The sequence below is a fragment of the Phoenix dactylifera genome, chromosome 18 (assembly GCF_051530095.1).
Source record: "Phoenix dactylifera cultivar Ajwa chromosome 18, Ajwa_hap1_PhDact_Kaust_v1.1, whole genome shotgun sequence".
Taxonomy (NCBI): Eukaryota; Viridiplantae; Streptophyta; class Magnoliopsida; order Arecales; family Arecaceae; genus Phoenix; species Phoenix dactylifera.
In genome coordinates, this window is record NC_143207.1 from 12445113 (window position 1) to 12589291 (window position 144179).

At 38.8% G+C, this 144179-nt stretch overlaps 8 protein-coding genes, 1 non-coding gene and 2 pseudogenes across 19 annotated transcripts; 7 read left to right on the top strand and 4 right to left on the bottom strand.

The window, feature by feature from the left end:
* Window positions 1-11243: 11243 nt before the first annotated feature.
* LOC103718451 (uncharacterized) lies at window positions 11244-43056 on the bottom strand. Of its 5 annotated transcripts, none has more exons than XM_008807282.6 (11): window positions 42850-43056; window positions 40522-40824; window positions 22537-22614; window positions 21874-22445; window positions 16922-17533; window positions 16612-16766; window positions 15508-15695; window positions 15283-15416; window positions 14815-15170; window positions 14617-14720; window positions 11244-11840 (listed from the first exon to the last, which is right to left on the bottom strand). In XM_008807282.6, the coding sequence occupies exons 2-11, from the start codon at window positions 40805-40807 to the stop codon at window positions 11770-11772; spliced, it is 2556 nt and encodes an 851-aa protein (XP_008805504.4). In that variant the 5' UTR covers window positions 40808-40824; window positions 42850-43056; the 3' UTR covers window positions 11244-11769. The 5 variants fall into 5 exon arrangements, with proteins under 5 accessions (XP_008805504.4, XP_088570144.2, XP_088570146.2 ...); XM_088714018.2 differs by having other exon boundaries at window positions 22537-22635; window positions 42850-43054; XM_088714020.2 differs by lacking the exon at window positions 42850-43056 and adding an exon at window positions 24557-24647 and having other exon boundaries at window positions 21874-22437; window positions 40522-40662.
* A 2226-nt stretch (window positions 43057-45282) lies between these two features.
* On the top strand, window positions 45283-63720 carry LOC103718450 (uncharacterized). 2 transcript variants are annotated; one of them, XM_026809021.4, is made up of 4 exons: window positions 45283-45614; window positions 46057-46968; window positions 62833-62880; window positions 62962-63720. In XM_026809021.4, the coding sequence occupies exons 1-4, from the start codon at window positions 45420-45422 to the stop codon at window positions 63328-63330; spliced, it is 1524 nt and encodes a 507-aa protein (XP_026664822.4). In that variant the 5' UTR covers window positions 45283-45419; the 3' UTR covers window positions 63331-63720. The 2 variants fall into 2 exon arrangements, with proteins under 2 accessions (XP_026664822.4, XP_088570149.2); XM_088714023.2 differs by lacking the exons at window positions 62833-62880; window positions 62962-63720 and adding an exon at window positions 48195-50429.
* LOC148699508 (uncharacterized) lies at window positions 51984-52722 on the top strand (annotated as a pseudogene).
* Window positions 52780-59405, top strand: LOC120108061 (uncharacterized). Of its 2 annotated transcripts, none has more exons than XM_088714024.2 (4): window positions 52780-56448; window positions 56533-56666; window positions 56755-56830; window positions 56923-59405. In XM_088714024.2, exons 1-4 carry the CDS (start codon window positions 55641-55643, stop codon window positions 56970-56972), a joined length of 1068 nt encoding a protein of 355 aa, XP_088570150.2. In that variant the 5' UTR covers window positions 52780-55640; the 3' UTR covers window positions 56973-59405. The 2 variants fall into 2 exon arrangements, with proteins under 2 accessions (XP_088570150.2, XP_088570151.2); XM_088714025.2 differs by having other exon boundaries at window positions 52780-56427.
* An 8059-nt stretch (window positions 63721-71779) lies between the features above and the next one.
* On the bottom strand, window positions 71780-80182 carry LOC103718449 (Quinone reductase family protein). Of its 2 annotated transcripts, XM_008807279.6 has the most exons (3): window positions 80047-80182; window positions 79026-79894; window positions 71780-72276 (listed from the first exon to the last, which is right to left on the bottom strand). In XM_008807279.6, exons 2-3 carry the CDS (start codon window positions 79556-79558, stop codon window positions 72048-72050), a joined length of 762 nt encoding a protein of 253 aa, XP_008805501.4. In that variant the 5' UTR covers window positions 79559-79894; window positions 80047-80182; the 3' UTR covers window positions 71780-72047. The 2 variants fall into 2 exon arrangements, with proteins under 2 accessions (XP_008805501.4, XP_089784563.1); XM_089928437.1 differs by having other exon boundaries at window positions 79026-80179.
* Window positions 80183-92717: 12535 nt separating this feature from the next.
* LOC103718447 (protein EMSY-LIKE 3-like) lies at window positions 92718-101375 on the top strand. Of its 3 annotated transcripts, none has more exons than XM_026809018.4 (9): window positions 92718-92849; window positions 92971-93114; window positions 96690-96892; window positions 97107-97216; window positions 97338-97518; window positions 99698-99934; window positions 100322-100390; window positions 100510-100567; window positions 100653-101375. In XM_026809018.4, the coding sequence occupies exons 2-6, from the start codon at window positions 93087-93089 to the stop codon at window positions 99818-99820; spliced, it is 645 nt and encodes a 214-aa protein (XP_026664819.1). In that variant the 5' UTR covers window positions 92718-92849; window positions 92971-93086; the 3' UTR covers window positions 99821-99934; window positions 100322-100390; window positions 100510-100567; window positions 100653-101375. The 3 variants fall into 3 exon arrangements, with proteins under 3 accessions (XP_026664819.1, XP_008805499.1, XP_026664820.1); XM_008807277.5 differs by having other exon boundaries at window positions 100513-100567; XM_026809019.4 differs by lacking the exon at window positions 92718-92849 and having other exon boundaries at window positions 92868-93114; window positions 99793-99934; window positions 100513-100567.
* Window positions 101376-103124: 1749 nt separating this feature from the next.
* On the top strand, window positions 103125-108650 carry LOC149750935 (uncharacterized). Of its 2 annotated transcripts, XM_089928439.1 has the most exons (5): window positions 103125-103273; window positions 103916-103967; window positions 104653-107077; window positions 107751-107802; window positions 108493-108650. In XM_089928439.1, exon 3 carries the CDS (start codon window positions 105162-105164, stop codon window positions 106395-106397), a length of 1236 nt encoding a protein of 411 aa, XP_089784565.1. In that variant the 5' UTR covers window positions 103125-103273; window positions 103916-103967; window positions 104653-105161; the 3' UTR covers window positions 106398-107077; window positions 107751-107802; window positions 108493-108650. The 2 variants fall into 2 exon arrangements, with proteins under 2 accessions (XP_089784565.1, XP_089784564.1); XM_089928438.1 differs by lacking the exons at window positions 103125-103273; window positions 103916-103967 and having other exon boundaries at window positions 104011-107077.
* Window positions 108651-112142: 3492 nt separating this feature from the next.
* On the top strand, window positions 112143-114352 carry LOC103722804 (cation/calcium exchanger 1-like). Its single transcript, XM_088714119.2, has 2 exons — window positions 112143-112357; window positions 112460-114352. Exons 1-2 carry the CDS (start codon window positions 112319-112321, stop codon window positions 114113-114115), a joined length of 1695 nt encoding a protein of 564 aa, XP_088570245.2. The 5' UTR covers window positions 112143-112318; the 3' UTR covers window positions 114116-114352.
* Window positions 114353-117264: 2912 nt separating this feature from the next.
* On the bottom strand, window positions 117265-117335 carry TRNAG-GCC (transfer RNA glycine (anticodon GCC)). The gene has a single exon. It is a non-coding gene; the product is annotated as a tRNA-Gly (tRNA).
* Window positions 117336-130609: 13274 nt separating this feature from the next.
* On the bottom strand, window positions 130610-132441 carry LOC103722814 (cation/calcium exchanger 1 pseudogene; annotated as a pseudogene).
* A 7184-nt stretch (window positions 132442-139625) lies between these two features.
* UNE7 (Core-2/I-branching beta-1,6-N-acetylglucosaminyltransferase family protein) lies at window positions 139626-143430 on the top strand. Its single transcript, XM_008813496.6, has 4 exons — window positions 139626-141024; window positions 141106-141181; window positions 141285-141400; window positions 142688-143430. Exons 1-4 carry the CDS (start codon window positions 140538-140540, stop codon window positions 143194-143196), a joined length of 1188 nt encoding a protein of 395 aa, XP_008811718.4. The 5' UTR covers window positions 139626-140537; the 3' UTR covers window positions 143197-143430.
* The last annotated feature ends 749 nt before the right edge of the window (window positions 143431-144179 follow it).

Sequence of the window (144179 nt, forward strand, 5' to 3'; positions counted from 1 at the left end):
AAAAATTATTTGTCATGAACTCTTGATGCCGAGATCCATTTGGACGCAATGAATCATGGAGAAACTATAAAAGAAGAAAATAATGCATCCCTGCAGGATCGTGCCAAAGCATGATAAGTGCTTAATAATCTATAATTTAGTTATCTTTTCATAGCACTTATCAATGTTTTTAAACTGATAAATATATATTTTACCATAAAATTAAATAAACATTGAAATGAATTTAAAATATGGTAAGAGGTAAATAATTCTTTTCTCAAAACAGACTCTAAACTTGTCTCTCTCCTGGTTATAATCTTTTATGAAAACATATAAGGAGGAGATTGTGTTGACCCGGTTTAGTAACCTGATGGGATTGTAATCAAGCTAAGGGTATAATTAAATGGGTTTTGGTCCTGATTCGATCGAAAGTTATAATTAATTATGTATGGGGCAAAGGTTTGATTAACCCTTTTTATTAGGTCACGGTCCGGTTTTTAGTCTTGTCTGGTCGAGTTCGATCTGAAGCAGCTTAGCAAGATTAAATGACAATGGGCTCAAGGACAAGTCAACCATCATGACCCACCTCAAACCCAAAGTCAATTCCCAACCAATTCGTTATCTGCCTTCATATAAAATTTATAATAATAATAACTAAAAATTCACGATTCACTGTTTATATAAACAGTGTCCCGTTAAAACACTGTTCATATGAACAGTGTTATAAAAAAAATAAATTAAAATGCCGAGAACACTGTTCATGTGAACAGTGTTAGAGAAAAAATAAATAATACATAATAAATAAATAAATAACAATAAAAAAATAATAAAAAAGGCTTGGCCACTGTTCATCTTCTTCCCCCCCTCCCCCGCAGTGCATCCGGGCCGTTCCCATTCTTCCCGTCGATTCCGCCTCGTCCTCCGCCTGTGACGCAGCCCGCAGCCGAGATCCAACTCCGCCATCAAGCCGCGTCGAAATCCCGGCGTCTCCCCGTTGATCCCGCGGCCACCCACCGTCCGCAGCGTCCTCCCGACGATCCCGCGACCAAATCCGCCGGCGACCAGTCCTCCGCGATTCCAGCCGGCCGCAATCAGCCGCGTGCCCACCGTACCCGTGCGGTCGACTCTTCCCAGCAGCGGAAATCCGGCCTCTCCGCCATCACCGACCAGATCCCGCGGCCCCTCTTCCTCCTCTCCCGCGATCTGCATCCCGGCACCACGCCCCGGAATCAGCCGCCGTGATTCCTTCTTTCCTATCTCCGCGTACGCCGGACGGCTATAAAAGGAGGAGGGTGGCCATCGGTGAAAGGGGGGGAGAGAGCTCGGTTTGAAGAACAGGGGAACCCCTGTTTCGGTGAAGGAAAGGAAGAAGAAAACCGAGCGGGAGAGATAAAAAAATTATAAAAAAAAGGAGAAAGGAGGGGGGAAAGAGAAGAGTTTGTGATATTTTGGGAAGAATGAGAGGTGCTCAATTTCATTTGAAGATGGGAGGTCGTCCGGAAGCCATGCTCGGAGGGCAATTGTAGTTCTTACTTTTTTATTATTTTGGAGCTTGTTTAAATTCTTATTTCCAATGAAATATTTCTTCATGATATTTAAATTTTGAGCATGCTAGTTACTAATCATGTTTGCTAAAGTAGTCTAAGATGATCCATGCCTAGGAAGATGAAGTGTGCTGCATCCTAGATTAGCATACTTAGGTAGACACTTCATGCTACACCGAAGATGGATCTTCCTAACACTATGTATGCTTTTATTTTAAAAGGCTTGTAGCCAAAATTGCATGCCTCTCCAAAAGATAAAAATTAAGAACACAATCCTTGATGCAATGCTATGTGGTGGATTCCAAATCCTAGATCTATTTACTTTGATAAAATTTCAATTTGTACTCATAGATTAATTTAGTTAAATCAAAGCAATGATCTTCCTTCGCCACCATTTCCATGAAAGCTTGAAAGCCGAATATCTTACAGTGAAAGATCCATATGTCCTTTGGACAAATTTGAAAGAAAGATATGATCATCAGAAATATACGATCCCACCTACGACTGCAGGATTTTAAAACTGTAAGCGAGTATAATTCCGCAGTATTCAGAATTGCGTCTCAGTTAAAATTATGCGGAGAAAAAAATTACTGAACAGGATATATTAGAAAAACATATTCTACTTTTCATGCCTCGAATGTGCTCCTGCAGCAGCAGTATCGAAAGCGGGGTTTTAAAAGATATTCTGAGCTGATATCATGCCTACTTGTTGCTGAGCAAAATAATGAACTTCTGATGAAAAATCATCAATCATGACCAACTGGTTCAGATCCATTTTCTGAAGTGAATGCTGCATCATCTGTTCATCATAGACATGACCATGGTCATAGTCAGGGACATGGCCGTGGACGTAGTCGTGGCCGTGGTAATGGTCGTGGTCGTAATAACCATTGGTATCGCAGAGGCCACCATGGCATAAATTTTAAGAAATCAGCAAACAAGGAGGAGAAACCACAGAACTCCTCTAAAAATAAAGAAAGTGATTGCTATCGATGTGGCATGAAAGGACATTAGTCACGTACCGGCCGTACGACCAAACACTTTGTTGACCTTTACTCCATCATGTGGACCATTTCGATATTTTATGGTATTAATAGATGCCTCAATATGTTGGTCACACGTTAGTCTATTATCCACCCATAATGTGGCATTTGCGAGACTCCTTGCACAAATAATCCGGTTAAGAGCTCAATTCCCGAATTATACAATCAAGAAAATTTGTCTTGATAATGCAGGAGAGTTTACATCCCAAGTTTTTAATGATTATTGCATGTCAATTGGGATTATTGTTGAGCATCCTGTGGCCCACATGCATACACAAAATGGTCTGGCAGAATCTCTGATTAAACGCCTGCAGCTAATTGCTAGACCATTACTTATGCGAACAAAGTTGCCTAGTTCTGTTTGGGAACATGCTATATTATATGCTGCAGCACTAATTCGAACTAGGCCAACTGCTCATCATAAATACTCCCTATTACAGCTTGTTTCTCGCAAAGAACCAGATATATCCCATCTAAGAATCTTTGGTTGTGCAGTATACGTTCCAATTGCCCGACCACATCGCACAAAGATGGGTCCACAAAGGAGACTAGGAATTTATATTGGATTCGAATCTCCATCAATTATTAAATATCTTGAACTATTGACTATCTTTTTACAGCACATTTTGCTGATTGTCAATTTGATGAAACAATATTCCCCAGATTAGGAGGAGAAAAACAAAAGCTGGAAAAATAGGAACTCTTATGGAATGCATGATCAATATCTCATTTTGATCCTCGTACAAAGCAGTCTGAACTGGAAGTTCAGAAAATTATTCATTTGCAAAAGGTTGCAAATCAATTACCAGATGCATTCACTGATGCTAAGAAAGTGACCAAGTCACATATACCAACTGTAAATGCTCCTGCTCGAATTGAAGTTCCAAAGGAACAAACTACGAACACATTAGCAAATGAGTCTCTTGCACGCCAGAAGCGTGGTAGACCTCTTGGTTCCAAAGATAAAAATCCAACAAAGAGATGGGAGCAAAATAAACAAGTTAGCACTACTTTAGTTCTTGATCCTCCTGAAGAGGCTATGGCACAAAAGCCAGTACTAGACATAACTAAAGAAACAACTCCAGAAGAGTGTCAGGCGCCTGAAAATGATGAAAGAATTGCAAATATTGAGAATGAAGAAATCTCAATAAGTTATATCACTACAGGAAAAAGATGGAACCGAAATAAAATTGTGGTTGATGAAATATTTGCATATGCAGTAGCTACTGATTTAATAAAAGAAAACGAGGATCTTGAACCGAAGTCCATTCAAGAATATCGACATAGAAATGATTGGCCAAAATGGAAAGACGCAATCCAAGCCGAATTAAATTTGCTTGCAAAGCGAAATGTATTTGGACCTGTAGTCCAAACGCCTGAAAATGTACAACATGTTGGCTACAAGTGGGTGTTTGTACAGAAAAAGAATGAGAATAATGAGGTTGTCAGATACAAAGCACGACTTGTAGCACAAGATTTCTCACAGATACCTGGAATTGATTATGTGGAGACATATTCTCCTATAATGGATGCAACTACATTTAGGTTTTTAATTAGTTTAGCATTTTCTGAAGGACTTCATATGCATCTTATCGATGTGGTCACAGCTTATTTATATGGATCACTTGATAATAATATTTATATGAAAGTCCCTGAAGGACTTAAAATGTCTGAAGCATGTAGTTCAAAATCTCGAAAAATGTATTCAATCAAGTTAAAAAAATCTTTGTATGGATTAAAGCAATCTAGACGAATGTGGTATAATCGTCTTAGTACATACCTCCTGAAGGAAGGATATGTTAACAAAGCTATTAGCCCATGTGTTTTTATAAAGAAATCAAAATCTGGGTTTGTTATTATTGCAGTGTATGTTGATGATCTCAATATCATCGGGACTCCTGAAGAGCTTGCAGAAGCAGTTATATACTTAAATAGAGAATTTGAGATGAAAGATCTTGGAAAGACAAAATTTTGTCTCGGCCTGCAGATCGAGCATTTATCAGATGGAATATTTGTTCATCAATCTAATTACACAGAAAAGGTGTTAAAATATTTTTATATGGATAAAGCTCATTCCTTGAGTGCCCTAATAGTTGTTCGATCCTGTGATAGAAAAAAGGACCCTTTTCATCCTCGAGAAGATAACGAAGAGATTCTTGGCCCTGAAGTGCCGTATCTCTGTGCAATTGGTGCACTAATGTATCTTGCTAACTATACGCGACCGGACATAGCTTTTTCTGTTATTTTATTAGCAAGATATAGTTCGGCACCAACACGGAGACATTGGAATGGTGTTAAACACATATTTCGTTATCTTCGAGGAACAATTGATTTGGGATTATTATATTCAAAGCAACCAAAACCGGAACTGGTTGGATATGCAGATGCTGGATATTTGTCTGACCCACATAAAGGGCGATCACAAACAGGATATTTATTCACATATGGTGGTACTGCTATATCTTGGCGATCTATAAAGCAAACTATCACTACCACTCCTTCCAATCATGCCGAGATACTTGCGCTTCATGAAGCAAGTCGAGAATGTGTGTGGTTGAGATCTTTGCTTCAACATATCTATGAAGAATGTAATTTTCCAACGATCAGCGAGAAGTCAACAATAATATACGAGGATAATACTGCATGTATTGCTCAAATAGAAAAAGGATATATTAAAGGTGATAGAACCAAGCACATCTCACCAAAATTCTTTTTCACACATGAACTCCAGAAGAAAGGTGAAATAGATGTTTGGCAGATTCGCTCAAGTGAAAATCTAGCAGACTTATTCACCAAAGCATTGCCTGCAACAACATTTAAGAAACTAGTACAGAAGATTGGTATGTGTCAACTTAGAGCCATTTATTGACATGCTCACATGAGGAGGAGGCTTATACGCGTTGTACTCTTTTTTCCTTTGCCTAGATTTTGTCCCATTGGGTTTTCCTAGCAAGGTTTTTAATGAAACAGTCTGAGAAGCATATAATGAGAATATTGTACTCTTTTTCCTTCACTAGGATTTTTGTCCCACAGGGTTTTTTCCTAGTAAGGTTTTAATGATGCATATTCTTAGGAGATGAATATCCAAGGAGGAGTGTTATAAAATCTTGACTTTTCATCTTCATCTCTAGATGGATATTCATCAGAATTCATCCATGACTATTCAACTTCTCATAACCCTCCAATTTCATCATTAATGATGAATTAATGTATTTATGGCCTTTAATCTTATAGCCTTTGATCTTTTTCCTTTGGCCTATAAATGGATGATATGTAGTCTTGTATCAGAAGAAGAAAAGCAAGAAAGAATAAAAGAGCCATTTATATCTCATGCTCTCTTGTGTTTTCTTTCTCTTTATTTTCTATTGCTTTATTACCTTTTACTTATAGTTTTATACCATACTAATAATAATTGTTGTGGTATTATGATGGTACAATATTTTTGTAATAAAATACAATATAACATCATATAAAATCAAAATAATATTGTTTAGATAATAATATTAATAAAAATATTATGTATCAGTATTGTGTTATATTGATATTATAACATATACAGGAATATATATTATTATTACAGTATAATATAGTATCATGTTTCTTATATAAAGTAATAAATTATCATCAATAATAAATTATGTTATTCTTATATAATATAATTTTTCTAGTATAGTATAATGATAATAGTATATAATTTTATAGTGATATAAAAATATATCAATTGTTATATCATTATATTAATTAGTTGTAATGTACGTTAAAATCATATAAATAGCCATAACTATAGTATGAAATGATTATTTATTATAGTGCAATCTTATATCAAATTGCTTATTATACTATCTTAATTCTTTAATATATTTAGTACAACAATCTTATATCAAATTGCTTATTATACTATCTTAATTCTTTAAAATAATTTGGTATTATTGCTAATTACTAAACAGCCCAAGAATAAAGAAAATTGCTAAGGTGGACAATTAAGACTACCAAAAAAAATATTTTTACTGTTGGATAGAATATCAAAACTAAAATAATAACTTTTTGGCTAAAAATAAGTTTTGAATGATCTTGCCTTATAAAAGAGCTAGCTATACATACCTTAAAAGAATAGAATATTATCGTTTAAAAAATCCCATTCATTTCCAAATTGATCCTAAAGAGTTGACATTTCAAGAGTTAATTATGGTACCTAGTAAGAACACTGTTAATTATTTCCTAAAAAGTCAATGCCTAATTTTTCCAATTATAATGTGATACTTGATATACCTATCAACATATTAGTTAACTAAAGAATGTGAATTATGAAAGCATCAATACATGATTATAAATGAGAGTGCAATCGGTGATTAACTCATTTATTTCAAGCTAGAAGTCCTAGTTCATACTTTGCTTGTTCTTTTGGTGAGAGGGAAAAAAAATCTTAAATCCTAAACCCATACTCAGCTTGTATATTGATTAAGCCAATATTGAACCAAAATTTTGGTTCTAACTTGAGCTGCTCATAATTTATTTTTTTGGTAGCCCTACCTAAAATTATAGCAAAGTTGAATCATATAATTGGCAAATAAATAAATACATAAATCTTGTCTTTTCATTTAACTCGCTTTGTCTCCCCGCTGGTAAAGGACGGTCTTGTTATTCCAACTACAACTATCAAAATTGATCAGACATACTACTGTGGAACTTGAATGATTTTTAATAATGGATATGATGTTAATGCGGCATATAATGCTTATACTTTAAATAAGGACTTTAGTATTAGAAAGGGTAGGAAGTTTATAATGAATTGACACACTTTTTTATGTTCGTGTGAAGGATATGCACCATATGTTCCCCCTCATGAATGATGGAAAGGTTGAAAGAGTAGAAATTAAGTGAAGATGCAATGCTTGCGTTAAATTTAAAATTAAGGCCAATATTCGGAATGTAATTGAGCATATTTCTAAGCACAATCATGAATTTGTTAAAGATCATTAGAAAAATTCAGTAAGGATCAAGCGAAGGATAACATATTTCTAAAGCATACTTATTAGAAAAGGTCGGGGAGATTCAAAATGTTGGCTTTACTCCGTGTGATGCTCAAAAATTTTTACAATCCGAGAGTTAATTAGTGTAGGAGATGTATAGACCCTTATGAATCATTTTAGTTCCATGCAAGTATAAGATTTGATGTTCTTTTATACAGTGCACGAGATGATACAAACCAACTCATTAATTTCTTTGGAGATGGTACCTCAAAAATAGATTATGAATGTTTTGGAGATGTCATGATGCTATCGCATGAGCAAATACAATGTGATTTGTGCTCCATTTTTTGGAATCCATAATCACTGAAAAAATATGTTCTATGGTTATGCATTCTTGTTTGATGAAACTATATCATCATGATTGTTTGCATCTTTTTTGGAGGTAATATGGAACAAGGTTTCTCCCAATATAAAATGTCATTTGTGTGAGTGGCATTGCAAAAATGGTGCTAAAATATTGGCCATCTTTGTGGAAAACTTGGATTTAAATGTTTGCAGTAGAGCTTTTAAAAGTAAAGCTGTTGAAAGTATAGCTTTCTGAAGTAGAGCTTTTATAAAAAGTTGTTTGTTATTTCGTAACCATATTTAACTGCTTTTGGTCCCAAAGATTTTTGGTTGCTGTATCCAATTATTCACTCGACCCTACTCATGAAAAAATTCCTCAAGAGAATGAATGAATTATTCCTAAAAAAGAAAATCAAAAATCATTAATATAATAATAAAAAAATGCTTCTCATCGAAAATTAACTACTACTGAAATATTGAAACTGAAAGTCTACGCGCAACGAAATTAACTCGGAAGGACGAACTCAGAAAACTTCCGACGAGGAACTAATAGAGTGGCTGGGAAAAAGCTTCCAAAAAAGTATTGTGGCACTTTAACATATATTTGGTAACAAACTGAAAAAGTACTTTTGTATGACAAAATTATCATAAAGGACATTACATAGTATTATACAACAAAGCATAATAAAATATAGCATATATTAATACATAAATATATGATATAGTATAATATTACTATAATGTAATATAATATTATTATAATATAATGATATAGCATTATATACTATAGCATAATAATTTAATATAATATTAAATTATTTAACATAACATATCAATGTATTATAATATAATGTAATATAACATTATATTTATAGTATAATACAATAATAAAGATACAAAATATTATAATTATTAGCATACATTAATTTCTCATAATATAACATAATATTAAATTATTTAACATAACATATTAATGTATTATGATATAATGTAATATAATATTATATTTATAGTATAATACAATAATAAAAGTATAAAATATTATAATTATTAGCATAAATTAATTTTCCATAATATAATATAATATTAAATTATTTAACATAACATATTAATGTATTATGATATAATGTAATATTATATTATATTTATAGTATAATACAATAATAAAGGTATAAAGTATTATAATTATTAGCATAAATTAATTTTTCATAATATAATATAATATTAAATTATTTAACATAACATATTAATGTATTATGATATAATGTAATATAATATTATATTTATAGTATAACAAAATAATAAAGGTATAAAAATATTATAATTATAAAAAAAGGTGTAAATTAATTTTTAGGTCTAATCTATGACTAGGGAGTCAAGAATACCTTTTCTTGCACGGAAGGGAGTCTGATCCACGGCTAGAGTTCCTCGTTAGGGCTCCAGCAAATTTTTAAGTTTATAAAGGGACAAAGTATGTAATTGTTATATTTTATTATGAGTATTTTGGTCAAAAAAATAGCCTTCCGATAAAGCTCAAAATAGCTTTTTCGAAAAGTTCCAAAATGGAGCTTTTTCCAAAAAGCTGTTATTAGCTTTCTAGAAAAGCTAAAATAGCTTTCCGAACTTTTTACCAAGCATCATTTTTCATCCAAAAGTACTTTTGGAGGCCAAAAATTGCTTTTTGGTCCTCCAAAAGCTCCCCAAATGGGACCTAAGTATTTCCAAACTCTTGCATGGTTGTGAGCCTATGCAAGAGTTTGATCAAACTTGGAAAAAAAATAGTGAAAGAACCGAATATATGGGAGAATAAATGGCTTAATAAATTATATGAACTTGGGGCAAGTGATGTCCAACAATTAGTACTAATACTTTTTCTGCTAACATTACATCAACATATAGAAGTGAAAAGTATAAATAGTGTTTTCCGTAATATAGCGTTATCCACCATATGACAACCAAGCAATGAAATGTCATGTAAGTAATGAATAGCATTTTTTTTTTTGTGTGTGTACTTATTTTTTACTGATTTGATTTTATGGATAGGTTCATATTTGCAAGTTTCACATGCTATGCGTCCAACATTTAATCAATTTGGTCGACAATGGTGATTAGCTTTCAAAATCATGTTTGTTTTGAATAGTTGATTTCATTATTCGAGTCTATATCTATATTAATAATATTTCATGTATTCATGCAGTTTCTACCATTTTCTAGCATGACAACAAGAAATATGAATAGATTATTCCCTTTAACTAATCAGGTATGGCATATAGATGCTTTAATTATTAAAAAAAATATATATATAGACAAGTTGATCAAATTACTTCCAAATAACTCTAAATGCATATCTATGGAATCCTAACATATCATTTACAAATTACTGAGTCAGGTATTAAATAATTTTTTCATCTTTCTTGAAACCAAGTTGTGTTTAAATTTATTATTGAGTAATCCTTCTAATTTTTTCAGGGATCCTCTAATACTGTTACAGGGTTCGGCAATGTCCGGTATGAACCTAACAACTAACTCAGGTACCTATATTTTTACAATAAATTTTTTGAACTAATTTACAATCACATTTTCATCGATTTTATCTATGCTTTAAGGCTACTAATGTTTTGTGACTTGGCCTCAGGCTGCTAAATGGGGGACTTGCCCTCCCTGTAGAGCCAAAGATAAAAATCTAGTGCATATGTTCTATATATGCCCATTGCAACAAAAATTTTGGAAGCAATAATGAAGACGACATTTGTTGTCAACTGTGGCTTAATCTCTAGGATTCTTTAAATTGAAATACATAGAAATTTCCAATATTTGAATGTAGAAAACAAAATATTCAAGACTCCGCAATTAGATTGACTCTGAATCTACCCTACTGCATGACGTCAAGGAGCATTTTTTCCCAGATTTCTTTGCACGATTAAGCAGCAGTGGATGGTAAGATGAACAAAAGCATAGCCACCATTACAGCGGCCATATTGACAAAGATGGCTTGCAATGTCGAAAGGCATCTCTATAATTATTAAAACTTTCTTTACTGATTTACAGGCTTTTACACATATTCATCATGATTGGCTTTCTGTTACTAGAGTAAGGATGGTGCATCCCACATAACAGTAGTACATACTCAAATTCCCTCATTTAAAGATCACTGTGGTTTCTTTATTGGCTCTGCAAACTTGTAGCAATTAAAAAGTAATTGGGTTTAAAATTTGTGTTGAATAAGAGTGTTTTCATTATGACTTTGGGACCCAAAATGGCAGGACTCATATTGCATCAACTTACCAAAATTTTCAGAGCCTTGAGCTCACACCTGGTATCCCTGCTAAGAACAAGCCAGCATCCCATGCGACTATGTGAGATGATTCACACGTTTGTACATAACTATAGAAAGGAATTCAACATATGTTATGGTAAAACAAATGCTACAAGCAAAACTAGGGAGAACTCTGGACATGAAAAAAAAAGTAAATGGCACCCACATGATCTTCAAATTTATTCCGAGATTGAAGAACAATCACAAATTAATTGACCGGAACAAAATACAATTATGGCATTCCCAAATATGGGAGATCTGACTGGGCATTATAAAGTGGTTGATAGAGTACAACATGAATGCAGGTCTTTGTTCACATGGCACATCAGAAACCTTGTCATCAGCTCAGAAATTAGAACCGAAGGCATCAGCTATGAATGTGAAAATAATACGTGCACCCTTCGGCCCACATTGGTCCTCAAATAGGCAGAAATGAAATCATTTAGCGCTAATAATCTTGTTGGTATGAACCTCCATCCATCCAATATCATACAAAACCTAGCAGGCAACATTTTGATCCACCAAGATGACTGAGATAACTGAATAACAGGATACAGCAGGTTTAACGTGCACTACAAAATCCCTGTTGCAATGCTGGAAGTCGCATATATCTTCAATGAGTACTCTGGGATATATGTCAGACCTGCTATGTCAAAAACCAGCTCATGAAAATTTATCACTGGGATTAAATAGAAAATATATATTTAATTTCTCAATCTACCACAATCACCGGGAACTAAACAGAAACTATAAGACTATCTCATCAGAAAACAGTTTTTGTAGTTCAAAATGGCATCCAGTGGATAAATGAACATCATTCATTCATCTACTTATATACATTTTAGTCAATATAGGTCTTTTAAAATTCAAAATTCCAATATATATTAAAATTCAAACCAGGTTCTTTCTTAAAGTAAGTGCAGCAACAATGAAGTTCAGTTAATTGCTTTTAAATGTATAAAAAACCTCATGCTGGACTGGTATACCAAGACAATCTTGACCCAGTCAAACTGTAGTACTTAACTGAAAAGGATATATAATATCTACACAGAAAATACATAGACATCATGAATAATTATTTATATCATATATCAAATGAACTTATCAGACAAAACTAGATTCAACTTTCCATTATATCCAAGTATGCTCAACTGTGTTTTGAAGTGCAGAAGTGATTCATTCTGGTGCACCTCAGATTATAATTAGATGCATGTCCACTTGGTGCTAAGTCAGTTTTATTTGAAAAACATGCTCTACCAAATATGTAACCAACCACTAAGAAAACCTCCAAATAGCACCTGAAATTTTTTAATATGAAACAAAAATTCCCCATTTTCAAATGTGTAGAGTTTCTTAAATGATAGCAGTGAAACAGACAAGGGAGTTTCTTTGAGTATACATAAACAAAAACATGAAGCATAATAAAAGTGAATAATTACACATTATAAAGTTTCCAACGGAATATGTCAGGAAAAGTTAGTCGTTCCGAAAATAGAGAACTATCAGTTTTGGCAAGCAAAGCAACTTGTTCGCAGAAACATCCACTGTACATAAAACATCGCATATCTATCATGATATTTGACACTTCAGGAAAAATGAGAGCACCCACAACTTGAGGATAATTTCCAAACTTTCTTATTTGTTTGGTCAGTATGATTTACATCCAGTTTCAAGCCAAATAACTCAAGTAAAAAAAAAAAGATTAGAAAAAAGAAAACCTTCAGGGATAAGAGAGATGAAATACTACGGTATAGAAAATATTGGGTGTTTGGGACACTGTTGATTTGGTATATTAACTGATACAGTGATATGTTGAATAACATGAAGCATTAAGGGCCTTTTTGGATGCCAGAACATCTTATTAGTCCACTAAGAGCTTCTGACAGGGACTTATGTTCTAAAGATATATGGATGGAGGTGACACCCAGAAATTGGAGAAGCCGAGCAACAACTAATCCCAATTTTTAAGAGAGAAGCTAAATCACCTCGAAAAAGGGATTAAATATGCCTAAAAATAAGGGATTATCTGTTGCTGACCGCTGCTTTCTGCCATGAGCTCTTGATGAGACATTCGTTTCATATGTAGTTTTAAAAGAAAAGAACATGCCTATAAGATCTTATTTCTCTGATAAGATCTTCCAGCATCCAAACAGACCTGGAATACTTGCAAAAGCATAGTGATGCCCAAGAATAAAGTAAATATACAAAAACGAGAAATGAACCTGCAAGCCACAATGTCAAGGGTGATTGTGATATGATAAGCATTTGACCAACAATTTAAAATTGAGATTGAGTTGGAAATTTAGTTAAGTTGTATGCCACGTGCAACTTATTAAAGAATATTAAGCAAAATATGTTACATTGGATGATTTTGAATGAAGTAGAAAGATTCAACTTACAGTGAACTTTGTACGCATGAGTTGCCACGAGAACAAACCATGGTGGCAGGTACAGAATAAGATGGAAACAGAATGGACAGATCAACAGACTTCACAGACACAAAAAAGGGAAGAAAGGTGAGGATGATGGGTATTTCCACAACTATATACATCATAACCAACTAACCAAAAGTCAATCTCTTCTCCCTTTTACTTTTTTTTTTCTCGTATGTTTCTTTTTTTTATCATTTCTTGCCATTAAGTTAAAAAAATAGAAGTCATTGCAACTCCTGTTAAGATGGAAATAGTACATAAAGACACAGAGACCAAGCGAAGGAAGAAAAGTGGAGGTGGGGTGGGGTGGGGTGGGGTGGGGTGGGGAGATGATTATTTCCCCTATTATATACATCATAGCCAACTGCTCAAAACGAAAAAAATATTTTCTTCACTTGGTTCGTGTTCACCTGTTTGTGATTCCCCTTCATGAAGTCAATATCTTCTTCCCTTTTTCCTTTTTTGTGTTTGTCCTTTTTATTATTTCTTGACATTAACTTAAGAAAATAGACAGCATTAATCTCCTAATAAGACAGAGATAGTATGGGCAGATCAACAAACACTCATAGAGATTAAAAAAAGAAAAGAAAAGGAAAAAAATGTGGGGTTGGAGGGTGGACAGAAGGGATTATCACATATAACCATATACATCATAACCAACCATTCAAAAAAAATATATTCTTTACATGCTTCTTGTGAACCTACATGAGGTTCCCCTCTATTAAGCCAATCTCTTCTTCCTCTTTTCTCTCTTCATCTTTCTTTTTTTTAATCATTTCTTGATATTAATTTATAAAAATAGGCAACATTGTATCACTTAATATGTCCTTAGGATTCTGGATCACTAACTTGAACATGTTGGGCATTCATTCAAATTCACAAAAGATATATAAATTTTTAATTCCAATGAAGATTATGTGAGAACACCAAAAATTCTGAAAAAGAGTTGGGGAAAAAATGAATTTTCAAAATTATGCAGAGCAATACCTTTCTCCTTGACAGCTATTTGAAGTGTATCAAGTGTAACTATCCCATCAGTTAATGGAAGTAACTCAAGCTTGACTGTAGCGTTCGAATGTGCAGGAACACATCTAGTTGATCATGGAGAATAAAGATCTCAGTTATTTATCCAAGAGCTATATATTTACTAGTTTTGGGTATAGAACAATTTGAATATTTTATTACCCTAGAGGCACTGTGCTCTGCAACCATAGATGTGTACAGCCTGAGTCATTACTTGAAATCACATGAGACATTGAATCAGTCCAGTGCTCAAGGGAGCTTGATCTTATTCCACCACTATCACTCACTTTTTGAGATTCTGTTGAGGCAGGCATTGAACTCAGCCTATGCGTCCTGATTCCAAGTTTATCCCCACCCATCCTTCCCATATACTCATGAAAACTAATAAAAGGGTCCATTGGGGCTTTTGGTGAAGAGTTCAAGGATAAAACTGTAGGTGAAGAAGTAGATGATTCTGGAGCAAGAACAGTTAGTGTAAGATCTTCAGATGTTAAATTAGTAGCTTTTAGAGTTAACACCTGAAAAAAATCACAAGAGATTACATTCATTAGAGAACACATTCATATGTCCTGTAATTATATGTTTCTCCATATTGCTAATGGACCAACACTCAGAAAATGCAGGAGAAACCTGAACAGGAAGGTGGGGTGCTTTTGCATTTGCTCTAATAGTTTGTTGATATGATTCTGGTGCTACAGTGATCATGAGATCTCTTGCAATGCGGGGTCGCCAATCTGTCAGCTGCTTGAAAAATAGTTTTGATTCTATTGCAAAAGAAATTACAGGTTAGAAGTCAAACTAATAGCATAAATGCTTATAGAAAGCAATTGATTTCCAACAGTATAAAGATATTACCAGTATAGTTGCAGCGACATGATACTAGAATTGCATACTGATCTGCACTTCTTGATATCATATGCACATTTGGCACCATGGTACCCATCTTTGAATGTGGTTGCATAGAGTTTGTCTCACCATTGCCCCTAAAATCTCTGTTCAGTGTAGTTGCTGGTTTGAGAATGAAAGAATGTTCCTCGCCCCTCCTGCACAGGTACATACTCATGAGAACAAGCATAGATGCAAAACTAGTAAATTTTCTGAGGTGTGGGTGACAATTTAAGGGATGCTTACACAAATTGTCTTCATTAATGTCTGATACAAGTGACTGTACTTAAAATGAAATTATAAATATATCTTCCAAGAAAATAATATTGTAAATTTCCAATTTGATAAAATATTGGATTTACCAAGTATGACTTTTATATGCATAGCTTATGTCTAAATTTTCCAAGCAGCATTCACGATATCCACATCTACATGCATCATATTAGCTCCAGAGGTATATGGCTAAATAGCATTACAAAAAGGCACGTGAATAAAAAATATAATACATAAGTCACTAATCTGGTATCCAAGATTTGAGTGGCAGTTCTTCTAGGTATATGTAATTGGTAGATTACAAGATTTAGTTAACCAACTTCTTAATAAAATCCAGCAAGTGAAAATCATTCAGTACGCAATGAGCTTTTAATGCACATGCCCTGCATTCAAATCTAGATATCCAAATTCTTGGTATATCCAGCAAGTTCTATAAATATTTCACTTATCTAAGCTATAGTTCTTTTTGTTTCCTATATTTAGATTATATTATGCATTTCATCATTATCAATTAATTGTGTGTATGTATTAGCACATAGGGTTCCCCAGAATCTTTTTATGCTTCATGCCAGCATCGGATACTGAAACACATCTTCAAGTCAATACAGAGTTATAAATGGGTGGGCTATTGCGTTCCTTGCCCTTCCAAAAAAAGGATCAATGCAGAGTTGCCACTCAAGGTAGCAATAAACTTAGATTCTGTATGAGTTTGTCAAATGTACATACATACGTACATATTTATGTATAAAAATAAAAGCAGGAATACCACACTGGATAACAGCAAGAGTATCGAACACCAACCTGAGGGCAAGATTGGGTAAGCTATGACCATTTCCTGTCTCAGTACATGCAACTGGTAGGGATACAGATGGACCTTCTTTTGAAGCCTCCTCAAAGACAACAGTTATTGCATCCAAAAAAATAATAGAATCTGGTATATGGGCTGGCATCACATTCTGCATAACAAAATATAAATGCTAGCCTGTTAAGATCGGTTGCAGCATTTGAAAAAGTAACAAACACTTCCTAGACAAAACAAAGAATATATTGCTTTCAAATGAGGATCATAAACAAATTAATTTGATATAGTAAAAAAAATAAGTACTTATACCTTTATTTGGACACAGATAAAATCCTCTGTAATGCACTCAGCAGCAAAAGAACGGATTTCCAATGGTTGAATGATTTCAAGTTTTCTCCGCCACCTCCTGCCTGGTAAGTATATGCCTTCCAGCCCACAGCGAACAGAAAACCGTTCTGGCTCTAAAGAAACACCTCGAAATGATAAAATCCCTGCATTTCCCATATCTCGACTTCTTATTTGTTTCTCTGGTGAAAAGCGGTCAAAATCTTCAAGATCAAATGCTGGTCTTGAGTTGGAAGGAGGAACAGCAGATGAAGGTGGTCCGGTAACTTGAGGAAGTGAAGGCATGGAGTAGCTTCTAAAATGACCAAACGAAAAAATTTGTGAACTAGACGATAAATTTGTTTTCTGAGATATACTTGAGCTTAAAGGAGGTGATAATGGACGCGAAGGAGGTAGAGTGCGATCCAAGGGGAGCAACCATCTAAGCAGGTCGTGACATGGATCCTCACTATTCGGAACAGGTGAGCTACTGAGGTTCTCAGAAACAGAGTTGCTAGCTTGGTCCTTCTCAAATTGAAGAATCTCAAGAACAGGGTCTTTTATAATGCCAATTCCAACATTCACCTGTAAAAGAACCTGCATCCTTCCAGCAGACAAAAACAAGCATGATAAATCAGTAGTATATGGTTATCCGAGAATTTTTTCACATAAAACATAAAAATAATATTTTATCGGAAGATAATGCTGAAGGAAGCCATTGGCATTCAACGAATATCAACAGTGAGTTATCATAAAAACAATGCAGACCATCTTAAAGGGCACTTTAGTATTTGTGTTAAGAGGCTTGGATTGGTATTCTAGTACTGTATTATAGAAGTAAGTTTGAGAAGAAAAATACATTTTAATGACACTTTTTTTTGGAAAAATTCTACGAGGATGCTTCATATAGTATAGAAATAAATTTTGAGCAATGGTTCATAATCATTGGACTCATGGAATTCATTGTGCCTATTATGTCTTATGGATAAGAAAAAAATCACTTTATTAGTGGAACCTCTCATCTGAGATTAACAGGATCATGAGTACCCGACGTATTATGGATGAGAAAGAAATCACCTTATTAGTGGAACCTCTTATCTGATATTAACAGGATCATGAGTACCCAGACGTATTATGGATGAGAAAGAAATCACCTTATTAGTGGAACCTCTTATCTGAGATTAACAGGATCATGAGTACCAGACGTACTCATAGCTCCTCTATATCTCTCACAGTCTCACATGACAGCACCTCTGCTCAAAAACTTCAAATTGCTGAGGATAGATTGCATGGCTTAATTTTTTAGATACTGGTATTCAGCACATGCAATGCACATGAAGAGGGAACATAAAGTCCATGTTCTTTCCTCCAATCAGTGTGTTGGACTACCTTTTTTTATCTTTTTTCCTCTGCAAGTTGTCAGGTTTCCTAGACAGGGTCCTAGTTACAGACAGACTAGAGTCTATCATCCCCCACTCCCCTCCCACATCCCGTTTCATTTTCTGATCTTCTCTTTTCCACCTTATGTATGTGGTCACCAAGGTGAGCTGAACGAACCGATGATGGGCAGTCATGTTTGGAGCTTCCATAATATATAGCACAGATATATATATAGATCTTCTCAGTTCAACCAATTGACCTGGCAGTTGGACAGGTGACTTGCTGAACCTGCACATTAGCTGGGGCAGTGCCTATTCTGTGTGCAAATTCTTTTGAATATGAACAATTAGTTCATCTATGGCAAGTGTAGGCAAACACATGCTTTAGATTAACAATTTAGAGTAGTTTTGCTACCATTGGAAACATGTCCGCGTGTGTGTGCATAGACACGCATGTACATATGTCACCATTCCTTCATACAAGTAGTTAGTGATCACAAATAAGCACCTTTGGTTTGCCTGTTTCCATTACTCCTTTATAAATCTTTTATTTCTCTATCATGAAAAGTATAATATAGTTTCAAGAACTCTTGAACTTTGCTTATGCTTAGCCAAACCTTATTAATTGTACCATATGTTATCATAGCAAGAAATTATATATCCAACAAAACTACCAATAATAAATGAAACTAAGGTACTGACTACTGAGATCATTAGAAAAGCTCTTCATATGCAGTTTATTATATTGTAATACAAAAGCGATCTCCTTGTTTGTGCATGTACAATATCAAAAGTTTACATAACCAATAAATAATTTCCATGGTTTATCTTTGCGGCATAAAGATAGATTAATTGGACAGCATCCATGTCATTTCTCTTTGTTCCATTACCCTCTTCATATACCAAAAATCACCTTCAATTATTGGCACCTTATCTTAACTAAATAACCCAATTAACTATATAACCCATGTAGTCCTAACACCTCTTCCTTCTCCATCCTTTTCTAAGTTTTCACGACTTCAGAACTTCAAATTTATCTAATGGATCCATAGTTCCTCTTCTATTGTGCTCTTACTAAGTATAGACCTATAGTGGTATCTGTATTTAACAATGTGTAGAAATCACACTACTGTCTTCTTTGCTATGATTCTCTTTGAAAAAAAATCACATGATCCTTACTATCTACACTTGCACATTCAAAATATTATATCACAATTATTTATCTACATACTAGCTAGCATTTTTAAATAAATAAAAAAAAGAAAAAAACTATGTGAATACTTAGAAACAAAGAAACGGAAAAGCAGGCTGATGCAGGCCGACAATAACCCTCCCTCGAGATTCATGCTAAAGGCAAACAATCTGTAAGAAAGAACCATGGTCACCTCTAGGAAGCCTTAAATGATGGCCAAGCATGACCATATGGTAGCACTTGGCTCGCAAGTACCTCAAGAGCTAAAACTTTTGCAATATTGGTAGATGACGTAAGTATTAGCAACTCCAGGGCATCACCACACAAAAATTTTCAATAGGACCATCTTCATTGTGTCCGGCATCTAGTTAGCTTTCCAAGGCAGCTTGAATCACATCAATCGGAGATTGAATGAGAAAGATATGGCTGAAAATCCTAAATTGTGACAATGGTGCCAAGTCTGTATATTCTAATGGCAGAAACCATGCAATGAGATCATAAACTGTGCATTTGAGTCCTATTTGGCTAAGGAGTCATCTAATGGCAACCTTATGTCATTAGAAGGGTTGACACTTAACAGTTATGATGCCATTAGTCATTAGATGTCTCAAGAAGTCGCCTTTCACCCTTATGGCATGAGACTAGTTCTAGATTCTAGATTCTTGTTGTTGTTCATCTTTAAGCCAGATTCTAGAGGCACCCATGAGTCCTAATTCATTATAAGGGGCCCTAGAACATTATAAATACCCCATGTGCACCTCCTTTTTGCATTAAATTGTTACTGTGTATTGTCACTATGCCTCTAAATTGTTCCCATTAGCCCATGCATTATAAATAACACACATACTTATATTATTCAATTTAATTACTTACACCATTGCATAAACAATATGCTGAGAAAGGTTCAAACCACTGGCTGTACTGCAATCTATCCTGCCTTGTATTGCACGCTGCACCACCCTGTGTTGGCCAACCATGAGCAGATGGAGGGGCATACATACCCTACCAATACTTTATCAGTACGACCCTGTACTGCTGTACCATGGTACCTCAAACCAGTGATCAAGTCAAAAAATAATTCTGATTAAATCCAGATCATAAATCCACATTTTGAAAAGCATTGAAGTTGAACTCAGAATTATGGAAGTGCTTCATCCAATCATATCTTACTACCATATTAACCTTTCTCTTGGAAAAATAAAGTCAGCTGTAGAGTAAAACTCTAGCCCAAAAAGGCTCAAAGAAGGATTAAACAGATCTTTATGAATAGCTATCAACTTTTAGGAATTGGCTTCAAAGTCTTGGCCAAGGAACTTATGGCAAGAGTAGGGCCAGTCATGAAACCCAGTGGGTCAAGAAACCTGCCTCATAAGTCACCATTCAACTTCACACTTTGCCTTTCAGGCAGCGACCATCAAAAAATTTCCTAAACTTGGAAAGGTTCTAGATGAAAGTGGAAGATAACAAGGTTTCATATGGGAATATGGGATTTTTAATTGTTAACCACTTAGCACAAATCATAGACCAAAAAGTCAAAGTGAAACAGAGTCCCATTTTTTCTTGATTATGTTAAAAAGAATAAAAGAATTTCTAGAGAAGTAAAAGAATTGCAGCACAGAGTAGAAAAATATTGGTGGAACAATTACCTTTATTAAAGATTAGAGATTTCGACCTTAGACCGTTAACATGCAAAGTGCCTTGTCGAATAACAGATTTAAGTATTTAACTACATTTAATGTAATAGGTGAAGGGAACACAAAGATGCAATGTTAATGTGGAAGTCAAATTTCTCAAAATTAAGAACTATAACACATATTTACATGCAGGGGGACCCACACGAGTTTTTGCAACTTGCATGCACTTGTTATTTAAGAGTGAAAATGGAATACAAATACATATCACACAAGTGTTTGCAACTTTGTATGCACTTGTTATTTAAGAGTAAAAATGGCATACAAAAACAACATACACCACAAAGAAAGTTTATGCCCTAGTTATTAATTACTAACAATATTTACTCAAAAAAAGTATTTTATTACAAAAGTTTTGATGATGTTTATCTTCAAGAAAAAACAAATAGGAATATAACGTAAGCTATATCTTCAGTCACAATCTAAAGAACAATCAGCATCATGAACACAAGTTAACACAAGTTTGGCATGCCACATAATTTTGGGTGGCAATGTCCTCATACTGCCATTATTCATGAGAAGTATTAAAATACAAACATTTAGAGAACCAATGGAAGAATTTGGAAGAAGAAAAATGTAACGAGCAAATGATATGTGGTTACTATAAATTAAAAGAATGTTATCTAGTCTCTTGATTATAAAATGCATAAAAATAGAAAACTCTCTCAAACATACCACTATGTCACCATTGCGCAGGGAGTAGCATTTGACAGTGTCTCGAGCCAGTCCACCAGATGTATTACCACCAAAATTTCCCTTGTCAACAACTGCATTAAGAAGGCTCGTTGACATGTTCAATGATCCTCCAATTGATTGGAATCTTTCCCCTGCCATCTCAGAATTCACTGAGGATTGTTCTGCCACATTTCTCTTAGACCAAAGTGGTTCATCCAGCTGGGCAATTCGAACAAAGAAATTTGAATTTCTAAATCTTTCCAACAAATTTTCAGTCTGTTGCTTATGATCTTCCATCCTAAGGAGAGATTTGGTTGCAGAGATAACTCGTCTAGGCGTCATCTCGTTTCCAGTTGATATAGTTTCTCCATTGTCTTTTATATTTTGATGAACAGTTTCTTCATGTGTGCCATTGGCATCCCTGGATTTAATTCCTACAATTTTGGTCTGCTGGTTTCCATTCTGACTAGATTTACCATTTTTAGACATCACTGCCGCAACTCTAAATGGAGTAATGATTTCTGTGTCCTGCTTTGCTGCTGATAAGCATACCAGTATATGAATCTGTTCACCTGGGATGGAAACAGATCAGATCCCAACCAAAAAAGTCTTTTGGATGTAATGGAATCAGCTGAGAAAGAATAGTTTGAAAAATGTACTTACCAGGAAAAATAAAAGAACGGTCTAACAAACGCAACTGTAGTATATCAGGTGCATCACTCCAATTGTCTGGAAGTTCCTCTGTAAGTATAAAGTCAATAACTATGGAATAAATGATAAGAAAAATCTTTTACTTTAATAGAAGTATGGATAGTATCCCATAGACATGGTAATCAGCATTATCTATTGTAACCTGAGCTGTACAAACCTGAAAAAAGTTCTAATTTTAACAGGCAAGATATAAAATTGTTTGAGTCAAAATGATCAACTTTAGTCGAGGGGGAAGTGGGTACATATGAAACAAAATTAATAAGGATCTAGTACCATTTTTGGCAAACGATGTCCATGAAAAGTTCAAAATCAATCCATAATCTCTATCAATGCTTGTTATAAGTTTCATTCATGGGCCTCATCAGATGTCTGAAAGACAATCATCTATTGTTTTTTTTTTTTTTTGTTAAAAGCCCTGACCAGCAATTTTCACTAGTTGCTTAAGTAAATGAATGCCACAGGATAAAACACGCGTCTCAGCACAGTTAGACAACAATACTGGATCCTACCAGAATGGTAGTTAAGACAAAGGAAGCAGAAAGCTAAAAAATGAGATAAGGTTTAACATATGGAGCAAAAGGATTTATTAATCTATGCAAATAAGATAAGAGAAGATAGTATAGTAGGATACATTAAGCAATCAAAAACAAACAGTATAAACTACTACGAAGATTCTTGGTTATTTTTGTTTTATGAGTATAGGATTCATCAGCTATCTCACAACAATCTCAATTTGCATGATACCTGGCAGTAGACTAACAAAGCAGGACTTCTTCAACAGTCAGGATATTAAAATGAAAGAAAAATTCAATGCACATATGTTTATTACCACCAGATATACTCCCGCAAGTCCTAGCTGATTTAGGGGGAACACATCACTCATGGAGGGTGTGGGCTGCCCCCATGTCCCCAAGGCAACGAAATCAGTATTGTTAAAATATAATAAATCCAGTGGACATAATAGGTAAAAAGGAGGGAAAAGAAAAAAGAGTTATGGTCCTCAAACTTGACAAAAGTCATACCTATAAATTAAAATGTCTGTACCAAATGGCATTTCTCAGTTAAAAGTTCATCAATTCCTTTAATAGTTTGTAATTTTAATTTTTGGCAGTTAACCTATAATAAGATAGCCTGTTTTCCAACTGCAAGGGCTCAAGTGTGTTCTGAAATTTTCTTCTTTTCATCCACATGATTTTCACTTTTAACAACGATATATCACAAACAATTTTTGGGGGTGAAGTTCCAACTAAATTCAAGATCTATTTACCAACCTAAACCAGCTCAGCTTTAAAACAAGCTAAAGCCTAAAGATATTATTGAGGCAAGGCATAGTGTTTGTACGCAACTACAAGTTCTCCCAAACCAACATTGAGAAAGAAAATAGCAAGACCGTACGACACTCTTATCTATTTACGGCGAAGCTTGCACACTTCATCCATTTCCTAATTTAAGGGTGTGTTTGATGCTGCTTAATAAAGCACTTTGTAACTTTTAAAAGAAAAAAAAAATGTTTGCTCAAATGGTATCACTGGTTGCCACTTGGGCAAGGGGGCGAGTGCTTGATTCGAGTTGCAGTCAGTCCTTTAGAGTGGGGTGGGTAGGTGGGGATTAGCTCCTCCTAATCTTTAAAAAAAATAATAAAATAAAGCAAAGAAAAAAAAAAGAAAACATTTCTTAAAAAAAGTATTTGGTAATGGTACCTTAAAAATGCTTCAACAAGATGAAAAAGTCCAAAAAGTGCTTCTATGAGAAGCTAGAAAACCTAGGTCTGGCTTCATTTTTGAAAAATAGAAGCAACACCAAACAAGCCCTAAGCAAATTTGCCCCAACTAAGACCTTTCACTAGAAAATAAAATCAGTGGACAATGGGAGCTTCAAAAAACTTCTGATCTACAAATCTGCATTTGGATATCAAATTTAATTATTCCTTTGATAAACAAGAACTTAATGAACCAACTTCAACTTGGCCTACCTCAAGAAATCCATCCTAGGAAGTTGGCATCCATGTCAATTCCCGAATTTCCCCATGTCTTGCGTTGGTCCTTGGTACAAGCACTATAAAACTTCCTCAGCACAGAAAAAAGAAATCAAAATACATTTTTAGATGCAAGAAAAATAAGCCTCAGCATAGCAACCTATGAAGCAATAGGGACATCCATTAAAATTCTGGCTCCATTCTCCTGCTACTTAAGCCAATTCCAACTTTGTAAAATCATAGTTTTCCATATGAGAAAAATCTTGGCGAATTAAAAGCTCCCACTCGCCCCCCCCCCCCCCCCCCCTCCTCCCCCAAAAATTAACCTCAATTTCGCAACCTTGGAGACTTCCCCTCCTCCAGATCACTCAGATTCCATTAACATTTTCCAAGCAATGCAAAGTTGAAGTACCTTCATAACTTTTCAGTAAAATTAGCAAAATGATGACTTTTGGGGTACGCAAGGCTGGTATTATAAACTCAGAATATGAACTATATTCACAAGTATTTGACACATATAACACACATGACTGACTCATGGAGAAGGAATATTTGATGGATGACTAATTGACTATAACCCCCTTGATGATATGTTATTTGACAGTTGCAGTACAAGTGGTTGATTTAAAGAGGAAAGAGCATTTTACGGACAACCTTGCTACCATCAACAAGCGAAACACTACTCGATAGATGCTACAGTATCAGACACATAACCAGTTAAAGGGAAATAGTAATTGATAATATTTGTAATCCCCTCAAACAATCAAGTAATAATTGATTAACAATTTTGATCCCATCAATCTATGAAATATCATGCAACAAGAGGGTGAATCCTTTATGACATATATCAAGGACAGCTACCACTCCATCATCTAATGAAGTGAGAGTCTATGCAATGCAAAGAAGTAGATTATGCGTCTCATTGATAGTTGTGATTCAAGAGTAAAAAGTATTTGATGGATGGTTGGGATCCAGTCATTAGGAGAAATGTCAAATAACCGCCCTAGAATTTTGCCTTGAGAAACTTTTTGAACGTCTACTAATAGACTCCCACAATTGATCTACATATCTTTAGCATCGCTTAAACCTCCTCCCCCTACCCCCAACACACACACACATTAGAGAAAGACTCCTGCTTTTTGTGCACATAGGACTACCCAACATATCTTTAGCATAGCTAATCCTGGGCCATCTACATATTTGACAATTCAACTTGACTACCATGGGCACATCAAGCAACCCTACAAGAAACACCCATTCCACGATAAGCATCTTTGATAGATCCATATTATCAAAATCTATGGCATCTAAACACCCTTGAGACTTAACCCTTTTTGCTAAGCACTAGTTTCTACCACACTTAAGCATCATGTTGTGAAGCAAGGTTCAACGAACCATGCCGAACCGGCTAGTTCAGAGCGTATTGATGAGAGCACAAAAGTGCAATCATCAGACCATTTTAATTAGTATTTTAGCTAATTATTAATAATAAAATTAACTAATTAATGTTTTATTTATGCAAGTAAGCCTAATCAGCTCGTTCCCCACACTTCAAACGATGCGGGCCCAATCCTGCCATGATCTGATCGAGCACAATTGCTCCCAAACATCCGAGCCCGCGTGCGATCCTCCAGTGATCCTCGCATTCCCTCCTTTCCGGATTAGCACGTGCACTCTTCCGGAATAAAGATTCCCACTCTCACTTCATCACAAAGAAAAAGAACTTTTTAACCTCCAATCCCATAAACAATAGCTGAAATTACTATTTATTCCCGAAATTACTATTCATTCCTGAAATCACTGTTCATATGAACAGTGTTCCGTGAAAACACTGTTCATATGAACAGTATTTGAGATGAAACTGTTCATATGAACAGTGTTACGTAAAAATACTGTTCATATGAACAGTGCTACGGAAATTTGTTTTGATGATTCACCATTCTTCTTCCTTCCAGCGGCTCTCTCGCCCGTTTCAGCCACGCTCCAGCAAGCCTTCCGCGTATCAGACGTGTCACCAGCCCGCGTCCCCACCTTCCGCATGCGTCTCCTTCCTTACGCGATCAAAATCCCAGCTCTTCCGTGATCTTCTTCTTCAGCGTGCCAGTCCATGCCGCGTCCCAACCGGATCAACCAGCAGCTCTTTCCCAAGGATCTCGCGATTAGATCCCCAGTGTATCACACGGTGAACCTTCCATCCGTGCCTTCCGCATGCGTCCCAATCCTCCACACCATCAGCAGCAGCAACGCCCGCGTATCAGATGCATCTCATAGCCGGCACGTCCCAGCAACCGCGTTCTTCACGCGGTGAAAATGCCCAAATTTTCTTCCATTTCAGCGCGTCCCCACCTTCCGCATCCAATCCCAGTCGCTCTTGATCCACCTCCCGGAGCCCCGTGATGCAAGCCGTGATCCCAGCAGCGCCCGAAGAAGGAAGTCCGCACCTCCCTTCTGCGATCCGAATCCCAGCCGTCCCCACCTTCCGCATCAGGCGTCCGACGATCTCGCGTCCGTGGCCAAAGAGGGAAATCGTCCGGAGCAATCCGCCCGCCATCTCCTCCTCCTTCCCAGCATCTCGGATGACCGGTGATTCCTCCCCAAATTCCAAGTGACCCCGTGGCTATAAAAGAGAAGGGGAAGGCCAAGGGGAGGGTGTGCTCGTTTGGGGTGGGAACCAAAGAAGGAGTCGGCTGTTTTTCAAGAACAGGGGTGCTCTGTTCTTGGGAAGAAGAAGAACATAAAAAGTTATTTTATGTTGGAAGCCCACCGTGGGAATGGGAGAGAAAGAGAAGTGATTTTTTTTCTTTATTTTCTTTTCTTTATTTTATTTGCAAAATAGGGGAGTATTAGGCCTCTAATCTCCACTTTTATTTGTAATCAGTCTTCTTTTTATGAAATCTAGAAAAATTTCTTTCATGCAATCCCTGTTCTAGGTTCGAGTTAATTTCTGTTTTTTTTTTTATGAAATCTTTTAATTTTTCTTATATGCAATTCATGTTTCAGGTTAAGTTTAATTCCTGCAGTTTGTTTTATGTTATGCAGTCTATGTTCCAGGCTTCAATCTCCCTAAGCACTGTTTTCATCCATTTTAATTTATGCAAAAAAAACTCTTCTTTGATTAATTAAATAAATGCTTTTCAAATTTAAGTAACTGTCTTTCTGTTAATTTCAATTAGAAAACATTCTCTGGTAGTCCAGGGAATCATTCAACATCCTCAAGATAATGTTTTCCTTTTATCATTCAAAAATCGATTTCAAATCCGAGTGAACGTTCTAATTTTTAAGCAACTCCAATCGCCTCCCTGTGGATCGACCTCTTACAACCACTATTCTTCGAGTAGAACAGGTAAGAGTAAATTAAATTTAACTTTTGTTCGTCGGTTCTAACAACGATCTGTCTAGCATATTTTTAGGTGGACAGAAAAGGACGAACAAAATTTTTGGCGCCGTTGCCGGGGAGACAAATCGAGAAGCAAGAACGATCACGAAGATCAAATTGGATTTTGGATGCCCGGAGTGAACGCACTCCGGTAGTAAGTTTTTATTTTTATTATTTTGATTATTTTTAGTTAATAATTTCGTAGTTATTAAATTCTGAAATTTGAAATTCGAAAAAAAAATTTCAAAAAAAAAAAAAATAAATAAATAAATAAATAAATAATAAAATATAAAAAATATTTCAAAATTCAAAAATTCAAAAATTTAAATTCAAAATTTGAATTCTGAAATTCGAAATTTGAAATTTAAATTTAAATTTAAAAAATATATTAAAAAAATTCAAAAAAAAATTAAAAAAAAAAAATCTATATTATTTTTGCTAGTAATTGATAAGGCGCAATCCCCCGAGGTGATCATACCTCTATTGGGACTCCTCACGGAGTAATCTCCAGAGCTTATTCAACGGACATTCGGAGATTGACTGACGCATAAGAATTGTGTTTAGTTTACATTCAAGTTATTGCTATATATAAAAAAAATAATAAAAAATAATAATAAATAAAAATAAAAAATTATAAAAAAAATAAAAAAAAAATTTATTGATTGCTCATTTAATCAATACAACCTAATGACATTGCATAAACTTTAAAAAAAAAATATTGATTATTTGCTGCATTTAGTATTAAGCATTTGCATAAAGTAATTAAGGGCAAAACCCATTAAAAAGATAAGGTCGGGAAGTCATTACCTGTCCTTAGCCCAAAAATCACCACCTTGCATATTTATCCTAAGCCAAATTAAATTAAAATCAAATTAGACGTTGGCCTTAGGGTTTTCGAGCTCAATTAGGCTCTTGGAAAGAAGCAGCTGAAAGCCACTCCAGTGAGAATTTAGTAATTGGTGATGTCTAGGAAAGTTTTACAATAGTGAGAACTGTTACGGGTATTGTGGTATCGGTATATCCCTTCTGGCACCACTGCACACCCCGGAACTTTTCTGGTCACTGGTTATTGGATCACTTAACTGGTAAGCTCAAGCTTAATCTGAAAGGGAGATTAGGAGCTGTCTAATCTAAAGAGAATTTCAGGAACTTTTTTAACCTGATAAGTCTCTATGCAACTAGATTTAAGAAGCTACTAAACCTCACTTAGCTCTAAAATTAATAGGGTCAAATTATTGTGTGGTGTTGATTGTGGTCATCTTGGTCTAGCCCTTCTTCTTATCTTTTAGGATTTCGTTTAAAAAAAAAAGTAAATAATTTTGAGTCTAATTAAGTTGTGGAAAATGTATGCATGGTAGAAGGTCATTAAGGGATAAGTTAACCCCATTTGATCCTGAGATTGACAGAACTTTTCATCATAACCTGCGAACTGTAAACCAACCGTCGATCTCTACAATGGGTGAACATATTAGAACCCTGAATGAATTATTCGCTCCTGCATCCGCTAGTCCGCCTACATGTATAGTATTGCCAATAAATAATGCAGCCCAATTTGAAATTCGGGCTGCAATAATAAACATGTTACCCAAGTTTCATGGGTTCGAGAGTGAACAACCCTATATTCATCTAAACAAGTTTTTGACAATCTGTCAAACATTTAGAAATCAAAACTTAGATGAAGAGGGTATTAAATTAAGATTGTTTCCCATGACTTTAGAAGATCGTGCTGCTGCATGGCTGTATTCCCTTGCTTCAAATTCCATCACATCATGGGAACAGTTGTCTAGGAAGTTCATGGCTAAGTTCTATCCCATGGTAAAAACTGAAAAAATTAAGGATGCCATCAGAACTTTTAGAGGAAAATCTGAGGAGGAATTTTTCCAACTTTGGGAAAGATTCCATGATCTGTTAGTCAAGTGCCCGCACCATGGGCTTGACAAGGCTGATCTAGTACATTTCTTTTACAAAGGACTAACTCCGGCACATAGAAACATGATTGAGTCCATGCACAAGGGTAGGTTCATGAACCAAACCCCGGATCAAGCCTATGAATTTCTTGTTGACTTAGCCGAGAACGCCCAAAATTGGAGTAGCTATGGTGAGGAAGTAAATAGAGATGAGTTCGGGTCTAGAAAACTAGGTAATTATGAAATGAAAACAGACCCAGAACTCAAAAATGTTATGTCCAACCTAGTGACTGGAATGAACAACTTAAGTAAAAAGTTTGATGCTTTCACTGTTTCCACTAGTTCGAGTTCATACAAAGAGTCAAATCCCGTCATGAAAGTGGATCACGAGTCATATAGTTTGTGTGTTTTGTGTAACAGTCCTGAGCATCTAGTGGAGTGCTGCCCTAATCTGCCCACCATAAAGGCCGAGCAAGCAAATGCTCTAAATTCATATAGTGCCTTTAAGAAGCCCACTCCCAACTCGTTCAGCCCAGTTTATCACCCTGATAATAGGTTCCACCCAAATTTCTCATACAAGCAAAATGAACCTATTCAGCATCAAGGTGGTCCACCAGGTTTTCAGAACAACTTTCCCAGGATAGGTCCACCACAAATGAACCAACCTTTGGTTCCATCTGTACCGCCTTATAATGCCCCTATCCCACAGCAACCTTCACAATTAGAAACCATGATGGCTAATATGATGAAACAACAACAAGATTTTATCAAGCAACAACAACAGACCAATACAGCCCAAGCCCAGACTAACCAATTCCATGCGCAAGCAATTGCAAAACTTGAGGTTAGTCTGAGCCAAATAGCTAACTCTCTAGGGGATAGGAAGAGAGAAGAACTACCTAGTCAACCAGTGCCTAACCCTAGTAAACAACAAAATCAAGGTCAGATAGGTCAGTATCAAATCAATTCTAATGGAAATCCGACCTATGAAGTCCAGGCAATTACCACTTTAAGGTCTGGCAAGCAAGTGGACAATAAAGTCCAACTTCCTGAACATGAAAAAGAAAATAAAACTGAATCCGATAAGAATCCTATTCAGAAGAAGGGTCAAGAACAGGATAAATCAGACAAAAAGGAAGAACCCATAGAAATATACAAACCTAAGGTTCCCTTTCCTAGTAGACTTCGGGACTCCAAGAAACAATCTAACTTTGATGAAATAATGGAAGTCTTTAAAACTGTTCAAATAAATATACCTTTCCTCGATGCCATACGACAAATTCCCTCCTATACAAAATTCTTGAAAGACCTCACCACGGTCAAAAGAAAAACAAGTATTCCTAAGCAAGCTGTTATGGCTGCACAAGCCTCATCTCTCATTCAACAACAGATTGCCCCGAAATTCAAAGACCCTGGTTGCCCAACTATTGAAATAAAAATAGGAGAGACGATCATCCAGAGAGCTCTATTAGATTTAGGAGCCAGTGTAAACCTACTTCCCTACTATGTGTACCAAAAATTAGGTTTGGGAGAATTAAAGCCTACAAATATTACCCTTTCCTTAGCAGATAGGACAGTGAAGTACCCCAAGGGGATTGTAGAGGATGTAATAGTGAAAGTAAATGAGTTTTACTATCCTGTGGACTTCGTTATCCTTGAGACTGAACCTGCAATACATCCAGACAGTCACACACCTATAATTTTAGGTAGACCTTTCTTAGCCACAGCAAATGCTGTGATCAACTGTCGAAATGGGATGCTGAAGTTATCTTTTGGCAACATGAAAGTCGAGCTTAATGTCTTCAACATAAGTAAACAACCACCAGACGACAAAGAAATCAATGAAGTTGACATGATTGAAAGTCTGGTTCAGGAGACTTTCTTACAAACTTATAATAAGGACCCTTTAGAAGCTTACCTTGCCCATTCCGAGGAAGGGGTCAAGCATGCGCCTCTTAGTTCTGTTCCCCTTATGAGCATAGATCGTCAGCAGCCGACTGTTCTTCATCGAACTTGTCCAAAACCATTCTTAGATAATGGTTAAAAAAAAAGGGAGATTTACATTTTGTCTGGCTGAAGACATAAAACTTAGCGCTCTTGGGAGGCAACCCAACATGTAAATATCTTTTATTAAAAAAAAAAAGTTCAAAAAAAAAAAAAACTATTTGGTGGATTTAGTCAGGTGCATCGAAAAGGGCTACCTATTGACAATGGTCAGCGGGCTTGTGATGAGGAACCCGAGCATAGGTCCGTAGGGGAGTCTTGATGCCCGACACCTCATGCCAACTGGTGTGAGAATTGTCGACTAATTGCTCGCTACATGGAGGAATCATCACAGGAGTAAAAGTGCACAATATATACACTATCATTTCTCTTTAACGAAAAAAAAACAAAAAAAAACAAAAAAAAACAAAAAAAAATGATGAAAAAAAAATGTGTATATTGACCTTAAGAAAGACAATAGTGTGAAAGCCGTCGTTGTAAAAATTCGAGTAAACTGGAATATTACAGATAAAGCCCATGAGGTATTAAAGTAAACATCCACAGCTCTCGAAGTCCTGCAGATAAGATGATTTTGAATCAGCAAATAGGTCTTGTCCGACCAATTCTTGGAAACTACTAATATTAGCGATATTTTGGAGATCCGAAACCTTAGCTGGTGCATGGTCTAGACTTCACTAAGCACTCAAGTATAAATAAGTATTACAACTCCCTAGCAGAAAACTTAATAACTTCAACTTAAATTGCATACTAACCTAGAATTTGGGCTACTTAGTAATTAAAGCCTTGTGTGCTTTTGAGATTCTTATCAGTTATTTACTTGAAATTAGACTTTCATTTCATAAACCAAATTTTATTTTGGGATTGAAGTTTGTGGGTAACTTCACTGCAAACCCTCACGAGACAACACTCGTCCACTAGGGTAACCTAGGGGTTTAACGGCTTGTTGCACGTGCTAAGTGCAATCATAATGCTCTACGAAAGTGAGTATTTATCTTAGTTCATGTATATTTATATATATATAATAAATAAAACTTTTTGCACTCTCATTTTATCATTGTCGCACTAAATTGCTAGAGACTAGCAATAAGCTGGTTGGGGGGTGTGATGAGAGCACAAAAGTGCAATCATCAGACCATTTTAATTAGTATTTTAGCTAATTATTAATAATAAAATTAACTAATTAATGTTTTATTTATGCAAGTAAGCCTAATCAGCTCGTTCCCCACACTTCAAACGATGCGGGCCCAATCCTGCCATGATCTGATCGAGCACAATTGCTCCCAAACATCCGAGCCCGCGTGCGATCCTCCAGTGATCCTCGCATTCCCTCCTTTCCGGATTAGCACGTGCACTCTTCCGGAATAAAGATTCCCACTCTCACTTCATCACAAAGAAAAAGAACTTTTTAACCTCCAATCCCATAAACAATAGCTGAAATTACTATTTATTCCCGAAATTACTATTCATTCCTGAAATCACTGTTCATATGAACAGTGTTCCGTGAAAACACTGTTCATATGAACAGTATTTGAGATGAAACTGTTCATATGAACAGTGTTACGTAAAAATACTGTTCATATGAACAGTGCTACGGAAATTTGTTTTGATGATTCACCATTCTTCTTCCTTCCAGCGGCTCTCTCGCCCGTTTCAGCCACGCTCCAGCAAGCCTTCCGCGTATCAGACGTGTCACCAGCCCGCGTCCCCACCTTCCGCATGCGTCTCCTTCCTTACGCGATCAAAATCCCAGCTCTTCCGTGATCTTCTTCTTCAGCGTGCCAGTCCATGCCGCGTCCCAACCGGATCAACCAGCAGCTCTTTCCCAAGGATCTCGCGATTAGATCCCCAGTGTATCACACGGTGAACCTTCCATCCGTGCCTTCCGCATGCGTCCCAATCCTCCACACCATCAGCAGCAGCAACGCCCGCGTATCAGATGCATCTCATAGCCGGCACGTCCCAGCAACCGCGTTCTTCACGCGGTGAAAATGCCCAAATTTTCTTCCATTTCAGCGCGTCCCCACCTTCCGCATCCAATCCCAGTCGCTCTTGATCCACCTCCCGGAGCCCCGTGATGCAAGCCGTGATCCCAGCAGCGCCCGAAGAAGGAAGTCCGCACCTCCCTTCTGCGATCCGAATCCCAGCCGTCCCCACCTTCCGCATCAGGCGTCCGGCGATCTCGCGTCCGTGGCCAAAGAGGGAAGTCGTCCGGAGCAATCCGCCCGCCATCTCCTCCTCCTTCCCAGCATCTCGGATGACCGGTGATTCCTCCCCAAATTCCAAGTGACCCCGCGGCTATAAAAGAGAAGGGGAAGGCCAAGGGGAGGGTGTGCTCGTTTGGGGTGGGAACCAAAGAAGGAGTCGGCTGTTTTTCAAGAACAGGGGTGCTCTGTTCTTGGGAAGAAGAAGAACATAAAAAGTTATTTTATGTTGGAAGCCCACCGTGGGAATGGGAGAGAAAGAGAAGTGATTTTTTTTCTTTATTTTCTTTTCTTTATTTTATTTGCAAAATAGGGGAGTATTAGGCCTCTAATCTCCACTTTTATTTGTAATCAGTCTTCTTTTTATGAAATCTAGAAAAATTTCTTTCATGCAATCCCTGTTCTAGGTTCGAGTTAATTTCTGTTTTTTTTTTATGAAATCTTTTAATTTTTCTTATATGCAATTCATGTTTCAGGTTAAGTTTAATTCCTGCAGTTTGTTTTATGTTATGCAGTCTATGTTCCAGGCTTCAATCTCCCTAAGCACTGTTTTCATCCATTTTAATTTATGCAAAAAAAACTCTTCTTTGATTAATTAAATAAATGCTTTTCAAATTTAAGTAACTGTCTTTCTGTTAATTTCAATTAGAAAACATTCTCTGGTAGTCCAGGGAATCATTCAACATCCTCAAGATAATGTTTTCCTTTTATCATTCAAAAATCGATTTCAAATCCGAGTGAACGTTCTAATTTTTAAGCAACTCCAATCGCCTCCCTGTGGATCGACCTCTTACAACCACTATTCTTCGAGTAGAACAGGTAAGAGTAAATTAAATTTAACTTTTGTTCGTCGGTTCTAACAACGATCTGTCTAGCATATTTTTAGGTGGACAGGAAAGGACGAACACGTATCGAACCAACTGGTCGGCTACCGACACGATTCGGATGGTTTGGTTTGGTTTTATTAAAGCCTCCATCCTCGCCCAATCGCCTCCTTCAATATCATTGAGCTGCTCCTCAACCTCCATCCCTGACAACTTAATGATGATGCCACTATCAACATGCCCTGGTAAGTCTCTCTTTCTTCCCCTCTCTATCTCCCTCCCTTTCTCTCTCTCCCCCTTGACAACGAAGGCCTCTCGGCCCTCTCCCTCCCTTCCTCCCCTCCCTCTCCCTCCCTACCTCTCTCTTTTTCTCTCTCTCCCCTTCTCCCTCTCCCCCCCTCTTTGGCTCTTCCTGTGAAGGTACACCCAGAACAGCATGGTATAGACCCATACCATGCCAAATTGATCGCCGACCAGTACCCCCTCCAGTATCAATTTCGCGAACATTGTTGTGAATTCTCAATGTCACACAAACTGTGTTGCAATCACTACCAAGAATGGTATCATGCCTATCAATTAGTAGTAGCAACTTATAACCCTAGAGTACCGAACAAGATCCAAAACCAATATTCCTCGAGATTGAGGAGAATAATGAGTTGAAGACCATTAGGCCAAGCACCCAACAACATTCTTAGCTTTTCTTTTGATTAAATAAACTCTAATTGATAGCTTCCCATCCTAGCTAGAACATTTTCTAGGTTGCCCTTCAGTAAAGAATACTCGAACAAAGCAATTTTTATCATGTCTTCTCTTGTGCTAAAAAAGAGTGCTAGGTACAATGGACCCATTAGAGGGGTGAAGGGGGAGCTTGGTAGACTCCTATCCAATAAAAAAGAGGCCGCTTGTTCCTGGTTTTTTACTGAAACATGCAATATCTACACTGCCTGCCGCTCAAGTACAAAACTAATATTGTGAACAGATAAACATATTCCAGATCCGAAGCAATTTCCACTATATACTTGTAACAATATCAGGTTCAGCTTAAGGCTTCAGCTTATTCAATCCAAAATCAGAACAGATAGCCTAATCTGATTTTAGTTTTAGTTTCCGATTAAGTTTGGGTTTCAGCAGTCTCACTCTGACTTCAGAATTTCAGTCAAGAAAATAAGAAAAATCAAGAACAACATTAAAAAAAAAAAGATGAAAGAAAGCCAAGAAAACATACATCATGTTTTTTAAGTCTTTTTGAATCATTTGGAATGATTGACTATATGGTTTTAGTGCATCCAAATTGAAAGTCTGAGGTTTCCAATATATGTATGTATGTATGTATGTATGTAATATAAATGAAATTGTCAAATAATCATGTTATACATCAAATCAAATGTAATATAAAGTTATATTGTTTAATAGCAATCTAATTATCTAATTAGTAGCTACATACACATTTACAAGAGTAAAACTTAACACACAAACTGCCTGTAGACATGAACTTGTTTTAATGATTACCAATTTACCATAATATCAAGTACCAATTACCAACATAAAAGTTCTAATCTAGAAAAGTCACAAACAAAACCAGGATTAGTTAGAGTTCATTTAAATGTTTACAAGCTTTGAGCTCAGATATTGCAAATTAAAGCTCAAATCTTATGAACTACCCCAGATGACAAATAGCAAAGCAATTGTTACTTTTTTCTTCTATTTATTAACTTTCTATTGAGTTTCTATAAGCTCGAGTCCCAGTTGCTTCCAATATCCTGTAAAAGTGCAAAGCTTCTATTTTAATTATCAAGAGATGCTTTTCAGAAGCCATATTTATCACTAATGAGTAAGCACATTGGCGCTGCTAGGTGATTAATTCTCCAAATATTGAATCAAAGCAAATAATTCCCATTCCATTATAAAATTGCAAATATCAATTGTATTTAGAAAACATTGTTTTCTCATAGTTTATTCTTGCATCGTCGACTAAATGACTTTATATACATACATATTGACGTAGATATACTTAACGATACATTCTTAATAATTGTTAAGTCTGAAAATTTACTTGAATGACTCATTTACGTAAAAGGAATATTATTGAGCTAGAACCCTTTTTCTTAAGTTAACAAAGAAAAAAAGATGGAGAGTTGATACTAATTACACAAAAATACTTAAATAACTGCATAGATAATCCAAAAATGCCCCAAAAAAGCCAATTAATCAACATATATAGTATCTATGATCAGTTTCAGTTAGCACTTGCAGAAAATGGCAGAAACCACCAAACTGACAGAAACTGAACCAACATCTGGGCAATCCGAGGCTAAGTTTTAGCTCAGGCTCAGAATAAACTAATCAATTTCAGCCGAAACATATGGATATTGGTTGAAACATAAACTACCATGGACCAGACAATACTATGTTGACATTTTTGCATCATCACTAACAACACATTTAATCAGATACTTTACTACTTTGATATAAGGCTTCTTCTAATTTATTAATCTTAACAGTAAAAGCAGTCGCTGAAGTGCTTTAGACTAGTGCAGACAACAAATGCTTAAGTGATACACATTAAAGCAACGAGCAGTTTGAAGAAGCTCCTTGTACAATTACAATTGCCAATTAATAAAAAGTTTGTGTTTCAATTGCCCTGAAAATGTATTTCATTGGAGTCTCTATATTTATTTATTTATATTAGTACATATGATTCCAATATGATAGTCACTGGTAATTTGGATTCCTTGAGAGGGAGCCTTAAACTTATTATGATCAAAACACCTCCATAGTAAAAGGTTATAACTCCATTGCAAAATTTTTATTCAGTGTTTTAGGACACTATGGAACTAGGATCACTCATAAGGTACCCAAAACCATGCAAAAAACTCTATATTAGGTTTCTTTCTTAGGATATGGGCTCTCCTGACCCAACTTCATCTGCCCCGCCCCCCCGCCCCCCATCCTTCGTGATTTCCCTATTTACTTGGAGTCCAATAGTTTAAGGAAACTAACAGCACACTATCATGCAAAAGTTAACATAATAGCTTCATCACTATCTTCCCTAAACAGCCCATTAACAATCTTTGAAATTTTTAAAGTAGGACTGTTTCTGTTCTAAGTCACCAATATACAGAAAAATAAATCTCCAAGACTCCAATCCATGTCAAATCTCATCTACTGGTTGGGTTGCTTAGAATTTTTATCCCAAGACCCAGAACTTGAAATAGTCCCCAAGAAAAGAATAAAAAAATGCATTCCAAACTAACAGGTGAGGGGCTAGGAAGTCAGAAGAAGTTCGGAAGGGTCTCATGATCTTGTATCATCATCCCTGGTTTTCTTTGGTGGTTGGAAACAGAAAATTGTTTTTTTCAGTATTTGTTATCAGTGGATGATCGCTGTTAATTTTTTGTTATTTTTGTTGTGGATGCTTGCTGCTTTAAAGTTGGAAAATACTTGAATCTTAAATCTCAACTCTCATTCAATAATTCCACTGCAAAATTCATTACTTTATTCACGAATTTTCTTGTGCAATAACTTTTTTGCATATTTTCTTTTTATCAAAATATAATATGTTATTACATATAAATTGATATTATTATTAAGAAAAATTTAATATTTACCATTCAAGTAATTGGAAGGAACCACTTGTATGAAATAACAGATGAGTGCTTCAAGGCCCAGCAAAAGAATTAGCAAGTGTTTACACAATTTCTACACCACTTAGAATGTGAGTAGGCAGAACTTCTAAGCTCATCATCCCTCAGTAAAGCTTCCATCAAAAGTCCCCTTCAGCTCTCAAAGGGAAAGGAAGAATACTGATCATTCATCATTTTTCATCATTATTATCATCCAATCCATGTACAACTATATGTCGACAAGGGTCCTAGGAAGGAATTAATAGACTTTTTATGACCAGCCATAAGCTATCAACAAATAGTCACCTTCCAAAATCCTAGCCAAGAAAAGTTTGGACAAGAGACAGAGCTGCAATAGAACCTAGTCGGGCAGTTGGTAAGTTTAAAGAGATACCTCATCATTAATAAGGCTAAGCTCATGAAACCAGAAAATAACCCTCCGAAAATCCCTGTTAGACTTGGATAGAGTATAGAGAAAGCGCAAAGAAGACAAGGTTTGATAATACAAAATATCGTTCGTTTCTAAGGCACAACTCATAAGCCAATCGTAGCCTTCTTCCCCCAACCTCCCTCTCGCAATGATTCCTTCTCATCCAGGAAACTCCTTTCAGGGGAAAAATACATCTAAGTTGAAATTTATTATACATGACAAAGATTATTAGACTTATAGTTTCCTATACTTCAAAGAAACTTAAATTTGAAGCTTTTAGACAAGAAATTTTGACCAATTATACTGTTCCTTTTGATAATGGTAACATACACCAACAACTAAGTAAAAAGTTATATTTTAGTAAGTTATATAGGAAATGTTTTGGTGTCATGTTAGAAAATTCCCGCAAATGCTAGTATATTTTAGTAAAATGAACCAGGATATGATGAACAAATAAATACATTAAGAACAAAGGACCAAAAAGATGATAATGCATGCTTTATTTTTCAAAAAAAAATAGAACTTAGCAGCACCATATTCGCTTTCAGTACTTATTTTGTCTTCAACACATAGTATCTTTTTGAAACTATATATGTACATAGATGTGTCCCTATGTATGATATATATATATATATATACACACAAACGTTTTTATATTGTTTCTCCTACTAATAACTAAGAAATGAGAAATTTCATGGCACCAATGTGCATCCCAAATCTTGTTAATTACCTTTGTCCCCTCTTCTTTTTAACAATTCGAGCAAAATGGAGGGCCGATATAATTGGGAAATGAAAGAGGAGACTTCCACAGATCTGAATTAAAAATTGGTAATATCATATTTGAAACTTTATTTAGTACAAGTACAAGTAAAAAAGAAAAGATCATACCCTGATGCTAGGTTTTCCTAGATGAATGACCATGCTTTTTGGCAGAGAATCATTTTAAAACACTATACATAGATACCCATATGAGAATAGTATAACTTGTGGTTATCCTAAAAACAAACAGTTACAAGTGTGTGCATTTGTATATGTCTAGAGTTTTTCTAGTGACATGCATACACACAGTTTAAAACACACTCAACGGACATAAGAAGAATATTCTAAACCAACCTGTTTATACATTGAAAATTATCTGATGGAAACACTCACCACTCACGATGTTTTCTACCAATTATAGTAGAAATCAAGGATATGAATCAAATACTGAAAGCAAACTGATAAATGAGAAGTATGTGGAAGATCAGATATATTTACTATTGAAATCTATATAGTTCAAGAACCTACCAAAGCCATGTTTATAGAATCTGGAAATTTTATACTTAGGAAATCTCAGTTCTCAGATCCATGGAGAAGTGTTATTCAGCACTGAGGTAGCAAATTCCTACTGCAGTGAAGAAGCATTTACAAAGATTCACAAGATTCACAAGTAACGTTATGTCGATGATCAATTTAACCATGGAACCTGCCTTCATAATCTTTAGCAATGGCAGACTCTTTGTAATCCAAGTTGTATTGTTAGTCATAGATTAGGTTTATCTATCTATCAATAATAAGCTTGTCAAAAAAATGAATTAAAATGTTTGAGAGGACATACTGTATGGAATTGTGATCCATCCTTCATCTTCTGTAACATCAGTGAGGTTTCCACAAGCAACTTGGTTTTCTGAACCTTGGGTTTCCCCACCTGCATCACCAACTCCATCACCGTCTTTGTCATCATCTTCTTCTGTGAGCGAGTTCGGAAATAGATCTTCAGCAATAAGACCCTCCAAAGTAGTAGCTTGCTTCTGTGTCGGTCGCACATCTTTCTGATGTTTGGCTTCAGGAGCACTATGTAGATCTGAAGCTACAGGATGGGCAGTTCGCAATAGAAAATTCATAATTCCACTCAAAATACCTGCAAAGTCATTAAGGAAATTTCAGATCCCATCCAGGAATAGAATATAAATCTTTTCCTTAAAATTCAGAAAATTGAATTAGGAATATCTTAAACTTTGTTGCATGGGACAGAACAGGCCTTACAAGATTTTATCAGGGCCTAGCACGAACCCATGAACAAAATTAAGATAAATCAAAACATAGAAACAGAAAGTAGATATGAATGAATATAGGGAACAAAATATTAGGGAGATAAAAATTGATATAAGATCCCCATCAAAATACATGCCGAAATGACGCCACAGCGTTGTGACTTATGAGACACAATACTAGTGAAAATAGAAATTGACATTTTGCCCCCAATAAACATGATAGCCAAAGGACACCAGAACACAAGCATTTTTTATCATGGAGATATTATTATAGAACCATGGTAAGATGGGTCGAGACATCTATGACAGACTAGAGTCAGATGGATGACTAGATGATTCTAGAGTGTTTTGTGGCAGATATATGTTTGGTTCACAAAAGGAAAATTTTGGAAGATGATAAAAGAGCCCTGAAGATTGTTTATTTCAAAACACTCAGCAACAAAGAAAGTGCAAGCACACAAGAGTATTTGTGGAATGCTAATTTGATGATGGTAAAATTTGGAACAACAAGGTGCTTCTATAATAGGAGCATAGAAGTTGATATAGGTGAGGAAAAGATAATGAAGAACTGGATGAAGGGGTATGGGTATGTGCAACTAAAAGTACAAGAGCTCGGACAACACCTAGGGCTGAGAAGAGGAAGAAAAGATTGAAAAAATGAAAGGAAGTTATAAACAAAATCTGGAGAAGCTTGTGATGAAAATGGATGTGGTCATGAAAACAAATGGTGTGCAAAAATGGGTTCTTAAAGCAAATCTCAGTTAGTCAAAACAAAAGGGTGGGGGGGGGGGGGGTCAATCCGTACAGTACACAGACACAGCATGAAGCAATATATGCTCCCTACAACACACTTACATGAATAATACATACACTTAACTATGCTAAAAAAAATATTAAATACAATAATGAAATAAAGCAAATAAAGACTACTGGTGCCAGTACCATTAGCACTGAATTTCATTAAAGAATGAGATGATACATACACTACTGCTGCTAGGTAGGAAATTGGGATCTGTAAGTCATCAAATACATGACCATAAATTGTTTGGTTAATAAAGGATAAAAGGAGCATTCTTACTTTTTAAAACTTCAATGCGCAATGAGTACTGTGCATTTCTGAGTCAATAGGTGATAGGACTTGGCAAAGTATGATAGAAACAATCTTAAACTAGAAGGACATACTAACATTACCATAGAAACGTCAGAGCACCGTTCACATTCAATATTCTAAATCCAAATCCATTGAATGTCGAGATAACAGTTTTTATAAGTAATGAGGAACAGTAGTAGCTACATAGCTCCATCTCAAGTGCTTTACATCTTGTCAAAGGCAACACCTCCATCACAACTAAACCCCAATTTAACTCTTCCAAACCATCAACAGAACACCACTAATCAGAGATCCAGGCATTATATCACGAAACTATGAACCTAAACCCAAACACAGCCCACAGGCCTCTCCACACTCGACCCAAAAGAATACAGATGGCAAATTAATCACAAACAACCATTTGTCAAATGGCACAGTAAGAACCGCATCAAAACTCGAAACTGCACGAACGAAATAGAAGAAGATAAGGAGTTCATTAAAAGGTGAAGAAAATGGTACGAAAACTCAAAATTTCCCTCAATATCACGACAAATCAAAAAAGAAAAAACAGCGCAATAAATTGAACAGAATCCAGATCGATCCACTCTTTATCCAGAAAGAAGCAACGGAGATCCACGACATTAGGGTTTCCATGGAAGATATAGGGTTTTATATACCAATGATTCAAGAAACAACTTTGAAATTCTGGTCTTCGCTGCAGCGATCGGAAAAGGAGCTGAAGAATTCTAGGGTTTGGGGCAGATAAGAAGAAGAGAAAGCGATCGGAGGAATGGGATCTCACCGGACAGAGAGAACGGGGACGGAGCTCCGCCGGCGGTTGGAGAGGTCTTCTGAGCAGAGTCACAAAGGAGGCGAGGAGAAGAAAGAAGAAATGGAGAGAAGTGAAGGTCGCCAAGAGAGGTGAAGCCAACCAACCACCTCCACCGCGCGCGCGCCCCTCGCACGTGCGCTCTCGTGGCCTCCTACGGTAGTACGACCCCGACTGTGGCACTTAGCGTGCCGCTTATCCTCTTATCCTCTCTTAATACTCCCGAAAGAGCCGAGCCTAAGCAATTATATATAATTTAAAAAAAAAAGGATGGCGAACCAAACATAATTATTTTAAAAATCTGCCATTTTTTTCATGATCAACTAAACATGCTAAAAATACTTTTTCAGTCATCATATTCATAGAAATCTATTTCTCAAAAATTATATTTTTTAAAAAAAAATACTTTCTACGAACCAAACGAATCTTAAATTTTCTCTTCTCCCTCTCTTCTTATTATGATTATTGGCTCTTCTCTGGCGCACCAACGAGGCTCCACAGTATGGAGAACTCCACCAAATTGTCATGACTCATTATTTCAACTCTTTATCAACATTCCCTCTTTCCTATCACCCTTCTTCCTTCCAATTAAACCTGAAGGCCTCAAATCTACACAAACTTGAGATCTTTACCTCATTGCTGGCTGTCTCTACCCCCAACATCACCATCCTCATTGTGTCGAGTTGATGCCGTGAGCGATAGATTTGAGCTCGGTATTAAAGACCTTGAGAAGGTTTCCGAAGGTCAAATAGCATGGATGTGGCATCGAGAGTTCATCAATGCATAACCTGAACGTATGCTATGTATTAACAAATTAACAATCTAATATATATTTGCTTCATTGTGAGGTTGTAATAAGGTAGGGTCACCAAAATAGTAAGTGTATATCAATGAACTATTGGGTATGTATCTGTGAGTTTTCATGTCGTGCATTCAGGTGTGGTGAGTAGAAGAAACTTAGGAGTGTGCTTGAATCTGGCATTTGGGCCTTCACTTGAGGATCGCACTATTTTTATGAAAGGTGGTTTGGGATTGGCTTCCGACTAGAGCAGTGCTAAGCGGACGAGGCTTGAGGATCCTAGCTGAGTGCGGGGTGTGTAGGGTCAACGAGACGGTAGACCATGTGATGTTTCGGTGTCCATGGGCGAGGGTGACCTGACAATTGGTAGAGATTCTGAGGAAGGTTTAGAGTTAGAGGGACCAGTTCTTACAGACCATCCATCGGTAGTCGGACAACCCACTGACATGCTAGAAGGCTGTTAAAGTGATTTTCACAGCATACCAGATCTAGCTGGAAAGGAATGCTCGAACTTTTGATGAGCATAGCTTGTCGCCAAGACTCGTAGCGGAGAGCGTTCGGGCACAGGCGGTGGAGATTAGTCAAGTCTCCTTCGTAAAAGGGCCTTTGACAGCTTGGGATATCTGAGGTTCCTATTCTGCCTTGGCAGTACCTCTTATGGTGTTCTTCACCTAGGAGCCCCCACCCTCGAGCTCCCTCAAGGTCAACTTTGATGGTTTATGCTGAATGGAGGCACGAGTGGAGGCGTAGGTTTCGTAATCAGGGACTCGTGCTCTAGGATAGTGGTAACAGGTGGATATCAGTTACTCGGCATCACGGTCCTCGGTGCGGAGCTAAGGACTGTCTGGGTGGGCCTTCGACACGCTCGTTGAGTGCTACTAGCTAGTTCAATTATTCTGGAGAGTAACTCGGCCAAGGTCATCAGCTGGATCCAAAGAGCTTCGAGGGCTACCGATTGCGACCATCCTTTGCTTCAAGACATCTGGATGATGATGAGGGATGGTGGGACCGTTCAGGTTAAGCATGTATTTAGAGAAGCTAATAGGAGCTAACCACACCGGTAGCACCTTATGGGCCGGGAATGGAGAGCTGCCTCTGAAGCTCTGTGACCTTCTATTTTCTGATTTTTTTTTGGATGTATTCATACACGTATTATATGAATTACCTGCCTTAGTAAAAAAAAAATAAATAAATAATCCTACCAAGCTCGGTCCAGTGCTGGTCCAACCCCCTTGTCCCAAGCCTATGCGCCACTGCCATCTGACAGTCGTTAGTTTCCCACCACCTTCCTTCCCAAAGCAGAGAAGGCCCATTTCCTTGCCTTCTACCTCCTCCCGTTATTCCGGCGACAGTGAGATTCCTCCATCAAAATGGCTCCTCGCATCAACTTCCATGCACTGGTAGCATCAAATGCACCCACTATCTTTTCTTAACCATCTGGCCTGTTAGCATTCAGGTCAGCCACGTCATCTAATTTTCCAGTGTTTTCCCAAAAAGAAGCTGTGGTTTTGGTTACTTAATTAGTTGATGAGGTACAATTTATATTCCCCTCATTTTTTTTTGGATAAGCTATTTATTTATTTATTTAACTTATTTTCGCTCCGAAGCCGTGCGAGGGAGAGCTTGAGCGGGGGAGGGAGGACGAGAGCGCATGGAGAGCAAACCCTAGTTCTCGAATCAGGCGACAGAGGGCGGCGAGGCGGCGGGGGATCGATCGGAGGGGGAGTGAGGTCCGTTGGATCGGATGGCGTCGGAGGACGGGCGGAGCGAGAGCAGCAACTACACGTCGGAGGACGAGGGCATCGAGGACTACCGGCGGGGCGGGTACCACGCCGTCCGCGTCGGCGATTCCTTCAAGCAAGGGGCCTACGTCGTCCAGTCCAAGCTCGGCTGGGGCCACTTCTCTACCGTCTGGCTCGCCTGGGACACTGTCCACTCCGTAAGATCCCTAAAACCCTCGGATTCTCTCCGTAGAAGCTGAATCCATCTCTTCTTTTCTCGCTGTTTATAGACAGAGTCCTATTAATCTGATCATTTTCTCCTAAAGAAAGGAAGATCGTTTTTTTTTTTTTTTGTTTAAAGTTTTTTCTCAAAAGTCGAAGAAGTAATGGTTGAAGACTTGATCTTGTTTCGATTATTTAGCTCTTTTGCTGTAAGAGCTGATGAGGATTGATAAAAAGTACGAAAACCCATTTGTTTCCGAGATCAAAAATGGAAAAAAATGGTCTAAAAGTTTGATCTTAACTCATGGCTGCAACTCTTTGTATTTGCAATATGATGACCTTGATAAAGGCCTGATCTTTCTATATGTAATCTGTCTCATATGTTGCTTGAACATGGAGGAACTAGAATCAAAATCTGATTTTGCTTTGGTGTTATAGCGGTATGTGGCACTGAAGGTGCAGAAAAGTGCGCAGCACTACACGGAGGCTGCAATGGACGAGATAAAGATCTTGAAACAGATTGCCGAGGGGGATCCGGACAACAAGCGATGTGTTGTGAAGCTGCTCGATCACTTCAAGCATTCAGGACCTAATGGACACCATGTGTGCATGGTGTTTGAGTTTCTCGGGGACAACCTCCTCACTCTCATTAAGTACACCGACTACCGGGGTGTTCCCCTTTCCATGGTGAAAGAGATCTGCCGCCATATTCTTGTGGGCCTTGACTACCTCCACCATGATCTACAGATCATCCACACTGACCTTAAGCCCGAGAACGTTCTCCTGGTATCCAGCATTGACCCTTCCAGGGACCCGCGTCAGTCCACTACTCCCCCCTTTATCCCTGCTGCGAAGTCCAATGACCTGCCACCCAAGTCCCCTGCCCCTGTTAATGGGGACCTTACTCGGAATCAGAAGAAAAAGATGAAGCGGAAAGCAAAGCGAGCAGCTGCCGCAACATCAGGAAGTGCCATGGCTACGGCTGCTGCAGATGCTGATGGGGTGCAGGATTCATCTGCACCAAATGATGATGGTGATGGTGATGGTGGTGTTGAAGTGCAAAAGGGAGCAGTGCATGGGCATAGGAGAGGGAGCAGGAACACGAGGAAGAAGTTGGTGATGGAGGCTGACTTACAGTGCAAGCTGGTGGACTTTGGGAATGCTTGTTGGACATACAAGCAGTTCACAAGTGATATACAGACAAGGCAGTATCGTTGCCCTGAGGTGCTTCTTGGGTCCAAGTATTCGACACCTGCTGATATGTGGTCATTTGCCTGCATTTGCTTTGAGCTTGCGACAGGGGATGTGCTCTTTGATCCACATAGTGGGGACAATTTTGACCGGGATGAGGTAAAAGACATGAAATTGGTACCTTTTGATTTAGAGTTTTTCTTTCCTTATTTATTTACATTTTGGTTATCAATGGTGTTAAATCATATTTGATACTTAAAAGTTTAGTGGTGCTTGAATTAATGCTACCCAGAGCTGCTCTCCTGTCAGTTCTAATTGCTTAAGTACCTTTGCCTGTATTCACAGCTGAGATAAATCTTTCTTAAACCTAATGGAATAACATGTGTGAAAATAATTTTATACATTCACATTACATCATTCTGTCTACTGTAATATACATTGCACAATACATGCAACCAAAACTGGAATCAACCTAGGTAACTCATCTTTCTGTTGCCTAGAGTCACTTATGTTGTAGGCTGTGCTGGTAGTAAGGTGATATTTTTAAATTGCGGCAATGAAGTTTCTACGAGGCTTATCTGCAATTTTTTGTAGGAGAAACTATATCACATACATGTGGTTGTCATATGGTGACAATTAAACACAGGTTCAGGTTCAAAGGCAAAACTTTGTCCACCTATAATTTAACTATGGCATTTTTTACGTGAATAATCACTCCATTATTCCTGCCAATCATGTAATATAACTTTATTTTCATACACTCCCTAGAATATCTAGTTTATTTTTTAGAACACACGTGAATTTAAGGGTATCCTTCAAAAGGTTCCTGCTATGAGCTGCATTTCTGATGTCATCAAGCAGAGGAAAGATCATCTTACAGAAACCCATCATTAGTTCAGAATATGTTATAATTCAGTCTTTAGAGCGTAAATTCGGTGAAATTAAATGAATATTGCTCTGATTTTATCAGAAGCAGGCCTCTCTTTTGCAAATATTGGGAACGTCTGACCTATGTACTCAACGTTTCACCTGGAGTGAGCTAATGAATTAGATGGTCTATCATATAGTACTTGTTTACTAGTAAACTGGATTTCAGATTGGATACTGTGAAGTCTGGTTTATCAAACAAACGATATACTTAGTTCTTTTTTAGTTCAAGATGGAAACTTAAAGTCCTTATCTAATACTAAGTTTTCTAATGCAGTTTCAAATTCACGATTCTGGCATCATGTGCTTATTTTAATGGTCCAATATTTCAATACTTCGGACCTCTTTTAGTTTTTCAATTTCTTCTTTTGCTTGTTTCTTGTCTAACAACTTTGCATGTGAGTAGGTATCTTGTTTTCATCTCAGCTGCATTATAATACAGAAAATTGATTTTGCAGGATTTGAGATCTGAACCTATGTTTTGCCTTGATATGCTTCACCACCTTGTAAAATTGGAAGTATGTGAATCTCATTGTAATTACTGCCAAAGGTTAATAGATGGAAGATTATTTTCTCCTCTCCCAATTGGTGGCAGCCTTCTGGTTCTCCCTTTTTCTATTAGTGGAATCCTCCTAGGCATATATGTCTTCTAATAATATCTTCTCAAATAAGATCCATTTCCATTATTTTCATGACATTGTCTGGGGTTAGATTCTCAAAAAACTACCATGTGAAAATGCACCTTTGCATCAATATCTTTTTAAATCTAATTCTCCAAATATTTCTCAAGGAAGGTTTTAATAATTTGACATTATATCTCCAAACAAAAAAAAAGTCTATCTGTATTTGATAATTCCTCTTCCTCTCATTAATTTAAATCAGTTTTTCATTGTAAAAGCTGTCTCCCTATTATGGTCAGCCTCTTAATTTCTATTCTTTTCTTGTTGAGGATGTTTTTCTTTCTAATTCCTTTCAGCCCCTTGTGTCTACCATACCTTGCTAAGTTTCTGTTTCCTTGTCTGGAGGAATTCTATTGGGGTTTCTACAGTTGCATATGAGTGATTATCTCTTATACAAACATCTTTTGTTGTGTCATGTACTACTATCTTTTTTTTTGACTTCAACAGAATTTGAAAGATTAAACTGGACGATCTAGCAACCAATAAGTCAAAATGTATAGATTTTGTTAGCACCAAATGATCCATAATGGAGCCATTGTATGTCCCCTACATCTTCCCTTCCACAACTTCTCTCTCCATTTGTTCCTTTACAGGAATTACAGAGAAAGTTGATTAAGAGAGAGGCAATGTAATTTAGTGGCAAGCAGGCTGTACTGGTTAAAAACTTCTTAGTAATTATGCTTCTCAATTCTTTATACCAACTACAAACAGCCTCTTGCCAATTGTTTCCATGTCATGGAACCACCTCAAAGCAACTCTGACCTAGCAGATAGTTATACATCACCTTTATGCATCATTAAATACTGAAAAGATAATTGTAGAAAAAGCAATGCAAATTATAGTATAGTTAAAGTTAGCATTAGCCCCTTTATAGAAGGTTTTCATTTTTAGCTCAGCTTCTTCATCTTTGAATAATTCAGAGTATTAACATGTCTTAGTACTGCCCTAGGAGTAGCTGTTGATATCCCCTGTTATGGAGAGTCATAATAACAAGATGTATGGACTAATTGATTTCTTGTACATTCTGGCGGTTAAAAAGTGAAATGTCTATTTGTTTGGAGGAAAATGACAATCTTGTTTAATGCTTATGCTTATTTCTAAAGGATGCAACCTTGATTATGTGTTTACAGTCAGGTACTTTCAAGTTTGACATGTAATGTGCTCTTTATAGTTTCAGAAGAGAATCCTAGATATTCCCTAACCACTCATTAAACTGATAAATGGCACATCCCTTATTCATGTTTAGAATCATAACATGTATGCGTCATTTTAAAGGAGACATAGATTAAAATTTCAGGTTATGTTGATTTTTCAAGACCGACAAACGGTTTTCACCTCAATCATTAGATGATGCTTTTGCTTATGTTAACATTGCATAGTTATCAGTTTAGGACAATCAAAGAGAAAAATGAGCTTTCAATAAATAATTCTAGGAGTAAAGAGTAGGAACAAGCGATACTTTGCATCAATAATAAATCTAAAATACATCATTCCTCTGTTAGAGGTCTCCTCTTATACTTTAACAAGACCAAGTTTTTCCTGACATATGAGTCCCAATGTTACTTAGACACTTGGCATGGGTGCCAAGTGGCAAGTGTCCTCAAGTGTCAAACGCAGCAACCTCAAAAAATCAAGGCATGGGAACATGGTATGTATTTACATCTAATATTATATGTATAGAGAGAATATTTGTATCTGTTTGCATATGTATGTATGTATGAATGTAGTGTCTCTGGGTCTTTTGACGCTTATTCAAAAAAAAAAAGAGATTTGGAATTATAGATGCTAATTAATTATAGAAGTTAATTGAAAATTAAACTAGTGGAATAGCCATGTTGTTTAATTTATTTTTTATTTTCGTTCAAGATATGTAGAGATATTGAAAATGATAACTAACCATGTTATTTTTATATTAAAAACATAATACAATTGCTTAAAGTGTTCATATAACTAAGATAACTTTATATTATAAATAATAAAGAGACTTTGCTTTAAGTGTTTACAAAAGAAAAATAAGGACACTTCACTCAAAGAGTCCAACAATTAAAACTAATAGTCCCTACATGATACTCCCAAAAAAGTTCAAGTATTGGACACTTATGTCTAACGTCAATAGGACACTTCAAGGTGAAGAGTTCAGCCATATCGTGTTGTGTCTAGCTTTGTTCCAGTGTCTAAAAGTGTCGACCAAGGTCCGCGGAACCGGTACTGGACACCATACCGCTTCTTCGACAGTACGAGTCGGTACGGGCCGTGCCGGGTCTGTACTGATGGAGGAGACGACACGTAGATCAGAGGAGAGAGAGAGAGAGAAGGGGGAGAGAAGGAGGGAGGCCGGTGGCGGGTAGTGGATGTGGCCTCGCTCCCATGGCCTCTGCCGACCTCCGGCCCTCTCCCTCTCCCTTTCTCCCCCGCTCGCTCTCTCTTTCCTTTTTCTTCTCCAGCTTCGGCAACAAGTTTCGTTTCCATTGCCGGAACCATACCAGTGAGCCCACGGTATGGAGCGGAATGGAATGGGACGGTTCCGCCGATCCTGTTTCACATTTTCAAATAGCTTAAAAATGGAGTGTTTAGGTAACTTGGATGAGTCCTCAAGAACAGACATACAGCACACCAACAATATTTGGTGCCCTATTGGCTCAATTTTGTGTTTTGGAGTGTCTACAAGGATTGTTTGGTTTTTAGAGGTTATGACGTAAGTTATTTATTCCTTCATTTGTTTTTATGCTATGCCATGGGATGCATGGTTTGTTGAATTGCGCCGAACCGGCCAGTTCCGGGCGTACTGAATTGGACCGGTTGGTTATTGGCATGGTTCAGTCCACCGGTTCGAAATGGAGGGAGAGGGAGAGGTTGAAGTTTGCCGACTTTAGTTGGAAATCTTTCAAAGAATTTAGGGCTTGGCCCTGTTTTGTTTCAATATAGGGGCGACCCCCTGCGAACAAGATAAGGGCTTTCGAGCCCTCTCTCTCTCCCTCCCTTTCTTGGTCCCTCTCCCTCTCCCTCCCTTCCTCTCCCTCTCCCTCTCCCTCTCCCTCCATCTATTTCTTTCTCTCTTCCTCTATCTCCTCCCTCTCCCCCCTTTCTCTGGCTCTCTCTTTGTCGGTACACCTCGGAATGGTATGGTATGGACCCGTACCATGCCAAACCAGTCATTGGCCGGTATGCCCTCCGGTTTTGGTTCAATAAATCTTGATGGAAAGCTTATTTTAAGTTTTGTTGTAAGAATCTTTTCTTATTAAGTCGTGTTATGTGCAATTCAGATTGATTTCTAACTAGAGGTGGGCATTGGGCCGGGCCGCAGCACGAAGCGGGCCATGCCTGGCACGGCCTGCTTGCTACAGTAATGGGCCGTGCTAGGCACGGCTCATAAAAGGGGGCCGGGCTGGGTTAGGGATTTTTGGCCCGCGGGCCGAGCCTGGCACGGCTCATAAGGGCCTGGGCTGGCACAATTCGTGGGCCAAGCACGGCACGGCCCGCGGGCCTAGGGCACATGCTCCCATTTATATTCCCACGCTTCCCCACTTCGTCGTCCATCGGAACAAGCTAGAGACGAAAGAGATTTAGAGAGAGAGAGAAGGGGGGGAAGATGAAGCTGGTTTGGTGCCCGGAAACGGCCTCCAAGGCGTACATCGGCGCCGTAAAAGCCTTAGCCAACCGTGAGCTCGAGGAGACCAACGTGGCGGAGCTGGTAGCCGCCATGGCCGGTGGGTGGAAGGCTCAGCTCATCGTGGAGGCCTGGGATCACGGCGACGGGGCAGCCACGAGCCTCGGCCTCGAGGCTGCCGCCAGGCACACGCGGGGGCGGCATGTGTGTGTAGTCCCGGACGAGCGGTCGGTGGCCGAGTACGTGGAGGTGATGCGAAGAGCGGGGCTGCCGGCTGTGGAGCCGGCGGTGGTGGTTGGGGAGGCGGAGGAGGTGATGGGGGAGATGCAGGGGGTGGACTTCATGGTGGTGGACTGGCGGCGGAGGGATGCGGTGAAGGTATTGCGGGCGGCGAGGGCGGGGCCGAGGGCGGGGCCGAGGGGGATGGTGGTGGTGAGGAAGGGCGCCGGGAGGATGCGGAGCGGGGCGGCGGCGATGGCGGCAGGGACGAGGCTGGTGAAGTCGGCGTTCTTGCCGATAGGGAGGGGGTTGGAGGTGCTGCATCTTGGCGTGGGGAAGGGGCCGAGCTTGGGCAGTGGTTGTGGCCCGGTGGATAAAACATATGGATCGCGACACCGGCAAGGAGCATGTGTTCCGGCGTTGATTCGTGTCAGGCATGGCCCGTCTCGTGCCTGGCACGGCCCGTGCCGGGCCCGACATGGCCCGTCTCGTGCATGGCACGGCCCGTGCCGGGCCCGGCATGGCCCGTGCCGGGCCCGGCATGGCCCGCCACCCCACGAGCCTAGAGCTGTGTCGGGCTTAGCCTTTAGGTTAAGCAGGCCGTGCCAGGCACGATCCGTTTAGTAACAAGCCGGGCCAGGCACGGCCCGGCCCGACCCAGGCCCGATGCCCATCTCTATTTCTAACTTCATGTCATATAACTTAAATCACATTAATGAGTCATGGACAAATCATAGGGGATAAATGTTACGTGATTTTGAATGTAATTTGGCGAAAGACAGTGTTTGTTGGTTGAGGGCAAAGATGTATTAAAAGATAGGTTTATGGGTTTGTCTTGTCTTGTATTTCACAAGTATAGAAGTACTTCCTATTGAAGTGTCCATATGATCGAATGAGATTTGTAGTGCACAAATACTACTTGCATCGCAATCAAGAAGTCCTACATGTATCAATGAATTTATATATGGAACCTAGCTCGACTAGTTTAGGTTTGTTTATGAAGGTCCAAAATCGGCCTCTCTCGCAGGAGGTGCTTATTTGTAATTGAGGTCTTATCTACTAGTTGGAGGTGAAAAAAATCTTTAAATCAAGGACCAAATGAAAATTCACTGATATGAGATGGTTTCTTTCTCATTCAATCTTCAAATAAATGATCTCTCTTCCCACAAATGGTTGGCTTTTTGGGAATATTGTTGACCTATAGATTTTTCAGAGAATACATGGGGTCTAAACATGAATATATTTTTTTAGGTGTCAAATGGGTTTACCCCAAATTTTGCCATTTTCTTGAGATACAAATTTGCAATTATTTCACACAATCTAGCTTAACATGATGAGGGTGTGTTTGGTGTTGTTAACAAAAGCATTTCTAGAACTTTTACAATAAAAAATTGCCTTTCGGGACAAGGATGTGTATGGTAACCTTCTATAAGTACTACTCACATAAACAGAAGTAAAAAGCTGCTTTAGAAGAAGTTAGGAAATCTAGTCAAAAAGCTGCCTTACATAAGAATAGTTGTCTTGCACATGCACATGATTAGGTCAATTTAAATTTAATTTGCTTGCGTGAACTCAATCCAAACCAAACATATGGTTTTATGGGCATTTTTTTAATTGCTTAATACCATGGACTACCGTACCGGTCCGGAACTAGACCGGTACCGGAACCATGTTATTTCCGGTATCTCCTAGTTTTTTTAGCAGAACCGACCGGTACGGAGCCCGTACAGGTCGGTACCGGCCTCGTACTGGTGCGAACCGGTACGATTTTTTTTTTTAATGAACCACAGCACGAGGCGCTGTGGTTTTTGAAACCACTGCGCCGCGCTGTGGTTTCCCAAACGGGCCACTTCTTTTAAAAAAAAAGCTGTGGTCTGTCGGCCACAGCTTTTTTTGATGGGAAAGAAAGAAGTGGTCGAGGCAAGAAAAGAGGTGGCCTCTCGGCCACTTCTTTTTTTTAGTTTTTTTTTTAAAAAAGAAGTGGCCGAGAGGCCACTTCTTTCTTTTCACAACACAAAAGAAGTGGCCTCTCGGCCACTTCTGTTTCAGCCTTTTCAAAATAAATCTTGATGGCCGAGCCCGAGAAAGATTGGCCTGTTTGCACCTCGCCTTCCTCCTCACTCGTTCGGTTATAAGAACCGAACGAGAGGCTCTGTCCAGAGTAACTCAAATCGAGAGCATTCAGAGAGATTGACTTGTCCAGAGTAACTCAAATTCAGTGAGCCTCTGAAGAGTAATCAGAGACGGAAATATTTGAGAGATAGCCCACAAATTGAGGAGGAGGTCCTACCCAAAAAATCTAGCAAAGACTATTTAAGGTGCGATTTTTTTGTCCTATGTTATTTCATTAATTTTGTTAATAAGTAACTTAAAAAAAATAGTTTATAAATTACTTAAAAAATAAGATAATGCGAAAATTTACTTTATTTGCTTAATTTTTTGATAAGTTGTACATTTATGATAGAAATGGAGCCATCAAGATAAACGAACCCTACAAAGCGTGATATTGGCTGGTCTTATGGGCGAAAACTTGGAAGAGAGGGGCAACGACACCAATTTCAATGCAACTTTTGCGACAAGATTTTTAAGGGAGGAGGGGTAACCAGGTTGAAGCAACACTTAGCCAGAAATTCCGGTGAGGTTGCTACGTGCCCGAATTGTTCTAGCGAGATTCGTGTGCTGATGAGGCAGAATCTTGCTAAGGTCAAAGAAGCAAAGGAGATGGCTTCCAAGAAGAGAGCCGAGGTCGATCGCCGAGCGGCAGAGCTATCTTCCTATCACTCTAGGGAGCCAGAGGAGGTTGAGGATCTAGATGAGGAGGAGGCAGATATTCAGGCGGCCATGCATGCAAGCCTGGATGATTAGTGGCAGCAGGAGGAGGTGGCCAGACATAGGGCTTGATTTGGGCCCTCTGCATACGAGTCGGGCGGCGGTTCTGGGAGCACTAGACAAGATCCAGAGTTCTTGAGGACAACTTCAGTCAGGGAGGGCGTCGGCAAAGAACGTGGCCGGTTGCATCTATGCTGGGTAGTTTTGGTAGCCGAAAGAAGTCATCTAGAGAAATTCCATAAGGAGCGACAATTCATGATGTAGATCCGCATGCTCTCCTCAGCAGAGATTCAAGGCAGCAGAGGGTAGACACAATGTGGATGAAGGATAAGAAGAAAACTATATGGCGAGCTATTGGATTCTGGTTTCACTTCAGCTACATCCCAGCGAATGTGGCAGACAATACATACTACAGGTCTGCCATTGCCGCCATACAAGCTGCCGGTCCCGGTGTAGTTCCTTCAGGCCCGAAGGACATATACGGTGAGCTTCTTGACAACAATAAGGAGGAGCTGGAGAATTGGATTGACTCCTACAAGAGCAAGTGATCCATATATGGACTAACCATCATGTGCGATGGTTGGACCGGTCCGATCAGGTGGAGCATCATCAACTTTCTGACATACTGTGATGCGAAGACCTTCTTCCACAAGTCGGTTGATGCTTCGGCTTATGTGCACAACACCACGTACATGCTGAAACTTATGGAGGATGTGATTGATCTGGTAGGAGAGGAGAATGTCGTGCTGGTCGTCACTGATAATGGGCCGCAATATAAGGTTGCCGGGCAGGTCTTGATGGAGCGGCGACCACATATTTTCTGGACCCCATGTGCTGCGCATTGTATCGATCTCATGTTGATGGACATTGGAAAGATCCGTAGGGTGCAACAAACGATGGAGACAGCCCAATGCATTACCAGGTATATTTATAGCCATAACTGGATCCTTTCACTGATGAGAAAGTATGCAGGAGGAGAGATTCTGAGACCAGAAGTCGCACGGTTTGCTACCAACTTCATCGCACTTGATAGCATACTTGAGAAGAGAGGAGTCCTACATCAGATGTTTGCCAGTCCCGAATGGTATGATAGTAGATATTCTTATGCCGGCACTGAAGGGAGCAAGATAAAAGACTTGGTGACGAGACAGCCATTCTGGCAGCGGGCTAATACAATAGTCAAGGCTATCAAACCATTATATGAAGTGCTGCGGGCCGTAGATAGCGAGATCTATCCCCAGATGGGGTTTTTATATCACATGATGGTCAAGACAAAGGATCAGATTATGGAGGCAGATCCAGCACATGGCCGGTCGTACATCAACATCATTGAGCAATGGTGGGGAGCGCAAATGGGTAAGAAATTGCATCTAGCGGGTAAGCTAAGATATAATTATAGTGACAATTATAGTGATGGATGTAATTATATAATTATGCTAAGATAGTCTCGTATATGTGCAGCATACTACCTAAACCCCCGGTTTCAGTACAACATAGATGGAATTGGTATGGATGAAACACTTCTGGATGCTTTGCGTAATGTGATTTACAAGATGGAGCATGATTCAGAAAAAGCGGCCTTATGTCTTGAAGAGGTAATTATGATTTAGTAATTACCAGCATCTGTAAGTATATCGGCATCTTCAATTATTAACATGGCTTTCTTATGCTTATTTTTCACAGAGCAAATTATTTAGAGAGGGCAGCTACAATTTTGGCCAACGAGCGGCTGTCGTCAACAAACATAATATGAATCCAGGTATGTGACACATCAGGAAAACATTCACCTGGTGTTACTTAGTTACTATTATGAAACTATCATATATGTAATTTTCATAAACATTTTTGCAGCTGAATGGTGGGTGCATTTTGGCGGATCCGCGAGAAATCTAAGCGGATAGCTATCCGGATCCTCTCCCAAACAGTCTCCTCTAGTGGCTGTGAGCGCAATTGGTCCACCTTCGCCCTTATCCATAGCAAACAAAGAAACCGTTTGACGCAAAAACGCCTCAACGACCTTGTTTATGTGCATTACAATTTGCGGTTGAGGCTAAAGTGCATCCAGGAGGAAGCGGAGCTCAAGTATACATATCCGATTTACGGACCTTCACCGCTGATGACGATGATCCACTACTCGGCTGGCTTGTAGGCCAGCAGCAGGAGCCCGAGCTTGACGAGCCAGGATCGCCTCCACGATCAGCTAGCTTCATAGCCACCGAAGCTACGGTCGATCCAGAGCAATGGGCTGAGCGCAATATTCCACGCACTCCTAGAGTTGATCAGCCGCAGGGACAGGGGAGCCAGTCACCACATGATTGGTACGAGACACCCTCCGAGAGAACTGATCGAGAGATGCTTGGCAGACAAGGGCGACATAGCCAAACAAAGAGGGCCAGGAAAGGCAAACAAAGGGTCCCAATGGAGAGTATCGAGGAAGAGACTTGGACTAGCAGCGATGAAGGTTCTGGTGGTGATGGATCTTCTAGCCATGGAGGGAGCGGAGGACAATATGGTACTCATGAGACATAGCCGGAGGGTGGTCTTTATTTCACCGGTGAGTCCCAATTTACGGATGCTACACAGGATACGGACCACGGTCGACCACCTGATAGATTTCGTGAGGATATCATTGGATATAGAAGACGGGCTCGAGGTCGTTCAGGAAGACAGGATACGACTGTAAATCCGACAGCATACGGATACGGATTCTATTATCCACAGCTTTAGCCTGACGAATATGGATATGGTGCATTGGATTTTACTTCCGCTATATTTGGATGGGCTCCTACACAATCAGAGGACACCTCTCAGAGCCAGAGCGTGAGCGAGAGATCTGACAGTTCTTATAACCTGGCGCGCGTTCCTTCTGATTGGGTTGATTTGCCTCCTCCTGATTATACTTATGATCCGGATATCTACGAGAGGCATCGGCACTCGTTCCGATTTTAGATATCCAAGAGTGCTTTAAATGTATGTAAATGATTCTATTTTAATTTGAAGATATTTTATGTGTATTATTTTATCATTTGGAACGGGAGAAAAACATAACATGCATCATCTATGTTTCAAATTTCAACCCTAAATTTAAACATAAAAACATCAAAAATCATGAAAAAAGCAATAAAAAAACATCAATCTTCACTTAATTTAAGATCCAACAGAGACAACATTTTTTTTAAGAAAAAATTCAAATTTCTGGCTCGCGGTACTGGCCCGGCCGGCCACCGGTACGCCGACCGGCACCGATACGGCGGACCTTGCTTAATACAATATCAAGATAGTTCGATTTATATCTATTAGAATTAGACCTATTCTATTGAAACCAAGGTTTCAGATAGCGTTGAAACGGGCCAATATGAATGTACCTGTACCTCTGGCTGGTTTCCAGCACCAGTACAAAGTGTGTTGGTAAGAGATGTAATCATGTACTATGCGCCATTACCTGGTACCATGCCATTCTGGCAAAAAACTGGTGTGAGGTCTAGTACTGGTATTTGAAACCTTGGTTAAGACCAAATAAGTTTAAAACAAATGATTTCACATGTTGTGTTACCTTAAGCTGCATAAGTGAAAGAGTGCTTCTTTCTAAAGCACTTCAATTAAAGCTCTTCATAAAAGAGTACACGCAAACGGTAATGCAAAATAAGCATCATCATTTGCAAATTATTAAATTTAATATCATATTAACAACAATTGCAGTATTAAAAATTAACAAGCATGATAAAAAGGTGAGAAGAGCACAAATAGATGAGGTTATGTATGCAGGATCTGAGATAAACAACACTAAATTTATACATATTCGTCAAACAGGAAATGTTAGCAGCATGGAAAGTTCAACATAAAAATCCACATCCCATATTATTCACAAAGTGCTATCCATCCTCTTACCACCACTTTTAGTTAACTTGATGGAGTTAGAAAGTTACAACTTACAAGTATATGGACTGGGGAAGAATCTATTTTACAATTTCTATTAATGCTTCTATTCTAGCACTCTTGAAGAAGGTTACAAATACATCGGCAGCATTCAATTTCTATGAATGATTCTACTGTAGCTCTTTAATTGCTCATATTAAAGCATATGAAGTGAAGGCTATTTGTTAGTAAGATGTACTTTGATAGATATAGGTTTTACTTAAGATAAAATGGTGAAAAAAAGAAAAAAACTGAAAGAAACTTCAACATATGAACTTATTAGTGACTTCATATCACGCTTAGAGTGAAGTATTCAAGCTAGTGTAAAATATGTTATCACTGTCAATGTCAAGGCCTGGTATGAATGGAACTTTGCAGCTTGGACAATCATGGTGCGATCCATTTGTCGCTTTACTTGATGTCCATGCTTTAAGTGACTTCTTAGTGACTAGTAGAAGTCTCCTTTTTTCTTATTATAGGATCCTTTGTAAGTCTTGGAAACCAACAACGTGTGTTTTAAGATTTCTATCACTTTTATTCCGCTCGAAGATTCTCTGTTCCCAATCCAGAAGGGATATGCCTTACAGTTTTCATTTTGCTTCTCTGAAATAACTGACAATGAGTTCTGCTGCCTTTAGGGCATGACTAGAACGACAAATATATGTAACCATAAACAAAACAACTGGGTAGGAATTTTCCAAGTTTCCATAGCATTGAAGGTTTAGAATGCATATCATCTTTGGAAATAAGCATGCACGTCACAAGTTACTCAAGAGTGCTACAGGTTCTGTTCTATTATTAGGCAGACATAATGATCAGAATGATTTCAAGCTATTTAAAGCTTTTGTTGTGTTGAATATATATGCCACATGCAAATCTAGGATTTACGTTGAAACTGTTAGATTGAATAAGTTTTGTTCTCTCCGAGTCGACTCACATAGGATAACAAGGGTCAGAATTTGAACCGGCAGAATGCATCTGTTTGTAGATTTATTGTCAAAGAAATGATTTAAAATCCTATTTATTGGCATTTATGATATAAAATACAATAAATGAGAAAAAATCCTAACATTTCCATGTTGTCCTAAAATCTACCTCTGCACATGTATTTCAATAATGACGTGCATATGCAGTCCAATCCCAAGAAATCATAAGAGGATCTGAGCAGGTTTTTGTAGTGAGAGTTCTAGGGTTGAGATTGTTGGAGGGAGGAGATGGAGTCAGAAAGAGGGTATGAGAACTGGTTTTTATAAAGGAAAAAAAGGATGACCTGCCACTTTTTTTCATTACCCTTTCAAAAGAGTCATTCAATCTGTACCAAAAAAAAGAGTCATTTAAAGAAGACATGAAAGATGAAAACAAATTTATTAGCTGGCTACTTCATGCTAGTTTCTTTCGTTGCAGCTCGGTGGTAAGGATGAAAGAAATATCTGAGGATATTTCTATTACTCATATAGTCTATTACTCTTTTGTGTTTGTGTTTAATTTTTTATTTTTTATTTTGGAGGTATGATATTTTATGAGTATTGAGTGTCTGGTGATATCTGAAAGCATAGATCCCTTTTTCTCTTATTAATCATATAGTTTATTTTTCGTGAAATGCTGGTAAAAGGGCATCCAGATGTACAAGGCTCCCGCCAGTTTGGAGTCTGGGGAGGGTTAGATGTATGCAGCCTTTCCCTATGGACGGAAAGACTGTATCTGTGGTTTGATGTTTCAAACCCATGGCACGCATGTTATAATGAAGCAACTTTACTATTGCACCAAGCTCTGCTCTCCATGAAATGCTAGTATAAATCAAAATTAATACTTAACTCTTACCAACATATGTTTACATATAGATCTGTAAAGTTATTTTCTATAATTACCGGTTTTCATATATTTAGCCGACAAAACAGCCCCTTAGAGTTCTAAGGTATTCAAGTGTAAGTGAGCGTCATACATGACATATTTATATGGTGAAAAAAATACACTTGATTATGTATTGGTGCAAAATGCTCTTAATAGCCAATTTTTAAGCAGAGCCTGTGTTGCATATTGCAACATGGCATCAAGGCCTTAGTCAATCATGTGGACGTTGAGTGAAATTTCAGAAGATTTATTTTCCTAGTAAGAAAATTATGTAAGGCTGGGGTTTTGATTATGCCATTACATGAATTAAATGCAAGAAAAACTCTTATTGTTTGTTACATCAATCTCTTGCTGAAGCCTGGGTAGGGTTGACCATATTAAATTGTTGGTCATATTCGTGTCTGGGTCGGGAAACCCAAAATTTTCGTAATATATCCATTTTTAGCTAGGTAGCCTGTAAAGATACAAAGGAGGGAAAAATCACTGTAGAAGCGACCGAGCTCTAGGATGATTGTTACAATCTCTATTGTTCCCTATCTTGCCTATGCTTCTGCCATTGTTTTTACAGCTGAGCTGAATTCTTGCTTTATGTTAATGCCACATTTGTCAGGCCATCTGCTTGACTTTTTATGTAAGAATCAATTGCCACATTTATCTCATTCTTATGTCATCTTTCTCTTTGTGTCTGAGGGTCACTGCTCTCATGTCGCCGCTACTTTTCTGTCAGAGTTCAAACCACATGTTGTCACCCAGTTGCTCATTAGGGACTGCATCTAAGAAAAATGCTCCCCAAAGATGCCCTAGCTGGATTAATTAGTTCTCTTGAGTGATTTTAAAACCATGTTAAACATTTTTTTTTTGAACTAACAGGGGTTATTGATTGTTCACTTAGACACTTGCTATGCCAGTAATTTATATTGTTCACTTGATGCGTAGGTAAAAAACATTCATTTTTGATTTTTTTCTTCTTTTTGACCAGTCTAGAGTGTCTGCATATTTTCCACATACCAACAGATAAACTAGTGGCTGCTAATGTTGTGTTATCAATTTTTTGACATTCCATACAATTTATCATTATCAATCCTAGATGTTACAGTGAAGTGAAAATGTGAAAGGCGAAAGTTAATAGTGATAGTTGCACATTTCCTGCAATAGCTGGTGTTCATTGTTTTGTGATGCTGAAATATTTTATTAGAATTCTCGAGATGAATATTTCCTTTTTTCTTTTATCGATCAAGATTTGCTTTCTCCAAAAATAAGAAGAAACATAATGCTAGGTGTGCTTGAATATCTGATGTTGCATTGTGCTGTTTATATTTCCCATAGATATTATCATGTCCGAACGCCAAACCTGATATTTTTCCAGGTTTCATTAACTTTGACGCGTGTCTCCAAACTTCAAACCTGATATCATCAAGAAACATACTTTTTGGTACTTATAATGATTCAGGCTTGCAAACTAAATTTGCAGCCCATCCAGATCAGAATAAAATCCATGCCTCACATTCCTAGTTAAATGCGGAGCATACAAAGCCCTCAAGAGAGGAGCAGATAAGCTGGTTCTCTGAGCATACGTAACAGCAAATTTTGCAAATTGTTCTATCTTCTATTGCCAGCATAAAAATTTCTATGCTGGTTTCGTGGCATTATAGAAATTTCTGTGCAGACAAGCATTCTACTGTCCTGCATCAATGTTGCCTGCAAACACTATCCCTAGTGCATACAATTCTTTGTTGGATGACTGCATGCTCTTATGCATGTCTAATAGAGATAGCTTTCTCCTAAATTAAGAGGTATGAATTTGCTGCTTGGTACACTGCGCAAACCATCTTCTACTAATGCATGGATATGGTATCTCGATTCTTCCAGGCTTTCTGGAGCAGCTATGATTAGGATGATCTAGATTGACTGTGATGATGTTGTAATAGGGGAGAATCTATACTGGTAATACTTGAGCTATAATTGTTTATCCATTATTCTACTTATGATGTGCAGGACCACTTAGCACTGATGATGGAGCTACTGGGTATGATGCCACGCAAGGTAAAGCCATCTTTACTCCCCACTTAAGTTCATCTATAGAAAGCTTTTTTGTTTACAACTTCACTCAATGCTTGTTGCCAGATCGCCTTGGGCGGCCGGTACTCCCGTGCATTCTTTAACAGGTATGGGGACTTGAGGCACATCCGCCGCTTGAAGTTTTGGCCACTCCACAAAGTGCTCATTGAGAAGTACAACTTCAACGAACGAGATGCAAAAGACATTGCCGACTTCCTTGTCCCTGTATTAGACTTCGTTCCAGAAAAGCGTCCCACAGCTTCTCAGTTGCTTCAGCACCCATGGATTGATGCAGGACCTTTACTACGTGAGCCATGCGTGCCACCCACTGATCAAAGACAGCCATCTGTTTCCGAGAAGCAGAGGAAGGAGAGAGATGAAAAGGAGGAAATGGCAGTGGGATTGGGGAATATGGCTATTGATGGAGCTGCATAGCCAACCAAAGATCCTCAAAGTAGTAGTAGACCAAGCAAGGTAAATCTTACAGCATCTAGGTAGTTAGTCGTTATGATATACGAGCATTCCACCTTCAAAATGAGCTAGTTTTTTTGCCACAGTGCATGTATTCTGGCTGGGAGAATGATAAACCCTCCCAGCTTGAAATGCCTCAAGGATGGGTGTAAAATGGGAAGGCTTAGGTGTTCAATTAGGGTGGGAACAGTGATTGAGGTATATTTATGTGGCGGGATTATAGGGATCGATCCCTGTATGATGAGCTCCCATTTATTCAAATTTCTTCTTGGAATGAACTTGTGCAACACTAATCATCTTTATTTATCTGGAAATTTTCGAATAATAGCTGGTTTATAAAGTCTAATTTGATCATCTGAATAGTTATGTGGTCACCAAGGTGAATGCATACACAGGGAGGCCAATAGTGCTACCGATTATGTGGCTTCTTATGCGGCCCAATATTCCGGAGACATCAACATGATTCTGTATCATCTTCTTTGCATTTTTTGCTTCTTTCTGACTTTATAGGCTATAACTCACACCGGTTATATGTGAGTGGTCGCTGTACCAAAAAAAAAAAAGTTATGTCATTTTATACTCTTGCACATGATTGATGGCTCAGTTTCTTGTATGTTGCCACTAACTTTGAAGTGCACCCCTATTATATTGGGGCACTCCCCATTTGGCAAGGTGTTTGGAGCATCAGAAATTGTCCAAAAAAAAAGTACTTTGAATGATACAGTGATGTTTGGTAAATAATTGGAAACTATTTTAACTTTGCTAAAAAGCTGAAAAAGATTTACTTACGGAAGAATCTCTCCTGAGCTATTTTATAGCAAATGCCAGAAAGTTGATGTGGCTTTAATGAAATTTTTATAGTGACCAAAACTTCCATAAAGAAGTGCCATAAAAATATTATACTATGAAATAATATAGTAATATGTAGTAATAGTAGTAATAATAATAATAATAATAATAATAATAATAATAATAATAATAATAATTGCAATAGTTTATATCAAAATATTTTATTATAATTATTAACTGACATTAGCTATGATATTATGTTATATTATATTATGTTATTACATTATATCATTATAATAACATGTTAATATATTACTATATTATATCGTATCATATTATATTATAATAATATTATACTATGTAATAATATATAATATTATATTTTATTATATTTTATAATACTATTTAGTACCCTTTATTATTATTTTATTATATTAAAAGTATTTTCTCAGTTAGGTTACGTAGTTAGCATTTCTTTTTATTTTTATTTTTTGAAAGCTCCATTTTTTTTTTGCTACAAGTAAAAGCTTTACTTTCAAAAACCCTAAAAGTTGTACTACCAACAACAAACAGAGAAGGGTTTTTAGAAATTTCTTATTTGAGTTCTGATTAAAATATATGCAATGAGTATCTGTCGTTCATGATCTACACTTTGAATGTGTTCCCAGAATTAGATAACAGGAATGAAGTTACAGGTACGAATCATGATGGCAGATCTTGTGGAATCCTTGCTGGGATTGGCCATGCTGGAAAGTTCAGCCCGTTTCTTTTTTTTGGGAGGGTGAGAAATTTTTTTTTTTGGCCAACTAGAAGAAGTTATTAAATGGCATAAGAGCCACCCCAGTTACCCCACTTCCAGCTACTACAACCTCTTTACACTCACCAACAAGAAGGCAAATCAAATGATTGAAGCACAGTCCAAAAGATTAGACATTGCTGTGACAAATGCTGGTGAATGGATCTCACTTCCAAGAAACTTCCTTCCAAGCAATCCGTTTCCATTACTGATCCTAGTTTTGCGGAGACGAATATATACAACGATGGTGAGTTGATTGAGTTGATAAAGGATACACCTTTAATCAGGTTTGATCTTCCAAGCCTGGGACTGGATATTGGAAACTCCATCAGAAGCATCATTTTGTAAGCTTTATCAAAGAAATGAGCTTACGTCGACCGAGTTGGCCAAAGGTGGCATCAATGAGTTAATGCAATTAAAAGCAAATAGTTCTTTGATAATTAAACTGATCGATTCTTGCCAAGACAGAGTTGAGGTCAAGTAGGAATACAATATAAAGTAGCAGGTATGCATTGGCTTCTAAATGATTTGATATCTGAGACCAGGTTTCCAGATACACAAATAAGGTTCAGGTCCAAATGATTTAAGACCAAGAGAGTTCAGATAACAGTTGAGAAGTTTTCAATGAAACCAATTCAAGCTATATAAAACAGTAGAAGAATAACCAAAAGAAAAGGCAATGAAAAGCTATCAAGTTTGAACCAAAAATATCAATAACTAAAACCCAGTGCCACTGCAACATCCACATTAGATGTAGTTCTTTAGATTTTTCTCAAGAACAGCACACATGCGACTTCCCTGAAACAAATGAATCAATGGATACAACGTTAGAATCTTGCCCGACGACGTAAGACATGATAAGACATGGCAGTGCAAGGATGCTAGAGGAAGATGCAGGTGATTTCGAGGAACAGGTTTGTGAGCTTTATTTAGAGGGAGGTACATAAAATGGATCATCCTTGTCCATCTCCATTGCGAGGCCATGGAAGTCACAACTAACTCTGTGCTGGTTCCGAGTTTGGAAGTACATATTGAAGGCATTATGAAGCTTTCGCATTTGAATTGAAGCTACTGCAAGATCTGTTAGAAGTTGCCGTGCGATCGGAATGATCGTAAGCATACTTCGCGCTCGCTGCGAAGGATGCACCGCTGTAGTTTGTAGAGCTTGACAATCTGAGCTATTAGATTATTAACATCATCTTAGAATTGCCCCGGTTATGTGAGAACCCATGCGGGCATGTATTTAATCCCATATCAGTTATTTACTGGGTAGATCTTTGGTATTTATACAGAATCAAAGAACTCAAATAATACCTTCCAATTATCCTTTTTGGGTGAGATACTGGGTTGTGACAAATAGTATTAGAGCGGACTGACCCGAAACCTATGTAGACTAGAAGACACTATAGTACGGATTCATTAGGTTGACCACAAGTCGTGGTGCTTGTGATTAGATTTGAACTCTTAGTCTGTGTGCGGACCTGCGTTTAGTCCCATATCGGTTATTTTCTGGATAGATCTTGGCTACTTGTACAGGATCAAGAAATTCAAATAATACCTTCCGGCTAGCCATTTTGGGTGAGGTCTATTTTTAAGATCTTAAGATCATTTATGTCAATAGAAGCTTAAACTCGCTAACTATTTTACTTGCTAGCCCCAATGAATCTACCTCTCATCTTCTTGTGAAATATACTTTTGCTAAAAGTTTATGGTTCCCTTTGAAATTACATCTTAAACATTTCAGGCTGGTCGAAGGACATTCGGGATCTTCGGTCTGACTTGGCGGCGGAAGAAAATCAAGTGAGAATCGCGAAAAGATTGGGACCAGCTCATTGTGTCGATACATTGGCAGATTTGGTTGGAACGAAACGCAGGGATTTTTCTTCAGAAGATTGGCTCGATCCGTTCGTCACTTCATATGGCTCTGAATTTCTTTGTGCTTTGGGGGGATCTCTGCAGCGGGAAAGCTAGAGAGTCAATTCTCAGAAGCCATAAACGCTCTCGTTTTATTCTAGTCTATCATAATTTGTCATGCTATGTGGCAAATTCATAATTTCTAAGCAATAAATCTGGGGGAAGTGCTCTGCTTCCCCCATTTTCAATCAAAAAATTAAAAAGATGAGTGCGAGAAACTGGATATTTAGTCCTTTTAATTGCTGAAGTTGAAGCAATGAAAGCACCTATTACCGAAAATCGAGAGGAAAATTAATGAAATACGCATGGGAAAAGAACAAGATAATCCAAGTTAATCATAACCAGAGTTGGCATTATCATACACTTAATTATTTTTATTTTTTAAGTTTTAAAAAATAAATATATTTTGTACGGTCAAATTATTTTTTAAAAATAAATATGATGGTGATGGTATAGGCGGCGGCAGTTGCACTGGAGGCAATGGAAGCGATGGTGGTATAGTGAGGAGACGATACTAGTGGTAATGGTGTGATAGAGGGAATGATGGTAATGGTGATAATAACAACAAAGATAGTGGTGACAAATGGACCGATGATGTGGCAAAAGTAATAATGATTATTCAGAGCGAAGGTAACAATGATCGTGATAGCAATGGTAAGGGTGGTGATGGAGGAGCCATCAATGTGGTAGAGGTGACAATAATGGGATGAAAGCTATGATGGTAGCTGTGGAGGCGGTGTTTGAAATGATAGTAATAAACATGAATTTTTTTGTTTTTGAAAATACCAAATGTAGGTATTTCTTCCTTTCATTTTTCTAAAAATAATAAAAGTTTCATTAAAAAGAATAAAAAATAAAAACAATAATATCAAATATTTTCTTATCTCAATTTTTATAACTATATTTTTAAATATAGAAAATAAGAAATAAAAACGGTGCTAAAAAAACCCTGAATCAGAAATTTGCAAGCATAGCTAAAAACTCTTCATGGATTGAATACCAGAAGGATGAGGTGACAGAGCTGATCCAGAACACCCAAGAACTTCTTCCTACAGAAAGGTTTATCAGGATAAACATACGCCAGCAAAAGAAACCACTTATTTTTCCTACAAAACCAAATTATTCGCCATTCAAGTACAGGACGAGACAAAGATTTGAGTTGCTTACTTGATGTTTACTTTGTCGGAAGTATTAGCAGTCACATCTTTCATCATGAATTTAAGAGTATTGTTCTGGATCAACAGCTGCACTTTTAGGTTCTCTGAGGCCTTCAACTCTTAGTGTTGAGGAATAATAATCCTACACAGGATAGGTTAAAAATGCTTTTGGTATTTATATGTTCTTAGGCCCATCCATCTAAATATCCATATTTTTAGATAGATAGCCTGCAGTTGCTTCTTGCCTGTTGAAACTCCGGTGTGTCATCCTTTGTTTTGGATTTCATGCTCTATATCCGTTAAGAATTCTTATGGTGCTTATTTACTTTTGGCCCATCCATTTAAATGCTTGGATTTTTAGATAGAATTTTAATACATGGAATGAGAGATTCCTCTTGGAGTTTTAATTTTAAAAAAATAATTTTTTTATTTCCAAATTTTTAGTTATTTTAAATGTTTAAAAATATTTTTTTGTGAGACGTCTTTTATAGAAGAGTTGGTACTCTTTCAAAAAAAACGTTGGTTTCCAAAAAAATACGGTATTTTTGAAATATTATGTATCTTTCAAACCATCACGTCTCTTTGGTCTTCGGATAGAATCTATAAATAGATTCCTTCGGGATTAATCAAAATCTAATCAAATCCATCTCTTACTCCCGGGAGTTTCTTCCAGAAAAAAGTTGGTAATTAAAGACCAAACTCTTTCTAACAAAATGAAATCAAGAACATATAAAGATCTCACCTTCAGAACACATCACCTTCCAAATGATATGAAAATAACTGAAGATAGAAACTTAGAAAATTATAGTTTGGATAGGCTTAAAACGGAGTGAAACCAAAAGGTCTCCTCCCCAATAGAGAGAAGCATGGAAACTCGAAAGAGACTTTAAAGACTTGTTTGGATCGTGGGAAGAATTTTTTCTCACCGAAATAATTTTTTGAAAAGTTAATTTCTGAAAATATAATATTTGATAAAAAGTTTTAGCATGATTGGTTAACCATAGAAAAGTGGTACATTCCAAAATGGCTTATGTTTAGTTAAGCATCTACTTTTCTAGAAAAGTTGTATGGAATAGCTATTATATTCTTAATAAAGAAAAAGATCTTATCCATAGATTTTGATGGTTTAAGGATAACTTTAGAAAAAAAATTCTAATTTATAACAGGTGGGATGGTAGCTTTTCCATATTTCTCATAAGTTTTTATTTCTCACAAAATATGAGAATCTTATTCTCATAGGAATGCTTCTTCTTTTTTTTTTTTTGAAAACTCCAACCAAATAAGAAGTCTTTTTTAATTTTCTTGTTGACTACTTTTTTTTTTCTTTTTTTTCTTTCTTTCTTTTTTCGTGAATCAAACACGTCCTAAAAGGGACTCAAAAAAATATTTATAATTTGCCCATAAATTTAGAAAAAGGTTCCATTACTTACCTTGCAAATGCAATCCAACTAATAGATCCATTAATCTTGAAAATTTTTTCTCAGAGCCTAATATTTCAAAATTATACTTTTCTTTAGAATTTCATCATAACATTATAAAAATAAAAATTCTAAATTTCAATAACCTCATAGGGTTGACCAAGCGAGAATGCCCGACACCCCGGTCGGTCCGATCAAAGTGAAATTCATCGAATCATGCTTGAACTAGGACACAATAGTTCAATAAAGATCGGAGCAATCAAATCTATCAGTATTTGGCAAGGGCCGGGGCGGGGTTGACACGCCGCCCGACGGCCCTAGATTAGGACCTTACCAAGGTCAATTCAAAATTACTATGAAGAGTCCCTACTGGATCCAACTACCCTAGAGAGAGAGTATAGAGAGAGTTCGATAGAGAGAGAGAAAGAAAGTTCAGTAGAGAGAGAAAATTCAACAAGAGAGAGAATCTTAGTTTAAGTTCAATCGGGGGTTGGGTTTGGTTGTCAATGGCACAGTTAACTTAGATCAATTAGCATATCTGGCCCTAAATCAAGAGAGAGAAAGCATGGAGAAGAGAGAAAAGAGAGAGAAAGGAAGCTTCTCTCTCTAACCAAGGAAGAGAAAGAAAGAGCCCCCCCCCCCCTCAAAAAAAAACCCATGAAACCAAGATATCCCGATGATGGGTGCCCTGCCATGGATGCAAACTATTGTGAGGAACCGGCAGAGACCTCGGTGATAAGATCTGGCGGCGTTGCTAGTTGAAAAGAACGAACAAAATCAAAAAATCCGGCTACTAGCAATCGAAGAGGGATTTGAAGAAATCTGGCTACGAGCTTCGATCAGAGGCTTAGATTTTCTGGTGGGATCGAAGAGAACCTCAGAGGAGCTCTAAATAGAGGTGGAGGAAGGCTGGAATATATATAGTCACTTTTTTGTTGTTTAATAAAACTCGACTAGAGGGGTATTTTACAAAAATCCTCTTGGAGTCATGTTGTTATTTCAAAGTTCAATAAATGTACTTATATTAGAACTAAATAGACATATTTGATGAATGAGGATCTAGATCTCAAATAGTTACCAAAGTTTAGATGATTATGGTTATTTATAAAAAAATTATTATTTAAAAATATTAGAGAATATCATTGCAAAAGAGTATCCTTATCGGAGTAAAGCTACAGGGCTCCCATTATGTACATACCAACGTTCTCTTGCCACAACCACATGGCATTAAGGGATTCAAGCAATTTATGAGATTTTTTGTAAGAGGTTCCATGATTATTAAATTGCTAAATCATCATTTTTGAATCTGATGAAATTTTCATGTCTGCAGGAACCTTGATAGCATTTTCGTTTTCATCATTTTACAAGATAAACATCTAATTTGGGCACCACCCAGCTGGATTTAATTGCAAGAACAACTCTAAAAATAGGTATGTGTGCGTATATATGTAAATTTTTTTAATAAATCATATTAATTAAGTACAGTAGAATAAATCCACCTTGAACCTAGGGCACAGTGACTTTCAGCCAGAATAATGATCCACTGGACACCGACTGAACTAGTTTGGACCAGACAACCACTTGCTACTTGCTAGCCTGATTCACAGAAAATATAGAAGAAATAGAACCAATCTAATGTTTGGTGGAACTTAATTTTTTGCCCTTGCAAGGGGCACAATTTGTACCACTGTCCTTGATTATGATGCATATATGTAATCAATATTCATGAACACTGGCATCTCTTCTGTTCAAAAACATCAAAAAGAAGCGTTAAAATCTATTTGGTTGCTTGCAGAAGGTTCAGGAACACTAAATTTTCTGGAGTAAAAAGATTTTTTCAACTTTTTGGATGACGGTAAACTACAAAAAATAAGAAACGAATTTTCTCAAATTTAGCTAAATAAAAAAACTAGAAGTAAGAGATTCTATTTTTGAGCTTTTTTTTTCCTTTTTTATATCCTTTTCCTTTTCTATAAGTCTTTGCACAATCAAGCTAACCTAAATTGAATTGATTGGTGATTGAAAATTCATAAAACCTACACCAAAAAGTTGGGACAAAATTGAATGGCTGTCACCATGGTTTATTTGCAATAGCAACCATTGTGTAGTGCCAATTAATGCACAGGTATCGAACTGGTTTTAGTTCAAGCAGAATCAAGTGGCAATAGATACATCAGAAAGAGCAGAGAATGTCACAACAGCAGCTGATTCAGTACCAGCATTGAGGCTTCTACACAATATCCCTTTTCTTGATCATTGCCACTTAGAAAAACTGCTTGCAGTGAAACACTGTTAACCAAATTTATATACTAGATTAATATAGAAATATACAATATAACTGAGAACGCAAAGGAATAACATATCACAATCTTTTTATTCTCGTGATATGATGCCATTGTTGTGAATCATGTAGTGTCTTGCAGTACTTTGGCAAATGATAAACACAAATAACCAGCATAAGGCGCAAAACTAGGACATGTACCAGGCACAGTAAAAAGGGGAGGAAGAATCATAAAACAACATTTTCAAAATACGGGGGAGAGAATAGAATAATCACGAAGATTTAAACTGTGCAAGATATCTGGTTGCTTTGGTTGATTGGATAACTTAAAGATGCACCAGCCTCTTGACTATTGAAGCCATATATTTTCCCTGGTGCTCAGCAAGAGCAAGCTCCATTTCAGTAGGTTCCCTTGAGCCATCACCGGCGAAAACACCAGCACCATATGGAGAACCCCCTCTGATGTCATCCATCTTGAACATACCTGCTCCAAAAGTGTAACCAATGGGAACATATAGCATCCCATGGTGGGCTAACTGGGTAATTGCAGTCCATCTGTAAAATGGAAGCAAATTAATTATATTTAAGCTGCTGACAATATCAATTTCTTTTAATTTTCAAAAAAAAAAAAAACTAATAGAGCATGTAATGGAGCACCTTCAGATGTTCCAGGTACTAAAGTTTAACCCAATTTTGAGAAAGGTTTTAATTTTTGTTTTTAAGCTCTTACGAAAGCCGATGAAACCAAAATGAGTGTTAAAAGTGTTCCTGGAGGATAAGCAACATTTTGGGGGAACATGCAATATATTTAGCACTAAAATGTCAGAAAGTTGTTAACCCCTTCCACCATTAAGCAACTTAGCATTAATAATTAATCAATCATGAAGTACTGTTACCTAGCAATTATCTCATCCACTTTATCTTGAAAGTTAGAAATTAACACATCTGCTCCCAATAACCAAGCAACATTCACAACAGCTACCAATACAATGGCCTTAGAAAGCTATAAGACATACTTTTATGGTTAACGTTCCACAATATTATCTCTTGGATTTTCTGAAAACCAACAAGCAGTTCGCAGTTAAAGGACTTCACTAGACTAATCATTATTTTTTTAAAAAAATAGATACTGAGAAAAAGAAGCTTGCTGCAACCACTTCACTAAGTGTACCGGCACAAATGCGTCAAATCTCAATAGACTCAACTTACCTCTTAAAAAGTTGAAAACAGAAAATTCAAATGTATTCTTATAGTTTGATGAATTTTTTTTTTTATGAACAAATCGTAAATTATTGTCATCGTGGAGTCAACAGTTCTTTGACTAATATCTTCCAATAATATGCAATAACCACATGATTCCACTAAACAGAACCTCTTTCTTTTTTCTCAGAAAAAGGACACACTGAGAAAGAAAATCCTATGGAAACCACTCACTGAATGTTTCGCAGAGATGAGTCAGACTCAATAGACTCAATTTACGTCTTAGAAAAGTAAGAAGAAAAAAAATTAAGGGCCTGTTTGGATGATTGCGCTGAAAATCCTAAGGGATTCATGGGTTGGGCAAGTACAACCAACAACCAGCAAAATCATAATATTTTAAGGGTCTGTTATAACTTTGCTGGTTGTACTGGCCTAACCAACGAATCCCATAAGATTTTCAGCCCAATCATCCAAACAGGCCTTAAAAAATATTTTTATAGTAGGATGGATGCTTCTTTATAAGCAAATGCTAAGTTATTACCATCAACAATTCTCTGCCTGATATGATGTCACCAAGCTAGTTAGTCGTATGATTTCACCATTAATCAAGACATTTCAACCCCAAGTCCATAAAAAGTGATTTCATAGAAATCTTTATGCCAAGAACTGAGCGATCCTACAAAAAAATAAGCAATGGAGGAATCATGTGCTGTTGCCAAGAAATCAGATAAGATCCCTTAGTTGCCTCTCAGACATCTATAAGTGAGTCAAGATAGTGTCTCCCTGACCTTGATCATCCCAACTTGCGTAAGTCCACTTTACAAAAGTTAGGCACCTAAGACAGGTTGTATGGTCAAGGCCATCAAGAGCTAAATACGATCCCAGATGCCAGGGTTTAAGGTGGATACTTTTTATGCACTGGGAATCTGGCATGGAGCTCAGATAGCCACAAGCTAGTTACTACCAACCACATGCCAAGAACAAACTGAAGGCCTTCAAGTCATCTAAAAAAGATATTTTGTTCGGCATCGAAGTCATCATTAAGCACAAAGATTTTAAATAATTATCTTACAGATCCAAAATAAATAATAAATAAATTACCATTTTGAACTAATATATATATACATACATACATACATACATATATATATATATATATATATATATATATATATATAGAGAGAGAGAGAGAGAGAGAGAGAGAGAGAGAGAGAGAGAGAGAGATGTAATAATTAGTATAAGTGTTTGCATCTCTACAAGTTTCTTGTTTGACAATATTGGAGTCAGGGCTACCAATCTATCAATGCCTGTGTAACACCTCGTCATCTTTGAACATGAAGCCTCCCCCAAACAGAGTGCAGAATCTGGGCTACAGCCCACTTTGCAACTTTCGTACGATTGTGAGCATCAAATGTAACACTAATAGGCATGTGCTAGCAATAGTAAGTGCTTTTCCAATCTTATCTCAGTTCTGCATTTGTTCATGTAGGTCAAGTAATCTTGGCATCACTGTTATCAGAAGCAATGTTTCAAATTCCAGACTGTCCATCAAACTGGAAAAGGGACCAGGTTAAGTGTCACCGATTCAATTTCATTCATTCAAAAAAAAAGTATCACCAATTCAGCGACCACATCAACCCAAAATAAACTGTGATATCATCACGATATAATAAATGTATTAGTTATTGATTAAATATTAATATAAATAGAATAAAATCACAAATTCATATGAAAATAGAGAATCTTTTTTTTAAGTACGTCTCTAACAATTTCAACACTTTTTACGTTCAAAAAGAATTACAAATATATGGAAAATATTTGAAACTTTCTAGTTCAATTCTAGCACATGCCTACTAATTTTAAACACTTTTTATGTTCACATAACATGACAATAATGCATAATCATGGTATATTCTCATACAATTAAAAATTTTCAAAATGAAAAAATCATAAATATATAAAACATCATAGATGCTCTGACTCATGTTTACCCATTTTCTCATTCAATGGACAGCCCAGTTTTTTTTTAAAACTCCATCTATCCATCTCCAATCTTACATCTTTAAAAATTTAACCCAAATCTCTCCTCCACCCTCATCCCAAAGAAGAAGATGAATAGAATCTCTTCTTCTTTTTCCAAAACGATTTTATCTCATCTTTGCCAAATAAATGTTATTCCCACTTATAAGATCCCTGGTACCCCAAATGCAAAAACTTTTCCAGACACCCCAATTTAACCACCAAAACACCCTCATCACTTTCCTCTTCAAGCCCTATTCTCCTGTTTCCAGGTTGCATTATGCTCACCAGCCATAACAATCTCATGGGAAATAGAAGGAAAAAATGTGGAGGAATGAGAAGAGAACTCCCAAGGCTCTCTAATGCCTACTCACCATTCCACCATCCCACCTGACCACCACCAACAGTTTTGGCCGGGAAAGAGAGGCGCAAGCAGGCCTCAAGATTTGAGATTAAGGGAGAATGACTAATCATGAGGTCTTGATGTGTCATGGATAAGAAGGTGGCTGGTCTAGATAAATCTTGCAGACCCCTATCTTCATGGGAAAATGTGGGTTTATAATACATAAAAAACCAACTAGTTCATTGAGAAATGGTTCATTTGGATCGCCGGTCAAACCACCTGTTCAAGAGATTCTCACAAAATAAAATAGTTTTTCCATCTAGATGGGTTTGGGGTTAAACAAGATAGGTTCAACCGATTAAACTACCTGGCCCGGTCTGGTTTTAAAAACATTAATTAGAAGTACCAGTATCCGTGTCTATGCTTTTAGCTATAACAGTTTCAAAAAAATTAAACAAGGGTAAGATTTAGTACTAGTATCAGTAAGTTCATTATCAAGACTAAAATCCATAAGTAACAGAAGATTTTCCAAATCCTTTCACACAACTACCATCGATATTATTTTAGGCCTTTCCTTCCCTCCTGACCCTTCAACACATATTTTAATCTCTCACAATGGCATAATTGTCTTTCTTAGATATGTCCAAAGCATCTCAACCAAATCTTTATTTGTTAAATGATACTAAACGCTCAACTCTATTTCTAACCACTTAGGGAATATTCAAGCTCAAGAGCAATCCAAATTTTGCCGCATTGTTTCAGTAGAAATCTTCTGTGTATGACAGACCAAAATCTGTTTGATTACACATTAAGTCTTTCCTCTTAATTTCATTTCATTGTGAGAAAAGATCAAATAAATCATTGTGAGTTACTAATGCCCTTTTCTAGTAAATGAAAAATTAGTGCTCTCTTACTATGACTAGCAAGAACAAGGAGGGCCTGAACTGAACTCTGCCATACTTTACAAAAAAGCAAGCTGGCATGTATCTAAATCATAGTAAAATTGAAGCTGTTCAGAATTCAGCATAAGTCTTGGCGCATGAGGCTCCCACCACTAAAGGGTCTGGGGAGGGTCCGTAAGCAGAGAGGCCGTTTTCGTGTTTCCCACCGATGACATTCAAGTCACAATAGAGCACCCTTACGATTGCACCAAGGACAGAATTTAGCAAAAGTAAAGACTATACATAAAAGGGAATATTACTCCAGTAAAAAAGAAATGGTATTGTTAAACAATATCCATACTAGATATCTGATGTTCTCGAACATGGCTTATTCATGCATTATCCAAATTTCATGATAGCTCTAATACTGGGTTTCATGTTTATCGATCTATATATCACTACATCAGGAGAGCCACATGAAACTTCTGAGATGCAAATAATATATCGTTTTAATCTTCTGAAGAAAATAATGCAACAAAGTATGACATCCTGATTCCTCTATGCATCGATCAGAATTCATTAAACATTAATTTCTGAAATACTTGTAAATAAGAGCATGCAGCACCATGCACATATATACATATGATGATCTGTGACACATCAGCTGTAAACACTCAGCCAGAAAACAGAGATTAAGTAAGAAAATACAAAAACTTAAGAACAAATCAACCAATATTAATGCTAAAAGAAAAAGTGGGGATCTTTTAGATGGCTACAGTTCAACTATCGAAAAATAAAATTTAGAAATACGTTCATTGCCTGGAAATTCCCTAATTCATGAGAAAATTTTCTATGTTCTTGATCTTTTTCCCCCTCCACCCCACTCCTTTACCAATGGGAATTGGGACTCAAAACCTAACTTGGCTGGGACTGAGCATACATAAATCCCATTTTTCTTTTCATTAGATGACAAGTATAACTGATATTCGGACTGGTGGGTGGTTTAGGAGACCCTATGCAGCAGAGTGTGCTCTTATTGGTGCTATAACAAAAATGTAGAAGTGATTTCCTTGAACACTATCACATATAGAAGGAGAATCAGGGTTACAAATTTCGAGTTAGCACAAATCAAGGAGTACATCCAGATAACAACTGAGAGCTAATATTTCAGCAGTGCTGAGATGAGATGAGAATGATAGGTGTCGTAACTGAGTTCTGTATTTATATCTGATTCCATGGTTATGACTAAAGCTTGATGAAGCATCAGACCAAGATGGCTAAGGATAGTAAAAAGTGCTGGATAGATTCAATATGATTTTTGGGTGTTAGAAAGCTCAAAATAAGACCAAAGCTAAGCTGCTTAAGTGCTAATCCATGTATTTAATGACCTTGATCATTTGCTCTCTTCCAACTTATTGTTTATCCATAAATGCCTGACCCACAAGTGACTAGAACTAGAGGCGTTTACTCCAGAATTTCTTGGTTGCTTTTTTTGCTTAGTTGGTGTTTCTTTTTTCACATCTTCTTTTTCCTCTTGCTTATCTATTTGCTGCCCTCTTTCTATATTATCCCATTGAGTTGAGGATGAAAGTACCTCTAGCTACAGGGGCAAAAAAGTGTCATCACTCTTCGCCACAGAAAAATTTGATAAAAGCCTATGAAACTATGCAAACTTTCTACAAAAAATCGATATATATTCCATGATTTATCTTCCAAGAATATAGACACAAGAGGATTACCATCAATATTAAGCAGGTCGAACCCTCTATGGATCTCTTCTCTCATTCTGTATGTTCCTTCATTCATTTTTCTCCCCTTCATTCTCTTCCTGTTCTTCCCGATCATTCATTATCTTTTCTTCATAGTTGTTAAGTCTAACAATTTGAAGGTCAGAGGTCGAGTTTTGTAGACTCTAAGGAATCTAAGTTTTAATCTACAAACTGGTTGAGCAGATATTGAGTCAAAACATGATCAGGATATACATAAAAACAGGCAAAATCCCAGGCAAGTTCCTAAATGCAGTCAAACTGCATAATAAGATGACCTAGACATGCCTATTCAAAACAGTTCACTAAGCACTTCATATATAGTAAAGCAGTGAGTATAAAGGAATGACTGAACAAAGATGCTTATGATTCTTTCAACTTCAAGTAAATTCTATCCACAACAAACAATCAACATAGCATGCCTAGGGGCATGCACCTTTAAGATTTTATCTGAAAACTCATTAATAATATTACTTGCATCAGTAGCACTGGTTTATGGCTCCACCAAGGACATAAAATAGCAGGAACACAAAGTAAATTAGCCATGTGCCCAACTGGAAAGGAACATTTTAAAGTCATGTCAAAAACTCTCGTATAGTACAAAATTAATCACCAGATGGAACAATAGCAACTCCATAATTAAAATGAAAAATAAGTATGAGAGAATGATGATGCTTAAAGGACAATAATTCTAAATACAACTATATAAAGGTACTTTGTATCACCTTAGCTGTAAAGCTTTGTGCTAATTCAACATTAAGTCTCCAGACAAACAATTAAAATTGACACTTGCTTGTGAAGGATCAAACCATTTCTTAGGCATCACATGAACTTCTTAATATATGCATCAAGCAAAACATGCATTAGCAATAAAAAGAGCAGTATAAAATTGCAGTCATATAGTAAGAACTATAAGAAAATTTAGCTGATCCCTTCATTGTTTCCTGTTATCGAGCACTAACAAATGCCAAGATATTCAATGAAATAACACAAATTAGTACAGATCTACCCCATAAAAAAATCTGATTGGAACAAATAAAAAAGATCCAAATTTTATATACTACGCGAATATATAAATAATAGATGGGTTCTTACGCAGTGGTTTCCTGCCCTCCTCCCTGGGTCCCAGTGCTCACAAAGAATCCGGCGGGCTTGCCAACGAGCTTCTGCTCCCTCCACAGGTTCCCAGTGGCATCAAAGAAGGCCTTCATCTGCGCCGCCATGCACCCAAACCTCGTCGGGAATCCAAACAGTATGCCGTCCGCCTCCACCAGTTCCGCCGCCGATATGACTGGGATCTCCAGGTCCTTGGGCGGCGCCTTCATCTGCTCCAAGACCTCCGGCGGGAGCGTCTCCGGGACGCGGTACAAAACACCCTCGACACCGTCGATGCCGTCCACCCCTTTCTTCATCTGCTTCGCCAGGCCCTCCACGTGGCCATACATGGAATAGAACACGATGAAGAGCTTCAGCTTTAGCTCCGCCGGCGGCGGCGCTGCCGCGGCATCGGAGTCCTCGTGGCTCTTGTCCTCGGGGGGGACAGGGGCGTTCCTCGCGCCGACCGCCTTCTCCGACGCGACCGCAGGCTGCCGCTTCTTGCTCGGCACGCAACCTCCTCCTTTCCCCATCTCTCTCTCAAGTCTTTCTTTCCCTCCTCTCTACTCTCTCATCAAAGATCGCTCCAAATATCCGAATTTTACTCCCTTCCAAAACCCTAGCTTTCTGGTTTCTTCCCACAAATTCGACTCCTCGCTAATTCCGCCCCAATTCACAAGAAAACTTAGCTTCTTCCCTTATTTAAACAATATTTTATAGATGTCTGGAATCAGTCGATAACAGCTGGAACAAGAAGAAGAAGCAATCCAATCTCTAGCGAAATCCCTTCAATTCTTTCCAAAAAGAAAACCTGTTCGATGTCGCCAGCTTCCACAGGACGAATCAAATCGAATCGAGTCGATCCCGATCTGGACGAAAATAAAAGTAAAAAAAAAAAAGGAATGGGTGATTATGCGTTCTATAATGGAAATCAAATCTTTCCGAATTTGAGCGATACGAATCGAAGAGTAGAGATCAAGGCTTTTCCTCAGCAGGTTTGGATTTCGATCTCCATTCTTACCCTAAAATTATTTCACCAGGGATGCTTTCGAGATCCGAATCGCGTCCAAATTCCGCTTTGTTCTTTGGAGTACTGATTTAATAAGCGCGTCGGAGACTGGGTCGGACTTCCAGAAGGTTTAACTGTCACCCACACGGTGACTGAATCAGCTGTTTCTTTATCTGCAGCCAAGTTGGATAAATTACCTATCACGTGGCGACGCGTGGCCTGTGGAGGAGCCAGAAAAGGCTGCTATAATGTCAATAGGGGTAGGTAGGGATGGCAATTATTAACTTATTAGATCGCTGAACTTATTTCAATTAGTTACAGATAAGATTAGATTATCTATTTAATAAAATAATTAAATTTAATTTAGAATTTTTAATTTATTTTTTAAATCAGGTTGAGATAGATAGATTTTTGATTTGCCATATATTTGATCCGATCTAGATACCAACGTAATTGACACCCCTAGAACTTTAGCTCTTTAGGTTGGCATGGTATCTTCCATCTTTGTGGTTATTAGATTCGGATTTATAAAAAAAATAAAAGTAGTTAGAAATGCAGTTGAGCTGATCTAAGTTAAATATCCAAAGATTTGAGCTCGACTCGATTTAAAATATTCAGGCTCACAACTCGACTCGAGATCGTTCGAATTATAATATTTAGATTCAAACTTGACTCGATAAAAAAGAAGAAATATTCGAGATCGACTCAACTCAACTCAAACATCAACTGAGCCAAACTCGAGCTTGAATTTGAGCTCAAATTTGAGTCTTGGTCATATTTAAATAATATGATTAAAAGCTAGAAGTTAGGTCGGATTAAAAAAATATATACATGTTATATTTTAAAATATTAAATCAATACTATATATTATAAATAAAAAATAATATTTTTGTAAAAATACAAACTCGACTAGGCTGGTAAGACTGCACGCCAAGTATTTTGCTACTTAAGCTCGACTTAAAAAATCCATTCGAACTGCTCGAGCTCGATAGGTCGAGCTTGGACTCGAGTCAAGCTCATGAGAATATTGATGTGGGGTCGGAGCCCCGACACCAGCCCACACACCGGCCGAGCAGGGAAAGCATCTGCGTCCCTCGCGAGGTATTGTCCGCTCTGGGATTGCCGCTTTCGGGTCTGCGGGAGGTCGCCCAGGGCCGGAGCCCAATGACAGTCCCGAGCCCTGACGGCGCGGGGGTCCGCGGAGGTTGCCCCCTACCGGCAGAGCGATATGGTATTGTCCGCTTTGGGAACCGTGGGCACTTTGGCTCGCACGGTGGCGGACCCACCTGCAGGCGCGTGGCTGCTGGACAGGTGTCCCTCACGGTTTTGTCCCCCGTAGGGGCGCCTCGTGAGGAAAGGTTTTAGGCCTCCTCATTATAAGGCACAGACCTTTCCGCTGATTAGCCGATGTGGGACTAAACTGGGAACCCCATCCCACAACACAGCCCCCCCAGTGGGAAGGTCTGTGCGTGGCCGGGTCCCTTCCTCTAGCGCCATCTGATGTGGGGTCGGAGCCCCGACACCAGCCCACACACCGGCCGAGCAGGGAAAGCATCTGCGTCCCTCGCGAGGTATTGTCCGCTCTGGGATTGTCGCTTTCGGATCTGCGGGAGGTCGCCCAGGGCCGGAGCCCAATGACAGTCCCGAGCCCTGACGGCGCGGGGGTCCGCGGAGGTTGCCCCCTACCCTCACGGTTTTGTCCTATAAAAGGTGCCTCGTCTGAACGAGAGAGTGCTGGAGCAGCTCAGCTCGGCAGAGCGATATGGTATTGTCCGCTTTGGGAACCGTGGGCGCTTTGGCTCGCACGGTGGCGGACCCACCTGCAGGCGCGTGGCTGCTGGACAGGTGTCCCTCACGGTTTTGTCCCCCGTAGGGGCGCCTCGTGAGGAAAGGTTTTAGGCCTCCTCATTATAAGGCACAGACCTTTCCGCTGATTAGCCGATGTGGGACTAAACTGGGAACCCCATCCCACAACAAATATTATTGTTATTTTGCTTGTGAGCTGCTCGACCATTTGCATCTCTATAGATGGGAAACATTACCCTAAAAATTTAAAAATTCTTAATTAACCAAGAAAACTTATTGTTTTAAAAAATATTTTCTTTAATCAATATAGTCTGGCCGTTAGGAACAATCATTATGTGATAATTTAATAACCTTGGTAATTCATGAAATGTCCCAGGCTTTTATTCTTTGAGTGAAGAAAGTAAAAGTTATGAAATTTAATAACTACCGTACCTCCTTTTTACCACCACCTGCACGTATGGCAGCCGGGCAATGTCATGAGACTCTGGTACTTCACCTGGCAATCCATTCATTTCCTCAAGCCCTTTCTAGGCTCCTGCCGGTTTGCTAGGGTTCGTCAGCAGCTTTGGCATGTTAGATTGATAATAGTGTTGCATGTTAGATTGAGGACCATTCCAAAGGTGATTCGATCAATGACTATCAGCCTTCCAATTTAACTTCGAACATGCGTGACGAGCAAGGTCGTGAACTTTTTGCTGCCGAAGGCCTTGATTGGATTCACCTATCCAAATATAAATAGAAATTTGAGTATCCGACTAATATCTGTATTTATATCCATAAAAAATAAATAAATATGGATATAGATAGACAACTATCCAATCTGTATTCGAATATTCGATTCTATTTATAACTCTATTTAATTTTATATAGTACTCATGAACTTTTAAGAAAAAAAATGAATATATTAGCATACTATTAATTTGATTTATCACTCATTTAGTAATATATTTGATTCCATGGTCATAAAATTTAAGTATCTGACTTATATATCCATCTTTATATCCATATTTTCGGTATCCAATTTGTATCCATTTCCATTTAAAACAAATATAGATATAAATTTTTATATCCAATTAACATCCGTATTTGTATCTGTATTCGTCAAACAAAATAAATATAGATATAGTTATACTAGTATCCGATCCGATTTTAGCCAAAGGTCTAAGTATGCAATTTTTTTCTATTTTTATTTAAAAACATTATTAAGCTGATCTTGATCATTTGATTCAATTTGCTAGTAATGTCACAGGCCAGATGAATGGCTGGACCAAGCTGAATATATATTTTCAAAGGGTTAATTGAAATTTAAATTTAAATTTTTCGACTGATAGTGCTTCTCATCCAAAGTTGTAAGGGGTTGCTGTAATTTTGTCTTTAAAAAAAAGTTCTAAGCTGGTTTATTAGCTTGAATAATAATAATAATGATAATTGTTTCTCTAGTAATAATGATAATATCTTCTCAAAAAAGAATAACAGTAGTTATACTAATAACAATATCATTGCTGATTACTAGAATATTTAATTATTATAGTATAATTCTACTTATAATAATGATATCATTGTATTATGTAATATGAGTAATATTAAGGGTGGCAAAATATGACCCGACTCGCCAACTCGATCCGTGTTCGACCCGCCATAAATAGGTTCGGGTCATAAACAGGTTGACCCGTTTAACCTATTTATTAATTGGGTCGGATACAAGTTTAAGATATCTGATCCGTTTAACCTGTATAACCCGTTTAATAACCTGTTTAATATATGGGTTGGGTTGGAAAAGGGCCACAGCCCACAATCCACAAGGACTGTCACTCGTTTAAAATAATCTCCCTACGGGTCATTAGGGCACCGGTGTCCTCTTTTTTTTTTTTGGAACGACGCTTCGGCTCTCCCTCTAGTCCACCTCCTCCCCCATCCTCGAGCCCGCCGCCTCCGACCCCTCCGATGGCGCCGACGACCCCTCCTGCCTCCCCGACCGCCTCTTTCGCCCCCGCAAGCCGACCCCCTCCCTTCCTTCCCGCCAATTCATCGCCGAGCCGGTCACCGCCCGGTCTTGCTCCTTCGTCGGCACCCATGAGGTCGCCGCCGGCCGCTACCACTGTTCCATGGCAGCGCCGCATCCTCCTCTACAAGCTTCTCTATGGCCGGATTTGAAGACTGAGGGGTATGAAACCCTAACTCTAGATCTCCTCCAAGGATCTGGATTATCCCTTGGTTTGTGATCTTTACGAAGCTATTGCTTCTAGGTTCCGGGGGCGCGATCTCCACGGGGGCTTCGGGTTCGGAGTTGGATCCGCGATCTAGATGTCGCCGTTGTCGAATCGATCGGAGCCCGCCGGCGGCGAAGAAGGAGCCGTGGTGGCCGAAGGTCTACTGAAGCTGTCGCTCAATGAGATGGAGAGGCAGCATTGGTTGTAGCTTCAACATGATCTTTTTCTCTGATCGGTGAAGCAGAGGACCCATCTCGCCTCTCCCATCTCCTCCAATGACAGGCGGTACATGAGGTAGACTGCAAGTCTGCAACTGAATGAAGAGAGAGAGAGAGACAGAAATGTAGGGGAGGCCATAAATAAGGAAAATAAATTGGCTTTTATTTTGACGGACTCATCTTTCTGCGGGTCAATTTTTCAAGCTGCCGAGGGAGGACAATTGTTAAATGGGTCGGGTCAGGTTGGGCAGTTTATTAAACAGGTTAAACGGGTTGGGTCGGATTACCTATTTAATAAATAGGTCGGGTTCAGGTTATAATTTTTGACCTGTTTAATAAACAGGTCAGGTTCGGGTTTATAATTTTCTGACCCGACCTACATCTGACCTGACCTATTTATGTCTGACCCGACCCGTTTGCCACCCCTAAGTAATATTCATGGTACGATAATTTTATCATGATAATAATATTTATTTCAAATTTTTAGAATAATTTTATTTTACAAATATTATTTACTATATAATATTACAATATCATATTGAACTATTTCTTATTCATATCATCAACTTAACTATTGTAACTCAACATATGGTCATTTTGGCAATCTTTAACTTGAGAAAAATATTTTGTTGAAATTATATGCTAAATAAATTATATTAAACCATAATATTATATGTCAAATGAATCATATTAAATACTATATCAGATTCTATCTAGTTTAGTTTAATCTTGCCTTCATTCTGGTTTAGAGTTTTTATGGGCATTTGTAAGAACAAACCTCTATTAGGTACCACATAATAGAGCTAGCCTTCCTTCAAATCCCCCGAACCTTCTAAACTTTGGTAAAGATGAGATTATGGATATAATCAACTTGATAAATCGGCACCTTTATTAGCTCATTTCTTGCAATTTTATTCTTACCATTCAGAAAAAAAAAGAAAAGGGGGGGGGGGGGATTCAATTATGCGGCAAAAAATGCCAATTAGCTAGGGATTAGATATTCAATAAATTTAATCAAAACTTCCACAATGAAAATATTTGTTGAGCTTAGCTCAAGTTGCTTCACATAAAATATTCAAGCTTAAAGCCAACCTAACCTAAGAAAAAGAGAGAAGAAGATCATACAATGCAGTGGGGACCGACATATGGTCTACCCAAAAGAAGCTACTTGCGTAGTGTGCCGCATAGGAGGCTATCCAATTAACCGTGTTGTTTGCCTCCTTATAGACGTGTGTTGTTCTTTGGGTAGCATCCTCCGTTAAAAGCCTGCAAATATTGTAGAGAAGTGGATTGGAGCGAAGTAGACTAGAGCTGGCCCCCCATCGCTGGCCCCGAATCCAGTCGATGACTGTTGCCGAATCACCCTTAAGGAGAATGCGGTCTGCTCCCACCATATGCCTCGCACAGATGAGCCCCTCCCATGCAGCCCGAAGTTCAGCACATATCACAAATATGTCGGAGATCCGCCGACCCCCAGCTGCTATAAGTCTGGCTGTGTGGTCTTGGATGACGAATCCAGTGCCTTCAGTGCTCCACCCTCGCCGATACTCTCGTCAAAGTTCACCTTGAGAAGACCAAGGGGTGGGGGCTCCCATGAGACCAGTACGGTCCTAGGCGTTGCACGAGCAAAAAGGGGGCCCCGAATTTTTCCGGCCATCCCAAGGGACGATAATGTGGTAGAGTGGATGACCTTCGTCGCATGGAGAAGTGCCCTCTTCGCCATCTGACTCGGAAGCGCTATGCTATCCTCAAAGACTCGGACGCTTCTATCCAACTAGCAGTGATAAGCTAGATAGGCCACCCTGATGCCTGGTGCTCCTCGACCAGGGCTCCGCGAGGAGGTGGCCAAGAAATGCAGAAAGTCCTCAGTCGACACCCATCTCTACCGAGGGCCATGTGGGCTCGAGATGCATTCCTAGATCCACGTGGCTCTCAGGCATCCGATGAGGACATGAAAGATAGATTCCTCCATCTCGTGGCACTCCATGCAGCTTGAAGAGATGCTCATCCCATGCCGAGCTAGCACACCTCTTCAATTTATTCATACTGATTTATATAAAATGAATTGTTATTCTAGCATATATTTATTATACACATTGATGATTATGGTAGAAAATTATGGATGTATTTTTTGAAAAAAGAAACCAAAGCTTTTATTGTTTTCTACTAATTTAAAACTTTTGTTGAAAACTAGAGTGGCTTTTATGAGATAGTATTAGGATCTTATGATGGCAGAGAGCATTTTTCTCACAAATTTGATAAATTTTGCTAATAGATTGGCATTCTGTATTAAAGCATCTTCAGTTATACTCCACAACAAAATAGTGTGGCAGAAGAAGAATTTACCTAGAAACTTGTGAGTCGAAACCGTTTCTTGTGCAGTTTAATTATGTTTCGAATAGGTCCCTTATAAGAAGTGTACCCTAAGAGGCACTAGAAGATGCAGGGACTGGGAGAAAGCTCTCCCTTAGACACCTTCAAGTTTGTGGATCTGTTACATCAAGCTAGAAAAAAGCTAGATGACAAATTCATGCAACACATACTTTTGGATTATCATCGGAATTTGAAAACATATAAATTTTATAACTAATTAATATAAGTAGAGAATGAAACTAGATGAAACAAAAGCATGGGATTGGAAGTAACGGGACAAAAACACAGGTCTCCATCACCTTCCTCTTCTAAATAATCTCCCTCTCCAGTGTCATCACCTTCCTCTTCTTAATAATCTCCATCTTCCTCCTCTAAGAAACGCTGGAAGGGCTCCTGCAATGCCCTTAAGATTTGATGATAAAGAAATCACTGATGATTCTAACTTTCTTGGGGATGGTCATTACGGGGCTGAAGTCGGCAGCCCCAGCCGACTTCAGCCCCGATCCTGATATGGGAGGAACCGGAGAGGATCGCCATCCTCTCCGGCTCCTCTGGGGGACCAAAAGGGGCAAGGACGCCGCGGGTATTCCGCGATGCCCCCCCAGCCAATCTGCGGCCAATTCACGGCCGCAGATCTCGCCCGGCCGCAGCGATTTTCGCGGCGGAGGGCCGTTATGGTGGGGACGATAAAAACCCCACCCTTTCTTCCCTAGGGCACCACCGAACCCCCCTCCTCTCCTCCTCCTCCCTCTTCTTCCTCTGCTCTTGCCTCCCAAGTGGCTGGCGGGCCGCCGGATCCACCACCATCACCACCCGTGCCCTCCCCTGTTTTGGGATCCACTTCCCTTTCGGAAAGTGTCGCCGTCGCCATCGCCGCCGCTTGACATCGGACCGAGCCTCCCCCGGCCGAGATCCGCCACCTCCGTCGACCGTCGGTAAGCATCCCTCCTCCTTGCTTTCATGGATTTTATTCTCCCTGTTTCAGCCCCAAGCAACCGAGTCGGTTGCTTCTCCTTTCCGTCGGCCACAGCAACAGTCGCCGGCCGCCATGGCGGCCGGCTGGCCGTCGACCGAGAGGTGCCCTCCGGCCACCTAGGCCGGCCACCCAGCCAGCCCTTTCCCCTCTCCCCTCTTCCTTCTCTTGCTATCCAACTCCCCTGTCCATGGGGAGTTTGGGGAAGATGAAGGCCCATCGTGGGCCGAACTGGGCCAACTTGGGCCTGGTTCACTAGGGGCCCAACTTGGGCCCAGATGGGCCATAATCTTTTGTGGGCCCAATTTGGGCCCAGTTCAGCCTAGTTTGGGCCCTATTTGGGTCGTACCCTTTTGTGGGCCCAATCCAAATCCGAAACCCAGTCCAAACCCGAAACCCGTTTCGAACCCGAACTCGAACCCGAAACCCAATAGTATTATTTTTGATTTTTGCTTAGCTCTGAAATTAACAAAAAAATTAATTAAATGTTAACAGGTGAACCTGATCCGCCTACCTGAAGTAGGAATTAAGCGAGAAGAGGTAAGTAACTTAATACTTCAAGTGTGATTTTCAAATAAATAGATTAAATTCTGAAATATGTTTTGTATTTAGTAAAATGGGTCTGGCATGTTAAATTTAATTTGAAAATTATGCTCTGAAATCCGTAAACTATGACTAAAAAATTTATGAAATCTGTTTTTATATATATATATATTCTCAGCATGGCTATGATCTGTTCTGTTCTGTTCTGGCCCCGCCAATGGGGATTATACATTGGACCTGTCGATTTGTAATCCGTGAGGAACCGGTTTCGACACCGCGCCACCGGTGATTAGAATAGTGGTTTCTGGACACCGTTTCCACCGGTGACTAACAATAGTGGTTTCTGGCACTCTGTGCAACCCATGCCACTGGGTTACGTGGCCGTAGCCTATCATGTTGAGATTATGATATCAGAGTTTTATAAAAACAAAAATGATATTATTTGTGATTTGTTTCAAACATTGTCCTCTATTTTGATCTGATATGCTCTGACCCCACTCTGGGGTATTTTGTTGCTTACTGGGCTAGTGTAGCTCATTATTCTGTTTTCTCTATTTTTCAGATCCAGAGGCTTGATCGCACGGGATTGGGGAGTGCGTTAGAATTTCCGATAATTCTTCAGTTATTAGCATTTTAGTTAGTTTAGTTTGGACATTTGAATTATGTTGGCATATGTTATTTTGGAATTTTGTAAGACCGCTTTTGAACAATTTAAATAATTATGTTATCTTTGAAAAGCTGTATTCTGCTTTGATATGATCTGCTGCCTTGCGCGCCCGTGCGGCCCGCCGTGCGGGCGTGCGGCGTCTGCCGCGCCTCGGGCTCGGGGCGTGACAGATTTGGTGGTATCAGAGCCAGGTTTAAGATCACTAGGGATTGTAACTGAAACAATTATATTGAGCCTAAGTTTTAGGATTTGTAGGATCCGTCAGAAAGGTTGAGAGATGGGTAGGAACCAGATAAGGGGATAATGTCCATTTATTTTATTAACTATTTCGTATTATTCTGTTTGGATGATTTATAACATCTATATATTTTTACTGAATCAGAATTCCGCCTCGTCGTGTCCGAAACCTGAATCGGATGGTCAGGGGCTCTCGGGGAAGAGCCCCTACCAACCAAGCTGGCGAGGCATCGCATAGCTCAGGACCCCAGGGTCAATCAACTCCAGAAACTGCCGCCAGAAATTAAACTCGGGTGCTCGAACTGATCGAGGAGGTCGTCGGGTTAGTACGCCAACAGAGGCAACAACCTCAGCAACCAGTCCAGGAGGATGTTGCTCCTCCTGAGCAAAGAAGGAGTATTGCAGAATTCAAGGGAATGGCACCTTCGGCTTTTAAAGGCACTACTAGTCCTCAAGAGGCCGAAACTTGGATAGATGAAATGGAGAAAGCCTTCAGGGCAATGGAGTGCACCGATGAAGAAAAGGTCAGATTTGCCACCTATATGCTTCAGGACCGAGCTCATCATTGGTGGATGTCTGTGGAGCGCACATTGGCACCCGAGCAGGAGGCACTTACCTGGCAAAGATTCTGCACCGCATTCTACTTCAAGTATTTTCCCTCCAGTCGCCTGAGGGAGCTAGAGAGGGAATTTCTCAATCTGAATCAAGGAACTATGACTGTGGATGAGTATGAGGCAGAGTTTGACAGGCTATCTCGGTTTGCTCCCACCCTCGTCATGGATGCAGAGTCCCGGATGAGAAGATTTGAAGAAGGATTGAAGCCTCACTTACGTCGGAGTTTGGCCGCAATACACTCGACGAATTATGATGATCTGGTAGACAGGGCTAAGAATCTGGAAATTGTCTGGAAAGAAACATATGATGCCAAAGATAGGAAACAAAAGAAGAGAAGCAGAGATTATGATGCTCGCAGTGGACAGAATTCTAGCAAGACTGCAAAATCTCATAATCAATCTTGGCAATCAGGGAAGCAAGGATCTTATGGAAAAACTATTCAGCAAGAGAAGCATAAGTGTGATGCATGTGGTGGTACGAGTGGTTGATAGAAAAGAGCAAGTGTTGAGGAGGCGCACGATTCCTTATGTTAAGATCCAGTGGAGCAATCATTCAGAACGAGAGGCCACGTGGGAGCTGGAGGACGAGATGAAGGAAAAATATCCGGACCTTTTTGCAAGCTAAGGTATGTTAAATTTGGAAGACCTAGAGTTTTTTTTTTAAAAAATTTCGAGGACGAAATTTTCTTAAGGGGGAGAGAATGTGAGATACGGGGCTGAAGTCGGCAGCCCCAGCCGACTTCAGCCCCGATCCTGATATGGGAGGAACCGGAGAGGATCGCCATCCTCTCCGACTCCTCCGGGGGACCAAAAGGGGCAAGGACGCCGCGGGTATTCCGCGGCGCCCCCCCTAGCCAATCCGCGGCCAATTCACGGCCGCAGATCTCGCCCGGCCGCCGCGATTTTCGCGGCGGAGGGCCGTTATGGTGGGGACGATAAAAACCCCACCCTTTCTTCCCTAGGGCACCACCGAACCCCCCTCCTCTCCTCCTCCTCCCTCTTCTTCCTCTGCTCTTGCCTCCCAAGTGGCTGGTGGGCCGCCGGATCCACCACCATCACCACCCGTGCCCTCCCCCGTTTTGGGATCCACTTCCCTTTCGAAAAGTGTCGCCGTCGCCATCGCCGCCGCTTGACATCGGACCGAGCCTCCCCCGACCGAGATCCGCCACCTCCGTCGACCGTCGGTAAGCATCCCTCCTCCTTGCTTTCATGGATTTTGTTCTCCCTGTTTCAGCCCCAAGCAACCGAGTCGGTTGCTTCTCCTTCCCGTCGGCCACAGCAACAGTCGCCGGCCGCCATGGCGGCCGGCTGGCCGTCGACCGAGAGGTGCCCTCCGGCCACCTAGGCCGGCCACCCAGCCAGCCCTTTCCCCTCTCTCTTCTTCCTTCTCTTGCTATCCAACTCCCCTGTCCATGGGGAGTTTGGGGAAGATGAAGGCCCATCGTGGGCCGAACTGGGCCAACTTGGGCCTGGTTCACTAGGGGCCCAACTTGGGCCCAGTTCAATAGTGTTGGGCCCAGATGGGCCATAATCTTTTGTGGGCCCAATTTGGGCCCAGTTCAGCCTAGTTCGGGCCCTATTTGGGTCGTACCCTTTTGTGGGCCCAATCCAAATCCGAAACCCAGTCCAAACCCGAAACCCGTTTCGAACCCGAACTCGAACCCGAAACCCAATAGTATTATTTTTGATTTTTGCTTAGCTCTGAAATTAACAAAGAAATTAATTAAATGTTAACAGGTGAACCTGATCCGCCTACCTGAAGTAGGAATTAAGCGAGAAGAGGTAAGTAACTTAATACTTCAAGTGTGATTTTCAAATAAATAGATTAAATTCTGAAATATGTTTTGTATTTAGTAAAATGGGTCTGGCATGTTAAATTTAATTTGAAAATTATGCTCTGAAATCCATCCGTAAACTATGACTGAAAAATTTATGAAATCTGTTTTTATATATATATATATTCTCAGCATGGCTATGATCTGTTCTGTTCTGTTCTGGCCCCGCCAATGGGGATTATACGTTGGACCTGTCGACTTGTAATCTGTGAGGAACCGGTTTCGACACCGCGCCACCGGTAATTAGAATAGTGGTTTCTGGACACCGTTTCCACCGGTGACTAACAATAGTGGTTTCTGGCACTCTGTGCAACCCATGCCACTGGGTTACGTGGCCGTAGCCTATCATGTTGAGATTATGATATCAGAGTTTTATAAAAACAAAAATGATATTATTTGTGATTTGTTTCAAGCATTGTCCTGTATTTTGATCTGATATGCTCTGACCCCACTCTGGGGTATTTTGTTGCTTACTGGGCTAGTGTAGCTCATTATTCTGTTTTCTCCATTTTTCAGATCCAGAGGCTTGATCGCACGGGATTGGGGAGTGCGTTAGAATTTCCGATGATTCTTCAGTTATTAGCATTTTAGTTAGTTTAGTTTGGACATTTGAATTATGTTGGCATATGTTATTTTGGAATTTTGTAAGACCGCTTTTGAACAATTTAAATAATTATGTTATCTTTGAAAAGCTGTATTCTGCTTTGATATGATCTGCTGCTTTGCACGCCCGTGCGGCCCGCCGTGCGGGCGTGCGGCGTCTGCCGCGCCTCGGGCTCGGGGCGTGACAGATTTAGTTCACTACATCATGTGATTAGATCGTGATCTTCTTCCTTCTTGTTTGTTTTTGGTACAACAATGATTTACAGCATACGCACGTGAGTACATCTAGAAGAGCCAGCGAGTAGTATACGACATAAGGACTGCAGTAAAGACGCAGTATCCTCCTAGAAAAAATCATCCGAATAGTGTGCAGTATAGAAAGCAACCCAATCAGTTGCCCCGTTCGCCTTCCAAAGTACATGCGAAGCCCAAAATGAGGCAAGCCCATCCACAATGCGACAAGAATCTTGACATAATAGGTACATATCCGCCCTATTAACTCTGCTTTGGATCCGGTTAATTACTGTGGCCGAGTTTCCCTCGAGAAAGAGATTAGGTCAGCCCCCAAATGCCGCTAGCATATATGAGACCCTTCCATGCCGCACATAGCTCCACCAAGAGTAGTCTCAGTGTCTCACCAAAGATCGTGATCTTATTATTGGGTTTGAAGATGTGGAGAGCGGTCCACACTTTCCTCGGGCTCGAGTCACGCAATCCGCGGTTCTTTTAATGAAACGTATACCTCCTACGTGTTTCGATTCTAATGGGCAACGACTAAGAAACATCAAACTGAGGGAATTAATTTATATCAAAATAATGCTGCGGTGCAGCTTACTGACTTTCCTTTCCATTTCCAGGTTATCCGAGAGCGGTTTAAGGTGTTCTACTTTTCCGGCGACAGACGGCTGGAAACCTCGCCGGGGACGCGATTTCGCCGACGTATTCGCCGGAGCTCTTCGTTCCACTTCGATTGATGGAATATTTGAAGAACGATAGCAGCGGTATGTCTCTCCTCCACGTCTCGAGTTTTCCGTTTCTTTATCCTTTTCCGGTCGATTTCTTCGTTCTTATTGAGTTCAGTTGTCTTATTTTTGACGTTCTGTTGATTATGTTTGTGTTTAGGGTTTTTCCGTTCGAGGTTTTGGGATTCTTTAGGGCATAAATGGGATTGACGTGATGCCCTTTCTTTGGGATTGAAAGGGTCGTGGTTTTGATGATGAAAGAGGGTTCGTGATGGGGTTTTCGTATTGGGCCAGGGTTTTCGAGATTTAGATATGCCTTTGGGTTTCTTGAATCGTTAAGCGAGCTAGAAAGGATTTTGATTTAAGTTGATTTAAGTTCTCTTTTGATATATTTTGAACGGGAGTTCTAGGGTTTTGAAGATCTGGTACTGGTTTTCGTGGTTTAGAATGGCACAAAAGTGTGAATAAATTGAAACCGAAGGTTTGGATGCATTTCAGTGGCCTTTGTAGCTACCTTATATCTATTTTTCTCCATTAAAATTGATCATAAGAGTAGCACTCGTACCATTCCTATGGATAATATATCGTTGTGAAGTTGGACTTGATGCAACTCATGCGCCGAATGCAAGTTTCAGTGGATTAATGGATTTTATCTAGATTAGTTCTTTAAATCTATATCAAATTATTTTAAGATGATAGTTCAACTACATGCTGTATTGCACTATTAGTGTTTTTTTTTATCAGAGTGTATTTGGTTTTTCACTGTTCAAAGATTGTTTGGATTCTTGTTTATTTAGTCCCAGATATTTGTATGAATACCAGTTTACTTGTGTACTTTTGACTTCGAATCTTTTGGTACCTACATGACCATTGTTAATATTATTGCAGTAAACATCCTCTCTTTATCTCATCAAAAAATTTTCATTATAATTATTTTTCTTGTTTCCCAAATTACCACTCATTGCTGCAAATCTCTTTCACGATATTGCTTTCTTCATGATGTATGGTTTGGGATGGACCATCTTTCCATTCATGAGCTCTTCATGAATATGTAGTGAACTTGTGGGGACAACAGCTTTCATAAGTGAAAACAATTTATTGTGGTAGATTTGGAAATGATTGTAGTCTCAAGCTTTGATAGTATGTTTTCCTGAATGTAATTTGTACTAATTATATGCACACATGGCAATCCATGTTGAGGGGAGTAGATATATCTTGCTTTGGCTCGGAACTGGAGTTAGATTAATTTAATTCCTAAAGCTAGGATTGTTTGACTTTGTTATTTATTTATGGATGTGTATTCATATATATGGTATTGATAGTTAAGAATGTTAAGTGACAATGTTTGTGTTGGAAACAGACTGACATACTACATCTGGTCAATCGCACATTTATCATGGATAAAGGTAAATTGGGACAAAGCTAAGTATTGAGATATGATCTTAATGACTGAGTCTTAGGGAGAGATCTGATTTAAGGTTGGGTTTGGAGAGAAAAAATGGAGCAGATGGGTTGAAAATAAGTGATCACAAGTGCAGATCCTTAAGCTCGAGTTTCAAAACATGAGGTGTAGAGTCTACCTTTTCATTAAGTGAAAAATAAAAAGAACCAACCATTTGTTTAACACTCTATCTCATCTTTTATAAAATCAGCTTTGATGATGATAAAGGTGAAGTCTATCACAATCCTCTATGGCTTGGCATTTTAATTCTCGTCCCTCTATTTGTAAAGGAGTCCTTCTTATCTGATTGATGTGGAGAAGGGGCTTTGGATTTATTTTTCTGGGAAACCTGAAATTCTTTTCAAATGTGTGGCTAGCAAGTAGCTTGCAAGAAGGTATTTGTAATTTTAGCAAAAGGTTTAGTAAGGTGATCCTAGATCAATGGTTAGCTAGGATTTCATACCAATCTAGTTTTGGGGGTAGGAAAAGATAAAAAAGAACTAACCAGCACATAATGTGTGAAAGGGTAAAGTAGATTGCTTTTGTGGAGCCTTTAGCAACAAAGTGCCTAAGAAATCATCCCTAGTTTTGATGGTAGCAGTATCTAAGTCATGATACTACTCTATCTGGAGGCAGAGGTTCTAATATCTAAGGTTGTCAAATTGCCTACGTGAAGCCAGATTGTGGACACCCTTTATGGCCTAAGGAAGCACCTAGGTGGCTGCCTAGGGAGGAATGCACTAAAAGTCTTAATTACGAATGCCTTCAATGGCATACATAGATCAGTATATGCATATATCACATATGCACTCTTATTTCACAATATATGACATTATAAAACCTTTTTCCACAATAAATCCAAAGATCAAAATCTACAAGAAGGAGAGCCTAATACAAATGGTGCCATCACAACAATCAGCACGCCGGGCAGCGAACACCAAGCAAGAAGTAGAAGAAGGAAAAACAAGAGAATAGTGGGGAAGTAGCAGCTGACAGATTGTAGGTCCATAGCAAACACCTGTCAGGAAGGAAAAGAAAAGGAGGTGGAGACAAGCATAACAGAGACTAACAAGCAAGATGAAGGACAAAAACATTAAAAATAGGAAGAGCATGGCCAAATGAAGCAGAAACGATAGTAGAGGAAAATGAAAAGAAGGAGAAGGAGAAGAAGAAGAAGGAGAGGGAGCAAGAGGATTTAGGTAACTTCATTTGATGACTTGTCATTGCCCACTGGAAAGGCTCTTCTAGAACATGTTGATTTTAAGTAATCATATTTTGTTCACCGGGAAGTATAAGGAGTAAACTATTCAAGGTTCTCCGGAACAAGTTGGCTAGTGGGAAACATATGGAGTTAGGTAAATATCCTTCAAATTTATGAAAAGTTTGGATAGCAAAGAAAATGCAATATGATGTTCTTAAAGCTAAGATGCTTTTTTTTTTTTTTTTTGAGTTATTGATTGTTATTACTAGTGTACAACCCTACATATGGGATCACCTATAAAGCTTGTGGAGAACTACCTGGTTTGGCCTTTTCCTTCTTGCAGGGAATCTTGCTTTCCATTAGACATGTCAGATAGGTGGCTGACTTAATCATAACTTCTTTGCAGCACTTAAAAAACCTTGTGCAAAACAAGGTTGCTCAAGGATCTTGCTCACTATAGTTTGGTTTTTCAAATTTTAGTTTAATTTATAGGAAATCTTCACCACTGGTATGCTCCAATCTTGTTGCAACATGTTGATGGAAAAAGTATCTTTTTTCTTGTTACTTAACTGATAAAGAAGTTTAATTAAGCTTCCTGGATGCCAGTTATATATTGAGTTGTTTTTATGTTTAAATGCATGGTGATGGTTGCAGTAGTGGTTACGCACATGCCTTCTTAATGCAAGTAATGAAAATTTTCAGTTTGGAGTTTTTTCAAACAATAACTCTTTGGTTACCCATTCATTATCCTCTACGCCTTGGGATTTGTGGATGGCCTTCTATGCTATTATAAAATTCTTGCATCTTTAACATTCATAAGTTCAACCTTTTGTATGCACTTGAAGTTTGGAACTGTTTACAGTTAGATTATATCTTGCGATCCTTTTGATCATCCACCGTATTAAAATTGTTGTTTGTAAATTTGGTTCTTTTGTGTACAACCTTTTCATTTGGTTTCATTTTATATATCAGGAACTGATGATGATCTTCCAAATCACTCGATCATTTGGAATTCTAGAGGTGTTCTTTATTCGGGAGTTATGAGGATCTCTTCTGGGCCAGTATCTCATGGAGCATGTCTAATAAACATGGAATTTCAAATTCACTGCATGGAGACTGAGGCATATGGTGCTATCTTAAGAGTCTTTATCGCTCAATCTGATGTTCTTTCATGGGTACATCCCACGACCTCTATACGCTTCTTTACCATTATACTTTAAAAAGTTCCTAATACATAAGTAGAGATATTTACATGATTATTGCTAAAGTCCATTCTACATATTTCAGTTAAATGTTTGATTATGATTTTTATGTGATTCATTCCAGGACTGTTGACTTTTCCTATTGTTGTTTCTTTTTCTAATTTATTTCCTCCAAATCTCTTTATAGGGTAAGGAAGGACTCATGTCAGAGTTAAGGAAGGAACTCAGGGTTTCTGATGTTGAGCACAGAGAAATTCTTGGGAAAATCAATTCAGATGCTTCAATCAAGTCCATACGGTGGGGTTATTTCGATTATGGTCTCACTCTTACATCTATATGACAGAATTATGGACTTCTGAGTAATGATAGCTTCTCCATGTTGGTTTCTTGAGTGAATTTTTCAATTGAACTGAACCAGGGAATTGCGTAAGACTATTGATGCTCAAGCGACAACAGTGAACCCTCCTAATTTTGATCCAAATTCCATCAGTCATATATCTCGTAAAAAGTTAAAACCTGGGCATATGACTGTTTCATCATCCCAAAAATACTCACCCCATGCTCAACCCTTGCCAACAGCTGTTCCTTCTTCATTGGCAGTAAGTACTAGTGCATTTGTCGGACTTCTGAATTGTTTTTACACTTCATGTTTCTCTGTCTCTATTTTGCCTTTAGTTTTTAATTGGAATGCAACTTTCCGACAGAAAATATAAAATTTTGTATACCTTGTGTAATATGCATAAGCTGTTATCCTCTGCATAAAGCTTTCTTTTTCATTAAGAGCAATTGAATGCTGAGCAGGATTCATGGTAAGATTGGGAATGACAGAATGGTGGACATATGTGCAGTTGAGTAATTGAAAACTGTTAACATGTTATGGTCATGTTTAAAACAGATGAGAATCAAATTCTGATACAAGATTTCATTTGTGGAACATAAACATACCAGGGTATTCCTAAGAAGACTAGGATAAATGTTGTGTGATGGTATCAAAGGCGGAGAAGACCACCAACTCTGTGTCAAATAGACTCTATATTGCTTTTTGGTCATGAGTTGCTGAGTATCTCATGGGTTTATCATTGAATGAATTTGAATTTATTATACCATGTTATTGACTATTTAATAGGAACTCTGTGGTCGCATCTCCATCCTTTTAAGTACCACTCCACATGGCCCCACGCTCCCTTCAATTTCAGCTTTTAGCGTTTTTTGTTTCCTTTTTGTGTTATAAATGACAGACCTTTTAGTTTCAGTCTGGTTTTTTACCGGAATACTTAACTGTGGTCCCAGCCCTTCCACACTTGCATTCCCTTTTGTCCAGTTTTCTTTATTATTTTCCCAAGACACTCCATCCTGCTTCATGTTTCTATTTTATTCCAGCCAGGCATATGCACCACATGCGGTTAATTCTAGTCTTTCTGATTCATTGACATGATCTTGTAGCAGGGGATCCCCTTCCCCAAAAATTCAATCTATCAAAGTTGATGTTAATTCCTCCTCTTTGTGTTTATGCATTTGGTTTTCACATGTGTAGTTATCAAAAATATGTAGCAAATGTGAAGTTGGAGTTTCAAATCCGACTTTAGGAGACACTCTTTTATACATGATAGCTCTGTTTCAATGAGCAAGGAAGTTAGAACTTTTGTAAATCTTAATTTGACTTTCCTGTACTCCAATTACAGAAATTCATCTAATGTCATGATTAAGATCTACTAGAACTTGGTATTTGTGTTTCAAATCATCTTGTGAAATGACCTTTTTTCAGTGCCATTATTTTTTTTTCTATTGGACTTGTTGTTTCTTGTAGCAAGATTTTCAGCTTTTATAGAATACAGTGATGCTTGTTTCTGATAGTAATGTCTTTGAGTTCTTGTGATGCTTCTACAGCTTAAATGTATATCATGCATTTGTGGTGTGAATATGTAGGGTATGGACATAGGGGAAAAAACTAATATAGATGGTGGGGATGCATGCACTAAATATTTAAGGTAGCTTATTAGGGAAAGGTGTTGTACTTTCTGGTGGAAGGTTGGGACAGAGGAGAGGTAAGTAACGAAGAATCTGCAAGGCCGAGTAGCTGAGTCTAAAAGTTGATAAGATTATTGGTTGATTTCTTTACTAAAATATTTAAGCACATGCTTAATGAAGTAGCAATATAAGCCAAGGGATTCACACTCCTAGGTAGCAAGGCCTTACCTTGAGACATAATTTATTTTTAATTTCAATTATAGGGAAGAAATTTTCAGGAAAAAAGGATAAGAATGATGTGTTAAGAAAATTATGAAGTTTAGTGCACTTGGATTTAGTCAGTATACTGAACTATATTAGAGTGTAGATAAAAAATTGTGTTAGCCAAACATGGATATCTTGTTGAAAGTTCTCTCTTTTCATTATCTATCTTCATGTTTGTGTAACCATAATTTTGGCCTTTGAATTTTAAGTGGACTGCAAAACCTCATAACAAAATCAACATGTTTTAGATCCAACTACACTCTCAACATATCTTTTCTGGAATATACCTATTTCTTTATTGAAACTGCTTCATTTAATTAAATTCTTGACTTTATAGAAAGTTCTATTTAAGAGAAGCACTGAGTGAGGTGTTTGAAATTGTCTTTTGTGTCTTGGGACAATTATGCAATTGCAATGAATAAGTTCTCTTTATGATGTTTTGTATTCATATTATTTTTGATCCTAGAAGATGTTTTGAGATAACTAAAGAGTTCTATTTTTTAGATTTAAATGTTGCATATTGAATTCCTAGATCTTTATGAACAGACACATGCTAGAGAAGCCCAGGGGAATGATAAAGCATCTGTATTCTCCCCTCAAGGGGATGTTGGACAAGCTCTAATACCTGTTCATCAAAACAGGCAAGCACCAAGCACTGGGAAAGCTTGAGGATCGCTCATTCTGCAGACATCCAAGAAGGGGTTTCTTCATTCAGGGGCTGAAAATTTGAAACCTGGATCAGACATAATTGAGATTCGTGCAACTGACAAGCTTATACATGAGGTGAGTGAATGATATCCAACAATAAAGGTGAACTTAGCATGGAAAGTTTTCCAACGTGAATATAGTCTTTTGAAGGATTAGGTGTAATTGAGACTCATGCAACTAATAAGCTTATTTATGCGGTGAGTGAATGATATCCAAAAATAAAGGTGAACTTAACATGGAAAGTTTTCCAGTATTAATATAATGTTTTGAAGGATTAGGTGTATTATTGAGGAAGAGGGTTTACAAGTATTAGGATTGTCATTTACTTTCCAGAATGGATTCTGCTCTTTGATTTGGATGACTGCATATATTCATTATATATGAAATTCCTTCCAAGCAATGTAGCATTAACCTTTCTTGTTATCTGAAAGTGCTGGTGTTTTCCCTAACTTTGTTTCATAGGTTGAGAGGGTTTGTGGTGGAGAGAACCCTGATCCAGCTCAGCTAGAAAAGGTGAAAATAATGCTCAGAGTAAGTCATTTCATATTTTACTTGCTTGTCTGCATGTTCAATTCAAACCTTGGGTTTCATCCAGTTTAACCTTAAGAATTAGGCTCTCAGATCCTAATCATACTTATGCAATTCTGTAGCAGGGTCATGAAAGAGCTCTTCTGGAAGCAATCGGAAAACTTGCTGATGTATCAGATGGTAATGAATCAGTAACTAGTATAACCTTGTTATGTTGCTACTTTCTTTGCTGATCAAATTTAAGAGTGATGGTTTTGAATCCCAGATGACTCATCTGATCATGGACCGCATTGGTACCCTAGTGGAGAGGCAAAGAGGAATGGACGTGGAGTTCATACTGCTGTTTATGAGCAGTTCGATGGGACAAGAAGCTATCACAGGGAAGGATATGGTAAGGACCACACAGGAAGAGTGAGAATTCCGTGCATTGATCTGCAAGATGATGAGTATGACCAAGGTTGCTGAAATACCGTAACATGTGGCTTCACCCGTTTACTTGTTTTGTTGGGTTTAAATGATGTCAGATTGACCTGGATGTCTATCACTGCATCTGAACTCGTTTCATTTGTCTGCTCTCGGGGAATAGTCATATAGTGTTAACTGACTTAGCTCTTTTCCTCCCTGCTAACACCATTTGTATATGCTAGAATTGTTGGGCTCTGTCCATATGCTTTTATGTGGCCTTTTGATTCCAAGTTGGTGTGTTCTCCTGATATCTCTCTTGGAGTTTGTTTTTCTTCCATAAAGGGCTGGAGAATGAAGCCTTCGTCCTGTGAAAACAGACTTAGCATAATGTTAGTAGATAATTTGGGCCCCCACTTAATTACATGTAAACATTATTTTAGGGGCACTTAACTGCAGTAAATGTAATATACGTTTGGCATAGTGATGGTTGTTCCAGGTCTTTATTTCAGAAACATTTGTATATTGACAAATAGTTTCATTACACGATTAACACAGTCTGTTGTATTCAATTTGTAATGCCTAATTTCGCCAAGACTAAAAGGGTGGATAGCATCTTGAATTTTGTAGGGTGCATAGAAGAATTGTTCAGGTTACAGGAAGTTTGTTTTTATGTGAACAGGGAACAAAATTTGGCCAAGCTTTTCCTCTGCTATAGGTAAAAGCATCATGGATAACAATTGGAAGAACAGCTGGGTACTCTTTTTCTCTGTTGTGTTGCTGTTTATATTGTAGTCATGGTTCAACAGTTGCAGACTTGCAGTTCAGACTGTAGTCTGCTGTGGCCTATTCCGCAGGGGTCGTCCTCTCGCAGCAGTGGGGTACATGGGCAAGGTAACCCACTCCATCCTTGTGCGATTCCATGCGAGGCACTTCAGGTCATGAGTTTTATCTTATTTGACTGCTAGAAGAGTGGAGCATAAATTTTAAAGCCATTATAACATTGAAGGTTTGTGGGGCTTGTTTCAACAGGATTCTATTGAAAAAGGAAAAGTAAATAAAATGTAAAAAGCAGCATGGAAGCATTATAAATGGAAGCATTATAAATACTAGTGATGGATATGTGCATTGCAAAATATGGATGGTTCGGATTTTTTTTTTTTAGAATTTGCTAGAGTGAAAATGGATTGGATATAAATTGGATATTAGTATATCTATATCTATATCCATTTCAATTTGCTATGGATATGAATATTAAATGGATACAAATTACGGATGGAGATTGGACCTCTATACTTTACAAATCACCAAAGATACTATTTTATAGAAAGCAAATTGATCTGAAGACATACTAATGTTATCACTTATTTAATTTGAAATGTATGTGCTATCTAAGGCTAAATAAAATTGCAAATAAAATTAAATATTCAGTCAGAATTTTGTGTACTCATCATATTCATGTATGTTTTGCTTTGATTGATATGAATAATCTGTGGATATTAAGTTAGGTGCTAATTTTACTATCCATAGACCATAAATAAATCCGGATGGATGTTATCTGATCCATTTTCAACAATAGGATATGCACATATAAAATTAAAATGAAATAGCTCAATTTAAAGGTCTGCAAGTCTAGCAGCATAATGGCGTCCATAATTTTCCTACTATGGGCTCGTTTGGTTCGCGGGAAGTATTTTCCCTCCTAGGAATATGGGAATCATATTCCTAGGAAGAGGATACCTAGGAAAGTACTTTTGGCATGTTTGGTTAACCATGGGAAAGTGACAAATTTCCAAAGTGCTTATGTTTGGTTGACCATCCACTTTCCTAGGAAAGTTATGTATAATTTCTATTATGCCCTTAATAAAAATTAGGTCTTTAATGCCTCTTTAATGCTTATTTAATGCTGAAGGGTCTTTTTGGGAAAAAATAAAAAAGGAGTGATTCCCACCTCATGGGAAAGTAACTTTCCTATGTTTCTCATGGGAAAGACTTTCCCATGAAATGTGGGAATCATATTCCCATGGGAATACAACTTTCCCATCTCTCTCCTTTGAAAACTTCAACCAAACAAGAGGCATTTCATTACTTTTCCGTTGACCACACTTTCCCCCCTCCTTTTCCTGCGAACCAAACGAGCCCTATATGGAAACATTCATGTAGTGTGGATGTGAGATCCCGAAACTGGGCCCGGTCCATTGACTGGCCCAGCCCAAATTTTGGCCTCACATGCGTCGCACGTGAGGGCGTGTGGGGGGGGGGGGGGGGGGGGGGAGCCATCCCGAAGAAGCTGGCTCCCCCATTCTTTTTTAGGGCTTCTCCTCTCATTGAAGGGATTGGAAGAGGAGCCGCTGCCAGCCGAGAGAGAGGGAGAGAGAGAGAGAGAGCCGCTGAAGCCCCGCTCCTCTTCGGTTCGGGTGGTCTTTCGCTACTTTCTTTACCGCCGGAGAAGAAAAAAGCCGCCGGATCTTCGCCGAGGCTGAGGTAAGGTTCCTAATTTCATTTCTCTGTTAAACCATTTAAGAAAGAAAGAAAGAAAGAAAGAAAGAAAGAAAGAAAGAAGAAGAGAGGGAAGAGGGGACTTACTCGTGTGCAGCCGCGAGCACCGCCGATGTTGCGGGTCCCCGCTGTGGGCTCTTCCTCTCTTGAGCTCTCTTTCTCCTCCATGGGAAGAAGGAGAGAGCCGGCGGACGTCTCCCGAGCTCGCCGACCTCCCTTCGTGGGAGAAGAAAGAAGAAGAGAGAAAGGAGGGGGGGGGTAGGAGAAGAAGTCGGGAGAAGAGGAGGAGGAGAAAGAAAGAGAAAGAAGAAAGAAAGGGGGGAAGGAAGAAAAGAAGTCAGAGGAAGCTTCGGGAGAAGAAGGAGAAAAGAAAAAGAAAAGGGAAGGGAAGGAAAGAAAAGAAAAGAAAAAGAAAAGAAAAAGAAAATAAAAGAAAAGAAAAGCAAGAAAAAGAAAAAAAAATAAATAAATAAAGGGAGAGGGTGGTTTACGGGTATGAACCCGAACCCGAACTCGAATCCGGGGCGCTAGACACTTCTGCAGGGTCGGCCCTGAAAGAATGTTAAAATTTAAGTTTTATATATATTGTGATTAATTTTAAAAGAAAATATGATTTTTGGATATTAGGTTCTGCAAGGAATTTGTGAGATTAATTGGATTGTTGTGGATCGCGTTCAATGTAAGTAATGAACTGCCTTCGCTAGACTCTTCATTTATATAATATTATTTTTGTATCGAATAAATTGTTAATGAATTTATATATGATTTATGAATTTTACGAGATGATGCTTTGAATGAAAAATGGATATGTGAATTGGAATAATATTTTTCGGACTATTGTTATATTACTGTTCTTGCATTGTATATGCATATTTAGATCGGATTATAATATATCTATTATGTTACAAAAGAATTTTGATGTGCATCAGATTTAGAACTCTCAGCCTGGCTATGTTCTGGACCCTGCCAATAGGGGGTTATGCATTGGCAATTCTGGCCCCACCACAGGGTATAAGTGTGGTATTCTGGCCCACTCCGCAGGGTATGAGTGCGGTATTCTGGCCCACTCCGCAGGGTGTAAGTGCGGTTCTGTTTCTAGCCTAGCCACATGATATAAGTGTGGTCGTAACTAAAGGCTGATGAGATGAATGTGATTTATTTCGAATCAGATTTATGATTATGTATGTGGATATTTGAAAGATACGGATTTCAATGAATTTGTGCTTGAAAAGAAATTGATTTATTATGTTGATTCATCGTAATTTGTATTTATATTTTATGTTATTATATGAATTGACTAGTTAAGGTGTTTATTACTTACTGGGCTGTCTAGCTCATTATACGATTTCTTACTGTTTTTACAGATCCGAAGAATTAGCTCGATCCGAAGTTTTACAATATGGGAGAGCGAATACAAGAATTATGACACAAGTTATCTTAGATTAGGTTTTATTTAAATTAATGTTCTATTTTTATTGTTCCGCTGCGCATTGAGAACTGTGAAACTTTATAATTTGTGTCAGTCAATGGAATAAGATTGCATTTATTTCAGTTGAATTATGTTAGTTATATATTTGAGATATTTGTTTAGATGCCTTGCATGCTCGTAGGAAGAGTTCCCTACGGGTGTGCGGCGGTTGGCGCGACCCCCGGCTCGCGATCTCGGGCCGGGGGCATGACAACTTTTATGGTATCAGAGCGTAATTGGATAAATTATGAGATAAGAAAATCTGACATGACATGAGTGTAGGTGGGTAGACACTAGGGACATTGGAACGTTAGTTTATGATGATTGTAACAACCATTCTATGTACTTGTAATGAACTGGTAAGCTTATTATTGGCATGCTGCTATATGATAGACATAGCTTAGGATGCCTCCACGTCGAACGAGAAAGACTACTCGCAGAGCTACTAATAAGGCACTCAACCCGCAAAATAACAACACACCCCAACAAGTTGGTAACACCCCTCAGCAGGAGAGAATCGTCAATCCTGCTAGTGATACTCAGACAGGACAACAAGAACCGGGCCTAGGCCAGGTTATGCAGACCATAGTGGGCCTTATGCAGATGCAACAACAGGTACAACAGCAGTTGCTCCAACAACAAGCGCAGTTGCCCCAGACACAGCCACAGCAAGGACGAGGGAAACAGTGTGAACAACGTAGCAATATTGCTGAATTTAAGAGGTTGGCTCCTCCAGCTTTCAAGGGGACTACAGAACCGTTGGAAGCAGACAACTGGCTTACAGAGATGGAAAAAACATTTGCTGTCTTGAGATGCCAGGATGATGAAAAGATTTTGTTTGCATCATACAAGATGCAATGTGAGGCATTCAACTGGTGGCGGATGTTGGAACATAAATATGAACAGGATAGGGAGCCACTCACTTGGGAAAAATTTCGAGGAGCCTTTTATGATAAGTATTTTCCTCGGAGTGTAAGGACGCAAAAAGAGCAGGAGTTTATTCATCTAAAGCAAAGAAATATGACTGTTGCAGAATATGAAGCTAAATTTACCGAGCTAGCTAAATTTGTTCCAAAGTTAGTCGAGGATGAGCTAGATCGAGCGCATAAATTTGAGATGGGACTAAAGACTGAAATTAGAAAACAAGTGGTACCTTATGAATTGACTACCTATGCAGCTGTGGTAAATAAGGCTTTGATAATTGAAAGGGAAGTTAATGATGAACGGTTGGAAAGGGAAAGAAATCAAAAGAAGAGGAACATGTCAAATGAATTCCAGGGGCAAAGCAATGAAAACGCCGAAAGTTCAAATAAGAAATCTACGAGTGACAATCCTAAGCAGATGAATAACAATAAATGTTCCAGATGTGGTAAGGCTCATGTAGACAAGGATTGCCATTGGAACACCGGCGCCTGTTTTAGATGTGGTAAGATAGGTCATAAAATTGCAGACTGCCCACAAAGAAACGAGACTAGACCTACTCAGGCAATGGAAGGAAGCCAGGGGCCAAAGACTCAAGGAAGAGTAATTGCACTTACACAGCAAGATGCACAGGCTTCTGATGTGTTGACGGCAGGTATTAATCTAGTCCCAATATTTATTTATATTTATTGTTTAGCCATGCCCACTGATCTTTGTTAGACAACTCATTATGCTGCTAGAAAGGATTAAATAGTTACATAATTTTTTTTTTTGATTAATTGTCAAAAGAAGAATATAAACTTTTAAATTTCGAAAGTGTTCACACGGATGAAGACATAAAAATGAATGTACCAATAAGCAAGTAATTCTACAAAAAAAAAAAAAAAATCTAGACTTGACACGAGTATGTTGAGGTTTAAATTAGTGTGTGCAGAGAAAGTGTGGTGAATGGAATTATTTGATATTGATCAAAAAGACGACTTTGATTTGAAAAGTGTTATGACTTGATTTGGAAGAAGTATTCTCTACTCTTGAACTGCATGTACGAAAATTTCGTGGACGAAATTTCTTTTAAGGGGTGGAGGATGTGAGATCCCGAAACTGGGCCCAGTCCATTGACCGGCCTAGCCCAAATTTTGGCCTCACGTGCGTCGCACGTGAGGGCATGTGAGAGGGGGGGGGGGAGCCATCCCGAAGAAGCCGGCTCCCCCATTCTTTTTTAGGGCTTCTCCTCTCATTGAAGGGATTGGAAGAGGAGCCGCTGCCGGCCGAGAGAGAGGGAGAGAGAGAGAGAGAGAGAGAGCCACTGAAGCCCCGTTCCTCTTCGGTTCGGGTGGTCTTCCGCTACTTCCTTTGCCACCGGAGAAGAAGAAAGCCGCCGGATCTTCGCCGAGGTTGAGGTAAGGTTCCTAATTTCATTTTTCTGTTAAACCATTTAAAAAGAAAGAAAGAAAGAAAGAAAGAAGAAGAGAGGGAAGAGGGGACTTACCCGTGTGTGGCCGCGAGCACCGCCGATGCTGCGGGTCCCCGCTGCGGGCTCTTCCTCTCTTGAGCTCTCTTTCTCCTCCATGGGAAGAAGGAGAGAGCCGGCGGACGTCTCCCGAGCTCGCCGACCTCCCTTCGTGGGAGAAGAAAGAAGAAGAGAGAAGGGGGGGGGGGGGGGGAGGAGAAGAAGTCGGGAGAAGAGGAGGAGGAGAAAGAAAGAGAAAGAAAAAAGAAAGGGGGGAAGGAAGAAAAGAAGTCAGAGGAAGCTTCGGGAGAAGAAGGAGAAAAGAAAAAGAAAAGGGAAGGGAAGGAAAGAAAAGAAAAGAAAAAGAAAAGAAAAAGAAAATAAAAGAAAAGAAAAGCAAGAAAAGAAAAAGAAAATAAAAGAAAAGAAAAGCAAGAAAAAGAAAAAGAAAAAAAAATAAATAAAGGGAGAGGGTGGTTTACGGGTATGAACCCGAACCCGAACTCGAACCCGAACCCGGGGCGCTAGACACTTCTGCAGGGTCGGCCCTGGAAGAATGTTAAAATTTAAGTTTTATATATATTGTGATTAATTTTAAAAGAAAATATGATTTTGGATATTAGGTTCTGCAAGGAATTTGTGAGATTAATTGGATTGTTGTGGATCGCGTTCAATGTAAGTAATGAACTGCCTTCGCTAGACTCTTCATTTATATAATATTATTTTTGCATCGAATAAATTGTTAATGAATTTATATGTAATTTATGAATTTTACGAGATGATGCTTTGAATGAAAAATGGATATGTGAATTGGAATAATATTTTTCGGACCATTGTTATATTACTGTTCTTGCATTGTATATGCATATTTAGATCGGATTATGATATATCTATTATGTTACAAAAGAATTTTGATGTGCATCAGATTTAGAACTCTCAGCCTGGCTATGTTCTGGACCCTGCCAATAGGGGGTTATGCATTGGCAATTCTGGCCCCACCACAGGGTATAAGTGTGGTATTCTGGCCCACTCCGCAGGGTATAAGTGCGGTATTCTGGCCCACTTCGCAGGGTATAAGTGCGGTTCTGTTTCTGGCCTAGCCACAGGGTATAAGTGTGGTCGTAGCTAAAGGCTGATGAGATGAATGTGATTTGTTTCGAATCAGATTTATGATTATGTATGTGGATATTTGAAAGATACGGATTTCAATGAATTTGTGCTTGAAAAAGGAATTGATTATGTTATTATGTTGATTCATCGTAATTTGTATTTATATTTTATGTTATTATATGAATTGACTAGTTAAGGTGTTTATTACTTACTGGGCTGTCTAGCTCATTATACGATTTCTTACTGTTTTTACAGATCCGAAGAGTTAGCTCGATCCGGGGTTTTACAATATGGGAGAGCGAATACAAGAATTATGACACAAGTTATCTTAGATTAGGTTTTATTTAAATTAATGTTCTATCTTTATTGTTTCGCTGCGCATTGAGAACTGTGAAACTTTATAATTTGTGTCGGTCAATGGAATAAGATTGCATTTATTTCAGCTGAATTATTTTAGTTATATATTTGAGATATTTGGTTTAGATGCCTTGCATGCTCGTAAGGAGAGTTCCCTACGGGTGTGCGGCGGTTGGCGCGACCCCCGGCTCGCGATCTCGGGCCGGGGGTGTGACAGGACACATTCTGGATAGCTCCAACATAACTTCGCGAGCCGGGGGCGTGACAGGACACATTCTGGATAGCTCCAACATAACTTTCCCCTGACATTAAGGTCCTTGTCATTCACATATTTTTTTATCAAAGTTTTCTGCAGAGAGCATACAAACACCAAGAGACGCATGCATTCAGGGATGTGATCAGGCCACTCAAGCTGGTGAGTTAGCATGTTTCTTCCAATCCATCAAAGCCCAACTACACTCCTAATGGTTGAGCCCACGAAGGAGAGTATGTTTTTGGATGGGTCCAAGGGCCTACCGACAAGGTAAGCTTCCTTTTGAGGGTTGGGGTTGGGGTCTATCTACTCTCTATCACAGAGAGACAGCTCTGTAATGAGATAAAATGCACATGAGAGGAGAACCTTTCATGCGTGTTGTGTATTGCATGGTGTTTGGAACATCCACGCATGCTTGATTACTTCACTATTGGTCATTTATTTTTCGTGAAATGACTTTTTATATTAATTCTGCTTTTATAGTCGCTATAAGGTTCTAATGTGAGCAGCTTACATTCAGAAATTTAACTTGTGCTTTATAGAAACAGTTCTGATTAACACCAAGCAATCTTTATAGGAGTCAAATGGTTCATATGTATGACACCATAGTAGCATCAGTTATCTGGATAAATGATTGTTGATTGAATGCAGGAATTCCTGACTGATGAATTAGATTGGTAAATATTAACATTAGTAGTTCTTTATGGATCATTCTTTTAGGACCCTGCATATGACATGAGGATTTTAATGAAGCTCGGCATGACCAAGGACATGGTTGAACACCATTATAAAATTGAACATAGAATAAGGGCATGGACTTAGAGGGATGGACATGGCTGCAACCTTGAGTTCTAGTGTAAGTTAAATGATCATGAACCATAATATAGGTGCTAAGTGTGAGGATCCGTGCGGGCGTATGTTTAGTCTCACATCGGTTATTCGCTAGATCGATCTTAGATACTTATACAGGATCAAGGAACCCAAATAATTTCTTATAGCTAGCTATTTTGGGTGAGGTCCTAGGTTGTGACAAATAATATTAGAGCGGACCTGGCCCATAACTTATGTGGATTAGGAGACACTGCAACATGGATCCATTGGGGCTGACCACGGGCTGATCGTGGTGTTTGTGAATAGATTTGAATGGATTTAAACCCTTAGTCTGACGAGGATGCCAAAGCTTGAATGGAGGGAGTATGTGAGGATCCGTGCGGGCGTGTGTTTAGTCTCACATCGGTTATTCGCTGAGTAGATCTTGGGTACTTATACAGAATCAAGGAACCCAAATAATACCTTCTGGCTAGCCATTTTGAGTGAGGTTCTGGATTGTAACACTAAGTCATTCATCCTATACTCTGAGATGCCATCGATCCAATCTCAAACAAGGATTTTCACTTTCTTGATCACATAGAGTGAAATTTTGGCTGCCATGACCTGGGTGTTGGAAAAACTTGGTTGAACTAGTTCATTTCAATCCATGGCAACATTTTACTTTCCCATAATCCTATGAATATTTACTCATTCACTCTTCCGAAATTTCAGATTTTTACGTAGCCCTAAAAGTTTTTACTTGTTAGGTACCTCAAAGCTAGGATCATGTCCTGATACTCCTTAAGATTATTTTGTCAATCACGATAATATATTCTCAAATATAATATAACTTTAAATAGTGTTCTGCAAAAGTAATGTATAGCAACAAGGCTCCTGGTCTAGCTAGTTATCTAATACCATCTCAAATTATGAATGCCAATGACTTGGAAAGGTACAAAATTCTGGTTAATTACTGTGATCCCTAACCCGATGAGTTATTTCAATGCGCCATGAGATATTTTAGCTGTGTTTGATAAATGCAGTCATGCTTTTAGGTGAAGTTCAATTCATTTCTTTAGGCACATCATTAACAGAGATCGAGTAAATTTACTGATGAAGTGTGTATTTCTAGTGTTGCCTGTCTTCACCCACAAAATTCCAGCCATGCGGGAGAGTTTGTGTTATATAATGCAAGCATATATACATCAGCAACAGCTATACATCAACGACAAAATTCTTGCTTTGGTTTGGGACCGATCAAAGGATGGAGCCTATCATGTAGGCTGAGTAAGGCAAGCATGCTGACCACCTAATAGATTGGCTTCACTGGTGTATTCTTCATCTGAACATCATTCTTGCTGTAGTGATGTCATTTTCTTCCTCACTGCTGGAAAGAGACAAACTCAGACAGGCTATTGGCCTCCAAATTTTGTATACTTTTATTGCTTTGTGGATATCATTGTCCAAGCATCAAGTGATTGAATCCATGCCCTCACAGAATTAAAATCTTGGCATTTCATCAATATAACACCATACATTACCTGGATCCATATTTGCACAAATGCTTCATTTTAAGAAGGAAAGAGAAGTTTTAGAAGTATGGGTACAAAGAGATGTGAAGGTTTGAAAACTGCCTTCTGTTTAATTTGAGTTCATTATTAAACAAAATATAGATCAAATTTAAGAAACTAAATCATTGAAGTGCCAACCTATGTGTTTCTTTCTTTTCTTTCCTTGTTTTTTTTTTCTTTGGAGCAAATACCTATGTGTTAATGTTCGTTGAAACTACAGCCAACTGACCTCCATGATGGGAACAAACACAACTTCGAGGCTCGAGCTATTGGTTAGAACATTCTCTAGTCACAGTGGATCCTGAATTCAAATGCAGATGAGAGTACCGACTTTTTCTATTTCTTTTCTTTCTTTTTTTTTTGCCCTTTTAGAGAGAGGGAAGAGGGGGCTCAGTATGAGCTTTGAGTTAGCTTGCTGAAAAGAGTTTAAATTAGCATATCGCAGCCACCCACCTCCTATTATTATGATTGCCAAGTAATCTCCATATTTTGTTGGGTAAGCAAATCAAGTTATCATCAGATTAATCCTGAACTTTTTGGATTAAGTAATTCATGAACTTTTATGTTGGGGACAGTATGATCTGTACTCATATTTAAAGATATCTTCTTCTTGTTGATTTGTTGATTTAGTCAGTCCTGAAGTTGGGACCAAGATTCTATTTCTTTGGCACAAAATAACTATTCCATATGGATGGAAAACATACAGATAGTTTTAATGAACTTAGGGGAAAGTGCACTTATCTTTATAACTTGCCTTGAGCATTTGATCTCATAGTATCCACTTAGGCTTTATTCCTTGGGTGCAGGACAAAAACAAGAAGGGGCCCAAATTACACCTCTTTTTCCTACAAACTTCAGCATCCATTACAACCTTATCTTGATATGATGTCATTTCTCCCACTCCATCATGTCCTTTTCCTTGTATTTAAACGCTTTACACTTCACCATCTTTATTTTTATCCTAAGAACAGAGCCCAACTCCCCCCACAGCATATCTGAAAGCTGTAATTTCTTAAGTCAATCAATATCCTCAAGTCTCTACAATATTATAAGACTCCCCAACCATCCAACTTTATTTGGACCTTCGTGTATGGCAAAGTCTATCTCTGCTGCAACCCAAGAGGCTAAGGTATTCCTTCTCTTCCTCAACTCATCATTTCTGCTGCTAATTCTCTTCCTCCTTACTACCTGTCTCCACCCTCCTAATTCTTTTCTCCATCAACTCGCAAAGGCCATCATCAGAGATGACTCGACTGAGTCTCCTGATGTCTCCACTGGGGACTGCAATGGCCTCCATAGATGTGAAAATTATGAGGCAAAATGCATCTACTTGGCATCCCAAGCCGGATGTGATCCTGAAGGATATATTAACTACCTCTATCTCTTCTACTGTTTCTATGGCGAATATCCCGTGCTCGGTTACACACTGCTAATTTTATGGCTTGTCTTGCTATTCTACCTTCTGGGTAACACTGCTGCCAATTATTTCTGCTCAAACTTAGAGAACTTATCAAGGCTTCTGAAGCTTCCCCCCACCATTGCTGGAGTTACACTTCTCTCGCTAGGCAATGGAGCTCCTGATGCCTTCTCTGGCATGGTCTCCTTCATGGGGACTGGTTCCAATGTCATAGGCCTCAACAGCATCTTAGGTGGTGCTTTCTTTGTGTCATGCGTGGTTGTAGGAATCATAAGCTTCTGCATAGGCCCTTGCGAGGTCTCTATTGATAAGTGGAGCTTCATAAGAGACGTTTGCTTCCTCCTCTTTGTTCTTCTGCTTTTACTGGCAATCATCATCATAGGAAAGATCAATGTATGGTTTGCAATGGCTTTCACTTCCCTCTACTTGGTCTATGTGCTCCTCGTATCTATCAGGCATCTCGTTTGGAAGGAAGATGAGGAGAAGGCAACCTTTGATGGTGATAAAATGAACTTCCTCTCATTCCAAACAATGGAGCATGGTGTATTAGGAGCTCCTCTTTTGGAACCAATTTCGACAGCGCAAGAAGGCTTATGGAGCAATGAACATGAGACTGCCGAGAGCTGTTCTAAGTTCAATCCATTTGCTTCCTGCTGCTGTGGTAAAATTCTGTACTTATTGGAACTACCTCTGTATCTTCCAAGGAGATTAACCATCCCAGATGTTAGCAAGGAAAGATGGTCGAAACCAATTGCAGTTACTTCAGTGACAGTGGCACCAATTATTTTAACAGCTCTCTGGGATTCCAATTGGAAGGAAAAGAGCTCAGAGGAAAGGTTGGTGATGTATCTCTTTGGTGGTATAGTAGGAATGTCTCTAGGAATTGCTGCATTTGTGAAGACTAAGAAGGATAGACCTCCAACAAGGTTTCTATTTCCTTGGCTTGCAGGTGGCTTCCTCATGAGTGTCATCTGGACTTACATTATTGCTCAAGAGTTGGTCTCTCTCTTGGTTTCTCTTGGGCATGTCTTGGATGTAAGTCCTTCAGTTCTAGGGCTCACTGTCCTAGCCTGGGGTAACTCCTTAGGGGACTTGATTGCTAATGTGGCTGTGGCATTGAATGGGGGACCTGGTGGGGCCCAAGTGGCAATGTCTGGCTGCTATGGTGGGCCCATCTTCAACACCTTGGTTGGCCTTGGTCTCTCCCTTGTCTTCTCCTCATGGACTGAGCTCCCCTCTCCCATGGTGATCCCAGGGGACCCCTCCCTTCTTCAGACCCTGGGGTTTCTGATTGGTGGCCTTCTGTGGGCCCTGGTGATGTTGCCTAAGAGAGGCATGAAGCCTGACAGGGTTCTAGGCAGTGGGCTCCTATCTATCTATCTATGTTTTCTGATCTTAAGGTTTGCAGAGTCTCTTGGGCTACTTCAGCCTGGGGGCAAAACTGGTCCCATTGGTGCAATAAATTTGTAAGGATTTTCTATTTCTTTAATGTGTTCTGTTCATCATTGAAGCATAAAATGTAAATTGATATCTGCTCTCTTAGTTTCCTCTGTGGTTTCTTACTCCATGGTACTTATTGGGTGCTTATGTGGCTGTAACAAAAAAGTTGGTTGAAGAGCATCTTTCTCAGCTGTATGCTGAAACAATATTTGTATTTGCCTTTCTAATAGATGCAATAGAATGCTTATGCCACCTTTTCAAGATCCACTTCATTTTGACAAAAGAAGAGGAAGATTCATATCACTCTGAATCCCAAAATGTTTTTGTAGAATATAAGCTCCACAACTTCACTGTTCCCTCACAACCTAAACAAGTTAGGTAAAGGATTCAACTTCTTGGATGTCTGATGTTTTTGCAAATGCAAGTAGGGTTGCATTTTGGGGGATAGCCAGACAATCTAACTTCAACTAATTTCTGACATCCTTTGTTATCATATATTAGGGCCCTCAACTCACGCAACCTCCTACAGTCACAAAAAAAAAGAAAAAGAAAAAAAAAAAGCCTCATGCAACCTCCTCATTATGTAGTGTGGAACTTAGAGGCAACATCCTTCCAAAATATAGTTTGACATGTGCTCTAAGCTGACCGAGCCCTTGAGTCTGGTGAAACAATTTTGGACTCGGGTTAGGTACGGTGTGGCTTTGATAATTGTAAGATCGGGTAAGGATCGGATAATTTGTAAATTAGGTTTGGTTTAGCTGAATCCTACCCCTGATTTACTGAAAATTTTTGTTGCAAGGTTACATGGAGTAGCTTATTCCATCAGAAAACAAATGGAATTGCCTAGGGATCGAGACTAAGGAAATTCCGATCTCCAATTCTTCTACTGGAAAAAGTTGGATTTTTCAGCAAACATGAGATATCACATTAGGCTACCAAGCTTCCCTTGTGCAGTAAGACAATTGAAAGTCGAAGATTACGACATGCGCCTACCGTGAAGCTGACGTTTGGCATCTTTGTCTTAAGAAAGACTTTCGGCATCTTGAGTGTCCAATATCTTCCATAGGTTCATGCATTGGTGTCAATTGTTGGTGGACTCCTAGAGCTAAGCCAGCCAAGCAGTACTTGGTATCTCTGAAAGCAGCAGGAGAATAATTTACAGTTCACATGCTCATTCTATTTGTGGACCCATTTTTCTTGAAGTTTTGGACACTAGGAAGAAGGATATGCATTCAACCCCACAACATCAGCATATTTCATAAAATAATGCAAATGCGAGATGTATCAAGGTCTAATTAGCATTTAGTCATCCTTTGCCACATGTCGGCGAGGTCACTTCCTCTAATTAGGCCATTGCAAAGTAGAGGCTTATCTATGTAATGCATCATGATTGCATTCTTGCTGAAATAGGACTTCAGAAAGCAGAATCCAAATGCTTGAGATGAAGCCTGGTTTTTGTTGTTGATGTGTAATTGTCAACAGTGGTCCTCAGCTTGATTGAGAAAGCAAAGTCTTTGGCATCTTTATATGTGGCAGCCATAAGGACTAGTTGTCACTCTCATCATAAAAGGTGATCTTAAGTAGGCAGATAGCCAACGTTGGGGACATGAATGAGAAGGTGAAGTATCATATCGTTACATGAAGTTGGTTGGTACTTATTAGAATGGCTAGCTTGAGATATGAATGATAGGTCATTCCTCCTTTTGTGCCAAATTGGACTTTCGAGTAAATTTCAGGCATCGAAGAAGGATTCAGAAGATAAATATCATAAAGTCAAAAAACAAGTTGGTGAATGATCATCATCATGCGTCGAGTCCTAATCGATTGAGACCATACAGTCGAGATACCGATCCAGGGAACTTCCATATCAAACAATAAGCTATGTTTCACTTTATCCTTAGCTGCTTATGCCATGAGTTGCTGATACAGGTTCTTCAACCTGAATCAAACAATCCAGATAGAAAACAAACATAGCATGGGGGTGGAAGGCTGTCAAGGAGAGAAGACCAGATCTCAATAACTTGTGGCCCCAGCTCTGTAATAGATAAGGAGGCCAGATAATGGTGGTCCTCTAGTGCTGGAGTCTTTTCAGTTTTGGTAATAATGTAGCCACTCTGTCGACTAATTTATGGTGGGAGTACAGTAGGATATGACATGGTCCCACTCACTCCAAGCAATTATTGGCTCAGGCCAATCAGTGGGATCTCCACAAAACCTCAAGGTCCCCAAAACAATGATCCAAAAGAGACTGGAAATTTGGAACAGCAGATGGTTATCAAGTGATGGGTCCCTGAGTGGTAGTTTGCACTGAGCTGGGGAAGGCACTTGTAATCACAAAAAAAAGAAACTGGGGAAGGCACTAACTAGGGTGGTGTGCTCTGGTGTGTGAAGGATATGTCTATTGGAAGTGGAATTTACTGAAATAATGGTCCATATGGGTACCACTGCTGATCTGTAGCCAGGTAAGGTACTCTGTGTTGGCTTAGCATGATATGGCCACTATTGCTGAGGCTGATATATGAACACAATTCCAACTCTGCATGTCAATGGAAGTTGATCAATGGCCTCAAGAAGTACTTTCTCAAAATAGAAACAATGGTGAGACCAAAAGGTTCAGAGAACATTTAGGATAGAATGGATAAAAAGCAGGTTGATGAATAAAGAGAAGTTTTCTTTTTTCTTTTTTGTTTGCTATAAGGAAGATAGAAACTTCAATGAGAATGATGTGCTCTGGTGTGTGAAGGATATGTCTATTGGAAATGGAATCTACTGAAATAATGATCCATATGGGTACCACTGGTGATCTCTAGCAAGCTAAGGTACTCTGTGTGGGCTTATCATGATATGGCAACTATTGCTGAGCCTGATATATGAACAAAATTCCAACTCTGCATGTCAATGGAAGTTGATCAATGGCCTCAAAGAAGTACTTTCTAAAAATATAAACAATGGTGAGACCCAAAGGTTCAGAGAACATTTAGGATAGAATGGATAAAAAGCAGGTTGATGGATAAAGAGAAGTTTTTTTTTTCTTTTCTTCTATAAGGAAGATAGAAACTTCAAATTAAAGTAGCATGGTTATGGCCATGAAAAGCCCATAAGTTAAGCTAGCTTCAAAAAGATATAAACAAAAATTTTGAACAAAAAGGAAAAGGAATAAGACGTTTTAAAAACAGACATGCACCAGCCGGGAATCGGACCCGGGTCTGTACCGTGGCAGGGTACTATTCTACCACTAGACCACTGGTGCAAGTGATGGAAATCACATCCATCATTTCTCTACATCTATCACCCACAAGATGATGGATGTCAATTTGGAGAGGCTAACCGGTAGGTGGCAGGGCACTGTGATGGGTCTTTTCTTGTCTCATGGCATCATAGTTATTCAATGAACTGTGTAACCCTTCCAAGTGCTCATGTATTATCCAATCAATCATGGTAAAAAAGAAGAGATAGATGTAATTCCGAAGAGGCTGGAGTTATTAGTAGATGTTAAGGGCCATGGTGCCATGTTAATTTGGCAAATTTTTATTCAAATATAACTTTGTCGACAAGTGTTACTTATGGTGATCGATCTATAGTTATTTTGCTGAATCGAAAAATTAAAACTTTTTGGGCTGGCTAAGGTTAGTAATACCATATAAACCATGTAACTTGGTGCATCTTTGCCTTGCATTGACTAATTGTTTTAGTATAGTGGTCATGTGTGGAGGGTTAAATATTTTAAAGTTCAATTAGCATAACTTTTAAAGTTCAACCATCCTCTCAGTGCTAAAAACTTTGGATTTTTTTGCATGAATACTCTCCTAAATATGAAATTTTACATTAATATCCTTTCAAAATTGATGTTTGCATGTACACCCTCGTAAAACACTTGTTTTACTATTCTACTTTTTTGTCCTTGTCTTTTCATATGTACCCATATCATCTAACGCCATTAAAAAATTAACGATTTTAAATTAAAATGATTAAAATATTCTTAATGGGTACATGTGCAAAAAGAAACATTATAAAATGATCGCGATGGAGGACAAAAAAGTAATTTCATTTTTTTATTTTTTAATAAAATAATATGGTTTTTATTAACGGTGTTAGAACAACCGTTATATGAGGGGCATTTGTGCAAAAACAGTATTTTATGAGGGTATAGAAATAAATATAAATTTAAGAGGGTATTAACACAAATTTGAATTTTTTAGAAGGGGATTCATGCAAAAAAACAAAAAAACCCCAAAAACTTCCTGGCTTCAGCAAAAAACAGGGGATTCGCATTAGGTGGGCTGGGCCGGATCCAAGCTTGTCCGAAGCTGGGCCGCCGTCCTTTGTACTTGCCCAAATCTGAGCCCGGCCCATGGCCAAGACCAACCCAATGTTTTCCCCGAAGACTTTTGCCTTTGGTTTTTTCCTCTTCGGTTTCTCCTTCTCAAGTAATACCAGTTAATGTTCTCAACAAAAATTTCCGCCCCTCCCCTCCCTTTGCTCCATAATTCCATGCGACGTATTAACTAAAGCCTCAAAGGTTTTAGATTACTCGGCATAGTAGTGTGCATCTCGTGTTGTTTTCTTGTGATTTACTTAGATTTTTTTTTCTTGATCTAAGGATATCATTGTTGGCTGCAGCAAACTTGATAGGAAAAAGCCAATGAATTTGGTCATAAAAATGGACTTGTTTTAAACTCAAAAGATGATCTTGACCTCTTAGCATGAGGCCTCTCTATTTTTTCCCCTCTTTTTTCTTTTTCTTTCTTTTATATTTATTTGGTACAAGAGGTTCCATCCATTTATTAATAAATAATATATATATATATATATATATATATATATATATATATATATATATGAGGATTGATAACCTACTCTCTGTTATTGTAGGTTATCAATCTACCCATTTTTCATTGGACAAAAAATATCCTTATTTTTTGTAACTTTTAAAGGTGCTTTATGTCTTTTTACAATCTCACATTAACTCACCCTCTCAACCCCCAATTAATGCTCTCTCCCTCTCTCTCTCTCCGGTGTGTGTGTATATGTGTGTGTGTGTATGCATGTATGTACATACATACGTATGCATGTATGCATGTATGTATATGTATGTATGTATGTTTGTCTATGTATGTATGTATATATGTGTATGCATATATGTATGTGTGTATGTATGTATGTATATGTATGTATGTATGTATGTATGTATGTGTATGTATGTATGTGTATGTATGTATGTGTATGTATGCATATGTATATGTATGAGAGAGAGAGAGGGAGAGAGCATTAATTGGAGGGGTTAAGAGGGTGAGTAAATGTGAGATTGTAAAAAGACATAAAGTACCCTTAAAAGTTATAAAAAGTAAGGGTATTTTTTGTCTAATGAAAAATGAGAGTAGGTTATCAATCCCCTATATATATATATATATATATATATATATATATATATATATATATATATATATATAGAGAGAGAGAGAGAGAGAGAGAGAGAGAGAGAGAGAGAGAGAGAGAGATTTTCTCTTCTTTAAGTTAGGTAATAGACAGTGACTAAACTCTAAGCTTAGGTAAATGCTAAATATATTTAGGATGAGCACATATACCTAGTCATACATTATATTCTTCGGTGGGATTAACTGCACTAAAGTAAACACAACCTATGCTTGTCCAAGTCCAATCCTTTGAAACAAGGCAGGCAATGGTGGTGGGCCGTATAGGCAGCTATTCAGTCGGCCGCCCCGTTTGTTTCTCTAAATACATGCTTGGCCTGTAAGGCCCATCTTTCAGTATTTTAGAAGGTTGGCACCAAAAAAAAAACAAAGAAAGAAAGAATGAAAGAAAGAAAGAAAGAAAGATCTCATTTAGGGGTGTAACTTAAGCTGAGTTAACTGAATCCAACCCATCCTATAATTTGCTTGGGTTGGGCCAATGCAAGTCCAACATGGATTAGATTACGGTTGATACTTGTAGCAATTCATCTCAACTTCAATTTCTATAGTAGAGAGCCTGACCTAACTAGACTTTAGGCTCCCAACCTGAGCAATATCCAAACATAACTCTTATAAGATTAAGTTTGAGGTCTAACCTAGGTCATACCTATTTTGTACCAGTCCTTCTCAACCCTCCTAATCATAGTGATCTTTGGATTGAGGAATTTTGGTGTCAACCTGGCTTTGGCCTTGGGGTGGTTTGTTTTGCCCTCAGGTTGGGTTTGGTATATGTTCTATGTTCGAGTTCAACTTAAGCTGACCCTATTACCCTACCTTCATAAGTTGTTCTACTAACCTTGACACAAATAAGTTGGGTATACTTGAATATACCTAAGACCAAGAATTTGGTTAATAAGCACTAAGTTTATCCTTGAATCATCATCATATGGGGACGCAGGGGAAAGAGGACTAGATTGAACATAATTTGACCTAACAAGATTAGATTTAGATTTTTTCCCTTTTTTGTTGGGATAAAGGAATAAGTAGGAAGATGAGGAGACAAATTATCAATAGTAATATTATTTTGAGAAATAATTATCATAATGATTCAAAAGGCTAGTCCTCACCCATAAAACTCAAACATGATCATTTTTGGACCAAAGCCAACCTTAGTTCAAGGTAAATGATCGATTCTAATATAGAAAAAGAAAACGCCTATCACTAGATTAATCAATAGGGGCTCGTTTGGTTCGCAGGAAAAGGAGGGGGGAAAGTGTGGTCAACGGGAAAGTAATGAAATGCCTCTTGTTTGGTTGGAGTTTTCAAAGGAGAGAGATGGGAAAGTTGTATTCCCATGGGAATATGATTCCCACATTTCATAGGAAAGTCTTTCCCATGAGAAACATGGGAAAGTTACTTTCCCATGAGGTGGGAATCACTCCTTTTTTATTTTTTTCCAAAAAGACCCTTCAGCATTAAAGAAGCATTAAAGAGGCATTAAAGACCTAATTTTTATTAAGGGCATAATAGGAATTATACATAACTTTCCTAGGAAAGTGGATGGTCAACCAAACATAAGCACTTTGGAAATTTGTCACTTTCCCATGGTTAACCAAACATGCCAAAAGTACTTTCCTAGGTATCCTCTTCCTAGAAATCTGATTCCCAGGAATCATATTCCTAGGAGGGAAAATACTTCCCGCGAACCAAACGAGCCCTAGATTCCAACCTTAGTTCAAGGTAAATACAGATTGGTAAGTAAGCGCAAACAGTACAAATCTCTTTCTTTATTCAAGCCTCTTTCTAGTCGCTCGGACTCTTGTTGTAGTGTGAGCCATGGCGAGTCTCAAAAGCAAAAGAAGTCTAGTTACTTGCTGCTGTCCTCGGCTCTGCTACCAAAGAAAAGTGGGCTCCTAATAGGTCAAGCTGGACTCTAACTGATCCGAACTTCTTGCATCATTAGTACCAAAATATAGTGTATCGTAAGATAATCTAATCATGCTGTAGGCTTAGTACCAAAAACAGGGATCCTCTCGTGATTCAAGGGCCCAATATATCTAGTGTTCCTGCTTATCTTTGAAATCAAATGATAGGGTGGAGAATTTCTGTCCTCATTCCTTTGACTAGATCTATATGACATAAGTTTCCAAAATCAAAGTCTACAAATGATCAATAGATTTTATAGTCTGTCCATTTCAAAAAAAAAAAAAAATTTATTATGCTTGCGCGCGAGTACTTGAGCCTCTCTGAGCATGTGCCTTACAGCAGTAATATCAAGACAAATATTCCATTGCGGCTGACATGGAATTGGGTAAAACCGCTGAATAAAGAAAGAATAAGTGAATATAAAATACAGCAGTTTCCTCAAAAAAAGAGGAAAGGGAATTGATATAAAAAAAAGTTGTTTCCAGGTGAGCAAGTTGTCCTTTCCGAGGTGAGTACGAGATGAAGGCATCCTATCTCACTCCTGATCTTTTTCTTTGTTTTTTTTGGTACAATATATTATCTCACTCCTATGCAGTGTACGAATAGAAGGATTTGGCGAGGCTAGCTGGTTACAGAATTAGCGATCTATTGGAGTTTGGCGAGAGTCGGTTGAGAGAGGGCTTGATCCGGAAGGTTTTTGGAGAGCAGTTGGCAGAGATGATCCTGCCTCTACCGGTTCCTGCCTGGGTAGAGCCTGACCGGTTAGTGTGGGTGCCGATGGGGCGGTCGTAGGTGCAAGCCAAGGGTCTTCATCACCTGTTCAGCGGGAAGCCTGCTCGGTAGATTGAGGGAGGATGGATCTGGAGGATGAGGATTCATCCTCATGTGGCGCTCTTCATCTGGAAGGTGGCATGGGAGTGCCTACTGACTAGAAGCTTGCTAGCACGACGAGGTGTGAGGATTACTTAGTTTTGTGAGGTGTGCATGGATTCTGAGGAGACTATTGATTATGTGCTGCTACACTGCCCTAGGGCCAGGAAAATTTGGAGTAGATCATCTGTTCCGTTGCCTCACTCGGTGGCGACGGCACAAAACCTGATTCATACGTTGAGGACCTTAGCCCGGAGGCCTAGCACTGCTGGGGGGGGGGATCTTTACAGCATTCTTGGCTTATTATATTTAGCTGGATAGGAATGCTGGTTTGTTTGAGGGCAGGAGGAATTTCTCGAGGACAGTGGTGGACAGAGCTATAGTCCATGCGAGGGAGGTTACTACTATCGCTGCTTGGTCCACTTCCGGGATGGCCAGGGACATTTGGAGTACTCTTTCCGCTGTTATAGCGTCCACGTTCGCCCTAGTTCATTAGGTGCTCCCACCCCTTGGCCATCTCAAAGTGAACTTCGACGATGGTAGGTCGGCGAACGGTATGTCTGGAGGAACGGGATTTGTGATTAGAGATCACCTAAGCAGACTGGTAGCAACTGGTGGCCGGTGCACGCCTGGACTTACGGTGATTGGGGCGGAGCTTCGGGCAGCCTGGGAGGGCATTTCCTATGCGAGGCAGGTACTTGGTGCTGCGCGGGTGTGCCTTGAGGGAGATTCTACTATGGAGATTGACTGGATCCAGGAAGGGGACAGATTTGGAGATGGGCATCCTATCATCCGGGAGGCTTGCAGATTGGTTCAGAAGATGAGCGACTTTCAGGCAGCACATGTATTTCGGGAGGCGAACCGGGCAGCAGACTGGGTCGCCTCCTTTATCGCCCGACATCCTGGGGATTTTCTTTGGACATCCGCAATAGATATATCCATTTCTTTTTACTTTTTATTTTTTCATGATTTGGCAGGATGGATTCACGTTAGAGCTATATGAATTGCCGTTTTCATCAAGAAAAAAAAAAAAAAAGAAGGGCTACAGAGGAATTTTTTAGGCATTTGGCAGAAGAACCAGCAGAGAGTCAAGCAGCATCACATCATTTCACAAACCCACATGCTTCGCACCATCCAGGAACTTTCTGCAAGCTCTGGATCCCATGGGGAAAAAACCTAGACATCTGGTTGCATGCATCATCCATGGAAGTGTTTTTGATACTTCGGAAGAGTTTTGGGTCTTCTGGCGGGATGAATGGAAACAGAATGCGTCTTTAGAAAACAGTCGAAGAGTTTCCTTTCAAATGGAATAGCTGGGTTTTGGCAATTGGCATGGAACTGTATAACTTCAAGGTGCATGCCTCGAGGCTAGCATATGGTGATTAGTTTGCTAGGCCTAGGCATGATAAGGTTCAAACTTATGATTGATTCTAAGTTGGACTGAGTTCTGCAGGTGGAGTTTGCTTCTCACTCTCTCTCTTTCTCCCTCTTTATATATGTATATATATAGATTGATTGATTGTAAGTTGGATTGAGTTCTGCAGGTGGATCTAGCCCCCCACCCCCCCCCCCCCCCCCCCCCCCCCCCCCCCTCTCTCTCTCTCTCTCTCTCTCTCTCTCTCTCTCTCTCTATATATATATATATATATATATATGTATGTATGTATGTATGTATTTATGTATGTATGTATGTATATGTATATGTGTGTGTGTGTGTGTGTGTGTAAAGAGATAGGGAGAGAGTTGGATTGAATTCTAGAGGATAGGTTTGATGTTTTAAACTATTCTTCGCTGGTTTATCCATGTGAGGCTTACCTTTTGTTAGACCGCTACTACTTGACTGTTTAAGATAATCGAGCCAAGGTTATATTCGAGAGGGCCACCTAGATCCACAATTCAGTTTGGATTGGTTCTTTGTTGGATTTTGCTGAACTTTGCGCATGAGAGTGCAAATAGATCATCTCAACTCTTCATCTAACATGATCCATGTATGAGCTAAATAATGGTGGAATCTTGGTATAGTAACCGGCTAATCGGATCGAAAAGTCGGCGAATTGGCACCCTATCTGGTTGGATTATGATGTTGGACCATGTCTGCATTTGATCTGGTGAAAACCAGATCGAGCCGGGCAGTTTTTAACAAGACCACAAATCAATCGACTTTTAGAAAACCCAATTAGGTCAAAAAGAAAAATCTTTGTTAACCGCAAGAATCCAAGCTCCTGACCAGAGGATATTTAAGAAACCTTTCAACCACCAAGGCATGATTTAAAATTGTTTATATTTGATGATTTAGTATACTTTATATATATATAAATATATTGTTGTAAGAATTAATTTAGATTTGTTGTAAGAGGTATTTGGACTAGTGACTCAATTGCCCGAGCCCTTGACTAGGTAATTAGTTTCAGTTTAACAAGTCTTGGATTCAGTTTAGAGGTTACCAATTAATCAGTGGGTTTAGATGGGTTGGATAAGTTTTCAAGTTAGGTTTGGGTCCATATTCAAGTAGGCTTTCGTCGAGTTTAGATTTTTTTTTCCTAAGCTTATCGTGACATGTTACTATACTTGTTACTTGTATGAGATCATGAAATTGTTGATTGCCACTCAAATTGGGAGACATTTAAGTCATCTTTTTGGTGATGAATGTATAGCATTAGCACAAATAAAAGATATTTCGAAATCAAAATGCACCATATTAAAACCCATTTAATTTCTTATTCATTTTGGAGTTAGTTGAACCTGACCTTACTTTTCGGTAGCTTTACTTGATTATGCATTCTAGGTCCAGCTTGACTCCAGGATGATATTAGTAAATTTAGAAACATCTATATGGTGGTTACTTGATTAAATGCTGACTAGATGAAAACCTAGCAGTTGTAGTACCCCCTCGTCCAAGTGTGAGGTTTTCGGTTCAAATCTTCACGAAGTTGTGTTTCGAGCATGCGACCTAGGTAAATTTAATAGGTGGTGCACCCACTATTTTCTTAGTGGAAAGCAAAGCTCCAACAAAATTATGCAAGAAAACATTCAATGCTATAAATACCCAGTTATATCAACTTATAGTGCCCTCAAGTTTTCTAAGTCCTCAAGCCTTAAAGTCTCCATTTTCAACAATTCAACTTGTCCAACTAGGTAGACTCAATCAATTTTAATCCACATGGAACTTTTTACCTTATTTACATTAGTTTAAGGTCGAGAATTTGGACTTAGATGCAGCATTTTTTGTTCTTTTACATTCTTTTATGTTGCACGGTGGATTAGTCAATAGTGAAGACCAAATAGCATTAAAGGGAAACTAATTGAAGGCATGTTGGGTCTTAAGAGATGTTTGGCAAACCCCCTTCATCTTAGATGGGCTATCGGCGATGAATAGTCCATTGATGTTCTAGAGGACAATTGGTTGACTGAGTAGCCACTCTGCAGGGTGCCGATGATGGTTGATTCGGTGAGGTTGGTCGGGATATAGAGCTAATGACTTGATCACCCCGAGGGAGGGTAGGTGGAATGAGGTGCTGATTCGGGACACATTCGAGGAGTAGCTAATTGAGAGGGTTCTGGCACTTTCAATTCTGTCTAGGGAGACGACAGACTAGTCTGGGCTTCGACAGGGAGGGAGAAGGTTCGTGCCAGAGATTTGCATGCACTGATGGGAGGGGAGACCACTCAGGAGATCGATGGAGGATGGATTTGGAGGATGCACGTCCACCCTCGAAGGGGACCCCCACTCCGTTGCTGCAGTGCCTAGATTTGCTCTTGTCTTTTGGGAGCCTCCACCTCTCGGCCATCTCAATGTGAACTTTGATGGTAGTATGTCTATAGATGGAGACAGAGAAGGTATGGTCTTTATGATCAGGGATCTGTAATTTCTATTTCTCATATTTGGCCCTCTATTAATAAATTGAAAATCCATTATGGATTATGATCTCGATCAAATCGATTCATGACTTCAGATTGATTGCTGTAGGGGGTCGGCGTACCTTCGACATGACAGTTATAGGGGCAGAGCTCAGGGCAACATGAGAGTGCATCTCCTATAAGAGACATATTCTCGGGGCTGATTGCATCTTCCTTGAAGGGGATTCAACCACAGTGATCGAATGGATACGGGATGAGGACCAGCAGGGGGTTGGACACCTGCTGCTTAGTGATATTTGCAGGCTGGTGAGAGATTGCGGCTTCTTTCAGGCCGTTCATGCATATCGAAAGGCGAATAGGGCCGCAAATTAGATCGCCTCTTTTGCTGGTCAACACTCGGATGAGGTTCTTTAGACATGTTATGTAGCCGCACCTCCACCTCTACTCCATCTCCTTTCTCTCGACTTTGCTGGCTGTTGTACTCCACCTCAACTGTAGAGGAATGGATGTGACTCGGAGAATCCAACCTCTCTATTTTGGACTTATTCACCTCATGACTCTCAAATATTTTTCAAAACAATCTGATGCTGCTTGCACAATGTATTATAATCTGCATCACCTCATGCATCGAATCCCACGTTTCTTTTAAGAAAAGTCAGAAATATGTTTTGGTCTCATTCCACTCGGATCCACATCTTCTTGTTTTCTTCCTCCAGAGCCACATGTGACTCCATCATTGATTGATGCATGAAATACTCACATTAAAGCCTCTGTTGGATAGAGGGCTCCCCACCTCACTAGTGCTAAAATAAAGTTATCCAATTTGGTCTGCTCTAATGAGCCAAACAAATGACCAAAATCAAAGAACACAACTTTGATTCACAGCCTCTCCTCATAGGTTCTTTCATACAATAATTTACGAATCATCATGTGGATTTCTATTCGAGCAAGCAAGTCCCTTGGTTCTTCCATAGATTTGATTTAAGAATCAAATAAATCTTTTCTTTATAACTCATTTCTATCATGTGGATTTCTGACCATCTCTCAAATCTTGTCCTTCCCCCATTCTTTTCTCACTTTTATCGGCCAACCACAAGACAAACAAGGCATGCGTGGGAAATTCCCCAACTCGGAAGAACTCCGAAGATACTGTCGTTATTGCGTGGTGTCCTTAGCCTCTTTGCATGGATTTGGGGTCTAGTCCGGTCTGACACGGGCCAAGCCGGTCCAAAGCATCACGGAGTACTAGTGGTGTCCTATTTGGTGGCCGGCCCAAGGCAGCCGGTTCACATGACCGATGGGGTCCCACACCAAAGGTCACATGCCCACAGAGACAAGTACGTAGGACCGTCCCTCCGGATCCTGCTAACCTATGTGGCTATGTCGGCCTAAATGGAAAGAAAGGTGAAAATAGGATTCATGCCATTGTTTTTGCCTGCACATTCCTTAATCCTCCGAAAAAAAAGGTGCTTGGAGGCAGACCAATTTGGCAGTAGAATGCCACTATGACAATAAAATACCAAAGAGATGAAGCCAAAGTTTTTAATACATCCAATATGTTGGCTTGGATGAATGAGTAGTTCCAAAAAAATTTGAAAATCATGTCTTATTGGTTTGTTGGCTAAGACTGGACCAACAAAAACAAAAGTGAGGTCTCTACATGTTGTGTATAGGATTAATTCTTCCATTATGTATGAGCTAACGCTGATATATAATGAATAATAACTGAAGTATTGCACTTTAGCATCCAAAAAACTAACATGGATATCACAACTAGTAATATGAACTCGATCGTATAGCATTCTATCTAAGGTCTCATATAAAGGAAAGTTGCATTAATTCTTTTTTTTTTTTTTAAGGGAACAAAAATTCTTACTTTTTGTTAGGTAGTATTGAGTAGTAGTTGACTCATATAAAGGACTTTGGTCAATTTAATTATGATATCATGTTTATATGTCAGGGAGGCAATAGCTACTTGGTTGCTCTTCTAGCTACTTTGTTCCTAAAAGCAATTTGTTGCTGAGAATATTTTGTAGACAATTGACAATATGAAAATATAGCGGAAACATCTTAAGTTAATTATGGGAGCATGTATTTGCACTTTGACTAGCAAATAATACTATCAAGGAAAGAAAAATCAATCTTGTAGTGTCCAATTATGTGTTGTTATGTGATTTCCTTTTATTTCTTCACGTTTAATGTTCTAAGTTTTTTGAACTTGTCAGAAATTATGTTTTGGTTTTCTTTTTAGCTAGATGAAAATTAATAAAATAAGCCAAAAAAGTTCAAGAGACAAATAAAAATGTTATTGTATAATTTGAGATTACAGCTGGTAGTAATAGTTTCTTTTTTTTTTTTTTGTTTGAGGTAAAAGATGGCAAGAGTCATCAACTTTCTTGTACTAATATTTATTTAACTAATTTTCAGCAAAAAAAGTAGTGTAGCTTATGAAATCAATATTTCCATTTTTTTTTTGCAATAACTAGAGAAATTGGAGGCAGTTAAAACAAAGTGATTTGTCAATATGTACACTTTCCCTTGGATTTACACCTTCATATTTTCTTTGTAATGACACGTATTCCGAGATTGCAGCTGATGAGATTACTACCTTGGCATCAGCGGTAAAACAAACAAGAACCTTTTGGAGCTTATAGTTTATCTCATTAACAGGAAATGCTCTTAGATTTTCCCACCTTAATCATGTCATCGGATAAGACCAGACACTCACCTAAATCCATATCCAACACTCCCAAGGGTTTCATTTCTAAGTGAGCCAGATACAAGACAAACTTTTTTTTTTAATGTCTTAACACATAAACTTAATTTTGCTTTATAAAATATATGAGTTGCAGTCTACCTACTTCGCTCATTGTCTATGGGAACAATCTTAATGTGACTGCATGATCAAATATTGTTCTGTTGTATCACAGGTACACCTATTTTATACATTGTGAGTGCTTAATTTACACTAGGCTAGTGCAACAACCTCTGAATTATTAGTTGAATTGCATGATATACTACCACAACATATTTATGATCATATAATACGATGCATCAATTCTGTCGTTAAATCCTTGTAACATGTTGTGTAATTATGCTGCATATCTTGTCTATCATATGCTATGTAGTGCACGAATCTATTAATTCCAACAGATGAAAAAGTTGTGGTTCGCATTATGTATCGAAATGGGCATAAAATTTGGTTGGGTATGCAAGGAGAAGCAATCTTATGTAAATGCATGTAAAATGAGAGAGAGTCTTCTACAATTATTTATGTATCAATTGGTGCAACAACTCATCCTCTCAGTAACTCATAAAAACCCTAGGACCATGGTAAAGAACAAATTAATAAATTGCAGCAACGCAAGTGCCTGGGAAAGTGTCAAGGAAAAAAGGCACATTATGGAAGAACCAACTAATTGCTGACAGCCATGTCAAGATTCATCTCCTTCGTTGATGGAATCACAGGAGTCTGATATGAATTATTGCTGAATCGACTTACAAATGTGAATTTTTTAGTTTAATAAAATCATGAATTTTGAATTTTTATTCTCAAGGCGTGGTGCTTAACACTGACACATGAGAGTGTTATTACAATTTATCACTGCTTTGGCTCTTAAGAAATAGTTAAGCACATGCATCATGTTATTTGCCTGGAATTTGCAACAAGATCCAAGTTTGCAGGAGAAAGACAAGGTCGTGCTGAATTATATACATATACCCAAAAGAGTAAACTAGAGAATCCCTCTCCGTGACATATAGACCAAGTATATAGCTCATTCGAATAGTTCATAGAATGGTACGTTAACTTAAAATGTGGACTTAAGTCGAGCCAAATTCCATTCTATTTCCTCTATTTGTTTTTAATATTTTTGAAGTACAATGTAATAAAATATGATAATATGAATTTTTTTAATAAAAAAATTTGTTTGTGATGTGACTTTTGTTATTTATGTAATTTAGGTTGTGTATTTGTTATACTGGAAAGTAATGTATACAGGTTTAAAATTTATTTTTATAAATTATTTTTAAAAAAAAATTACTATTGCCGACATTTAAAAGCATCGGCAATAACTAAACTGGCACGCCTATACCGACACTTTTAAGCATTGGTACTATACCGACGCTTTTAAGTGTCAGCAATATCAAGCCTATACCGATGTTTTTGAAAGCATCGGCAGGAAAAGTACCGACGCTTAAGCATCAGTAAAAAACTCTAAAAAGCGCCAGAAAATATTATTTCTTTTGTAGTGGGGTGCCAGGTGATGAATGGCTAAGTTTTAACTCATGAGAAAAAAAGTTAATCCCATCATGCATTTTTCTTGGAATGTGCAATAAGATCCACAAGCAAGCTGGGAGTGCAAGTAGAAAGAGAGCGTTAGATGCAATTATTTATATATCCAAGAAAGTTGATTAAAATTCCCTCTCAATAGCATATAAACCTCTAAGATCATAATGAAAATAAGAAAGAATGAAAATGCGAAAGAGACAGAATGGTTCTCAAACTTGCACCAACCCTAGGCTCTGAGACAGCCTCAAAGACAGAAAGCAAAGGTAGACAGCCAGGAGTCCAATGCCCACCACCCTGTCGAGCTTCATGTCCTTCCTTTGCAGTATCACCAGGGCCCACAGCAGCCCCCCTATCATAAACCCTAGAATCTCAAGCAACGCTGGTGCCACTGGAATCACAAATGGCTCGGGGTACACAGCCCAGGCTGAGACCACCAGCGACAGCCCTAACCCAGCCAAGGTGTTGAAGATGGGTCCAGCATAGCAACCAGACATGGCAATCTGGGCCCCATCCTGGCCCCCATTCATGGCCATCGCCACATTTGCTACCAGGTCTCCAATGGAGTTCCCCCATGCAAGGACTGTTAACCCTAATATGGCAGGGCTTATCCCAAAGATGTGACCCAACGAGACCAAAAGCCCCACCAACTCCTCAGCTATGATGTAAGTCCACAGCACACTCATTAGGAACCCTCCCGCTAGCCATGGGAAAAGGACCCTGTTTGGTGGGCTAGCCTTCTTTGTTGTATGGAGTGCAGTGATCCCTAAAACCAACCCTACCAGTCCTGCGGATAGGTATACTGTCAGCCCTTCCTTTGCGCCCATCCCTCCTCTCTTTGAATTCCATAGTGCTGCTATTAGAAGTGGTGCGAAGGTGGCCGAGGCCACTGCAAATGGCCTGCACCACCTCTCCTCGGACACATCGGGTATTGTCAGCCTCCTCGGAAGGTATAATGGCATGTCGATGAGGTAGAGAAACCACCCGACGTAGTATGATGCCATGGCTTTGAAACTGGAGTATGTCGATGGATTCTGCTGCTGTTGGTTGGCATCTGGAGGTGATTCTTTGGCAGGCTCCTCGTCGTCGGGCTCCTCGTTGTCGAGGATCGGCACGACGAGGTCCTCGTACTTATCGCGGCAGATGTGGGTGGCGGACACGAGGGAGACGTAAACGAAGTAGAGGGAGGCGAAGGCCGTGGCCTCCCAGATATTGACGCGGCCGACGAGGAGGATCGCGAGGAGGGACGAGAGGACGAGCACGAGGAAGCAGACGTCGCGCACGAAGCACGATCGGTCGATGCGCACCGCGCGTGAGCCCGAGCGCGCCGCGCATACGTTGATTATGCCCACCACCCCGCATGACACGAAGAAAGCGCCACCGAGAACACTGCTCAGGCCCACCTCGCCGGAGCCCGACCGGAACGAGACGATGCTCGCAAACACGTCGGGCGAGCCATTACCCAGGGACAGAAGGGTAACCCCAGCTATGGTTGGTGATAGCCTCAGCTCCCTCGACAGGCTCTCCACAGAGGTGCAAAAGTACCGAGAAGCGGTGTTCCCTAGGAGATAAAACAGGACTAGTAGCCAAAGGGCCACCAGTGCATACCCTAATGGAGAATATCTCCCACAAACACAATAGAAAATATGGAGATAGTTGAGATAACCTTGGGAGACGCATGGGATGTGGGTCTTGAGGTATAGACACTTGGAGTGATGATCTTTAAGCTTTTTCAGACCAATGCAGCCATCTCCCTTAGGAGCCTTAATGGTTGTGAGGTTGAAAGAAGGTGAAGGAGACCTTATGTGAGTGGTGAAGAAGAAACATAGCAGCAGCAGAAATGTACTGTTTATCAGGGCCTTGAACTTGTTGGAGAACACAAATGCCATATCCAAAAAGCTCTCTCTCTCTCGCTCGCTCCTGTTAGTACCAGTCAGCGAAGAGAGACAGAGAAATGTTCAAAAAGACAGCTTGGGCTGTCATGGCCGAGCAAAGACATAATAGAACAGATAAAGTTTGGTGGTGGGTGAAGAAAGAGGGCTATGAAAGAGAGAGAGAGAGAGAGAGAGAGAGAGAGAGAGAGAGAGAGAGAGAGAGAGAGATGGCTATCACCTTGGTAAGTCTTTTTGGTGGTTGGGTTCCTTGGATTAATCTATGGGGCTTATAAAGCCTTGGTGGTGACCTTTTTTTTTGGGTCTTGGGGTTGTAATAAGTACAAGAAAACTAGACTACAGGAACAACAGCAGACCATTCTTACTGTAAAACTAGACTACACTTCAGGACCAGGACAGGCGTCAGTCTATGGTTTGTGAGTGATGGTGTTTTGTGTAGTTTTAGGGCTTCTATAGCTTGAGCGAGTCTGACGGGCATGTTTCACGTGTCACTTTTATAAAACGTGCCAAGGCTTGTGAATATTAAAGTGGGGGCATAAAATTTAAGAGTACAGTGGGATTGTGGGAGGGTCAGTGATTTGATTCGGAATAAGATTACCGGACGTAGTCGGAAGCCGGTTGGAAAATTCCCCAAAGGGCTTACGTACAAAAGAATACGGGGGGAAAGGGACAGGGATAGCAAATTCGTTAGCCTAGCTTTTACCTTTATCCTTTTTTGTTGTTTCTTACCTTCTTGTTTTCTTTTCTTTTCTTTTTTTTATAGAAAGTGATGGGGCTTCTAGCTTTCTTGTCCACAAGTTTTTGCTGAAATTAATGATGCAGATTGAATGATTTGGATGCAGTCCAAATGGTCTGGGTTTGGGATTTGGACCTAGCCCAGCTAGGGCTTGTCTTAAGGTAAGTTAGGTTTGTTCACAATATTATAGGCCAAAACTCAAAATTTTTAGCCACTTTGCGTTGATGTTCATTGTAAGCTAGTAAATAGATTATTATTTTTGAGCTGGATTACATGCAAAAACTAAGTTGGGTATTTAGTCTACTGTGAAATGCAGAAGAGGAAGGATAGGGGTCGCATCTTTTGCGTAAAAGAAACATTCACCTTTCTTCGTACAAATTCTACATTGGATCGTGCAATGATATATAGTTTCGAGATCTATACAAGCAGATGAATAGAATTTGGAGTGTTTTGAGATCTGTGCAAGATACAATCCAATAGTCGAGATTGTAAAAGAAGATTCATCATTCTTTCACACGAAAGGTACAGACATCGTCCTCTCCAATTTTCTCCCTCCTTCATTCGTCCTTCTCTCCTGGACTATCACAGATGCCGTCTCCATCGGGTCCTACAGGCACCATCTTCATCTCTTCTGATGTAAAAGACATTTAGAGTTCAAGTTTGAATTGTATATGCCGCGCGAAAGAATGGTCAATCTTCTCTCATAATATCGACAATTGGACCGCACCATGCACAGTTCTCAAAACATTCTAAATGCCCTTATTCATCTAAACTTATATATCTCGAAGTGATTACTGCGTAATCCAACAGTGAATTCGTACAAAAGAAGGAAGCGTTCTTTCACGCGAAAGATACAACTCTTTTCCTTGGAGTACCGTCGCATAAGTCCAGACATTATCCTATGGACAAAATTTTCATAAATCCATGTGTACCTACAATAGGAGAGTTATCATCTTAAAGGAAGCACTCAACCAACCCCTTTCTTGTTTCTACTACATTTTTTTTTACTATTATCTTTCTTTCCACCCTATTCTTATAGTTAGAAATTTCTGATTCTCATGACTGGGTCACTTCGCGGACCATACAAAACAATCAAGCATACAAAATCTCCAGTCCTTTACAAATCATAATGAACTTTACATGCAATAAATTCCATGAATATACAATCATTAAAGATAATTTAAGATTTGACATGAGACTGCAATATTTTGTCAGCATGCAAATCAATCAAATAAAACAGAATAAACGTATAATATGCAAAAATAGATGCAAATCAAGCACGCTATTACATATAGATCTTTACTTGTCCTTAACTATAAAGACAGATTCAAAAACAGATCCCTGAAAATTATTTACAGGGCCCTGCTTTGTTATGAAGTTGTAGGACAGGCCAATTGGACTCAATCTAGAGCCAAACTCTAGTTGGTTCACCTAAACCCAAAACTAAATTAAGTTAAAAATAACCTGGTTTGGTTGAGCCAAGTAAGTTTGTTGGTCCTATGTGATCTAAAGGGACTCAGGCCAGGCAGACATAATGCTAAAATGAATGTGTGATATGCCATTGAAATCGGTCTAATCTGACCATTTTAGTTGCATTGGGCCCAATGGTAACGAGATTGAACCCAATAGACATAATGGGAAGATAAAGAGACTCAATACAATACACAAGATCAACAATAATTATGATCCAGACAAGCCCATCAATATAAAATCCATTTGTGCTAACTGCATGATCCAGTTACTAGCAACCAGATCCATTATTATTTTACAATCTGCTGAGGATGTTTATGATCCAATAAGGAGGGGTAACACACTCCTCTCTCCATTAGTGCTAAATGTGGAGGGAGTTGTCGATAGGCCAAGACCTAATCAGCCGGCCACAGATCCACCGCCGGCATTTTATCCAATGCCATGAATCCTAGTGGTGGACCATGGTCGGAGGTGAAGATCCTTTTTTTCAAAAAAATATTAGATAAAGCCGAAACAAAAGACAAAAAAGCCTGCAAGATAATGGAGTAGCAAAGGAAAAAGAAGATATAGGAGAGAAGAGGAAAAAGAGTATGCGGTGAAACTAATCTACATGCTTGACGGCTTTAATTGATACCATAATATTGACTTCATGGGGGCAATTAAGACTTAAGGGAGGACGTTGACTTCAAGATCCCTGCATCGGGACCACATTTGAAGAAGGGCCACATGCAATCCTCAAAAATGGTGCATTGGTTTTCTTCTAACTTGCTTGCTTGATCTTTATGGGGAAAAGAGTCTCACAAGCGCTCAGGTTAACATTGCGACCATGTCCTTAGGTTATGAAGATGTGCATGGATCCACTACGATTTGCACCATAGTGTTGTGATAGCCAAAAGAGGTAGATGGCCATCAAACAAGACGACCATACATGCCATACATGGCATGCCTTATTTGATGATCGTCCATCTTCTGATGGCAGCCATCGAGTATTGCAAAATACTCTGTAGTGCAAATAGCTCACCATAGAAGATCCTAGGTCTATGAAGATAAAAAATAGGTGTTATCTCCTTTATCAAATCCCGTACTGTAACTCCTTCACTTTATGCACTTTCGAAACCCTAAACCATATTTGTTTTCGAGGCGTGCATGGATTACATAGCCCAACCTAAATATATTGGTATAGGCCATCCAGTTGACCTCTTAGTTTGGATTAAGACCAACTTGAACAATCCAATTGCATTTCATCATAAAATTTCTCACAAGGTAAAGGAGATCATAAAGCGGTTGGAGTAAGAGGGATCCATAAATATCAGCCAACACAAAGGATCACTGGGTGGGGTGGGCCATGGGCTGGAGAACATGCAACATGGTGACTCTCCAAGCGTTCAGTGAGGCCTCATCTCTATTTTTTCTTGGTCATCCCACTGCTCATAAATTATCTTGTAATATAAATAAACTTCTGAGACACCATTCCCTTGGAATCAAATCTCTGGGACAACCTATTTGCCTGATTGTTCCAAGAACTATTTAGGCCTAGACAAAATTTTGCTCCAAGGTTGAGCTTCAGTTTAGGCTGAAGAAGTTGCCACAATTAGTATTCTTGATCTATTCCTTTGCTTTTTATATATATATATATAAAAGAAATTGACGGGAGAGCTTTATCTTTCTTTAGTTATTAGATACTAAAAACACAAAATAAGATTTAAAGGAGAAAGCAAGTTGCGTAATACCCCATTTTGGCATACTTGATCATAGGGAAGTTAGTGCGCTCAAATTTCGAAAGGTGTTTCATCATATGCTAGCTTGAATAGGTGTATAATATGTGTATCATTTTTTTTTTCGAGAATGATCGATGGCGCACATACAATTATAACATAAGCAACATGATTAGCCCTTTTCTTTATTTTCATAGAGAAAATTTAAGATATTATATGAGCACTTTAGTATCTATCATGTTGAGCTCCAAACTTTATCTGTTACAAGCATTAACAAATTCTTTGGTACACCATAGGCTGGACAAGCTCATCGACCCGAATCTCACATGAGCAAGCACATAGATCTCATACAATTTTGCCCGGCCTGATTAATTCAAGCTATGAGGGTGTAGTAGTAGTAGCAGCAGCAGCCTATACAACTTCTTTGCTCAATTTGAAATATATGAAATGATATATCTTGGTCCAACCATAAACTCAACGTCGATACGGGTCAGGCTTTAGACTGATACTATACCTGGCTTGACCCACTTGGACCCCATTTATAAAGTACGATATTAAAAATTTCTGGTGTATTAACAAACACACAAGCATAATTCTTCTCCATTTGTGCTTGGGTTAACTTTTCTACTAACCCATCTCAGAAGGACCAGGTAGGCCCACTGGAAATTCCCAGTTGAGCTTACCAATTGAAAAGATGAGTAAGCCCAAAAATGCCATTCTTCTGATGTAAACCTCATTCTCAATTCAATTTAAGACATTGTCAAAATTATTCTCTAGAGAGAATTGAGTCTTCCTGGTCTGGTTGTTTACATACCATATTTGTTTTTTAGCAAAAGCTAGATCCTTGTTGCATTCAATAGCTGTAAGTTAAGCCAGAAAGGTGAGGGACCATATCACCTTGATAAAAGCATTCAGATGCAGTACTAATTCAATGGCTTGATTACACCTTGATGTTACATACCAAGGACACTAAACAAGTGAATAAAATGACTGTATTAGTACTCAACAAAATCTCATTATAATTTTTCCATGCGCATCGATGAAGATGTTTTAAGAATCAGCCAGAATGTTGTTATTGTATTATAATGTTAAAATACTATCACAATGTTAACCATGTAGGCTATTATGGATTTGCAAAAGTAAAAGGCAGTCCCTCAAAAGCTAAAATTTACGAGGAAATTTTTTTTAATCAAATTTCAATAAAAACTTCACTAGATTGTTTACTGGCAAGCATGACAGAAGGTTGAATTCATTTCATTATGGTTCTTAATTGATTACACAAATTTTATTATGTAAATGTTTTGGTCACAGTCTCTGTGGTTGTCATTTAGAATTCTTTTAAAGGTCATAAAACTTGTGATAACATCCCTAAGCGGTCTAAAACCAAAATAATGCAGTTATGGTGATTAAGGCAAACCATAACATAGATCAAAGAGCATCGAATTATAATCAATTGTAAGAGATCTTATTATTTGTGAACTATTTAATGAAAAAAAGGAAATGAAAGAGGACTCAATGTGGCTGGCCTATATCATGTGTTTAGGCACTCCATTGGTGAATTGCATGAAATTTTTTTCTGACCTAGGTCCAAAGGTAGGTGAACTCTTGATGGGAAAGTAGGTTTCATGTTAAATTTAGAGGTAGGCCTAAGCATTTCTTAAGGTGCAACCCTCTGTTTCTGGTGCCAGGCCTAATGCAACCAGCCTAACAGAAGCTTCAATTAAGCAACCTCGAGATCTTATTGAAAGTTTGGTGAATTCCAAGTACAAAGAAACACCAAACTGATGGCTCTGGCATCAATTCTTGATGGTTAGAGGCATATGTTCCATGGTTTCAGAGGACATCAAATTGCTCTCAAGGTAGGGCCACACAGTTGGGTGGTTAGGTGGATACCTTCTTGTTTTCTGGCAGGATCTTTATGATGCACTTAATGAGTCTGATGCAATCCACAAGTTTCCAAAGGGAACCTTCCAATGAAATGGAGGTTGGACTTCAATAAAATCAGGCAGTTTGCTCCCAATCCCCAGAGATTGAAGTGGGCTTCTGATCATTTGACACATGCTCCTTGCTGTAGGCATTATTGGGGCATCAAATTAATCATATAAGAAAAGAAGCTCAATTATGGGCCATTCATTTGCTATAACTCAACTTACCAGGTTAGTCACATGTAGATTCTCAGACTTGCAAGAAAACCTAACACCCAAGAATCCAAGTTACAACTAAGGGTGCAAATGGGTCGGGTCGGGTCCTGAGTGACCCCGATCGGACCCGGTTTTTTGTTCGGGTCCTAATTTTGGACCCAGACCCGACCCGATTGAAAATCGGGTTGGGTCCGGTCGGGTCCGGATCCGAGTCGGGTCGGGTTCGGATCCGAATCGGATCCATTTTTTGTGCTTTTGGGAAAGAATTTTGGACAAATCTAATTTGGCCATATCACAACTATGAGGTGCTAGGTGACCCATGACTTGAAAGACTTGCAATTGACCTCCAGTCAGAACAGATGACCCGTGACGAACTATGTAAGTCCGTCTACAAGCCAAATTTCATATCACACTATTTTTTATCTATATGACTGATTGGACGGAACTTGGTGTCTCCCAGCTCCCCTCTCAGGAGGGCAAAGAAAATCCCAGACCTTCTTTCAAAATCCAATTCCATTGCAGAAACTGGCACATGACCCATATTCAGTTTAGCGTTCCCTCACTTTCTCCCTTCAAAAGTCAAAAGAAACAAAAACCAAAAAACAGAAGGAAAAAAAAACCCAGCTACTGAGACACCAGAGGTTACAACAGTGTAATAGATTGAGAGAGAATCCGAGCTTTTCCTTCTTTTTTTTTTTTTCTCTCTCCCTCTCTCTTCGGTCCATTCGAATCGGGTCGGGTCCGTTCGGTAAACCAAGACCCGACCCGAAAATGATTCGGGTCCAATTTTTGGACCCGACCTGGATCCGCGGATCCTAAAATTTGGGTCGGGTCGGGTCTATGCAGGTTGGGTCAGGTCGGGTCACGGGTCGACCCGACCCATTTGCAGCCTTAGTTACAACAAATGACTTAGAATTAGTTTTCCACTAAAACACAATCAAATAAACACAAAGTGCTTACATAGAATTATAGATACTGATGTTGCAACAAAAAGAAGTGGATTTTAAGCCATCTTTTCCCAAGAGCTTTTAGCATGTCCATAGATCACTAAAAGATAGAGTTCTTTGAAATCTAAGGAGTGACTAAATTATTATATCCACAAATTTCTTCCCTATCATGGGTTGGTGTTGCAGGTACTGTGACTAAGGATTAGTATTTTAAGCAACAACCAACAAGTTTTCTTGCTTGATGAGAGGCTTCAAGAAGAGAAAAGGCTGAGGTTTATTTTGGGCATTTTAGACATCATCCAAGAGTCCAAGCTTCACATGACTCATGGGACAATGTCCCTTGGAGAGAACTTTATCTTTTCCAATACCAAAGCTAGGTGGCCTCACATTTTAGCCATGCCAAAAGGGATCCTATTTGTTGATTGATATTGTTCTGCCAACTGGAATCCTCCCTTCCAAGGAAGGAATCAGTATCTAATCTGCGTGGCTGCATTCTTTTATTTCCATCATGGATGAGTCCAATCTTGAACACATTAACTACCACCACTCAAGATAACTACTTTTCTCCTTCCACCTCTCTCTCTCTCTCTCTCCTGTTTCTTTTTGGAGTTAGACTTTTGGAAAGTAAATTTTGTTTTCCTCTGATTCAATTCATTATGTTATAGTGCTATTACTTTGATAAGCATCAACACTTCTATGATTTGCTAACCATACCAACCCTCTCTCTCTCTCTCTCTCTCTCTTTCTCTCTGAGAGGAAACATGATTTCATGAATCCACTGTGATCCTTCCATAACCATAGAGAATATCTCAATCTTCAGCCATCTTATCTCATACTATTGTTCTAAACCTCTCATAGATATAAGAAATTTAATGTTCTTAGCCAAATTCTTTCTGTAATCTTCTCTCAAGAAACACTTTTCTGCAATCCACTCTGCTGTAGTGATTTTCCCTCTTTTCTTTGGAATGGGAAAGGAGGAAGGAAAGCCTCCCCCTGAATTTATTAAAGAATTAGAAGAAAATTAGTGCAACTATAGTGCTTTTTCTCAACTCTGTTACAGTCTCCTTCCTCTTCTGATCAACCATATTTCTTGATTGTGCTAGCTTCTCTCTCTGTGTGTGTGTGTGTGTTTAATTGTGTAATTTCCATCATAAGCATTAAATTTTCATGATTTGCCACCCTTCTCACTCACTCCAAGATGGGCATCAAAATTTTCATGATTTCCTTCATCCTCACATCACTCCTCCTCTCCCTTCTTCTCATTCCTTCTCTCTTAACTAAACCAAACTCCACATTCCACCTCGCAGGCCATCTCAGGCCATCCTCCCATACCAAATTATATCCAGTAACCTTCGCTTATCTTATCTCTGCATCGAAAGGCGATGTCGATAGGCTGCAGCGCAGCCTCACTGCTCTCTACCACCCTGCCAACTACTACCTCCTCCACCTTGACCTCAAGGCATCGCCATCGGAACAAGCCCGACTATCCGAATTCATCTCGAAACACCCAACATTCACCCAAACTGGCAATGTTTGGATCATCGGGAAGTCGAACGTCGTCACTTACAGAGGCCCAACCATGCTTTCCACCACCCTCCATGCAATGGCCATTCTTCTGAGAAGCTGCCAATGGGACTGGTTCATCAATCTAAGCGCCTCAGACTACCCACTTATCACTCAAGATGGTAAGTTCCTTAAGATCACAAGGCTAGCTTTGGGCAATTTGAATAATTGTTGCAATGATAGTTCTCAAACACCTTTTACAGATCTAATTGCGGCCTTCTCTAAATTGCCTAGAGATCTCAACTTCATACAACACTCCAGCCACTTAGGATGGAAAATGTAAGTTTTTCTTTTATTTTTCTTGAGTATTAAAAAGATTTGTGATTTTGGTTCATAGGAGTGGAGTTTGTTACCTGAAGTTTTAATCCTTCTGGTTTTATAGCAACAAGAGGGCAAGGCCAGTGATCATAGACCCTGGGCTCTACAGTCTCAATAAATCAGAGATTATTTGGTCTACCAAACAGAGGAGCCTGCCTACTGCTTTCAAGCTCTATACAGGTTTTTACTCTTAACTAGTTTTCCTGTAGAATTATGTCTCATTAGCTGTCACCACATATGTCATGATAGCATCATGATATGGATGCATTAGAATATAATTTTATGTTAAAGGACAAAACTCATGTTACATTAACGGTACACTCCAAGCTCTGAAAAATGTGTGGAATCTTGAGGTTAATGCTGCTCACATGTCAGTAACAATGCACATCCATCTTGTCATGTGGCAATGCATATAGACATGCATGTACCACAAGAAACTAAATTACAGTAAGTAAAACAAAATGGTTCAGAACTCAATAGAGATTCTATTTCAAACTAGTTAGTGTTCGTAAAAGAACAGATGGAAAGAAAACTTATCATCGGTTGAGGCGTGTTATCACTGTCCTTAAGAATAGATCTCGTCCCTCGGAAAATAAATCTCTATTCTCGCCCCTCGGAGAATGCATCCATGTGGGGATAAACAAATTCATAAATGCATACAACCTAACTAAATATTTAACAGAGAAGAAGATTGTATAAGAGTTGCAACAACCCTCATCGACGATTATTAATTTTTCAGATCCAAGAAGAGAGAACGATAACTTAAAATACGATAGAAATGTTATTCTACAAACGAAAATTTATGACAGTCGACGACATTGAGAGATTCAATATATAGTATTATAGAGACAGTGTTTTCTGTTTACGAATTAGTGCAGTTCAAGGTGCAATGCACTAACCATAATAAGACATATTCTATACAATGGAAACCAATGATGGATACATGTGTCATACTGACATGATCATGTGAGCAAGATCCTTGGCATCTGAGGAAAGGTCAAACCCCATACAACTTTATTTATTTGTTTACTAACATCAATGTAAGCTGTTTGCTTTCAGCCTTTCACATGGGTTGTTCAGCATCACATGCCTCTCTTCTATTGAAGAGGACCATCTGAGAGTGCAGGGGACTCAACTTGTTACCTCTGAAAAAGTTCTCCCTTGTTCAAGGGCCCTTTTCAGCACTTAAAAATGGAGTTCAACATTAATTGCCTTGCTTAATGTATTCATACATATAAATAGTAAAAAATCTAATTGCAGTTCAGCTGACCGCCAGATTCAAAGGTTGGTAACCTGGTATTATTACTCTTAGCAATAGATGATAGGATGATAATTCTGAAACATCTATCACTTGCCATTAAATTGAAAAGATATAATTAATTATAGAACCTTGGTTTTTTGCCATTTTTCTTCCGAAAACTAAAGATTGGATTCATGATTGGATTCACACTCTTTGTTTTTTTTCAGGCTCAGCTTGGACAATACTTTCGAGATCCTTCGCAGAGTACAGTGTGGTAGGCTGGGACAATCTACCAAGGACCCTCCTGCTCTACTACACCAACTTCATCTCATCACCTGAGGGCTACTTCCAGACAGTGATCTGCAACTCAGAGAATTATCAAAACACAGTAGTAAACCATGATCTACATTATATCAAGTGGGACAATCCACCAAAGCAGCATCCACTCACTCTAGGACTGCAGGATTATAGAAGGATGATTCTAAGCAGCAGACCCTTTGCAAGGAAGTTCAAGAAGAATGATCCAGTGCTAGACAAGATCGATAGGGAGCTCCTCCGAAGGCGAAATGGGCAGTTCACCTACGGCGGGTGGTGTTTGGATGGGAAAAATGGTGTGTGCTCCGGTGCTCGAAGAGAGAACATGGGTGTTCTAAGACCAGGAACAGGCTCTAGGAGACTGAAAGTTCTTTTAACAAAGCTGCTCTCCCATAAAAATCTGAGAAGGCAATGCAGGTGAATACTTTAGGGAAATGTATAGAGAAAAATTTGTGCTGGTGAAATTTCTTTTAAGCTAAGGTGAGCTTGATTGAAGCTATATAGAGTTTTTTGCAGAATTGGCGGAGATGGGCTAATATAATGATCAATCTGGAAGCAGATATATTGTGATACAGATAAACAAATGAATTGTCCAAGTTGAATGAAATACTACAATAAATTGAGATTTTTCATGAAGTGGCATCTCACACTTGACCATCCTGGTGTTTGCTTGTTTTTGGGCAGCAAACTAGGAGGTCATCTTTCTTCATTATTTACATGATGAGCCAGAAAGTTCTCTTAAGAATGAAAACATTGGAAAAAGAAAGGATTAGTGCATTGTATCATATTTTTCGAGAAGATGCATCAACTGGATGTTGTTCAGTAGTTCGAGCATCAAATTGGTTCTTTTCAACCTTCTTCGTTTCTTCCTTACTAATTCTTCTGTAAATTTACCATAATTGCGTGTAGGGACACATCCATCTGGAGAGGGATGGGTCGATCGAAACTTCTAATTTATGCGAATGGAGGGTATCATTTCCTGCAAGATCCAGTTCCCATGAAGGCTATACTCTTCGCTTGGCTAGCAATTAATGATGATCATATTTTAAAGAGAACACCAAAACAAGAATTGGCAACTACCCCTAGCACTCAATCACCAACCACTTCAAGGAAACCACCTTGCACCTTCTCCCTGCATAGCCATTATTTAAGATTTGAACCTAAATTTAGGTGGCAGCATTCTTGTGATATTCTTAGGAATAAAGAAAGATATACACACTGAGGGTAATCTAACAAGCTCGTACTGTTTCCAACCAGGGGGAAAAAAAAAGCTTCTTGTTTGTGCACAGCTCGAGTTTTGACTTACTCGGTTAAGCATGCAAAAGTGATGCATAAGTGGTGAATCTGATACCAATTCTTTTCAAAACATAAAAAGCCTAAAAAAATTTCATAGTTGGAATACTG

Coding starts and splice junctions, on each gene's coding strand:
- LOC103718451 (XM_088714018.2), bottom strand. CDS start 40,807: ATGAATTTTCTATTGCGAACTGCCCATCCTGTAGCTTCAGATCTACAT. Junction 17,534..21,873: donor TGCGCAATGGTGACATAGTG/GTATGTTTGAGA, acceptor GGAAGGATGCAG/GTTCTTTTACAGGTGAATGT. Junction 16,767..16,921: donor TTATCTGTGTCCAAATAAAG/GTATAAGTACTT, acceptor TTTGTTATGCAG/AATGTGATGCCAGCCCATAT.
- LOC103718450 (XM_026809021.4), top strand. CDS start 45,420: ATGGCGTCGGAGGACGGGCGGAGCGAGAGCAGCAACTACACGTCGGAG. Junction 45,615..46,056: donor CCTGGGACACTGTCCACTCC/GTAAGATCCCTA, acceptor TTGGTGTTATAG/CGGTATGTGGCACTGAAGGT. Junction 46,969..62,832: donor ACAATTTTGACCGGGATGAG/GTAAAAGACATG, acceptor TATGATGTGCAG/GACCACTTAGCACTGATGAT.
- LOC120108061 (XM_088714024.2), top strand. CDS start 55,641: ATGTGCGATGGTTGGACCGGTCCGATCAGGTGGAGCATCATCAACTTT. Junction 56,449..56,532: donor TAAGAAATTGCATCTAGCGG/GTAAGCTAAGAT, acceptor GTATATGTGCAG/CATACTACCTAAACCCCCGG. Junction 56,667..56,754: donor CGGCCTTATGTCTTGAAGAG/GTAATTATGATT, acceptor TATTTTTCACAG/AGCAAATTATTTAGAGAGGG.
- LOC103718449 (XM_008807279.6), bottom strand. CDS start 79,558: ATGGGGAAAGGAGGAGGTTGCGTGCCGAGCAAGAAGCGGCAGCCTGCG. Junction 72,277..79,025: donor GGAGGGCAGGAAACCACTGC/GTAAGAACCCAT, acceptor TCCATTTTACAG/ATGGACTGCAATTACCCAGT.
- LOC103718447 (XM_026809018.4), top strand. CDS start 93,087: ATGGAATATTTGAAGAACGATAGCAGCG. Junction 96,893..97,106: donor AATCTGATGTTCTTTCATGG/GTACATCCCACG, acceptor ATCTCTTTATAG/GGTAAGGAAGGACTCATGTC. Junction 97,217..97,337: donor GCTTCAATCAAGTCCATACG/GTGGGGTTATTT, acceptor GAACTGAACCAG/GGAATTGCGTAAGACTATTG.
- LOC149750935 (XM_089928439.1), top strand. CDS start 105,162: ATGCCTCCACGTCGAACGAGAAAGACTACTCGCAGAGCTACTAATAAG.
- LOC103722804 (XM_088714119.2), top strand. CDS start 112,319: ATGGCAAAGTCTATCTCTGCTGCAACCCAAGAGGCTAAG. Junction 112,358..112,459: donor CTGCAACCCAAGAGGCTAAG/GTATTCCTTCTC, acceptor CAACTCGCAAAG/GCCATCATCAGAGATGACTC.
- UNE7 (XM_008813496.6), top strand. CDS start 140,538: ATGGGCATCAAAATTTTCATGATTTCCTTCATCCTCACATCACTCCTC. Junction 141,182..141,284: donor AGCCACTTAGGATGGAAAAT/GTAAGTTTTTCT, acceptor CTGGTTTTATAG/CAACAAGAGGGCAAGGCCAG. Junction 141,401..142,687: donor TGCTTTCAAGCTCTATACAG/GTTTTTACTCTT, acceptor GTTTTTTTTCAG/GCTCAGCTTGGACAATACTT.